General features: G+C 57.1%; 1 protein-coding gene across 2 annotated transcripts; it reads right to left on the bottom strand.

Annotated features, from left to right (window-relative positions):
* Positions 1 to 5,402: 5,402 nt before the first annotated feature.
* On the bottom strand, positions 5,403 to 48,439 carry NOTCH1 (notch receptor 1). 2 transcript variants are annotated; one of them, XM_074161398.1, is made up of 34 exons: positions 48,382 to 48,439; positions 46,551 to 46,632; positions 28,547 to 28,809; positions 27,846 to 28,184; positions 24,322 to 24,444; positions 23,914 to 24,147; positions 23,615 to 23,770; positions 23,327 to 23,512; positions 22,764 to 22,877; positions 22,051 to 22,164; positions 20,810 to 21,043; positions 20,367 to 20,477; positions 19,409 to 19,601; positions 19,005 to 19,150; positions 18,599 to 18,712; positions 17,485 to 17,604; positions 17,035 to 17,187; positions 16,204 to 16,432; positions 15,858 to 16,059; positions 15,559 to 15,712; positions 15,122 to 15,306; positions 14,804 to 14,936; positions 14,232 to 14,489; positions 14,039 to 14,151; positions 12,954 to 13,525; positions 11,791 to 12,219; positions 10,849 to 10,997; positions 9,999 to 10,215; positions 9,563 to 9,653; positions 9,129 to 9,294; positions 8,094 to 8,389; positions 7,630 to 7,777; positions 7,435 to 7,532; positions 5,403 to 6,987 (listed from the first exon to the last, which is right to left on the bottom strand). In XM_074161398.1, exons 1-34 carry the CDS (start codon positions 48,437 to 48,439, stop codon positions 5,521 to 5,523), a joined length of 7,647 nt encoding a protein of 2,548 aa, XP_074017499.1. In that variant the 3' UTR covers positions 5,403 to 5,520. The 2 variants fall into 2 exon arrangements, with proteins under 2 accessions (XP_074017499.1, XP_074017500.1); XM_074161399.1 differs by having other exon boundaries at positions 14,232 to 14,351.
* Positions 48,440 to 120,854: the final 72,415 nt, after the last annotated feature.

Genomic DNA, 120,854 nt, shown 5'->3' with positions numbered 1-120,854 from the left:
ATCTATAGCTATATATTTACACTACATATACATATACACTCCTCAACACAGGAAGGACGTGGACCTGTTGGAACGGGTCCAGCGGAGGGCCATGAAGATGATCAGAGGGATGGAGCACCTCCCCTATGAAGACAGGCTGAGAGAGCTGGGGTTGTTCAGCCTGGAGAAGAGAAGGCTCCGGGGAGACCTCAGAGCAGCCTTCCAATATCTGAAGGGAGCCTACAGGAGAGCCAGAGAGGGACTCTTTGTCAGGAGATGTAGTGACAGGACAAGGGGTAATGGTTTTAAATTGGAAGAGGGGAGATTTAGATTAGATATGAGGAGGAAATTCTTTCCTGTGAGGATGGTGAGGCACTGGAACAGGTTGCCCCAGGGAAGTTGTGGCTGCCCCATCCCTGGAAGTGTTTAAGGCCAGGCTGGATGGGGCTTTGAGCAACCTGCTCTAGTGGAGGTGTCCCTGCCCATGGCAGGGGGGTTGGAACTCGATAATCTTTAAGGTCCCTTCCAACTCTAACCATTCTGTGATTCTATGATTCTATATCTAACGCTCTTCATATACCCCTGTACACATACATACACAATGCAAATGGTAATGATGGGATCTCACCTTTGCTGTTCTTCTGATAAGTATGTGATTATAAAGAATTGTCACGTTAAGACATTCTGTCCCTTTTCACCCTGAAGCTTTCTAGCTGATTTGCTCTGCTCACCAAATGCAGCCAGTTCTGGATTTGAGAGCGACCCATTACAAATAAAAAGGCTTGCTGGCGGAACAAGGCCAGAGTGCGTCTTCTCCCCTGCTTCATCAGCTTACTTGGGGTACAACACAAGCGATAATCACCTTTTCCCATTAAGTTTTGGTAATCTTTTCAGCCTTCAGGTTGCAGGCAACTATAAACACAGCCCTGCCCCAGGAGCTCGCTATTAAAGAGATCATTCTCCGAGTTTGGAAACCGGGAAAACAGCTAAAAGAGAGTTTCGCTTATGAGTATCAGTGTTCTGTATCAGGTTAGCCAACTCGGACAAGCTGAGCTTTATTTATTTACTCATTTAGTCGTTGTGATTATTCAGCCTACCCCGGCCACATTAACCCTTGTGTAATTGGAGAGAAGCTATACCTTGGATGAATTTGGCTCCTTTTGTACATTCTTAAGGGGGTGATTGGAGCTGCAGTAACAATTCACAATCAAGGTTCAAGCAGCTGTTAGCAACTTTCTGAGCAAACACGGATAGCCTGGAGGTAAAAGCAATACAGAGTAGCAGTTTCTAAATGTCCCATCTAATTGAGCAGGAATAATGAAAACAAAGAATAAAAAAACCAAGCCCTCCAGCATGTAAACAAATAGTTGAGGTGCACCGATCCCTCATAGCATCAACATACTTGCTTCGGAACTGCTCCGTGCTAATCTTGTTTCACGCAAACATTTTGGAACCCTTCCCTTGGCATGGGATACAGTTTTTAGTGCTTCTCAGCCTTTTTCACCTGGAGTGCTGAAACAACTGTGCTTACCAGGACCCATTCATCCCTCTGCATCTTCTCATGATGTGAGAACTTGAAATTCAGCTCCCAGCAGCTTCACCAACATGAGGTAAAGATGAGCTTGTGGTTGGGCAACGTGGGTTGGTTGGAGCGGACTGGAGAAAGGCAAGTCCTTCTGCATAGATAGCTGGTGGGAAAGCCCTAAATGTGGAGGGAGGGCTTAAAATGGGCCATTTCTCTTGTTTCTCATTTAACTTTGCCTCGATCCCAGCTGGGGATCTGTGACCCCACGATCATTTCACGTACCCGCTCAGGAAATCGGGGACAAGGGACCGGCAGGAGTTTGTGGGTCACCAGATGCCTTCATAAATGCAAGAGTCATTGGGGGCTAAACACTTAAACTGTGCATCCTTACTCCTCTGTTGCTCAGAAAACCTTTTCTGACTTCTAGTTTGATTTACCTTGTGGCCAATTTATTGGTATCTATTCATACGCCGATGCAGACCTTTCTGGTTTGCCTCTTTCCCTGGAATTTAGCCCCCTCTTTCCTCCTTCTGTCCCTTTGACCCATCCTCATGGAAAATCACGTTTTGTAGCCCCTCACTTCTTAAATGTGTTTAGTTGCCTTTTGCAATGTCACGTTGTTTCGCGCACCCTCACAACTCTCTTTGTTTAACCAATTCCAGGCCAAATTCCCACCTTGGCGATGACCGGAGTGTTGCACAGATAGGAGAGCACCTTGGTAATGCCTCATGTTGGCATGAGCATCTCCCAGTCTCACCAGCAGCCCGGTGCTTGCAGCCAGCCACGGGCACGAGCGCCGTATGTGTGGGAGAAGCCTGGAAGGATGGGCTGCATGGGAACGTGCCTGGATGTTCCCAGATGTGATTCATGGGCAGCGCATGTGTGAATCGCGGGGAAGGCAGACACACTTCATCTCGCTGTACCCCAGATGGGATGCAGTGAGACACAGCTGGGGGGAAGAGCACGTCTCAGGAAGCCCATCTCCAGGGTGTCCCTTGGGGTAACCAGGTCCTCACCGGTGTGCCACATTTTGAAGGGGGAAAAGGGATTTGTCCTCAGTTGAAATACCCTTTTTCATGCAGGGAGTGCACACTGGCACATCACCTCCCTGACCTCTGACAGTGCCGAGTGTCACTGCTGCGGGGTGGCACATAGCATGCCACTGCTGCAGCCACCAGCTTCTGACTGGTTGTACAGCAAATGTCTGGTGGCCCTGAATCCGTCTGGGGCTGGATACCGGGTACGTGTACACACATGCCCACTCCCTCCCCAGCCACGGAGTGGAAAATACCAGCATTCCAGGAGTTACCAGGCTTATCTGATTTGGGAGGAGGTCCGTGGCTTGGCTATTTATATCTAGTTATTTGGGGACTTTGCAGCTGCACTTGGACTACAGAGTCCCTATGGGGAAGAGAAAGAATTAAATTAAATTGCCTTAAAAAGCTTGAGTGCAGCAAGGACAGCAAATGTTTCTGCACCGTGGTTTTGTGCCTGGAGTGGCATTTAGTGAAACTGCCCCTCGGGGGTGTCGTCGGGTGGCTTCCCAGTTCCTATCTCTGCAAGCCACCACATCTGAGCGCCCCAGCCATATGCTCAGTGCTGTGTGTGAAGTAGGAAACACTATACGTAACTCTTACCACCACTCGTAGAGGGCTCTGTTTCCATAGGCACCGTGTAATTAAAAGCACGTGGCTGTTTTTTACCCTTGGCCGTCCCATCAGCCAGAGAATGCTCCTAAAAAAAAAAAAACTGAACAGAAAACAAAGTTTTAAAGTGACAGAATACAGTACTTTGGACATGTGTGAATGCTGTTCTTTAAAACAACTTTTCAACATTTCCCCTTTTAGATCCTGACCTAATGGCAGAGGCCTGAGGGGACAGCAGAGCATCCACAGGGGCTACCGGGGCAGAGCCCCTCCTGGCCGAGAGCCTCGCAGAGCCCCTCCTGCCACACTCAAACCAGACGGTAAGAGTTTTGCACAAGTTAAGGAGAAGGTTTCACTGCCCAAAGCCCTGCTCTGAGCTTTAACCCAGAGAACAAGAACTTAGGAAAGTGCCGGTGCCCAGAGGCAGCCCGGCAGGACTCAAAGACAGCGGGTATCAAGCCCAGATTTCAACCAACCTGTAACAAAAACACTAAGTTCCAGTTTTAGTAAAATCTAGATGCCCAGAAGCATCATTTATTGCAAATCCGTTAACAAAAAAAAATACATCATTTTTGCAAACTACAACTTTGCATGTAGATAACTTTATTACAGAAGATATCTTTTCTTAAACTACACTCTAGTTTATAAAACATAGGAAGATTCAACACCACGTGATGTTTTTATCACTCATATTAGGCATGTCACAATAACAATGGTCTGAAATGTTAACTAAGATGAGTGCTCAGCAAGGCGCTGTGCCTTGAGAAATATCCATTTTATTTGGTGTTCTAATAAAAAGGAATGAGGAAAAGGAACCCTCTTCTTAGGTTTTCTTGATTAACTGCTCTCTATCTGCCTGTCCCATACACGTAGCTAGTCTGAGGGTGTCTGCTTGCCTTTGCACCCGAGCGAGTGATATTCCAACACCTCTATAAGGTGATATATTTATGATATATTTAAGACTTGCTCATTTAGATTTTTGAAACAAAATCCACCTTTTCTTAAAAAAACAACAACAAAAAAAAGATATTTACAAACATCTGCCACAGGCTTATACTATATTTTACATGATACACAGGAAGAGTGTACACCAATATAAAAAAAGATGCATCACTCCGGACTAACAAGAACAAAATGTTAACGTTTCCCAGCACGGACTGGGCTGTGCTGGCCTTCGCCCTCCCGTTGAGCCAGTCCAGCATCCCAGCGGACCCGGCAGCGCTTCCCGCTGAGCACCCAGCCGCCGCGCTGCCGGAGGAGCTGGAGAGGGGCGAGCCCGGGGCGGTGGCAGTGTTATAACGCTCCCTCACCTCACTCAGGTCCTCCGCGGTAATAGACAACGCCTTCTTTAAAACAGGCAGGCCATCCTTAAAATAAGGATGTGCTTTACAAGTTTATATTGGCATTTATTTCTTAAACAGTTACTCAAATGCAAACACGAAAACAAAACAAAACAAAAAACAAACCAGTAAAGATATTCAAAGTAAAATTAAGTCTCCTTTGCGTATAAACTCCAGAGTTATCGGTTTGGTATATACTCCAGAGTTATGGGCTTGCTCTCTTACAAAGTTTGGCAACTACACTTCTTTTTGGTGGGGGACGGTATTCATGTTTCGTAGGGGTTGGTTTTTTTTAGCTTAGAACCTGTTCTTACAGGTCTATAATCCTGATTTTTTTTTTTTTTTAGATCATAAAAATCATTTAAATATATATATTCTTATATATATAAAATGAAGAGAGAACAAAAAATTTCTATTATCAAGGCAAATGTACAACTATATAATACTGAAATTTAAACAAAGATTTATGACTGGTACCATAAAATGTCCTCTCAGATAGAACAGCAAAGGAAACATTTTAAAGTACATTTCAAAAATCCATCCATACTTAATTTCCCCTCCCCCCAAGGAGTAGTACTTTTAGTCAATTTTTCCTTCCCCTTTTCTTTCTCACCTCTCTTTCTGAACTGAAAGAGAAAAAAATAAATTAATGGCATTTCAGAATCACAAATTGCTGCTTATAGCTTTACATAAACATTTCCTCTCAAATCAAACACAATGAACCCCCCCAAACAAAAAAGAATGTCCTATAAAAACCTAATTTTTTGATTTCTTGAAACACAACCGGTGTCCCACATTGACTTCTTAACAATAGAACATATAAATAAAAAGGCAGTGTTTTCATGTAAAATAAAAAGTACATAAATAAATACTAAAAAAAAAAAAGGAATTAATTTGTCTTTTTTTTTTTTTATAAAAACATATTTAAAAAGGATCCTTTAATAAAAGCATCCAATGTCCTTTTTAAAAAAAAAATCTCCCTCGAGCTTCTAACTCCCACTGGGCACCAGCGTCTCTGAAACACCGTCTTTTACTTGAAGGCTTCGGGGATGTGTCCCATCTGTGACTGCATACTGGTGGGAGGGCTGGAGATGCCCTCGGACCAGTCGGACACGTTGGAGTGAGGAGACGAACTGGACCACTGGTCCGGCGACTCCGGAGACGGTGTTAGGAAAGGGTGGTCGGGCACCTGGAGCTGATGGCTGGGGGTGTTGTCCAAGGGGGAGGAATAACTGTGCTGGGAAGGTGGAGTTAGAAACTGCGTGGTGGTCATGGGCTGGGCGAGGGAGGATGGCAGAGAGGTGGGCAGCATCTGGGAATCTTGAGGCAGGATCGTGTGGACCGCCATGGTACTGCTGCTCACCGGCTGCATGTCGGGCTGGCTCAGCTCCGTACCGAGGAAATTTTGGCCGATGTGGCCGCTCGTGTTGGAGCTGGGGTTGTGATGCTGCTGCGGCTGCTGCTGCGGCTGCTGCTGGGGTTGCTGCGGTTGCTGCTGCGGCTGCATGTTTTGCTGCTGGAGCTGCTGCTGCTGCATCTGTTGGAGCTGCTGGCTCTGCATCAGGTGAGGCTGGGAAGCCAGCCGGGTGTTGGGCATGGCCTGGTAGCTCATCATCTGCGACAAGCTTGTGGTGGGCAAGCCGTTGTGCAGGGAGGTCATCATGCCGTGTTGAAGGTTTTGCGGCTGCTGATGCGCCCCGGCTTGCATGTTGCCTCTCATGGGGTTGTACTGGTTCTGGACCATGCCGTTCTGCAGCCTGGTGAGCCAGTCACACTGCCCGTTCAGACCGGCCGCTCCGCCGACGGAGAAATTCATCGGGGCGTTGCTCATCACCGTGCTGGGGCTGGAGACGGGAAGGTGAGAGAGACGCGGCGGCACCGAATCGAAGGCCATCCTGCTGGAGTTTCCCATGGCCATATCCTGCTTCCCCGCCATGTTGAGGTGGTTGATGCTCATGTGGGCATCAGGCATGCCCGGCAGATGATTCAGAGGCATGGAAGGGGACTGCTGAAACGGAGAGGTCATCAGCGGAGGAGAGGCAACATCTGACAGGTACCCATGGGGCGACTCCAGGGAATCCACTGGAGACAACACGCTGGAGTTGTCAAGCAGACATCCCTTCCCATCTTGTGATTTTTTCCTCCGGGCTTTGAGGTCTTTGGCATCTTTGCCGTTGCAGCTCAGGCCCTTGGTACTCGGCTTCCTGGCCTTCTTGCCCTGGACGGCAGGTTTCAGGTTGCCGATGTAGCTGTTGGGAGAGCAGAGCGGTGGGGACAGCGTGGGTGCCCCCAGCGGGCCGTTGTGCAGCGGTGGGCTCCGCACCAGGTTGTACTCATCCAGCAGCCTGACGATGTCATGGTGCATGCGCTCCTGGGCGATGTCCCGCGGGAGCCGGTCCATGTGGTCCGTGATGTCGCGGTTGGCAAAATGGTCCAGCAGGACCTTGGCAGTTTCGTAGCTCCCTTCTCTGGCTGCGAGGAACAGTGGGGTCTCCTCCTGGAAAGCCAGCAAAGATGGTTAGGTTTAAGTTCACAGATTCTCCTGGCTAACACTATCCCGAGCTCCATGCCCAACACCATGCAGTTGGGTGGCACAGATGATGATCGTCTCTCCTCTGGTGAGGTTTTGCTGCTGCTTTTTCCTACCCTGCTGAGCCATGTCTTGATACTAATATCAAACCAGGAACCCTACGAGTGACCCAGAACATGCGAGGAGATGGCCACGCGATCACTGCTCACCAAGCACTGCACGGCCCCTCAACATCACCCGTAGGACCAAGTCCCACAATGCTTCTTTGAGCTAAATCCATCAGCTTCATTCACAGCAGAACAATCAAATCTGAGTCTCGGTGCCAGACAGTGTTGTATTTTAGGCAAAAATTACCCTTTAACAGACTCCCCAAGTGGTTCTTTCCTTGGCTATGTCAGCCCAGGAGAACCCTACCTTATTGTTCTGCATGTCCTTATTGGCGCCATTCTTCAGGAGGACGACTGCGGCTTCAACATTATTCACAGCAGCTGCCCAGTGCAGCGCTGACTTGCCTACAGAGGAGGACCACGAGATACAACAGGCGTTAGTGAGGGGTGAGAATAACAGCAAACAGCCCTTTCCTTCCAACCCTGAGGGAGCCTGCAGTACCTAGATCATCCACGGCATTGACGTCTGCGTGGCAGTTGATGAGATCGTCCAGCATGCCCTCCACAGCCAAGCGAGCGGCCAAGATCAGAGGAGTGGTCCCGTCATGCATTCGGGCGTCGAGATCGGTTGCCCTGTTCCTAATCAGGATCTGTGAGGAGAACGTGCAGGAAAACACAAACGTTAGAGGAGGGACAGACAGCAGACACGGCGGGTACCCAGGTCTCGGGACCTGCAAACCCCTTTCCAGATGCTGGTCCCCCCAAGTCCCTGCTCCCAGTCCAGGGCAGCTATGGGGCTGCTGCTTTGCAGTGCCCTCCCCTGAGACAAGAGGGGCTCCAGTTTGTGATACTTTCACCCCGCACCTCTCCAGGACAAGCTGGAGACCCTGCGACAAGTCCAGTTGTGTGATCGGCTCGACATGTAGCCACCAGTGCTTTCCCTAGAAAACCGAAAGGATGGATTACCTGGAAGACTCCTTGGGCATCGGCAGAGACGGCGGCGTGGAGGGGCGTCCTGCCCATGTTATCCTGGATGTTTGCATCGGCGCTGGCTTCCAGCAGGCGCTTGGCAGCGTCGGAGCGGGAGTACCTGGCTGCCAGGTGAAGCGCCGTCTCGCCGGTGCGGTCAGTCTGGTTGTGTAAACTGGCGCCTTGGTAAATGAAATCGGAGATGACGGCGGGAGCATCGTCTTCCTCTTCGCTGTTGCCGGTCTCCAGCCCTCCTCCGCTGCACGAGGCGATCATGAGGGGGGTGAAGCCGTCTGAAAAGCACAGGGGGACTCGGTGAAAAAAGGCTTTTTTACCCTTCTGTAATGCAGGCGGCTCAGCGAGATGCTCTGTCTGCGATAGATGCTTATTCTCGTGGGTGCATCGAGACCGAGTTCCTGGCTGGTTCTAAACATCAAACACGAATATCCTTCCTCTGATATGGATCTGAAATTCCTTAGTGGTATCTCACCACTCACTGCTTTTCCTATTTCGTCTGCGAGCTCGCACGCTGACATGTAAGGTACAATTTACAAGGAAGGTTGCTCAAAGCAAACTTGAGTACAGTACAGCGCAGCCTTAAATATATTTATATTTCAGAGGACAATTTCACAGATGTGAGGACAACCAAGTGTTTGTAACAATTTAAAAGCCTATTAACTATTATTACAGTTAAAACCCTGAAAGGAGGATTGTGAAATGTAGTTTGGTGGGAGGAGAGGAATCTAGGAGTAGTAGCAGTGAGATAAACTGGATGATTTAATAGGTACTTCTTCTGTATTCTCTAATTTTCATCTCGGTGATTAAACAAAAGGGATCTCATGGAAAGCAAAATGTGAGAGGGTCTATCTCTAAATCACGCACAACAGCAACCACGCGATGCAGAATGGATGGCAGCCACTCTACTAGAAATGGAGACAGGTCAGGGTGTCTGGGGCTGCTCATCTGCCAGGGGTAAGGGAGGATTTTAGATTAGCTGATGAGCAGCACAGAAGTGAAAGGAGTCCACCTTACCGGGACCTCTGACGTTGACATCCATACAGTCGGCATCGATTTCCCCCTGGGGCGGGGTAGGCGCCATGGAGGATATGCGCAGGTCGGCGGCATCCAGGTGCTGCTGGGTCCACTGCCTGTGGTCCGTCTGGTCGTCCGTATCGGGCAGCATCGCCTGCTCCTCGAACTGAGCAACGACAGCAGGAAATCAGCACCGAGCAAAGCACAGGAGCCGGGGTGGGAGCTTCACCTTGCGTGGGAAGCTCTACCAGGCTCAGAGGTGCGTTTGTCACACCCAGGTTGGCCAAGGAGCCAGCGGCAGCGATGCACAGAGCAGCCCGGACCCCCGAGGGTCCCCCCGTTCTGCTGCTTCCCGCAGCGCTCTGCTCCTTCCACCACAAAACCCAGCCAGTGACTACTCGCAGCACAGAAAGGGGACGTGGCAGTGAGCTTACCCTGAACTTCTTGGTGTCCAAGGTCTCCTCATCACCCCACTCATTTTGGTTGTCATCCATCAGCGTGCCGTCTGAAGCATTTTTGAGGGGTCTTGAAAAATACAACCATACAAAAAATTAGCTCCTCTGCAGGAACCAGTCTGTGACGGACTGTGTTTATCTACATTCACAAACTGACAGATGAATCATAAAGGCAATTTCCCCTCAGGTTGCCCTTCATTTTTTACCAAGTACAAACAGACCATGAAGCATTTAAAAACCTTCTCCAGAAGAGAACACTGTTTTCCCCATGCAGAACTTTAAGAAACCTGATTTTTCTCCTCCCCGCTACGCCAACATGATGCACCAGAGAACAAAACTCCGACGGGTTCTTTCAGAAGAGCCCCGAGCAGCCCCGCTGCGCTGCGCTTAACGGGTTAGCAAGCAAATTACTCACTTCAGTCCAACAGAATCCTCCCCAAGTGGTTCTCGTCGCTTCTTCTTGCTTGACTCTGTCACTTTGAAGCCTTCTGGGAACCAAAGCTGCCCATGCTCCCTGCGCCGCTTCCGAGACACCAGTACTCCCACTCCAATGAAAGCAAGCAAGACCAGCGCAGCCACCACCACGTACATAGGATACAGCTGGGAGTTCTTCGTGGGCTCAGCTGTTTCACCTACAAAACAGTGGGGCACAAAGAGATGCTGAGACATTAAGCTGCATAGCAAACCAGTGACAGAGTGGAAATGAAGGAAAATTAGTTAATAGAGGTACCTAAGTCTGATCTAAATCAGCCCCCCCAAAATAAGGTCATTTTATACGCTATTAATCAGAATTGCAAACTATCGGCAAATTCTCGGCTGCACAAGCCAGCCTGCATCAGGAGACAGCTTCACTTTTTTCTCCTTTAAGGAAAAGGATTAGCAAACTTCAAATCATTGCGCTTGCATTGAGCTGTTAAGACAAAAGGATTTAGGGGGGATTTTCAAGATACAAACTTCAACTCCTTGCATGTCACTGATTGATTGGAGCTGGTTGGGTTTTCTTTTTCTTTTCTTTTCTTTTTTTTTTTTTTTGTAACTTTTATAGTGATAATGATTTTGAAATAAACCTGGAATAAGCAAAAATAATAAACTGCTTTTGCAAATTTTTTTAAGAACAGACTTAAAGGGGAAAAAAAAAAAAAAAAAGATGCAATGTTATTAAAACCAGACTGTGCTCAAATGCAGCCAGCTGACAGACAACTAAACATGGATAAGGCTGCAAAGTTTGGGCTGTCTCTCCTCCCCAGCCGACCAGCCGTACTTACTTTTAACGGCTTCTATTTTGTAGGGTATGTTCAGGTTGCCGAGGGAGGCCAAGGCACCCAGGAACGCCGCCACATCGGTTGCGCTCTGGAAGCACTGGGAAGACGACTGGATGCACTGGCGGTTATCAATTTCCAAGTAGACGATGGATCTGTGCGAGAGAAGAGTCAATGAGAGAGATGACCACGCTGAGGAGACAGAGCAGCCCTGTCTCCATTCCTTCCTTAATCCCCCCACCAGTGGGAATCGGAAGGTGGGACCCCCATCTCCTTGCTTCCCTGTGGCCCAAGCCCTGCAGCTGACGCTCATGGTCTATTGGATTTGCCTCAATGACTACTGTGAAATCTAACTCTTTATCTGCAGGAACGGAAGGGAGTCTCTGCTTCACAATATTTTAAAATGACCCAGACACTACAGTATCTTAAATCATGCTGTTTGGGAGCCTTCAGATCTTTTCACATCTGTTTCGCTGCTCTGACTCCTTTGCTTTCGGTGGCTTTTGATTGAGCCCACAGAGAGTGAGAAGGTTAGATCTATATGTTCATGCCAAAGATCTCCAAACACAGTTTGCAGTAATTGAGTTTTACAACAAAGCTCTAGAAAGCATTTCCCAGGGAGAAACTGAGGCTTAACTTAATGACTTCCTGAAGTCAGACAGTCGGTCAGGCCAACCTCTGCTTCCAGGTCCCACCCAGCCCAGCCCCGGCTCCCAACAATACACAGGACTCCTTCAATCGTGAGAGTCGGCGCAGCATTGTATCAGGGATTCCTGAGCGATCACTCGCTTTTCCCACATGAGAGCAAAATCCGGTTTCTATTCACACAGAAAGCAACGTCTAAATACAATTATCTGGCCTACATCCTTCCCTTTATAGTGTGTTACTATTATCAACACAGAAAACAACTGCTGCTCGGTGAGAAAGGAGCCCATTGGTCCCCCTTACCCTCTGATGTCCATCTGATCGAGCTCTCTCTTCTGCCTTCTGCCAGCCCTGGAGTAGAGGCTGCTCTTTACTTTGTTGATGACCGCACTGGACATATCTGACCAGTCCTCTGTTGACCTCTTGATGTAATGCTTTTTCAGCTCCTCCTCATTGCCGTAGTATGGGAAGATCATATACTCTCCCTTGGGGTTCTTCTTGAAGACCACGTTGGTGTGCAGCACGCGGCTCAGCTCCCGCAAGAAGTTGAAAGAGTTGTTCTTCAGGTTCTCGGGAGTGATGAGGACCACCACCACCAGCGTGCCATCCGCAAGCTTCTCCGGCATGTTGTTTGCGCAGTCCAGACCATCCCATTCGCACTCAAAATTATTGCAGCCCTGGTCACAGTGACCATCTGAGAAGTGATCTTTGCAGTACTGGTCGTACAGGGGGCTGGGCAGAAGAAAAAGAAAGGCAGAAAAACAAATTAGACCAAGTACTGCGCATATTACCCATCTGCTGAGAAAATAAGCGGTGGTCCACAAGGACCTCTCTTTTGTGTAATTTTTCTTCTCATCCAAACACTAGAGCCAGTTTACATAGAAGGCAGCTGTTCTGTGCAGTGCTGTGAAGCATTCACCTCTGCAGGTGAAAGACAGCAGCTGTTAAATTGTAAGTTGCAATTCAGGTGCCAGGAAAAGGGACAAATTACTGTGACTCAGAGAAGACACGGGGACACAGAACAGTTACTGAGACCAGAGTTCATCCAGGAATCTGGGGTTAAGTTCCTGCTGTTGCCAAAGACAATGTTTGGTGAATGCCTGGATGTTAACATCATCATGTTTTATGGCTGCTCTTCCATCTGGGGTCTCCCTACACTGAAACTCACTGTGTTACTACTGTGAGCTGGAGAATTCACTTCTGTGGCGTGATACAAGCTAAGCACGGGGAAGCCATCTGGAATGAGCCAAACCCAGAGAGCTTCCAAGTGTATATAAACTCAGTAAGACCACAGGGAAGCGTAGTCACTTGAGCTGCAGCCCCATAGGCAGCAGAACACAACGTAGAGAGTGAACAAACAGGTTTGCACTTAGGAGCTTTAGCAGATGTAACCAGAAAATACCCCCAGATGATCAGAATAGTGGTGATGGCTTTAAAACAAGAGGGTCAATGAGCAAGCCACTTACTTGCACTGCCCTTCGTATTTCTGGCAGTCAAATCCATCGTACAGGCAGCCAGCGTTATTGCACTGAGAGTCGCACTTGCCGTCGTTGAAGTACTTCCAGCACTGCAGGGACTGGGAGCAGTTCTTCCAGGGGTCGTTGAAGTTGAGGGAGCAGTCGCCCCCGTCCCAGCCGCAGGCATGGTTGTTGCATTTCGCGTCGCAGATCTTGTTGCCGGCGTACCCGGCGCAAACGGCGATCTCGCACTTCTCCTCGATTTTGGGTGGGACGATATCCTTCCCGATCCCACCCTGGAAATCAAAGTCGAGGATGTGGCAGTTGAGGCCGTTGAAGTTGGCGGGGCAGTTGCAGCGGTAGTAGGGGGAGGCATCGCTGAAGAACTCGCAGGTGCCCCCGTTGTAGCAGGTGTCGGATGTGCAGGGGCTGCTGGCCGGGTACTGGCACTCGGGACCGGTGAAGGCCGGCGCACACATGCACTTGGAGCTCTTGTGGATGGAGATGCAGGTGCCACCGTTCAGGCAGTGGAGGTTCCCACAGGTGCGGGAGTCGTTCTCGCAAGTGGCACCCACGAAGCCCTGGGGAGGTGACAGCCAGGAGAGAGTCAGAATCACTGACGCTGCCCTGCGAGCGGCCTGACGCATGTGTGCGTTCTGGGAAACTCGGCACAAACCCAGTGAATCAGATCGATGTACCTAGGGCATGGCTCTGGCATGTCCTCTGAAATTTATGATGGGAAAGAATGTAAACCCAATTGGAGCAACCCCCTCAAAATGAAGGGAGCTCTTCTCCATAGCTGCCTGCTCCACCTTCCCGTGGTGCAAATAATGGTCAACCAGGGAAGAGTGTGTCCTACAGAGCTGTGCGTCATACCTGCAGGGCTGAGCCACCTCCTTCTCCCTGGCCCTAACCCGGTCTCCTTGCAAGTGAGGAGGGTACGGATGTATGGATACAGCTCCCTCCAGTGAACACCCACAGCGGAGCATCTTCCCCTCCATGTCTACCCCTGGGGAAGCCTCAGGGGCTGAAATGGCCCCTTGACTTGCAGGGCAACATCCCACGCTCAGAGCTGGAGAGCAGCAGGTACCTACCGGGGGGCATTTGCAGATGAAGCCACGGCCGGTGTTGCTGGCAACCGCGCACGTTCCACCGTTCCTGCAGGGTTTGCCTTTACAGCCGTCCACCACGGTGTCACAGCGACGGCCTGCCGAGGGAGAGGAGGGTGTGAGGAGCAGAGGAAGGGGTGCGAGGCGCTTGGGGTGGCTGGGGGAACGCAGTGCTCACCTGTGTAGCCCGGTCGGCACTCGCATTTGTAGTCGTTGACCCGCTGCACGCAGTTCTGGGTGCCGCGGGCGTCGCAGGGGTTGGACAGGCACTCGTTGACGTCTCCCTCGCAGCGCTCCCCTACAAAGCCAGGGGGGCAGATGCAGCTGTAGCCACCTACCCGATCCGTGCACTTGCCATTGTTAAAGCACTTGGGCCCCAGGGTGACAGGATCAAAGAAAGGGCTGCAGTCATCCACATTGATCTCACAGTGCACCCCTAGAGAGATGGGGGAACAACCCACACAGCTCATCAAACAGTATCGGGGGGCCCGGTGGTCCCTTGTGTCAACCGTCCCTGCGAAGGGGCTGAGCCTGGCCAACTCAATGGCAGTCTGAGCCGCCGCTCTGGCAGGAGGCACGCAGCACCGCGCGGCTTGCGCCCAAGGTTGCGTGGCCTTGATGGCTAAGCTCGCAAGCAACCACAAACCTCTACCGCTGCATTTGCTTCTGCTAGCCCGAGCAGCTAATGAGCAGATACCGAGGATATCTGCACTCAGCCCACTAATGCCCCAGCCTGGGGAATTAATTTACCTTGAGTTCCTCTGGGGCAGGAGCATTTGTAGGTATTGATGAGATCGATGCAGGTTCCTCCGTTCTGGCATGGGTGGGACAAGCACTCATTGATCTCCTCCGAGCAGTTAACTCCATGATAACCAGCCACACACTACAAGGAGGGAAGAGGGGAACTATCAGAGAGGTTCACTCAATTCCCACACGGCTGCAGGAGCACAGCCTTCAACTCAGTAGAGGGGCACGGAGCCAGCCTGAAGCTGGGACAGCTCTTTGGGCAGCAGAAAGGCCGTAACTGGTGCTTTCTTCCCACACATCTCTGCCCCCCACGGCACCCACCTCACAGGAGTAGCCCCCCAGGTAGTCTGTGCAGGTGGCTCCATTCTGGCAGGGGTTGGGGGAACACTCGTCCACCTGCTCCTCGCAGTAGCTGCCAGTGTAACCAGCCTGGCAGCGGCAGAAGTGAGTGTTGCCAGTATCCACACACAGCCCCGAATTCCTGCAGAGATGTGCTACATCGATACCTGCCGGGGAGAGCAGAGTGAGATGCGGGGACCTCGGTGACACCCATACACCACACGGCCGTGCCCCGGCCACCAGGAACTGAAGCCAGGACTGCAGCCTCGGGGGAGTGCGTGTTACAGCTGTCCTTGAGATCGCTCCGGTTGTGCCAAAGATCCCCACCAAGAGAACTGACCGTGTCCCTGCTCACAGCCCAGCATGGGGGGCACCAGGAGACCCCACCCTGTGAGGCCGTACACATGGCAAGGACTTACCTTGCTGCTTAGCAGCCACCTCGCAGGAGACACTGGGGACGTCGCAGTAGAGCCCTGTCCATCCGCTGTTGCACTCGCAGCGGTACAGGTTGTTGGTCTGCCAGCACTTGCCTCCGTTTTTGCAGGGAGAGGAGTCACACCAACGCACCAGGTTCTGGGGGGAACAGAGCAAAAGATGGGGGTCAGGACCCAATAGGGCTCCTGCAGGAGCGGAGACTGCAGCAACACCCCAAATCCCCACAGCCAGCACGCATGGACGGACACCGGGGTCAGCGGCCGACAGCCCAAGGTTCCTCTACCTGGCAGTTAAGCCCGGTGTATCCCTGGGGACAAGTGCACTTGTACGTCCCGTAGCTGTCCTGACACGTGCCCCCGTTCAGGCATGGCTTGGAGTCACACTCGTTGATGTCATGCTCGCAGTAGCTGCCCGTGAAGCCGGGCGGACAGAGGCAGGTGAAGGTGTTGATGCCATCCACGCAGGTCCCACCGTTGAAGCAGGAGCTGGGAACACAGACATCACATCCCAGTGAGTCACCGCTGGTCGTGCTCTGTGCCGAAGCCCCCCACAAACTGGCCCAGGGCTACGGGGCAGCGCGGGAACCTCGCTCCAGCCCTGACAAAGGCTGTGCCCGTGCCGGGCTGTACCTCTCGGTGCAGTCAGGCGTGTTGTTCTCGCAGTGGATGCCGCTGAAGCCGGAGGGGCAGGTGCAGGTGTAGCTGTTGACGCAGTCGGTGCAGTTGGCGCCATTCTTGCAGGGGTTGCTGGCACACTCATTGATGTCCTCCTCGCACTTGGGCCCACGGAAACCAGCCAGGCACTCGCAGAAGAATGTGCCGACGCCATCGGAGCAGGAGCCACCGTTGTGGCATGGATCTGGGGAAGAGGGACGTGCATGTGAAGATGCAACAGGTCCAGCTCTGGGGCAGCAGCCCTGCCCGGGACCTGCCCCACAGCACTGTCCCCACACATTCTCAACAGGTTGGCCAGAGAAGCTGTGGATGTCCCTTCCCTGGAGATGTTCAAGGCCCAGGTTGGACGGGGCTTTGAGCAACCTGGTCTAGTGGGAGGTGTCCCTGCCCAGGGCAGGGGGTTGGAACTGGATGGTCCCTTCCAACCCAAACCATTCTACGGTGATTCCATGATGATTCTATGTCCTCTGGCCACATAGAGGGATAAGACAGAGCCCATGGACCAGCCCCACCAGGGGACTGGGCACAAGAAGGGCACATGGGACACACTTGCTCATTGCCCGCACATCACTCTGATCCCCTAGCCTCCCTCCTGCCAGCTCCCGTCTGGCCTTGGATTGATGCAGCTCAACCAGGACATGCTCGAGGTGGCCCAGAAGCCCAAGGAGGGCTTGCAGCATAGCCCAGGCCATGCGTGGGGAGGAGAACTCCAGTCCCAGGAGGGGCAATGGAGCTGATGGCTGGGGCCAGGCTGAGCGTGGTCTGCAGAGTGGCCCCGGCTCTTACTGGGCTTGCAGTCGTCGATGTCGGTGTCGCAGTTGCGGCCGGTGAAGCCGGTTCTGCAGGCGCAGCGGTAGCTCCCATTGGTGTTCTGGCACGTGGCCCCATTGCGGCAGGGGCTCTTCACGCACTCGTTGATGTCGATCTCACAGGTCTGACCTGTGGGACAGAGAGGGACAGGGACCACATGGGCTGGAGGTGCCGGTGAAAGCCCCAGGGTTGATGAAGACATCTTGGGCACCGCTCGCACCAGAGTGGGAGCCCTCGCAGCAAAGCACCCTCGCCAAGGGGTGAGGGTGACGGCCACATCCCATCCACCCGGCTGAACCGTGGGACAGGGCCACAAGGCCACCTGCCCGCTGCTCCCCAGCCACGCTCCCTCCCCTCCATCTTCCACTCCCCGAGCAGCTGAGGAGAGCGGGGTGTGCTGAACCCCCAGACGGGCCATGCCCCTACCTTGCCAGCCGGAGGGGCAACTGCAGGAGAAGCTCTCATAGTCTTCTGACTCCTGGCACTCGCCGCCGTTCTTGCAGGGGCTGCCAGCGCAGGGGGCCAGCACGTCCTCACAGGTGGCTCCTGCACAGGCACAAGCACCCACTGACACCCCCTCCAAAACGACGGGTGACCCAAGAGCCCACTACCCCTGTCCCCTGCCCTGGGCTGCTGCCAGCCCTGGGGAGGCTCTGGGCTTCCCCACCGCCCTGGGGCAGTGCAGTTGGGGCTCTCTGCTCCATCCCTGGTCCCCCCATGGCTCCAGGCCCTCCACGAAGCCTTTAAATCCAGGCAATCTGGGCTCCATTAAAGCGCTGCACACTTCCTTTGGCAGGGAACCGCCGCTCGGGGTGCCTTTTCCCCCTTGTGCTCCCCCCTTGTCCCTCTCAGCTGCTTTTCCTGTTTATGTCCAGCCGAGGGACACGTTCCCTCCGAACCCTTATCTTCCCTGTCAGCCAGTATCTCCCGAACTGGCCTTTGCTATTTTCCAGAGCCTTCCCCTCCCCGCCTGCCCCGTCCCCGTCCCCCCAGGGGTTTCTATGGCCACTGCCGAGGGCAGGAAACGGCTCACGGCTTCCTGCAATTGTGCACCGGCTGCCTCTCTGCGCGAGCGGAAGCGGGAGGCCGGCAAACAGGAATTGGCTCAGCAGAATCCCCCCAGCCCCTCGGCCTCAGCTTGCTTTTTCCAGCACGAGCATCATGGCAGGAGAAAAGGGCCACCAGCAGCGCCGACCCCCCAGGGTGGTGGGGTGGGAGTGGGGCGGCCGCCTGGTGCAGGCTGCGGCCGAGCCACCACCTCGGTGCCCTCCAGGAGGAGGAGGAGGAGGAGGAGGAGGAGGAGGAAGCTCTTGGCTGGCTGCTTCCCAAAGTTCCTCCAAATTTCCTCCAGCTGCGCTGTGGCAGGGGGAGGTGGAGCCATGGCCACGGGTAGCCCCATGGCAGGGCAGGGCAAGGGAAACCTCCGCGCTCGGTGCTGGCTCATTGCATGGGCAGAGGGACTGATTTGCTGTCACACCCCAAGCAGCAGCCCCACAGAGCCCCAGCGAGGGCCTGGGGGACACAGGGGACTCCCCCTCACCTGTGTAGGGCAGGAGACAGTTGCAGGTGTAGCCGGCGACATCATCGATGCACGTGCCCTGGTTCAGGCAGGGGTTGGAAGCGCATTCGTTGATATTGGTCTGGCAGTTGGGTCCTGGGTTAAGAAAAATAGATAAAAGCAGCTGTGATGGAGGTGTGCTGGTGGGAGGGGGCTGGGGGTACAGTGGGGACGTGGTGACAATGGCCCACCCATCACCCTGGAAGAGCCTCCTGCTCTCAGCCCCAGCCACGGGCACCTAAACTCTGCTGAAGGTCCCCAGGCTGGCTGCACTGCCATATCTCCCAACCAGACCCGAGGTCTCCACCAGCCCCACAGCGCATCTTCCAGCTCATCTAGCACCATGGGGCTCCCACCCAGGCCCCAGCCTCCCTAGATGTGCCCTTACCACTGAAGCCCTCCCTGCAGGTGCAGATGTAGCCGCTGGTCATGTCCTTGCAGGTGCCACCATTCATGCAGGGATTGGATTCACACTCGTTATTGTTAATGTCGCAGTTTGTCCCGCTCCAGCCTGGGTCGCAGTCACATCTGTAGCTTTAGGGAAAAATTGGGGCATAAAGCACAGGATCTGGGTGGACCTGGCCCTCCCGGCTACACCAGCCATCGTTTACCCACCAAACCCCAGCACATGATTGTGCCCTTGCACTGAAACATCTCTCACCACTAGCACAGGGCACGGACGAGATGTGGCACAGGGGGGATGGCTGCTCACCCTGCCTCTACCCTCGACTTTTTTGGGTGGCCCTTTGGTCCCAGCAGCCCCCCAGCAGCGCCCCATACCCTCCAGCCTACCCATTGAGCCCGTCATGGCATTTCCCGTGGATGCAGGGGTTGCTGTTGCACTCATTCACTTCAGAGAGGCACTTGGGGTCGTGGAAGCCCTCGGGGCAGAGGCAGGTGAAGCCGTTGATGCCATCCTTGCACGTGCCCCCGTTGTGGCAGGGGTTGCTGGAGCACTCGTCGATGTTGATGTTGCACATTCGCCCTGGGAAAGGGGGTGTGTGTGAGGAAATATTACCCCATGGGATGCTCGGTGGGTGTGCGCTGCCTCCCAGGGGGCACCCACTGGGCAGGTCCCCCTCCAGCCACCCGGGGAACGGCTGCCGGAGGCTCGAATCTCCAGTCACACGTGTGCCGGCCACATAGGAGCGGGCTGCCCTCCGGGTAGGGTGACTTCACACCCCCTGCATCGCCTGCCTGGCTTAATTAAACGTGACTGGGAAGAGGCCATGCCCTGGGCTCCTTTGGTCCAGGAGGGACTAACGAAGGGGGCCGGTTTCAGCTTGTAACCCTACCTGCCGCGGCTGACAAAGCCAGGCTTTATTGCGGCTCCCAGGCGGGCAGAAGGACAAGGGGCTGCGCGAGCGGGGAGAGGCGGGGGCTGCTCCCATCAAAGCCCTCCGCCATTTCCAGCAGCAATCAAACAAAACCAGTCGGACAAGGCGGGAACCCGATACCCATGGGAGTGGGCGCAGCGGGAGTCGAATTCGTGGCACCAGACACCCCTTTGATTTCGGCCTGAGCCGGGGTCGCCCTCCTGAACAAACAGGAGCGCTGGAGGGTGCAAAACCTGCGGCAAGTGGGATGGCAGCATCTCCCCTCCTTCCCGCACTCTTGCCCCCAGCACCACCAGCTGCAGGCATCCTTGCACCACCATGGGGACAGGGGACATCCCAGGGCTCCCCGACGCAAGGCTGGATCCAGACCAGGTCCCCAGGGTGCCACGGTGGCCGCCGTGCCCTGCTCTCACCTGTGTACCCCGGCTCGCAGGTGCACTCGTAGCCATTGATCTTGTCGATGCATTTGCCGTAGTCGCAGGGGCTGCTGGCGCAGTCGTCCAGGTTGATCTCGCAGTTGGGGCCTGGGGAGGAGAGCGGTGCCATTAGGGGGGTCCCCGGCCCCGCTGACAAGGCAAAACGAAGCCTGCCGGCACCGACCGCCGCCGCCGCCCCACAACAAAGTGCCTCCGCCACCAGCAGCTCCCCGGCCCCCGGCTGGGGCGCGGTTCCCACCATCGCCGGGCACCAAACCGGGAGAACTTGCCCACACCGAGGATGCCCCAGGCTGGTCCCGGCACCAGGGCGGCTGCTGGCGGTGGCCCAGGGCCAACCCGCCCGGGGACGGGGATGGGACCGGGGTGCCGCGCGGCACGGCCGACCCGTGTGTAGCCCCCGGGGGGTCCCTCCCGCTCACCTGTGGTCCCTTTGAGGCAGAGGCAGTTGTAGGCGTTGTTCCTGTCCTGGCAGGTTCCCCCGTTTTTGCAGGGCTGGCTCTGGCACTCGTTGATGTTGATGTCGCAGCGGTGGCCCGTGTAGCCGGGCTGGCAGAGGCAGGTGAAGGCGGCGATGCTGTCCTTACAGGTCCCGTAGTGGCACGGGTCGGGGTCGCACTCATCGATGTCGATCTCACAGTGAGCGCCCGAGAAACCTGCCGCCAGTGGGAGGGACACGGGGTGAGGATGGGGGACACAGGATGAGGATGGGGGATGCTGGGCCAGGATGGGGGACACTCCTTCCCGCCCTGGCCAGGTGTGCGGCAGTGCACTGGGGTGGCTCGACCTGCCCACCCTCCTTGCTGCGAGCCCCAGGACCCCCGGGAGCGGGGTGCAGGCAGGGGAGCACCCCGTCGGTGGGGCCGGTCAGACCCCAGCTCGTGGGCTTTGTCCCGGGGTGCACAATGACCCGCATTAAAGCCGCCTCGGCTCAGGAGCGGGGCCCCGCGCTCGCCTGCAGCTCGTCCCGGAGCGCACGGGGGGGTCGGCCACAGGCACCCCCGAATAATAACCCCCCCCGGCAGATCCTATTCTCCTGGCCGGCTCCCTCCCCGCCGGGCTGGGGGTGGAGAGCTGAGGACAAAGTACAGCTTTGACTAGACCCCGCCAAGCCCACATAGCAGCTTTTCATCGGGGCTTGGCATTAGCAAGACACTAATTAGAGGCCATTCAGCTGGAAGATTTCTGGCGGGAGCTGCTCCACAAAAGAGCCACTGTTTGCCACCAGGGCTCAAGTCATCATTTTGTGCAACCGCTCCTTGGGTTTCGGTCGGCGAGCCCCCGCAGCCCTGCACCTTGCGTCCCCATAGAGGCAGCTTTATTCCTTCCTTCCTGCCATCCCCCTCGCTGCCGCCCGCCGCGGCAGGGAACACGGCAGGACGGCTGCTGCGGGGCCACACCTAACGAGCATCGGGCTCATTATGCCCGCTGCGGGGCAGGTGGGCTGCAGGTCTCTGCTCGCTCCACCATCACATGGAAAACGGACAATCCTGTCCCATGGGAGTCATGGCAGGGGGACTGACCCCCCAGGAGGTTTGGGGACACCCCCGTGGCGGGTGTTTGGGGAGACGGGCATGTGTTATTAATTCAGCAAAGTGGTTTTGCAGCACAACACAGGGCAGAAAGGTGGCTCGTTCCCCCGAGCCCCCGCAGGAGCCCTCACCTTCGGTGCACTCGCAGCTGTAGGTGTTTGGACCATCCACGCACTTGGCGCCGTTCTTGCAGGGGGTGCTGGCACACTCATCGATGTCGAACTGGCACAGGTGCCCGTTGAAGCCTGGAACGGAGGGAGAAGTCACGTCCCTGCGCAGCGGCCGGACCCGCCGGCCTCCCCCCGCTGCCGGGCAGATCCCACCGGGCCCCCCGCGTCCCGGCCGGGGCGCCGGGTTTCCATGGGGATGGCTGCTGGGGGCCCTGAATGCGGGGCTGCGACCCGCCATTGAGAGCATCTTATTTACATCTCTAGAGGAGCAAAGTCTCTGAACTTCAAAACCTCCTTTCACAGATTAACCGTCTCCCCATTCTCCGCTCCACCCCGTGACTTTGACACCACATTCAAAGCCGCTGGCGCGGCCCCCCCGGCCCCCGGCCCTCCTTCCCAAAGAGGGGCCTTTTCAAGTGCAAAGCCATGGGGTTTAATCCTCCTTCCCCTCTCCCATGGGCCGGACCTGGAGCAGCATCGCCCACACGGGGCTCAGCCCCTCGCCATTATGGGGGAACCCCCCACTAAAAGCACCGAGAGGTGCTCAGCGCCCTCTCCCCATTTTGGGAGGCTCCGAAATTTAAGGAGCTCATTTTTGGCTCCTTCCCAGCTTGAGCCGGGATGCACCACGGCTTTGCTCCCACCGCAATGGCGCTGGGACGGACGCCGCGTACCGGTGGGACACTCGCAGTGGAACTCGTTGATCTTGTCGAGGCAGTTGCCGTTGTGCAGGCAGGGGCTGCTGGCACACTCGTCCGTGTTGATCTCGCAGTAAACCCCCTCGTAACCTGCGGAGAGACCCGGTGTCAGCGCCGTGGCACGGGGCCGGCACAACGCGCAGGGCAGGCAGCTAACACCAGGGTGTATTTGGTCCCTCCATCTTTACAAAGGCAGCTCAGGAGCTGTGCTACAGGTGGTGGGACCTGATGCACAGGCTGCTCCATGGTTGTCCACCCCTGATCTCCCTGCCTTTGGCTTGATCCAAGCCAGAAAGCTTGGCAAGAGCGGGAGCGCAGCGCAGGGCTGATGGTGCCCAACTCATCTCCCGTCCCCCCACTGCTGCAGGAGAACGTGCAATCTTTACCAAGCTCTTTCTTTCCATTGCTGTCCCCAGACAAAGGCACCTTCCATGGCTTCTCACCCAAACCAACACCCAGCTGAAGCTCAGGGACACCTGGAGCCCTCCCACCACCCGCACCCAACACCGGGGTAGGGGTCCACGGGGCTGCCCACCCACCGGGCATGCAGATGCACTGGAACTCCCCGATCTGGTCCAGGCAGGTGGCATCGTTCTGGCAGGGGTTGGAGAGGCACTCATTGACATCAATCTCACAGCGAGGGCCCGAGTAGCCCTGCAGGCACTGGCACTGGAAGGACCCCTGGGTGTTGATGCATTTCCCTGCGTGTTCGCAAGGGTTGGCTCCTGCAAAACACAAGCATGGCTTACAGGACACGCTCCCGGCGGCGCCGGCGCTTTCCCTGGCTGCTCCTTGGCCACCCGCATGAGCCCAGCCCCGGCGCTCACCCAGCGAGCACTCGTCCACGTCCTGGTTGCAGGCTGGCCCCATGTACCCCGAAGGACACGTGCAGATGGCTTTGCCGTTGACGGGGTTGGTGTCGCAGTTGGAGCCCTCGTTGCAGGGGTTGCTGATGCAGGCGTCATCAAGGTGGCAGAGCAAACCTGGGTAGCAGAAGGTGGGCGCACGTCAAGGGTGATGGGCACAGAAGTCATCGCACGCTGAGACCTCAGCTAGGAGCCAGGGGACATGTGGGGAGCTGCCACCCCTCTCCGCGAGCAGGGGGCAAGGTGGGACGGGGCCTCACCTGTGCGGCCGTGGGGGCACTCGCAGTAGAAGGAGGCCACCCGGTCATGGCAGGTGGCCCCGTGGAAGCAGGCGGCCATGGCGCAGTCATCAATGTTCTCGCTGCAGTCCTCGCCCGTCCAGCCGTTGACGCAGACACAGTTGTAGCCGCCATGGTTGTTGTGGCAGGTGCCCCCGTTCTGGCAAGCGTTGGGCATCAGCTGGCACTCGTCCACGTCCTCGGTGCAGTACTGACCTGCCAGGGGAGAGGGCACCTGCATGAGGCTGGTGCTTCCCAGCTCTCACAGGCTCTGCGTTGCTGCAAAGCAGGACGGACGGCTCTCCCCACCCGATCCCTGGCATCCCTCGGGGCAGGATCTGTCCTCCCAGCCCAGCCCCGCGCCACCCTCGCTGCTGGTGGTGGTGTTACCTGTCCACTCGGGCGGGCACTGGCAGTTGTAGGTGTTGACCCCGTCCACGCAGGTGCCCCCATTCTTGCAGTTGTTGCCTGGACAGTCGTTGATGTTCTCCTCACAGTTCTGGCCCGTGAACCCTGCGCAGAGGAGATGTCTGCTCTGATGCTGACCGACCAACCGGCCGTGCCACTGCCTCAGCCCCCCGCCACCCCCCCACCGATGGCAGGCTGCTGGTTAACGGGTGCTGAGCGTGTGCCAGGCGCTCCCAGCCCGGCTTTGAAGCCAGCCGCCCCGTTTCATCCCCGGCCCCATCCCGCCTCTGCCGGGGCTTGGTTCTGCAGGTTTCCCTGCCAGGCCGCCATCAACCGAGCCCGCAAGCGGCGGCGGCGGCTTCCTCCACGCAGGGCAGACGGGGCGTCCCCGGCGCGGGGCTCGCCTGCCAAAGCCCCCGGCTCCGGAGACGCTCGCCCCGAGCGGTAGAGGACGCGGCTCCACGGCAAACGGGGATGAACCGGGACTGCTCCCACCAAGGCTTGCGGCACCCGGTGCTGAATCACCAGCTTTTAATTTCACATGTAAAGAGCCTCAATCAGCAGCGCTTCCCCCGGAGGGGGATCCAAGTCTCTGGCAGGGTGAACCACCGCAGCGCGGGGCTAATCCCAGCCCAGCTGCTTGCATTTATGTTATCACCTCCACCTGAGAGTGCGGCAGGAATGGAAACCGTGCCGCCCCCGGCCTCTCCCTGCGCCGTCTGCAGCAGCAATGAAACAGCCAAGCCCTTCTCAGCACATCTGAGAGCCAAGCCACCCCGTCCCCCTCAAACTGCCACCTGGGTTAAGAGCCGCCTTTGCTGTAAGGGCAGCCCAGCCTCCCCCAGCCCCCGAACCAGCCCCCGTTGGGTGTCTGCCTTCCCAGCCCACCCAGGCTCTCGGGGTCGGGACGGCAATACCAGCGGTGCCGGGGTGCACCTGCAGCTCCCCCAAACTCCCCAAGGCGTTCTGCAGGTCCGGACGAGGCTGCTCCCCGGCACAGCCAGCTCACTGTGTCACCTCCATGGGGAAGGGACCAGGCTCATCCTGTGGGACCCCAGAGCCTGGCCCAGCTGGGGGTTTTCCCCCCGGCTCTCTCCAAGGGCGGTGTTTTCCTCTCCCCCGTAGCCTCAGCCCCATCACACGAGGAGCAGCAGCAGCTATTTACGATTGCTGGTAGGAGTCCAAAGCAGATAACGTTGATTTGTGCCTTATTTTTAAGCAGCTGGGCTGAAACTGAACAGCAATAACTGGCAATGTCCTAGATACCAGGATTAACTCATTTTGAACCATCCGAATGAGTAATTAGTACTGCAATTACTTTAAACTCAGGGTTACATTCTGCAGCGATGGCATGATAAAACAGCCAAGATTAGTTTAACTTGAAGAAACCCGGTACGGCCAGGCCTCTCCGGGAATGAAAAGGGGACATTGTTTCAGGTCTGCTGCGCTGCATACCAGCGTATCAATCACCCTCTTATCATGAGAAACAGCCCCCTGTCCCTCCTGCCTCCGCCCGAAGCCGATGCAACTCCTGCAGCGAGCCATGCCGGATGGCGGCAGTGCCGTGGGACACCCCCCTTGTCCCCCCTCCCGGAGCGGGGGCCGTGCCACCCCGCGGGAGACGAACCAGCTCGTGCAGCATGCAAAGCTCCTGGAAACGGCCCACGAAGCCGCAGCTGGGTGTGAAAGCGCCGATCCTCCCCCCCCCCACACCCCGCAGCAGGGATGCTCCCCCGGGGCCGTACCTCACCCCGACCTGCCCAACGCTTGGGCTGCTCCGGGGAAAGCGCCTCGTCAGCGGGAATGGCAGGGCAGGGCCAGCGCCGCTCCTCCTGCCCGTCCCTGCGGGCTGGGAGCTGCTCCCAACGAGCATCGCCCCTGGGAGCTCCCGGCTGCGCCGGCTCATTCCGGAAGGAAAAGCTTCCTTCTCCGGCACTGCTCACCCCATCAATGCCTCACTGGCCCTAAGGACAGGAGCTTTGCTCCAGCCTGGGTGGGGAAGCAGGAGATCCTGCAGGGCCCTGCGTATTTTGGATGGTTAATCATAAAATAGTTGGGGTTGGAAGGGACCTTTAGAGGCCATCTAGTCTGACCCCCCCTGCAAGGAGCAGGGATAACGAGATCAGGTTGCTCAGAGCCCCGTCCAACCTGACCTTCAATGTTTCCAGGGAAGGGGCATCTACCACCTCCCTGGGCAACCTGGGCCAGTGTCTCGCCACCGAGTCTCCTGAATTATTGCGGCCAAAAGCTTTGGGAAGGGGACTGAACCTCTGAGGCTGCGTCAGAGATCAAGATGAGACCCCCCATGCTGCCCCGTGGGGATCGTGCGTCTTCCCCCGGTGCCGGACTGGGCGGCCAGCAGGATGCGGGTTCATCTGTGCCACCCTGGGAGACCCCGATGCAACGTCCCCGGTGGTAGTGGGGCAGGAGCTATGGCAGAGGGATGCCCCCCCAGTAATGCCAAGCACTGCCTGGGGTGCAGAGCAGAGAAGCTGCCGGCCCCTCATCCTGCCCCAGCGCCTGTGGGGCTACGGGCAACCAGAGGAGATCAAAGCAATCCCACGAGGGACTTTTCGGGCAGCTTCGCACTGCCCACAGCTTCCTTCCGAGGGAGAGGGCGGATGCGTCCCCTCCGCGTCTGCTGCAGCCAGACAGCGTGGCCGGCTTGGGTGAGAAATGGCACTCGCCCCCGGGCAAACACAGCCTGGTCTGAGTGTGGGGCTGCACCAGGTAGTAGCCTGGCTCGGGGCTGTGCCGGCCGCCTGCCGGCAGGAAACTCCGCTATTTCATTTCTCCTGGCGGTGCGGGGCCGGGGGGAGCGTGGGGCCACACGCAGCCCCTTCCGCTCCCCGCAGACCGCTGCCGAGGGCAGAAGCGAAAGGGCTCGCTGGGGTCAGGGACCCTTTCGCAGCCGCTTCTCCTTCTTCCAGCACGCCAGGTGCCAAGCTTCCTTGAGGGTGCCGAGCTCCTGGATAGGGTGCTGAGCTCCCCGACAGCCCCCACCGGGCCCCCTCCCACAAGACCCCTTCATTCCAGAGGCTGTAATTCAGCTGGGCTGCTCCGGTGCTTGCCGGAGGGAGCAGCAGTGAGCACGGAGAGGGTCTCCCTTCCCCAACTCCACTCGCACTCGGAAACTATCCAAAATAGCTATTCCGGCCTAATTATTCCATTCTGGAAGTGGATTAAGCTAAAGCGGAAAAAGGCACTCTTATTCTGGAATATGAGCATCCGCACAGGGGCCTCGGCTGCAACAGTTGTTTTGGAAGAGCTATTTTGGTGAATCACCAAGTATAAAGAGCCCCCGGGTGACCTCTCCTCTTTGGGCATCGCTGCCCAACATCTTCCCAAATGCCGGCAGCACAGGGAGCCCCCAGCCCCTCGTTTTTGTCCTTCCCAGAGCCATAACTGGGGGGAAGAGAAGACTGGGCACTACTTGTTTGGAGGCGGCAAAGTGATTGCAAGGGGGTCCCTGGTCCCCGTCCCCTCCCCTGAGAGGCAGCCCCTACCTGGCAGGCAGGTACAGTCGTAGGTGGTGTCTCCGATCTGGCGGCACGTCCCCCCGTTCTGGCAGGGCGAGGGGTTGCAGGGCACGTAGAGGTGCTCGCAGTTCTGCCCGGTGTACGCCGGCTTGCAGGAGCACTGGTAGGTGCCCACCTCGTTGGTGCAGCTCCCGCCGTTCTTGCAGACGGAGGGTGAGATGTTGCACTCGTTGACGTCCTGCTTGCAGTTGGCCCCGTGGAAGCCGGCGGTGCACCGGCAGATGTAGTGGGCTTCGAAGGGGACGCACTGGCCCCCGTTGGCGCAGGGGTTGGAGGCACAGGGGTCGGCCTGCTGGCAGGTTTTGCCTGGGGAGGGCAGGGAAGGAGGATGAGGATGCAAACCGCAGCTCTCGGTGAGAGCCATCTTTGCGCTGAAGCACAGACCCAGCTCTGGGACTGTGCTCACAGGGGGTGCAACTAATTCCCCCCACCTCTGCCCCCCCGTAAAACCCTCTCCCGTGCCGGAGGCTTGCAGCTCACCCAGCCAGGGACCCTCCCAAGCCCCTGCTCAGGTGTACAGACTCCCTTCTATTCCCCCAGCGCTGGAGGAAGCCGAAATCAGAGGTGCCACATCTCCATCCATGGGGGTTTGCCAGGGGCAACCCCTCTCATCGGCTGTCCCCTCTCCCCGCTGGCCGGGCCACCGTGTCCCCACGGCATTGCCTCACCTGACCAGCCCGGCGGGCAGCGGCACTTGTACTCGCTGAGGGTCAGGAGATCGCAGGTACCCCCATTGCGGCAGGGGTTGCTGAGGCAGACGTTGTCGCGGGGCGTCAGGCAGAGCTCGTCGGTGAAGCCCAGGCGGCAGGCGCAGGTGTAGTCCACGGTGCTGCCGCGCACCACCGGGGTGCAGGTGCCGGCGTTCTTGCAGGGGGAGCTGAGGCAGGGGTTGGGCAGCTGGCACCGCTCGCCCACGTAGGCACCGCTACACCTGGAGGGACGAGAGACCCCGTCAGCCGGGATGGGACCACCCTCCCCCCCCCCCAACCAAGGGCTGTGGGGCACCCGGCCACCCCAGGGACCAGCTCTGGGAACACCTCCCCCCAGCCCGACCCCGCACCGCATCCCGGCACGTCGGGTTTGGCAATGGCAACGGCTCTGCCCTGGCCGCTCTGGGCTGAGAAGAGGAAGATGAAAGAGGCGCCGCGAACAAAGGCGTCCCCCATCCAGGGGCCTGCACCGACTTGCAAAACCGCAGCCTCCAGTGCTGACGTCCTGCTTCTCATCGCAATGGAGTTTTTTTGTGCCCCCCCCCCCACTGAGGAGGATACCAAGGCACAAAGGGAGACGTGGTGGAGCCAGGAGAGGCACCCCCATACCTGCACGCGACCCAGGGCACCTACAGACCCCCAGGGAGAGGAAACCCCGAGGTGGCCCATGGGGCCAAGCAGCATGGGGACAGCCCTGCGTCCCTGCCCGCAGCGGGGTCCCTGCTCCACCAGGGCCATTTTCATCCTCGATCCATCCTAAGAAATCATTCAAATACGACCAAACACGGGCTCAGCGTTGGCTGGTAACTGGTGGGACACGTTCCTGCTCCTTGCAGCCTGCTGAGATCTTCCCCGAAGACAAACCCTGTGCAAGAAGGGACAAGTGGCCCTGGATGCTGCGTCCCCTCTGCTTGGGGGCCCTGAGAAAAGGCCCCCCTGACGCAGCCACCGGCTCTACCATCTGTCACTGTTGGCTGACGGGGCTCAACCAACTGCCTGCTGCAGGACCGGGGCAGCCGATGGGGATGCGCCGCAAGGGCAAACCCTGGCAAGGCTGGGCAGGACACGGAGCCGGCAAAGGACCCTACAGAGCAGGGAGCTGCCCCCCAGGAAAGGGAGGACGGAACAAAGCTGTGCAGAGAGAGACGAAGGGAACCTGACATCAAAAGATCCCAGGGATGAGGCCCTTCAGCACAAACCCTCCCTGCACGGCATCTCTTGTATCCTGTCTGCAACGTGAGACGCCACGCGTTTTGTCCCCAGTCAGCTCTGCTCACATTACACCCATTCCAAAGGGGGATTTTCTGCCCTGGCTGGGCTCTGCCGAGCAGCCGTTGCGAGTTGGGCATGGGAGGAGCGAGATGCTGCCGGCACACTGCTGTCCCACACCGCGACGGCAACGCCACCGCTGCAGAGCAGGACACGCCACGCTCAGCTCACGCTGGGCTGCTATCACCGTCCTCGAGAGCAGAAATAAATCCGGGGGTGGTTTCATGCACCGCCGTGAGCTTGGGGTAACGCAACCACTGCTGGAGGTGATGGCCGAGGAAGATGACAGCACCCAAGCACTGGGGGACCGTGCTCCCTGCTGTGCTTTGGCAGGTTGGAGCTCGGGGCATCCCCCATGTGCTCGCACCGTTGCCACCCGAGCTGGTGGGACCGAGCCTTGTGCATGGCCTCCAAGGCTCCCGCAGCACACAGTCCCCGTGGGGCGAGCAGGGAGGGTCCTGGGGAACGCTGCACCCCACAACTGCGGAGCAGAGCACCCACCCGCAACCCCCACCAGCCTGCGAACCCCAAAACAAGAACGTGGGGCTCTTGCAGTGAAGCAGAGCCAGCAAACCCCCACCCTCAGCCGGCCCCAACACGGAGCCGCCACGCTTTGCCGCGCCGTGCCAGCGGCAGGACCACATTTCGGCCCCACTCCCCACTTCTCCTCTTCCCCTATTTTTTTTTTTTTTTTTTTTTTAACCCAATTCTGATTTCATTGTTGGGGATTGTGTGAGAATTTGTCAGGATTCGGAGACATTTTGAGTTAATGAGACGGCATTATCCAGGCCAAATGAAAAAGAAAATGTGTATAATAATAAATCAGGGCATCTGCTCGGCACACAAAGGGCGGCGGGGAGCAGGTGTGCATCCTAATGAGGCAGAGCAGCTGCCGGCGCCCGCGGTCCATGCCCGGCGAGCCGGCGGCTCCGAGCCCGGGGCGCCGCGGCCGTGGGGCGACGGCGCTTCTGGGTGGCTGCGCCGTGGCCCCGCGTGGGGGAATGCGAGGGCTGAGAAGGGGCCATTGTGCGGGGGCCCGGGCGGCCGGCGAAGGCACGCCGCTGGCAAACCGCTCAAGTGTGCAGTCATCTGTTAAAAGCACCGCTCTTCCCCCCGCCTCAACCCTCCGGCCTCCCCGCACCACACACGCTTTTTTTCTTAAAACAATCCTCCGGGCTCTGGCGGCGGCTGGCGGACAGGGAAGCGTCACGAGATGCTCCAATGGGAGGAAAAAGGCGGAGAAAAAAAGTTTGATGCTGGACAAAGAGCCCCGGGGGCTGCGCGGGAAACACCGAGTGCGCGGGAACGGCCACGGCGCGGGCTTTGGCCGTGGGCAGCCGGGACCAGGAGGGGATGCTCTGCATCCCTGGGGGATGGCTGAGATCGGGGCTCCCGCACCATCCCGGGACTTCAGTGAGGCCAGGGCGAGGGGCGCGGAGACGAAAGCCCTCCCACCCAATTAGTCGTCGGACCGTTTCCAATTTCAGCGCAGGCAAGCGGTGGTTTGAGCTCAGGGATGGGAAGCCGGAGCAGAGCCCAGCCCGAGCCTGGGCACGGTTATTAGCTAGGAGGTTAATTAGTGATTGGAGGAACTCCCCTGGGGAACAGGGGAGCCCCTGCCTGAAGGCACAGGGGCGTTTGGAGCCGCTGGCAGTGCCCAGGCTGGGCTGCCCAGGTGCTTTCCAGGCTTTTGTTTCAGGAAACCCCTCAAGTTTCACGGAGTTTGCCGATTTTTTTTTTTTTAAATGGCCTTCTATGTGTTTGTTTTAAGAGCTGGTTTATGGCCGCAATCAGCTGAAGGAGTGAGGAGGGTGCAGCAGGCGCCGGGGAAGGGCTGAGCACGGGTCTGCCCCGGCCAGAGGGGCTGAGCTGAGCGATGGGCACTCGAGGGCAGGCAGGACCGGGATACGCTCACGCGTGGCATTTCCCCTCCCTGCAAGAGGGGTATTTCCAGCCACGGAGAAGTGCTGGTGAAGCAACTCTTGAGAAAAAACAAAGCAATACGACACAGGCACCCGTAAAATCCGGCAAGTCACTCCTGTGACCCAGGGAGGAGTTTGCATCACGCAGAGTTGGCACCTGCGCAGCACAGACCCGCTGTGGATGCCTGGCGATTCCCGGGCCACGACCACAACCCTGGCAGGGACGGGGACAGCCCTCGCGTACCCATTGCCCACGCACCACGCCATCTCCCAGCTCAGGGAGCCCTCTCAACCTCCTTCCACGGTTTCCAAGTCATCTCAGTTTCTTTTCAAGGTTTGAGAGCAAAAGGCCTCTGACGGCAGGGACATCTCTGTCACGACAGTGATATCGCTGCTCAGCAAGAGCAGGAAATGAGGACTCCAGACGCTCCTCTGCTCCCACACGGCAGCGCCGGGGATGTGCCCACGAGCAGGCTCGCACCCGGCGGCTTCCACACCCCTCCTGCATCATCTGCAGACACTTCTGCACAGAAGCGATGCTGTTCCTGCCCACGTTTGCAAGTCTGAGACGAGGCAGGGAAGAGCATGGCTGCGGACCGAAGCCATGGGATGAATTTCCTCCCCACAGGGGTCCCAGAGCTCACTCACAGCTGAAGACTCTCGAGCTGCACTTAAAAGCCCGACGACCGCAACAGCTTTAGAGTCCTGGCTGCTGAGGAAAGCCTGGAGACAAGCCTCGCATGCAAAGCAAGAGATCAAAAACCAGGTGAAGAATAAGGCCAGCCCAAGACATAGTTATTTTTCAGCTCTCCTAGGTCTGGAAAGGCTGGATTCAGCAGAGCCAGGTTCAACTCCCAGCCATGCTGCCACCTCATCATACATCCACCTACTTCTCCAGAGGCTTAAAACCACTCCTGAAGTTCAGCCCAGGGAGCAAAGCTTTATTTTCTGTAAAAAAAAAAAAAATACCAGTGGGTGGTGGCATCAGGGCTCCCAGGTGAGCAGACATGGAGGATGCAACGTCCCCGCGGGCACAGCCAGGTGAAGATCACCCTGTGGTTTTTCCTTTGGCATTTCCCAAGCGAGGGCTACCCAAACCGAACCCCAAGCAGCTTATGGAAATCAGCATAAGAGACATTAAAGCTATGCTTTAATTATAGATATATGTGCCGGCAGAGGACAGGGCGGGTGCTCCAAGATCAAAACAGCTCAGAAGGGCCATTAGAAACCAGCTCCAAGGCGGTGAAAGGCGGCCAAGCTCCCCGGGGTCCTGAGGAGCCTCTGTGAAATCCCCGGAGCGGCCAGCGTGGCCGTGCTCCTGGTCCCACGCGTGACGCACGCCCCGTTCCCGACCCAGACAGGAACGGCTAAAAATACCGGTGTCTCTCCCTCCCCTGAGCACGCAGCTGAGAAACGTTTCCGTTGACTCACTAACCTGCTGAAGAGGCACCAAATGCTCCAGCCCCGACCCACCCCGCTGTTTTAGATGGTGACGGAAGGTGACGGCATCCCTACCCCGTGGCGATGGCCGAGCCCTGCTCCAATGCACGATGCTCCCTCTCCCAGCGCTGTGCTGGCACAAAGACCAAGTCAGGGTGGACAGTCTCACAGCTCTTCACTTCTAGGATGTTCTCTATGTGACCTAACCGAAGGATTGGGGTTGTCACCGAAGGCAGGACAGGGGGCAGGGATGCAGCAGCTGGTCCCCATCCCTGCAGATGGGGATGCTGCGTGTGCTCCTTGCAGGTGCAAACATGCTGATTTACACCCCCTGAGTGTCTGGGGGTCCCGTCCATCCTGGTGGCTTTTTGTTTTGGGGGGGTCAGGCAGAGTCTAGGGGCTGGATTCCCACGACACCGGGCTGCGATGCTTCTTCCCTTCAGCCCAGATGCAGTCCTGAGTAATGTGCTATAGGCAATCCTGCTTTGGCAGGGGAGTTGGACTAGATGATCTCTAGAAGGTCCCTTCCAACTCCAACAATTCCGTGATTCTGTGATTCCCCCTCCACGTTGGCCCCAAGCGAGCGCCCGCGCCTGGAGCACAAACTGCTGCGAGGGGGGAGGCACAATTAATAATGAGCCGTGCTCCCGACCCATAAATCTCCGGCACGATTCATGGGCAATGTGAAGGGTGATGGAGAAGGCCTTGTCCAAGGTCAGACAGCGAGTCCCGGGGGACGGCCTGGGAACGGCAACAGCAGCCCCAAATTCCCACCCCGCTCCCAGCGCCGAGCCCTGGCCAAATCTGGATCTGCTCAGCGTGGGCACGTGCATTTGTTGTGTCTGCTGCGCATCCTTAACGAGTTACAAACGAGGGCCCAACGCTGCAGTGATTTCAGCAAAGGCTCCAGAAAAAAAAAAAAAAAAAAAATAAAGCTCGGCAGATCGTATAATCAAAAGCATGAATGAGCCGCAGAAATATCCGAGCGCCAACAAGCCCTGCTGCCACGCCGCTGCCCCAGCTTTGCATGACACACGTGCTTGCCCGGGCACCGCGGCTTCCAGCGCCCCCTCACCCCACCAGCAGGGTCGGGGTGCCCGTCCCGGCCCCTCACTAGCCCGTGGCCACCACTCCGGGTGCTCCGTGCGTGCAGCTCGGCCGGCCCTTTGTTCGCTCCCTCCCCGCTTGCAGCGCACAAGGCTTTTTTCCTCCGACCCACCAGCAACAGGTTTTGTCCCTCCGCAGCAATGCGGGCACTGAAAGCATCCCGAGGCAGATGTTTCTGCGACCTCTGACCCAAGACTAATGTTTTCCTTTCTGCGCTGAGCTGCCATCTGCCACGGCCAGCACAGATGACACCTAGGCGCTCCCGCAGCCCACCCCACCCCGGCACGGCACGGCTCCCGCATGGCGGCACGGGGGCTTTGTTCAAATTGGGGATGTATCAGCCCTGCACAAGCCCAGCCCGGGGGCTGCGGGGGGTGTTTCAGCGGTGCTGGGTGCATGGGGGATGCCCTGGATGTGGGGGGGGGACTCAGCGTGCATCACCCCACAGCTGAGAACGGCCGCGCTCACACCACCCACTGCCCTCCTGCAGGGCCCCAGGGAGTTCTCCCAAGGGCTGAGACCGTGGCAGGGCTGGAGGTAAAACCCACCTCGGGCTTAAAACGCACAAAATAGACCAAAAAGCAAAATGAAAACCAGGTACAAGTTGCAGCGCAGCCACTGGACACGCAGGGGCTGTCCCCCGTCCCCATCCCATGGCGGGGGGCAGCCTCATGCTGCGGGAGGGGCCGGGGGGCTGGCGGGGAGCCCCATCCCAGCCCCTGGCCCCACATCCAAGCTGCCTCTTATCTGCACTGCTATCAGATAACCTCTTCCTCACCCTCATCTGCTCGAACCATAAACGGCCGCGGTTGTTTTCCCCAAGGTACGAGCACCGTGGGAAAGCCAAGGAGGGGGGGCTCAGGTCTTCACTCCAGCCCCATTTTGGGGGTACTTGAGACTAATGGGGCCAGGAGGATCCCCGCTGCCTCTGGGGCAGCAGCGAATGGTCTCCCCCACCAGGAGGAGCAGCCCCCACCCCAACACCGGTCGCAGGCTGGGCTGTAGGAGATGCCACTCTCTGCCCCGTGGTACCCGTGTCCCGGAGGAGCCATCCCAGACGAGCCACCCTCCCTGCGCCCCAGAGTCCCCAGCAGAGCCACCCCAATGCAGAGGTGGTCCAGAAACCACAGCTGTGACCTTGCATGGTGCCGAGGGTCCCCACCGAGGGACCATCACACCCACAGAGCACTCTCCATCAGAAAACAGTCTGCATGACAGAGCTATGCCAGCATGGTCTGGACCCCGTGGAGCAGAGCGAGTGGCCAGGCGTGAGCAGGACACTCAGATTTCACGTGTTTGCGGGCAACAGCTGAGGGAAGGAGAAATAACCACCAGGAGTGTCTCCCCCCAGCTGCACACAGACCACAGCCACTGCACGCTGCTCCCAGCCGCAGAGCGGTGGCACGACCCTACCCCATCGTCCCCACGACTCTCGGGGTAACTGTCACCCTCGGGCTCACCGACGGGAACCACAACCGCCTCCTTTCACACCTTCCCCCGCGCAGCCCCAGCAGCTGCAGACCCCGGGCGCTAGGCTTGTTTTCCAGCAGCCATTCACGCACAAGAGTCACTTTTCCAGTTGTGCCAGTGGCTCCCTGCCTGGCACAGCCGGGAAGCAACACCCCAGCTTTCTCCTGAAGTTACACCCTTCCCTCTAAGAACGCGCTTCCTCGGTGCCAGCCCGGGGAACCCAGATCTCCCCAAGCTTTGATCCGACCAGAGAAAGGGCCAGTGCTCGGGGATATGTCTCTGTCTCACTGAGAGAAGAGATCTGCTTCTTACTCCATCTTCCCATTCCGTCTTATTCCATTCAGTCCTATTCCATTGCCTCCCCACAAGCCCCTCCTGTGTTCCTGCATGGTGGGACACTGGCCTGTCCCACAGAAGCTGTAGCTGCCCCATCCCTGGAGATGTTCAAGGCCAGGTTGGATGATGCTTTGAGCAAGCTGGTCTAGTGGGAGGTGTCCCTGCCCAGGGCAGGGGGTTGGAACTACACGAACTTCAAGGTCCCTTCCAACCTAAATCTAACACTACGATCACTGGAGATCACAGGTGCATATGACTGTCTATGGGATGGCTTCCCAGCGGTGTAAGCCCACTTCAGAAACATCCCACAAAGTGTGTGAACACGCTCTGGAGCCAGGAGAAGGCAGACAGCCCTGGAAAATGGTCCCGCTGGGAAAGCAGAGCTCAGCACCCTGTGCTGTGCTCCCACCTCCTGCCCTGGCATTGCCATCCTGCTCAGGGTGGCATGGCAACCCTGGGGCCAGCAGAAGGAAGATGGGTGCAGGTAGATGAGGAACACTTTGGGACACTGCCCTGAGCTCCGTGGTGCTGTGGATGCTCCCTCCTGCCCTGGCAGCCTGGGGCTGGCGGGGGCTGCTTGATCATAGAATCATAGAATCATAGAATCATAGAATGGCTAGAGTTGGAAAGGACCTTAAAGATCATCTAGTTCCAACCCCCCTGCCATGGGCAGGGACTTGATCCCTCTTCCCAGCAGCGGACACGGCCGGGTTCCCTGCACCTCACCTAGAGCTTTGCTCTGTGGCTTCTGGCATCCGCCTCCATCAGGAAACCAAAGGCTCCACCACGGCTCCCAGGAGAGCCAAAGCAGAGCTGCCCAGCTCCCCCTTGCCCATATGGGGGACCCCGACCGGGCGATGCACCCCAAAGCTCTCACCAGCCCTGCCGCGCTCCCCCGGCGCCGGCACAGCCCCACAAACGCCTCCAGCAGCCGCAACGTGGCTTCCAGCACCAAAACCCAGCGCTAGACCAAACTGGTGGTTTTTTTTATGAAGTCCCATCAAGGCCCTGCTTTATTAAACACACCGGGACACCAGCCTGGGAAAAAAACAGAGTTTCACACAGGGAGGGTGGTTGGCAAAGCAGCAGGTTACTTCGAGTGACATCAGGTTAATAAAGCAAGAGCAGATCTCCAGTCTTGTTTAATTAAAAAAAAGCAAACTGCAATCCAAAGTCTTTGATGTGTTTTTTTTGTTCCACTTCATTTTTGACCTAGCCCAAGCCATCTAATTGAGATTTTAAGACCCAGACTTTCATCTGAAGAGAAACTAAAGGAATTCCCAAAGCTGGATATACTCATGGACAGGAGTGGGGAAAAACTCCTCCTGCCAGCTCGAAGGAGAGAGGAGGAAAAAAATGGCTTTGTTTCTTAAGCAGACATTAGTCAGGACAGTTTGGGAATCAAAGTTCCCATTGTAATGAAAAACAATATAATCCCATTACTAAGCAAAGTGGCCAGGCTATTCACCGGGCGGTAACCAGCTACCTGGGAAGGAGCTGCCTTTCAATGGAGCTTCATTCACAATAAACATGAAAGATGTCGAAGGAAGAGGCCAAGACAAAACTTGCCTCATTCCCACCCTCAACAATGGCTGCTATGAATTTATTTTTTTTTTTTTTTCCCCAGTTGATGTTTTTTTATATCCTCTGCCGGTGTGAATCCGCAGAGCCCCATTGTTTGTGGGAGCCCTGCGCTGAGCTCTGCTCTCCCCGCTCATCCCACTCCCTGCTCCTTCTCTTGGAGAAGCCCATTCATGGGGTGACCACGAAGGATGCGCTTCCAGAGGAGGATCCCCAGGGAACAACCTGGGCTGAGGCCAGTAAACGGTCCCACCGCCCACTCGTGGGGCAAGGGCGAGTGTCCTGGGGCAGGTCCTCAAGCAAGTGCCCACACGGGTGGCCGGTGTCCCTGTCAGACACCATTAAGTTACCTGCCTCCTCTTTTCCAGCAGCTGTGGCATTCGAGATCACCCGCTGCAACCGCTCCCTGCTTCAATTTTTCATTTGCAAACATTTTCCCTTTAAAACTGTTTTATTTTTTAAGCCAGCAGAAGGAAAAGTCGGAATTTGGGGGAGATGAGGAATTCCCACCTCCCCAGGCCACCTGCCAGCCCAGCACTGCTGGTGCCCGAGGCCACTCTCCCTTCCCCATCCCTTTTGGGGTAAATGCCCATTTTCACCCGCTCTGCCCACACTTGCTGCCCGTGCAGGGTGAATTCACGCTGCTTGGCTCCCGGGAGCTCTGGCACGCACACGGTGTCACCGTCTCACTAAGCGATGATGAACTCTCTTATTTTTTTTCCTTTTCCCCCTCAAACCAAGCTTTGGTTAAACACCGCGCTGCCCGAGAGCCAAATATGGAAAACTCCCACCCGGGACACGCGTGACCCCACCATCCCACTCTTCTAACGCTGAACATAAAACTTGAGATTAGGATCTGAACAGCCACCAAGAGTTTAAACAAGCTATATTTAGCTCCGATATTTATAAACAGGAGGAGAGGGGGGTTTTGCAGAGCACACGGGTGCTCCTGCAGCACAAACCCTCCCGAAAGCCAGAGCAATTCGTGCCGGGGCAAAGATGGCAACGGCCGGACAGCAATGGATCCAGCTCCTCACAGCCACGAAGCTGCTGGTTTCCCTTCGTAAGCAAAGCAGAGCTCCTGAAAATAGTTTTTAGCAAAAAAAAAAACAAAAAACAAGCCAACTCTCCCCCTTGGAAACTATGGCCCGATGGACGTAAAGCACCTCTGAGCAGACGGGTATTATCTGCTCCCGGGATCTGTATCCTGGGATTTCTGTCGCTGCCGAGTTTAACCAAGGAAACGGCGAGGGAGGGCGGGAAGACCCTGCCTCCGACACCTTTTGCCGGCAGAAATCCCTGTGTCAACATGACGCCCTCGCCAAGGGAGCGGGGACAATGGTGGCGGCTCTGCCCTCCGGCCGCAGCCCGCATTCCTGCCCCCCTCCCCTGGAAACCCCCCTTTTGTGGGGAGCAGCAGGCCCTGTGAAAGGGCCGTCTGTCGCCCTGCCTTTTGACTTGGAGGTCTGTGTCTAACATTTTAATAGGGGCTGGGGGCCGGGGAGAGGCCCCCCCCCCTCCTTCTCCCGGGTGCTCCCCCACCGGGTCACTCTCCCAGCCCGCCCCGAAGCCGGCGCACGGGGCTCGAGGGGCAGCGGGTGCGAGGGCGGGAGCCGGCGGTGCTGCACATCCCGCTCTCGACAGCCACATTCCTCCACCTGCCCCAGGAGGAGCTCTTCCATGGGTCAACTGGCCCTCAGTGCCTTTGGGAGGGTCTTTTCCTCATCCCCCTGTGCAAAGATGCACCGGTGGGGCGGGAGCACTGGGGACATGCTCTCCTCCCCGGGGCTGCTCATTCACAGCAGATAGTTTCCATCTTAAAATAAATCACTGCATGCTCACAAACAGCCCCCCCAGGCAGCGATGCCAGTGGGGAGCGTGTGGTCCTTGGGGTCCCCACCATCCCAGTGACGCAGGTGCTCTCGGCACAGGGACATGGGATGAGCTATTGACGAAGTGAAGACCCTCCTTTGGTTGCTCCTCTTGGGGACACTTGTGGTGGACACCCGTGGTGTCACATCACGACTGGAGGATGAGGAGGAATCAGGAGGCAAGGCTCAGCCCTGCAGCCCTTGTGACAGCCTGGGACTGATCCTGCCCAGCCCTGGAGCTCCAAGCAAAGCCTGGAACCCCTAGCTCTCACCTTCTCTGACTTTAGACCAAGCCCAAAGCAAGAAGGTCCCCAGCCCCTCGGTGCTCCCGGCACCCAGCCCTCCCACCACCACCACCGCTTGCCTGCAGGGTGCCCCTTCTATTAAATAAGGGCAACGTTATAGCATCATTAAAACTTAATAAATCCATTTCCCATATAAATACCATTAAATTCAGATTTTGGGGAAGGGAATTAGGGTGAAAACTTGTTAAAAGAAAATGACTTCTGCGCAAATAAATTTTTGCGACTTGACTGAGCGTGAAAGTTTCCCATTAAAATGCAACTCCGCTCCCTTTGCTGGAAATGTGCAAGGGCCTAATAACCAGGGCCTAAACATTAACTGTTTAACTGACTTTTCCAATATTAACTCCAGGCTGCCGTGGGGGAAGGGGGAGGACGTGGCGGGTGAAAGCTTGAAGCAGACATTAATTACTGCTGTGCGAGGGGGGCGCACCCAGCGCACGCCCCGCTCACCTGCTCCCAACGGCCCTTTGCAGACACAGAGGTGGGACATCACCAGCCACGAGCGGGGATGAACCCTGCTGTGCGTGGGCAGGACACTGCTCCATCCTGGGGCAGGCTCCCCGCAGGACCCAGCCAGATTCTTCCCCTTAAAGCCCATGCGTGGGGTTGAGTTGTGGTCCCGATCCTGCATCTTTCTCACCGAGCACTGTATTTACCAACAGGCACCTCCATCGCCTAATTCACCTCCCTGAGATGGGATGTGCCTGGCAGGTCGTGCTGCTCCACCTCGCACCATGGCAGGTTTTGATGCTCAGATACGTAACAGCACATGGAGAGAAACTGAGGCACTGAGCAGACCTCTCTTGACGCATGTGGAAACCCCAACACTGTCCCATACCACAGACCCCTGCTGTGGGCCACCCAGCAACATGGGGAGGTGAGACGAGATCCACCAGACACACGCTAGCGATGTAGACCAAAGAGGTGCAATGGGTCCAGGTACTGCTATGCACTGGGGAAGGCAGAGTCCACAAAAGGCCATGCAAGTCCGAACGGGCAACATCACACCTTGGCCAGATGGCCACCTGGAAGCAGTGCCGAGCTGCTCTACCAGAAAGCCTCAGATGTCAAAGTAAAGACTGGGGTGTCCCCAGGTGGGCATCTCTAATTGTCCTGGTGCTCTCCATGCAGGCAGATGGGAGCTGCCATGGTCTGGTGTCACTAAGACCTAGGGGAGTGCTCCAAAGACTTCCCACCATCACACGCAATAGATGTGCAAAGAGAGTTGTGCTATTAGGTCCAACAGGGGCTTCCTGAGCCCTTCAGAGCCCTGGCTCTGCAGCCCTGATCAGACCCCAGTGATGCCAGAGATGCCAAAGCCCTGACCCTCATGCCTCTGCTCCTGGATACCTCCGAGCTCAGATACCCAAGAAGAAAAACACAACGCTCCCTCCTCAACACCAGAGCAGCATTTCTACTGCTCGTTCCAGACCTTTGGCCAACACGAGTAGCTGCAGTTTTACCCCAGACCAAAGCACGAGTAGAGCCCTGGGCTGGTGAGCACCCAACACAACGCCCATGGCCGGCAGTCCTCAGGATGGCGGTAACACCGACCCATCGCTGCTAATACCCATCAAGGCCAACCCCAAGGAGCCTGGCACTGCAGGATGGAGCCCTTCCATGGGGAAGCTGGGATGCCTCTTCCCTCCAGCAAATCCAGGCTCATGAGGGCACCATGGAGGAGGGCAACGTCAGGGACCTGCAGAATTTTGGCACAGCCACTTCCAGGCGCTGGGGCTCGGTGCTGTGTGCCAACGGCACGCAATGAGATGAAAACACCATTCGGAAAGCATCTGGAATCACCCCAAACCTTCACCTCTCCAGCCTGATGGTCTTTCTAACCCTTGTCCCTGAAGTGAAGGGCTGCAGGAGGTAAGCCCCAGACCAGCCTGGGCAGTGATGAGCAAGTAGTACAAGCACCCCATGGTGCTGCCCTTCCCAAGTGGCAGCAGGAGCCAGCTGGACACAAAGCCACCCACCTACAATGAAGCAGATGGACCCCAACCACCTTTTTGGCCCCTGGGACGGAGGCAGGACTCAACCCAGACCCCATCGCATGTCTGCCTTCCCAAGCGGGGTTCAGTTGTATCCCAGAGGCTCTTCCATTCCGCAGCCCCAACACATGGTCTAAAACCTTCTCTTGGAGTCTGGCAACACGTCAACCATGGAGAAGTCTCCATCCAGATCCAGAGCTTACCAGGTCTCAGTAACTGCACCCCGAGGCTACTCCCTCGTTAAACACACTGATGCTCTATAAATTTCACATTCCACTCATGTACACAGGCCGTTACCATTTGGGACACCTACCAACACGAGCAAAACGAGGGTCAGCACACCTTCAGGCCTGGAAAGAGCAGGTTAATTTCCAAACAGTGTTATTTTAAAACTTGCTAACTGCTTGCTGATTATGTTATCCAAGCCCTTAATTGGGGAATAGCGTGGCCTTGCAATGACCAAGCATGTCTCCCTCATGCTACATACAATAAACCGTAACAGCCTTGGAGGTGAGACCAGGGCGTGTAGATACAAATGGATGTATCGTGGCTTCCAGCAGGTAGGAAGACAGCAAGTCAGAGGTTTCTGTGGAATAAAACGTGCCCTGTATGACGAAGCAAGCCACATCCAGCAGCTGTCCATGGAGCAGAGCCCTGTGCACTGCATCACACCATGGGATGCCACATTTAACAGCTACAAGTACCCGGCCACTCTGTTCTCAGGTGATGGCCACCGTGAATACCTGAGCAAATTCATCTCAGCAGGCATCACCCCACCTCTCCTGCTCATCTCTGCTGCAGGGACCTGCCAAGATATCTCCTCCTGAGCACGACCTGTGTCGGCCCCTGCCCAAACGCAGTACAACCCTCTGGCCATCACAACTACCAAGCCATGAGAAAAAACAAGCAAAAAAACCTCAGCCCAACCAATAAAATCCCAAGGCAAGTTAGCAGGTGTCAGTGGGACCACCTGAGACAATTGATAACCATCACGACGCCTTGGAGAGAGGAGAGATGTAAACAGAGATTCTTCTAGAAAAGAGCTGCAAAATCCCACTGGTGTCCTAGTGACCTCACCAGCTGGGCTTCTCAGCTAAGTTTCTCTTCCACTGGAATCCACAACAGGTGACGCTTTTGTATTTTTAATCTACCCTCTTACCCATTTCCACCTTGTTCTTTCCGAGAATGAGATCAGACTCGAAAGAGCCATCAAGAGTTCTCAACATGGCTGAATCACCGCTCCTCTACTTCTTTAAGAGCTTCCTCTGGTTGATTGTTCAACACTCCACCCTCTTCCTCTCCAGCACGGAGACTGCATTTTTTCTTTGTTATTATTTCATGGAAATAACGTTGGGTTAAAGCACATGAGAAAAACCAAACCAGAAGGAAACTTCCGCCCTTTACAATGAGATAACAATGACTGAGCAGTTGAATAACTTGAAGGGTGCAGAGAGCTGCAGGGCTCAGATCACTCCTCTGTCTTCCTGATTGTCTCCTGAAAGAGTTTTGAGCTAAAATAATCATCTCTTCCCGCTACGGTCCCCCTCTGAATGTTTCTTCTAAGGTTTCTGGCCCACTGCCCGTGGAAGCTGGTGGTGGCAATGGGCACCAGCTCAGAAGCCATCGCCCCGGCTGAACTACAACGCCGTGCTGATTCATAAACAGAGGAAGTACTTTAGCAAACCGACTTTTCCCCCTTTTCAGCGCAAGCCTAGTGATTAATTTAACTTATTCTTTCCCTTTGCCGTCTCTTTGGCTTCTCCGGGCGAGAGTATGACAACCCAGCCGCAGCTCCTCTGACTTTAATGGTGAAAGGCTGGTGGAGCGGGGTTTTGAAGCTCAGCCCTCTTTCATGCCATCTGCTTTTAACTAGCGGAGCAAGGGAGGTCCTGGGAACAACCGTCACATGGCACAGCAATCTAAAATCAGCCCCGCTCGTTTGCAGCGATGCCAGTCAAAACTACGGTTACCCAACAGTCTAATTAGGAGCTATCACTAGAAATCAAAACGTCCTTTTGGAAAACCTTCTCATTTCGTCTGGGAAAATGCCTTAGTCAAAGGCGAGCGCCTTTTCTGGGAAGCCACAGCTCCCCGGCGCTGCGAAACCACACGTCAAATGCCACAGCAGCTATCGTCTGCTGGTCCGAGCCCAACGCAGCCTGGACCTTCTAAAGTTCCAGATCTGCTGCAAGTGCCATGCGTGGGACAGAAACACCTTCAGTTGGAGTCTGGGCACGATGCACAGAACTCTGCCGCTGCTCTTCCAGCACCGAAAGACCCGGCCGCCCCTGCCAAGATGGAAAGCAGCTCCAAAGGCGGCTTAATTAGGCCGCTTCTGTCGCGAGCCCTCCAGCCGATCAAATGCTCAGTCCTCTCCATTCAATTAAAGCCCTGCGTGCCCCGGACTGCCTGGCAGAGGGACAAGCAAGATAAGGCACCTGGAGTTTTACAAACTATCGCTGTAAAATAATAAAGGCGGAGAAAGCTCCTTGTCTCGCACCGGCGATTCCCTTTCCGTAACAGGGCTGATAACTGGGGTTTTGGTGTTATCGGAGGCGTCTTCGCGTAACCCAACTAACCCTCTCCCGCCACAAACGCCGGGACACTTGTCCGCTGGAGTAGCGTCTCCCTCGTACGCTATTTATTTCACTCCACTTTCTAATTGGATTTGTGGGGGCAGCACAATGGGGCTTTATGGCCAAACTTTGTTAAGTGCCAGGCCGAGCGGAGATGTGGCCAGCAGCCAAAATGGTGCATTTCACGCAGGCGCCAAAGGGCAGTGCCAAGCTTTTCTGCGTCTGGTATCTGTGTTCTTGGCTCTGCTTTGTTTAAGAAGCTTGGAAGCAAAACTCCTCGTAAAAGAGAGATTCAAACAAGCGAAAAACCAGGATTTTGCGAGCTACTATCAAATACCTCGGAAAGCTGCACCTCCTCCGGTCTGGCAGTACCTCTAATATCTGCCCCCATCGCCCACGGAGCGCACCCCGCACGGGACAAGCGCTTTAACACACTGCGAGCACACCACACCTCGGTTTCCTGCAAAAATAACTCGCACACACTCGCGAAGCCATCCCGGCATCTGCAGCCAAGAGAGAGGCGGTTATTCACAGCTAGCAACGAAGAAGTTCCTTAAAGTTAACTTTTTCTCTTAAAAAAAAAAAAAAAACCACCACCCCAAGCCTACTTTGGAGGCTTCTCCTCCAAATAGAGCTCGCACACATTAGATCTAATTAGATTCCATCACCATCTGCACATGAAATGTAAATCAGGAGTTGCAGAGACTTAAGAAAAAAAGGGAAGAATGACCACAAGGAAAAGGAGGGGTGTAAGGTTGGGGAGGGGGTGGAGGGTTGGGCATTCTGGGAAGCCATACATGATTAGTCACACAGCATTAATCTGCCTCCCTTAACAATAGCTGCCGAATTTCGACCGAATCCCAGCTGTCGCTCTTTGAATGAAAGAAAACAAGATTTAGAGCGTCAAGCGTTGGTAAGGGCTTCTGTGCAAAAAAAAGTGGCGTGCATTCATTAGTGGCTCACAAAGGGACCCAGCCTTTGTCCATTAAATTGCTCATGTGCCTGATTGATTTGCTGATTTATTTGCACCAAAGGGTTGGGGGGCTCAGCTTGGAGAAGGGGGCGGGAGGTGCCCGGCTACTGGGCAGAGTAACGGCACCCAGGCGGATTTGCAAAAAGCAACACACATTGTCAAGGGAAACTGCCATTCAACAGGTTGGGATTGGAAATGCCTTCAGGTTCCTCCGCCGAGGACTCCCTATTTGGAAATTTGGGGTGGGTGGGAACGTCTCCCCGCCTGCTCTCAGCTTAGGCCACGTTCAACAGGCAGAGGGGAAATCTGGCCGGAAAACAGAGCCTTGCCCATTCACATTTCTTTTATGGAATAGTTTTAAAAAGGGAGCTGGAGTCTTATTCATTTCTCTCGGTTATTGTTCCCTGGGAGCCTGGAGTGAATCGGCCATCGCTGCGGTGGGTCGGTTGGTCCTTCAAAGAGTCCCAACGCTTTATACATCCGTTTCCCCCACAATCGGCTTGGAGAAAGCTCCTGCTCGGGTGCCAGGTCCCACCAGGAATACCGAGCTGGACCGCAGCTTGGCACCGGCATTGGCGGGGCCATGGGAGGATGTGGCCCTGCTCCACTGCCTGCCCCGGGTGATGCCTCACAGACCTACGGGCATCAATGGGGCATCTCCAGCAGCCAGAGCCACGCCATGAAACCTCTCTTGAACGTTTATTGGAGATGTACTGGACACCGCACCACGAAGTGCCACGGTGCAAGGGACTGAAAGGCAACGCTTCAGGGCCAGGAGGGAGTTGCTGGAAGACAGACAGACAGACAGCCTCCCTCCCCGCCCGACGGTCCAACGAGCGCCACGGGCTGGCTCTACCTCCTGCTCCATCAGCAGGGCAGTCTGCATAGGTTAACACCAGCAAAACATGGCCCTTTGCCCGTGTTTTTCCACCCAGCTAGGAACAAAGCCTGATCCTGCCAGACTCGCGGCGACTCCTACACAAGCAGGTTATTCTTGCCACTCAAGGAAAGAAAGCGCATCTTGCCCTATTAAATCCAGAGCCTTCAAAGCAAAGTCAACATGCATGTCAATACTTTGGTCGGGGGAGATGAAAATCCTCTGGCTTCTCCATACTTACTGGCACACCTCCGTCCCGTTGAGAAAAGTTTCACACTTGCCCCCGTTGAGGCAGGATTCGGCGAGCTGCGTGCACCTTAAACCTGCAAACAGAAGGAGAACGTTAGCCACAGTGCAGGTCCCGGGTGGCAGAGGGGAGGGCTGCATCCCCTAGTGTCACCCAGACAAGGGAAAGTTTGTCGAGACCCCTCCTGGAAGCCTGATGGGATGGGGGCTGCAACACCCGGCCCCCACCCGCAGGGTGATGGAGGTGGGCAGGGACCACATGGCCCCAGAGCTGAGAGGCTCACCTAAAAATAAACTCGGGGTGGGCTTGAGGGTAGGCTCTGCCTTTTCCTCCAGCAGAGGGACTGACAGAGAGAAACCCCAGATCAGGCCCCTGAGTGACAAATGCCATTTGGGAAAAACCATCCGCCCGAGGGCCCATTAGTTGCCATTAACTCAGTAACGAAATGAGTTGCCCATCACAACTTGCTATGAGTAAAGGTTTCATTGTCTGGCCCTCAGAGCCAAATTCTGCGCAGTTACCACAGCAACTTGCTGAAAGTACCCAGAATCGCTTCCGATTTCCACCCCGGCTCGCTCTTCCCCTTCTCTGCCCCGCTCGCTCTTCACGGTAACCGGTTTTGCCACACGCGTGTGCAGCCAGAGCAGTTTCACATTGAGCGACTACAGCTTCGCACCGCCACCCCCGGAACCAAACTTCTCCCCGGGATGGCCACCGAGCCCTGTGCACCCCGGGGGACACCCCCGCTGCCCTCGGGGCTCTGTCCCCTGCCCCGCTTGTCCCACGGGGGATGGAACGGGGTGCTGGGGACCACTCTGCCCGGGCACAACTTTCTGCAGACTTTGGCTCCGAGGGGCTGGGGGCCAGGCACGGCTCTCAGCCCCGTGTGGAGCTGGGTGAAGGCAGCCCCGCCGCCTTCCCTTCCCCAAATCCTCCCAGAACACTCCTGCTACGGAAAAGGCTGTTCGTCCGGCACCGGGGAGGGAGGGGAGGCCTTGCAGGGTCCCGGCCCCCCCGGGCCGGGCAGCTCCCCCGCTCCACCCCGCATCTCCGGCCACTTTTAGGGCTCTTTACCCCGGCTCCGACCGGCCGCCCCCGACGGTCGCCCAGCGCTTTGCGGCGAAGCACCGAGTCCCGCCCCGGGGGTAGAAGCCGGGGGGGGGGGGGGGGGGGGCGCAGGGGCCCCAGCTAACTTTCAAGAAACAGGAAACCGAGAAAAATTTGCAAAACGGTCAAAAGCTCTCGCGGAACAACAAGCAGGAACGCGGCCGCCCTGCGCGCCCCTCCGCCGGGCCGAGCCCGTCCCGAGCTCCGGCTCCCGCCGCTCCCCGCCCCGGCCGCCCCGCGGTACCGAGCTCCGCTCCCCTCCACCGACCGCCCTACCGAGCTCCGCTCCCCCCGACGGCAGCGAGCGCAGTTCCCCGCAGCACCCCCCGGTTCCGAGCTCCGCTTACCGGCGGCCCCGAGGGCCGTTCCCCGCCACCTCCTCCGGGCCACCGAGCCCCGGCCGCCCCGCCGTGCCGAGCCCAGGTCCCCCCCCCCGGTTCCGGTCCCGGTTCCCTCGGCGGCGCCGAGCTCCGGTTCTCCCCGCAGGAGCTGAGCCCGGTCCCCAGGCATCCCGCGGCACCGAGTCCCGGTTCCCACGGGGACCCCGCTTCCCGGACCCACCCCCCCCCCCCCGCGACGGTTCCGCGCCCCGGTGTCCGCGGTGCTCCGCGTTGCCCAGCCGGGACCGGAGCACACACCGCGCCCGGCCCCGCTCTCGGCAAACTTCCTGCGGGGCGCTGGGGCGGCCGGTGCCGGGTCCCGTCGCGGCGGCCCTCACCTCGCGTCAGGGCGGGGAGCAAGAGCACCAGGAGGCCGGGCGCCAGGAGCCGCTCCATCCCGCTCTGCTCCCGCCGCTCACAGCCGCATAGATCCGCGGGGGCTCGGCCGAGCCGGTGACCGGTCCGCGCTGCCCCGCCGGGAGCCCCCCCCCAGACACACCGCGACCCAGCGCCGAACGCAGCGACTCCCAGCGCCGGCGCCTCCCGCGGCTGCTCAGCCCCGGCGGGCCGGGCCGGGCCGGGCGGGAGGGCGGGGGGGGGGGCGGGACGGTGCGGGGCGGGACACCGCGGCACGGCACGGCACGGGATGGGACGGGACGGGACGCTCCTCCCTGCCCAGCCCGGGGGGCTGCCGCTGGGAACCCCCTTCCCGCCACGGAGGGTCCCGGCGTGGGGCAGGAGTGGGGATGCGGGGTCCGCGCGGACCCCATGGGTACCCCCGGTGCAGCCCCCCCCAACATGCAGCCGCCGGACACCCCCCAGTTCAACCCGCCGCCATGCAGCCATTGGACGCCCCCTGTGCAGTTCGCCCCCCTGCAGCCATTGGACGCCCCCTGTGCAGTTCGCCCCCCTGCAGCCGTCGGACACCCCCAGTGCAGCCCCCCCGTGCAGACACCGGACACCCCCAGTACAGCTTCCCCCCTGCAGCCACGGGTCTTCCCCCCGTACAGCCTGCACAGCCAGCCCCCACACACCCCCAGTGCAGCCCCCCCCTGCAGCCACCGGACACCCCCAGTGAAGCTTCCCCATGCAGCCCCCAAGCACTCCCAGTGCAACTTCCCCTACTCTGTCCCCACAACTCCCCAGTGCAGCCCCCCCATCCCCGGTGCAGCTCCAGCGCAGCCCTCCCATGCAGCCCCACTGCAGTCCCTGACACCTCCGTGCAGCCGCCCCCAAGCAGCCCCCACACAGTCCCAGTGCAGCCCCAGACACCTCCAGTTCAGCCCCCCACCCCAGCCTTGGTGTGCCCCCCCGTCCCCCCAAGCAACACCCTGCATAATCTTAGTGGAGTTCCCCCCATCGCCCCAGTGCAGCCCCAGTGCAGCTCCCTTAACCACCCTCAGCCCTGCACAGCCCCCCCAGTGGAGCCCCCCCAGCGGAGCCCCCCCAGCCCCTGCACAGCTCTGTAGACACAGCCCCTGCTCAGGGACCACAAGAGGACCCCGGCCCCTAGCCTGACCCACAGCGTGTCTGCCCCCCCTGGGCACACAAACCTGGGGGGACACACAGGGATGTCTGCGGCCGGTTGCATGGGGGGACCATGGCTTGGGCTGAGCATCCCCTGGGGGTCAGAGGGGAGTTGGGCGCAGGGTGTGTTTAGGAACACGGGGTTGGGATTCACCCTCTGCCCTGTGCCGTGACGCAGGTACGCGCAGGTACGTCAAGCCCTTTCCTACCCGCCTTCACCGTGGGTGCCCGCCGCTGCCCGCCGAGCCCGGCTCGGATGTTGTTTGTTTTGTGCTGTGAACTAATGAACTCGCAGGCAGAGCCCTGGCCAGCCCCGTGCGCAGCATCAACAAATAAACAAATAAATTAGGAGAAGCAGGGAAGCCAAACCCGGGAGGCAGCAGCTCGACAACCCCCAGATGCGCGCGGGCTTCCTGTGCATGCGGCGCTGCCTGTGGGTCTCTGCGCCATCATCCTCCGGTCCCCAGAGCCCCTCTCCAGCCCCCAGAGCCCCTCTCCAGCCCCCAGCCATCGCTGTGCCGTGGTCGAGCCCGGCACACTGAGCTGCCCCAGAGCCCGTGGGATGGGAGCGTGGGGATGTCCTGCACGAAACCCAGCCAGGCCCTGAGCTTGAGGATGGGCTTAAGCACTTAAACTGGTGTTTGCTGGTGTCACCCGAGGGCTGTGTCTGCGGGGGGGGGGGGGGGTGCTCAGCGGCTGTACCCACAGAGCACCACCGCCGGAAACAGCCCGTGCAAGGGGGCTGTTTCACATCAATGAGTGACACTTCCTTGTGGGGCTGTGGGGGCCAGCCCTGCTCAGCGAGGCTCACCGCCACACCGGTCCTCTGTGTCACAGCAGGGCAGCCTGGCATCTCGTCACCGCAGCGCTGTGCTGCTGCACCTCCAAAAGCTGGGGGACAAAAGCTTGGAGCACAGAGAATTTGGGGTACCAACTCCCCCAGGGATGTGGGCACCTAAATTCCATCGGGGTCCTGGGTCTCCCCCTGAGCCCCTCCGAGCTGTGGCTGTTGGAGGCCGTGGGATGGCTCTTTTACAGCTCTCGAATACGGGGACGTGCGGGCCCGGCTGCCGGCCTTTGGCTGAAAGCTTGGGAAAGAGGAAGGGGAGGGAGGGTCGGCAACAGATTAATGGGAAGGAGGTGACACCGTCATCTGTGTCTCTCATCACAGGGCACCTCTTCGGCAGCCCCCGGGCTCATCCCGTCCCATGCCAGGCCCGGTGTTATCCCACCGCTTCCTGTTGTAAATTATTTCCAGAGCAAGTGTGAAACAATTAAACAAACCGAAGGGCAGAGTCTGCTCCTCAGATCAAAGGAGCGAGCCCTGCAGCGGTACCTTGCTCCCGCGCTCTCCCCTCCTTCCCTGCTCCTCCCGCATTCGGCGCTTTGGGCTCTAAAATGGTGCCCTGATCCGGGTGGGGGGGTCGGGGCTCTGAGGGGAGCACAGTGCCACGTGGGGTTCGGGTGCCATTGGCAGCTTGACCCCGCTCTGAAACCTTAAAGCATCTTGTGGAGATGGCACTGGCTTCACTCCATCCCGGCAGAGCAGGGGCAAGGCCAGGCCGTCGGTGTGTTTCGAGAGCAAACGAGAGATGTCAAGGGATGTGAGGCTGTGATGGCTCTTCACCCTCATTTTCTGCCCCTGGCAGGGAAGTGGGTGCTCCCCCCGTGTTCTCCTCCCTGCAGACAGGAGTAGGATGGCAGCGGCTGGGCAGTGGGATGAGTCCCCTGCCACTGTCCTGGCTGAGTGGTGTCCCCGCACCACCACGACCTTCCCACCATCTTCAGCCTCAGCTGGAGGCAAGGCAGCTGCGAGGGCAGCCTGAGGTTTCCACCGCTCGGGCTTCCTTGGAGATGGAGCTTTCTGCTCTCTTCCTCTCCATCTTCTCCCTTTCTCCCTCTCTGCTGGAGCTCACCACGCAGGGAGCATCTCGGCTCTACCTGCCTGGAAATACCAGCTGTGGCTTTGCCCGGGCTTGTTCTCCACGTGCAGAAAGCACGGCGCGTTCAGCTTAGCTGCGCTCGGGGTCTTGCTCCCTGAAACTGGAGAGAGCCCCACTCCCCCCAGCCCCACCGGACCATCGTGGCCATGGTGGGGTACATGGGGCCGTTGTGGTCCCTGCAGTGTCCGTGCCATTTGGGGACAGAGGGGTGGTGATGCCGGCTGCCGCGCAGCGTGGCGGGATGTGATGGCAGGACTGGTTGGGTAACTGGGTGTCCCTGGCACCGGCTGCTCGTGGGGTGCTGGTCACCCATGAGCCTTGGGCCAAAAGAGCATGTGGGAAGCCACATGGGAGCCCCGGCTTTCCTTGGTGGTGGGGAGGGTCTGCCCGTGGTGCCGGGGGCCAGGCTGTGGATAAATGCAAACACATCCGTGTGTGCGGCCGTGCAGCCGTGCCACCTCGCCCCCCGAACACGAGAGGTCAAATACCTCTATTTATTGCCATCACCCCCCGGCAGTGGGGCGGCTCTGCACCGGGGAGGGCTTTGCCGTGGGGGAGGTAAGAGGCTCGGCCGTGGTTTCTCACGGGCAGGACAGGGCCACAGCACGGGTGCGAGGAAGACTCCTCCAGCCAGGCGTTACCGTGAGATGCCCGGCTTTAATCTGGTGCCATCCCTCCCCTGGTACGGGGGGGATCTGGTGTAAGATCCTCGCAGGGAACCTCCTCAAGTTTCCTTCTCCCAAACACCTCCCCCAGAGACTCGTACCAGGAAAAGGCAAAAAAGGGAGGAAGGGGAAAGTCAGCTTTCAGCATAAATCTTTTTGCAATTGGAGGTGAGTATGACATAAATCCAAAGAAAGTTTTTTATTTTGAGTGGTCTTCAGGGGTTAAAAATAATGGGATTTTAGGTACTCTTAAAAATAGCGTTCATAAAAGGCTTTAATAGAAACCTTGGCAACTGTCCATGTGATTAGTGATTTAAAAACATAAAACCTCCACACATGTTTAAAAGTTTTAATAAGTTAAAATTAAATGAGTGAAACTCTGGGAATATTTTTTTGTTACTGCAAGCTAAGAAAATTATGTCCGTTAAGCAAAACTTAATACAAATATAAACAGGTAACGCACATCTGTAAATTATTTTCATGTCTCCAGGGGCTGGAAAAAAACCTAAGTGAGACCAGCATTCTTATATATATTTTGCCTTGACAGCTCAGGAAAAAATTTGCCAAAAACCAGAGTTAGAGCACTGGGCTGGCGTGGGAAAGTTGGTTTAGTGAGAAATTTGCCCTAGGCTATTTAAATAAAAACAGGCGTTTTTTTTTTTAATGGCAAATGCCTGTTAAATACAACCAACGCGGCTTCCAATCGCTTGAGTAACTAGTGTGCCTATTCCTTCTTGACACTTTCATCTCTTTATCATCACAATCAATATTTTGCTCTTGTACATTCGGTGTAATAAAAATAGGACCGATAAGGCAGACATCAAACTGGATTTCTCCTGCTTTCCCCACCGTGCTTGGCTTGGCGTTGCTCCCCCGGCTGGTTTTTGGAGCAGGATGAGCCCTCCTTGTGCTGGTACACGCACCCGCACCTTCGCTCATGCTCTCAAAAAAAGCTGTTTCTGGTAAATAAGCATAAATCAAAGTGGGTAGAGCATCCTGGAAAGTCTGAGCAGATAAAAATACAGCCGGTCATGGAGTCTGCGATGTAAAACTATCCCAGCCAAAGCTGCCCCATAATGGGATTAAGCTGCAATTCCCTGGGGCACTGGAGAAATGAGGCTGGATTTGCAAGAATGGTCTAAATCCTGATTTTTTTTCTTTTTTTTTTTTTTTTTCTTAAATGGCTGAGTGGAGGATTGTGAATGGGTGGCCACAGGATAAATCGCACCGATCGTGCCTTCCCTCCAGCACAGCGGGGATGGCGGTGCCTCCGGCAGCACGTGCCCGTGGAGGATGATTTTCCTCCCAGCAGCGCTGTGGGGATCGGTCCCACCAGGGTGTCCAGGGTCGGGATGGGACAGAGGACAACCAGCCTGGGCAGAGGTTGGTGCCACACGTGTCCCTGCCCTGTCACAGCTGCTGCGCCCAGGCTTGGCACCCACAGGGTTTTCCTCCTCGCAGGCTGCTGAAACTGGTTTTAATTGCAAGGTTGCTTCTGGCCATCATTTCTCGGCGTGTAAAGTCAGTTTAGTAACTCTCACCCACGGGATTAGCGACAAGAGATGTCCCGGAGGAGCACATTTCCCCACACCGTTTGTACCTGGGTGAAAGGTGCTGCTGCGCTATTGCTCTATAAAATGTGTCACGTTTAAAATAAAACATCTTTATGGGCTGCGGAGGGAGGGCAGGTGTTGGACAGGCGTCTCTCAGCCCGGCCCCGGCCTCGCCGGTCCCCGCACTGCTCTTATCCGCCTCCATAAAACAACCGAAACATTCGTTGTTGTGTAAACAGAGGCCGATGGGGTTTATGGAGCTGCGGGTGACAATGTGCCTGTCCCCAAGCCCATCCCATCCCTGCACTGCTCCCCTGCGGGTGCTGGGACAATGGTGCACCCACCCGCTTGGGATGTGGGTCCCCCTGGTCCCTCAATGTGTTGTCCTTGTCCCTTCCAGGCTTGTTCTTGCTCTTTGCCTGCACACGGGGGCTGAAAACCCCGCATGTCCCCGTCCTCTCCCCTCCCTCATCAGGGCAATTACTTGGGGACCGCTGCAGGGACCCCGCTTGGGGTGAGGGTGGCTCTGCCCAGGGGAGGTGGGCAGTGACCCAGCTCTCTCAAAGCGCAGACCCCAGCCCGGCCTTGTCCCCAGCCCTGGGGACACGTGGGACGCATTTGCGCCCTGCATTTCATGTGCATCTTCTTTCAAAAATATTCATTTCTTTGCTCTTTCTTCCATTCCTCCTTTTCCTGCTGAGGCAAACGGAACTTTTCACCACCGCAGCAAAGAAATTGCTCACCGGAGCGCGCGGAGGGGCCAGGATCGGGCCTCCTCCGATATTTACATTAAATAATTGAAAACCATCGCTCGCAGCAGTGAAAAGCCAGGCGTGATTCTCTGCGCACAAGCCCGGGCATGAACCTGATACTGGATTTCTGGACCGTCGCGCAATGCCAAGCACATCTGAGCTGCGCTGGCATCCCCGCAGTTTCACCCGGCTCCGCGCCGCTGGGATTTGCCTCTCCCAGGGGAAGCACTCAAGGAAGACGTCATGCCGTGCGGACACTCGCTCCGTGCAGGTTTTTGGGCAGGTTTTTGGGGAGTCATCACTCCCGGAGACCCGGGCATGCCCCTTCTCGCTGCGCTGGCCCCCGGGGGGGCTGGCTTGCAGGGTCCTGGGATGCCGCCGATACCGGCAGGTAGTTTCAGGGACGGTTCAGTGCCAGCTCTGTTCTCACAGCAATGGGATTCGGGACTTGGGAGCCCCTGCGCCAGGCTGAAGCCAGCTGAAATTCTTAAGCGATTACAAAAAGAGGGCAAAAAAAGTGCTTTCTGCATCCCAGCCCTTGCTGCTGTCTCTGTTGGCGGGCGCTCCCACCCACCACCCCCTCTTTCCTTCCGCGTGGAAACAGGAAGATTTGGAGATGTTTCATTTCACAGAGCAGCTGCAAAGCAGCTCTTACCACCCCCCTACCCCCCCCCCCAAAAAAAAAAAAAAAAACGCATGCAGAGGGGACCACGCATCTTCTGCGCCGATACAGGGTGTTTTGGGCTGTGGGCAGCCGGGATGGCAGCCCCACTGCTGGGATGGTGTGGGGGTTCCTGCGTCCCCCCCCACCATGGCCGGGCACATGTGCGAGGGCTGCTGTCGGGGAACGCTTCCCACCCAGCTCTGACCTTGGTGCCTCCCAGCAAAAACACCTCCTGGAGAGGGGCCAAGCATAATAGCCAGTTCCTTCTACTCCCTTCCTTCCCAGGCAGCCACATTATCACAGGGCTCGGCCGCGAATCAAAGCCAGGCACACGAAGATGGGAACCAGGAGAAATCGGCTGCGAGGTGCCATTTCCTCTCGGAGGGGACAGGCTGCGGGGCACCGGTTGCCTCCTCGGAGCCGCCGGCTTTATTGTGGGGTGCCCTATCGTGGTGGGCTTAATTCCCAGGAGGGAGGGAGAGAGAGCCCCCTGCAACCTCCATTGGGTGCACCCAGGAGCCCCAGGAAAATCCCCGTCGTGCCCAGTGCACCCCTTGATCTGGGGCACCAGGGGTTCGCTGCCCATGGGTGGCTCCCATGGGGCTGGCTGCGCTCGGGGGCTTTCGGGGTGCTGCAACTGGTGGCAAAGGGCTCAGAAAAGCCCCAGAGCCCATTCCCCGACCTCTGCCCACTGGCAGCTATACCTGAGTGATTTATTTCCTGGAAAATCATTGAGGATTTTCTTTAGAATTAGGCTGAAAAATAAATTAACAACCCCCCCCCTCCATGATGCCATGACCCTTCATCCCTCTGTGGGGTCCTCTCCATGGGGAGGGATTGCTCCTGCTTGGTGAGGGTGGCTGCCAGGATGGGGACTCTCGCTCGGGCTGTCCCCTCTCGGGGTCCCGGCTGGGGTTACCCCCCATCCCCACATTTAGGGACAGTCCTGTGGCTCCCATGCCACAGTGCGGCCAGCGGGCTGGGGGCACGGGCTGTGCCGTGTGCCGTACCACCCACCGGCAGCACCTCTCCCCATGGCACGGGCCGGGGGGCGGGTGGTGGGCTGGGAACCAGCTGGCAAGGAGATGCCGGCAAGGTGTGAGCCCTCCCCTGCTGCCCCCAGTCACCGACTTCAAAGCCCGGTGACCTTTCAAATGCGGCGGCTCTTGCACGGGGTGGTGCGACTCACAGCCGGGGAGGAAGTGGAGGGGGGGATTCATGCACCCCTGGACCCACTGGAGGGATGGGGTTGCTGGGGTTGCCCCCCCTGCTCTGGCACACGAGGACAGGGTGATGCTGGCCAATGGGACCCCCATGCTCCCCACTCCCAGCAGGAGAGCTCAAACCTCCTCAGCCCCACTGGAGCAGCATTTGCCCCCAGGCATGGCTGGGCAGGGTTCTTGCTGCTGCTTGGACTTTGGAGCGTAGGAGCCCAGGAACCAGCGAGGGTGTTGACATGCTCGGTTCCTCCTGCTCCAGCACCTTGCTGAGCCATGCCCCGGTGTCACTGGGCTCTGCTGGGGCCCTGGCACGGTTGGAGCTGCTGCGTTGAGAGCCACGGTCCCCGCTGCAGGCGCCTGTGAGATGATGCTCCCATGAACGTCCAGCAGCAAAAACACATCAAAGCCCTTCCTGATGGCAGCGAGTAAACAGGAAGGGAGAGAAAGACAAACACGGTTCCTTGCAACTGTCGGGGGAGAAAAACAACTCACTCTCCAGGCGGGAGAAAGTTTGCTGCCCTCTCAGCTGCAACCCCCTGGAGAAATGTGGCAAATGAGTCAATTGAGCCAAATGAGCCAAATGAGCCAAAAGGGCTTGGGACCACCTGCCCCAAATGTGTTTGCCCGGGGGGGCTGAGCCCCGACAGTGGGGGGTGCAGGGGTCAGGGGTGCCTGTGCAACTCCTGCTGCCCCCGCATACCGGGGCATGGTGCCCAGAGCTCTGCAGAGCAAAGTGGTTTTAGGAAAACTGGTGAAGATGGGGCCGAGAGGGACGGTGTCTGTGCTTGGTTTTGCAGCACATCACGGGCCATTTCCTCGCCCATTTGCCCCGGTGCCTCGCAGCGCGGCCGGTTCCCAGGGCTGCCTGACGGGGCTGCGTGAGGGTCCGGTAATAGGATTAGGGGCCTCCTTGCCTGGTCATCCCATCCTAATCCCGCCGGGAGGGGAAAAGTCAGGCTTGGGACAAAAGGCATTAGCCATCCGCGTCTGGTCGTGGCCCGTTGACCTCTGCGCCGGCGGCGGGGACGGGGCACCAGCCGCAGACCCCTCGCTGCTGCCATGCGGGTGGTCGCAGCCGCCGGATGGGTCCCTGCACCGCAGGGGCTGCCCGTTGGGATGGTGGCACGTGCTGTCACTTTGGGGTCCTGAAGATGTGGGGCGTTGGGCATGGGAGCACTACACAGCGCTGGCACAACTCTGCTGGGCGTCAGCGGGATGAGCTGATTCACCGCCTCGGAGCAGCTGCTGTCCAGTAAAGTTCCTGTTTTTCAGTGAAAACCCCAACTCCCTGCCTGGAAAAAACAAATGGGAGCGGAGCAGGTGCCTGGCCCTGTGCAGGGCGGCCACGAGGGCTCAGCCCCGGCTCTCTGTTGAAAACACAAACTCCAGAGCTGGACCAGTCCATACTCACAAACTGGTGAAAGAAAACTCAAAAAATCCCCCTCCCTCCCCAACCCCCCTCCTGCTGTAGAGCACGAGCCAAACTCAAAAGGTGGGAAAATCAAAATGAAACTGTCCCTGGAAAGGGATTAGCGCCCATGTGCCTGCTGCTCTCCACCCTGCCACTTGCCACACCAGCCCTTGGTGGTTCCTGTGCCCACCCAGGGTCCCTGGGGCAGCCCAGCAGGTCCCTGTCCCTGCAGAGTCCTGGGCAGCACAGTCAAAACCACCTCTGGGTCGGACCTGGGCTGTCCCTGCTGCTGGGCTTTAAGCATTCAGGAGTTATTAACGTGTCCCTTTGAATGGGCACGGGGGTGCGGGAGCAAAGCAGGGTGCCTGGGGAAGAGGAGAGCATCCCCTCCCTGCAGCGCTCCCAGCGTCGGCCGGCAGCAGCCCTGGGGAGAGCCCGGGGTGCCTTGAGGGAACACGAAGGTGAAGGGCCCGGCTGGGCTGTTCCCACACCCCAAACCGCAGCCACCTCGGGGTGACACCCGGCACGGCACCACCGGGGACATCGGGGTGGGGGGGGACAGCACTCACGCGAGAACGGGCTGGATTTAGCTTGTGCGGCTTCGGTTTGCTGAGCGGGATGTTTTCAAACCTGTGCTTTAAGGGAGGAGGTTTGCCAACGGAAATATGTAACTGACTGTAAATAATAGCTTTTATCTGCGGCGGTACCCGTGAAATGAATAAGCTCCCCGGCAGCGGCGGGGCAGAGCCGGCAGATCTGCGCAGGTGACAGCGGAGGGTGTTGGGTTACGGGCTCCCCATCACCGCCGGAGCCCCCCGATGACTTGTGACAGGTTCATAAGCTGAGAAATGTGATGCTTTGCAAGGTTCAGTAAATATTAGGACTACTCCTCCCTCTTTCTGGTGCAGGTTTAATTGCTAGGATAATTCGTGAGAGCACAAGGAAAAAAAAAAACATCTGGGAAAATAGGACCTGTTAAATAGAATCCATTAATAACGAAATAATTGTTTCTCTGCATGTGATTCAGACAGCTGCCTAATTGTTAATTACCTCGATATGAGAATAACAGGTAATTATGAGGCTACATCACGAGGAGCTGACTTTTTTTTCTTCCTGCCTCTTTTCTTTTGCTGAATGCCGAAGCCGGAGCGTGCCCCGGCAGGTCACACCAGGACTCGGAGGAGAGACGTTCCCCAGGCAGGGTTCCTCCTGTGGGGGTGAGGCGGGAGCTCCGGATCCCAGCCACGTCCTGAAGCTATCGCTGCTCTTGGACATAGACCCCCGAACACTCAGCTGTCCTCGGCTGGGGACCTGGGGACCAGCCACCTTCCTCATCCGTGGGACCCTGCGGAGCCCAGACCCGGCTCTGCGCTGTGCAAACAAGAAGCTAAAGTTATTGGTGACCTTGGCTGTCGAATTCCCCAAGATTACTTTGTTCAAGAGACATTCTTGAAATATTTTATTCCCATTTGTCTGTTGCAAAATGTGCTTTCTCTACGAGTTCACACGCACATAACTACACACACACTCAAACCCATAGGCACGTCCGTGCAACGCACGCGCACACATAGGCACCAAGCAAATCTCTCGCAGAGACAGGACTCTGCCTTAGGATTTTTTGGACCAGGAAATGTTGCTGGGTTCCATTTTCTAGAGGTGTGAGGATGCAGAGACAGGCAGGCACTGCTGAAGGTGGTGATAACATCTGTGCAATTAGTGACGCTGCTGGTGATTTGCCATCACTGGTTTCGTGCAATTTTTGCCTTTGGCTTCTTCCAAAGAAGAGGTGCCAGCCAAGAGGTAGCCGAGCTACGAGGAAATGGGGACGGATGAGTGTGGATGGAGAGAGACCTGATCAGGGGAGGAGGCAGCCCCAAGCGTGGTCCTGCTCCCGCTCTCCCCTCTTGGGGCCAAGTGCCTTTAATCCCCTCCATGCGGTTTGCATTTCACCTCGCTGTTGTGCTCCACACGAGACACGGGGGTGATGGTGACCCTGCAGCAACGCAGCCCAGAGAGCTGAAAGTGGGATCAGGAAACAGACTGAAGCTGCTCAGGAGTTGTCTTCAGTGCCACCCGTGAGGAAGAGGAGGGAGGAGCGTGGCAGAGCCCTCGCTGCCTGCAGTACTGGCTGTGCACGCTTCGCGGGCCTGACTCGGTGCCTGTAAGCCGATGTGGTTTCCCCGTGTGCAAGGGGAACAGGTCAGCAGAGATCTCTGCAGGATGCGGAGCTGGTATCAGCCCCGGAGAAGGCAACACGTCTTTTCCTTTAGCCGCCCGCCCCACTGGCACTGGGGAGCACCAGCTCCAGCGGTTCTGGGGTTACCCCGACGCCAGATCCCATCCCGGCCATCTCCATCGCCCTGAGACAAGACTCTTGGAGCAGTCTGGCAGAGGGACCACAACCCTCCTTCAGATGCCCAGCCGGGGGATGGCAGCTCTCTGGAAACCAGTCTTTGCCCTAAGAGCGTGGAGGCGATGGGGCAGCCCCAGCCCCGTGCCCGTTCTTGCCTTTGCTGGCAGCGGGGGCGTGCGAGCGAAGCGCTCGGAGCCGGCATGGGGCAGGACGTGCCCAGCCCGTCACTGCTGGCCCTGGGCACGTCCCGCCCAGCCCGTCACTGCTGGCCCTGGGCACGTCCCGCTGCCAGCAACGTGCTGGGGAGGGAGGGATGCTCTCCTCCTCATCCCGGCTTCCTGCAGGCAAAAATAGCTATGGGCCCCGGGTTCCTGTGTATCTCGTGTATTTATAGCGTGAGCGGCTCCGTAACGCTCTGCCCTTCTGGTTCTCACCTGCGTTTCAGGGAGGAAATACTGTCTCCCTCCCGTGCGCTCCTGGGCGTCTTTCACACCAGAGAGGCCTCGGCGCTTCCCACAGGCGTTGCACAAAGGAGGTCCCCGTGGTAGGACCTACGTGACTGCATCCCTCTGCGCTGGCCACCGGGCAGGGGGATGACGTTGCCGGTGCCGGGTGGGATGCCCTGTGGGCACCAGCGGGTGTGGGCCACTCGGCGCTACCCTCCAACACCTACGTTTGCACAGCAAGGGCAAAGTCTACGGGACAGCACGATCCTTTTGAGAAATGGAAAAAGAAGCCAGCCTGCAAGCCAGCTCCCAGCTCAGCACTGCCCAAGCGATCCGGAGCCGCAGCCACCGGTGGTGCAGCAGGGCGATGCCTCCCGGCTTCGCTTGGCTGCCCGGAGGCCCGGCGGCGCTGGCGAGGGCAGGGCTGGCCCAAATCACCACCCACAGCGGTGACAGCTGCTTATTTTTCTAAGCAAATCACCAAAGAGGCTAAATATACATTTTTCCATTCAGTTCCCCAAAGCAGCGATAGCCCGGAGCCTAAAAATAAATCCCTTTTGATTGTGCCTGGGCCAGAATTAGACTGCCTCTGGACCAAACTCTGTTCAACTTCATCCCAAACTGAGCCCTTTCTCTCCCTCTGGGCTCCTGGTGGCGTGGGACAGCGTGGCCCCGTGGCCCCCCCACCTTCCCCAGCTCCAGCCTGGGGAGGCAGGGGGCCGGCCTGAACCGTGGGTGCCCAGGGATGGTGAGCCCTTGACCACCCCAGCCAGACCCAGCCCGTCCTTCCCTCTGCTATGCAAGTTGTAACCGCTGTTACATCTCAGTGAAATAACACATTTGAAAGAAAGGGGGGGAAAAAAAATACCCTAAACCCTGTAAAACTGAAATTGTAGTTCTCCCGGGATGCAGCGTCTGAAATATTCCCACAACCTTTGCATAATGCATTGCTCATGTCAGACCTCGGGAGACAGAAATTAATAGCTAACAGCAAGCAGGCATGGCACACACGTGGGCTTTCCTTCGCTCCACGCTCCCAGGGGCTCCGTGCTCTGGGGATACTTTTCCTTTACATTCAGCTCAAATAATTCTCCTTTAAAGACACGAGAAGAAAAAGACCATAGAGGAGTCAAAGACTGTTTGTGCCAAACAGGAAATATTCAATAAATGTTTATCCTCTAACACAATGGTGGGGTTTCGAAAGTTTTCTATGGATGTGATTTGAGGTTGAGGGGGCGGAGGGGCTTTTCCTCCCCCTCCAGCCTCTGGATGAGCCAGAGCAGAGTTTGGGCTCTGCCTGCAGCACCAAATTACCCGTCCAGGCAGCTTCTCCCCACTGATGGAGGTGTGACCCAGATCATGCTGTCCCCCCCAGTTGCACCCATGCAGGGATGGGGCAGGAGTTAAAGACTTCACCATCATCCAGGACACTGCCCTGGGTGAGGTGCTCTGTGCCTCAGTTTCCCCACCAAGTCCCCCTGTTCCCAGGAGCACCCCATAGAAACGGGGCCGTGCTAACCAGCCCCCTTGCAAATCTGCTCCTTCCCTCTGTTTTCCTGGTCCCGGCGGCTTTTTCCCAAACCTTCCTCCCCTCCCCCCCAAAAATGTGAAAAAATAGCTCCATCTGGATGCTGTTTCCACCCAGGCGCAGGCCCCGGGGCCGTGAGCCAAGAGAGCAGCGCCTGTGAACAGCAGACGTGGGAGCCGGAGAGGATGTGACGGGGAAGCTGTGAGAAAAGCCTGAGGTCGGCAAACCTTCGGCCTCGCCGTGGGAGCCACTCTCCCTCGCAGGATAGGGCTCGGAAGCTGGAGACACAGGACGATGCCAGCCCCGAGCCCGGGGTACGGTGGCAATCCAGGCTGGGGGATGGCAGGGAGAAGTGCAGAGGGATGGGGAGAAGAGGGACAAATCCTCCCCCAGCAGTTCTGTGCTGAGCCATTGGGGTCCCATTTCAATCCCATTTTGGAGCGGGGCATCCCACGGGGCCGTGGCGGTGGCTGCTTTGGGCTGTCGGTGTGGAGCAGCCCCAGGGATGCTCCTCCAGCAGCAGCTCCAGCCCTAAAGCCCCGGCCGCGGGAGGGGACCGGCCGGCTTCCCGCTTCCCAGACTTCCCACGCCAGCACGTGTTATTTATGACTCCCAGGTTTTGAAATTAAACATAAATTAGCGGAGGTGGGGAGGGGAACGGGGATCCTGCCGCATGGCAACCACCACGCGAGGAGCAAATCTCGCTGCAGGAAGGGGGACAGTCACAGCCGGCGCGGGAGGAGTTAAGTTGCCCGGCGTGGGGAAGCCACCTCCATCCTCCAAAATACAATCGACCAGGAAATAAACAAGAGCTTGTGTTTGTTTCAGTTCACAAGTGAAAAATAAAAGGATTTCCTGCGGGCCAGGGCGCCCGGGGTCCCTGCAGCCCGGCCACCGAGCTGCCCGCCGCCCCGCGCCCATTGTTCGCCCCAGCTCTGCCATGGGGGACATTGTTCCCTCAAAATGTCCCATCAGATAAAGGAGCTGAAAATGGCTCCCTGGGCTGTGCCAGCCATGAGTATTGCATGGCCACTAGCACCAGCGAGAGCAAGCCCATGGGTTTTATCCAGACTTTGGGGGTCCTGGGTGCAGCCCCCAGCCCGGGTCCTGCAGGGATGATGGCAACGAGGGGGTGGCATCCTGCCTTCTGCCCCAGGACTGAGATGACACCAGGCAGCATGTTTGGGGGTGACCCCCAGCATGTCCCCCCACCCCAAGTGGGGCTGCAGCTGCGGGTTGGACCCAGACGGGGGGGTACGAGCGTGGGGAGGTCTGGGGGTGGCACGACGGGACTTCGCACCCTCTCAAAGAGGGTTTCTGTCTTCCTCTTTTTATCACACGAATCTCACTGAAGCAGCAAAACCTCACGTTTCCTACTGTTTAATGATATTTGCTGACTGTAGTGTCACAACAACCGTACCGGATGAGTGGAAAGAAAGTAAATGTTAGAAAAATAACCCTGCGTGGAGGCACGTGGGAGTGCCGAGCCCTGACGGCTGCGGGGCTCCCAGCCGGCAGAAACCCCTCGCTGACACCGACGCTCCTGGAAAGCGGCGGAGAGTCAAAAGGAAACTTTTCTGCAACCACCGGCCAGCCCCACTGCCTGGCCCCGGGCTGGGGGGAGCCATGGGGTTTGGCAGGGCTGCCGGCGGTGCTGGTGGTGGCGGTGGCAGCGGGCTGCACACCTCGGTGTGAAGTGCTCGGCAGGGCTGCAGCACACTTTCGCTGCTTGACTGATGTGTTAAGAGCATCTGAAAGCAAGGGAGAGTTTGCATTTCAAGTCATTCCCCACCTGCAGCCCCCCCCAAGCGGGGTGAGAGCGCTGCCAGGGGTCTGTAAGAAGCCCCCGAGCCTGGGTAGGAGGCATTTCAGCAAAAAATAAGATGAGATAAGAAAAAGAAAAATAACACTGGGATAGCCATCAGCCTTCACTTCTCATCCTGCTTTCCAGTGGTTGAGCAGAGGTCTGGGGCTGGAGCGGTGGGTCAGATGTCCTCTCTGCTTGCCTTGAAAATCTCGAGCAAGCTGGATTCGGGGCTCAGCCTGCCCAGGAGCCCACTCTGGGGTGCAGGGTGTGATTCAGGGCTGGTGGGAAGGCAGAGGGACATCCTGGAGGACTCTTGTCCTTGCCACAGCTGGTGCTGGTAACCAGCAATCACCTTTCCTTCAAGCTGGGAACATAAACCTGCTTGAAGATCTTCCTCCACTTTTATTCCATTTTGAGCTTGGACAGTCCATGTGCTGGGGGCCTCATGGTTGCTCCAAGGGCTGCAGTTTATGGACATCTCTAGTGCATCCATTGGTAAATCGCAGCATGGACAAGCAACCAGCTCCTGATGTTGGGTGACATTGACCCTGCGACTCCCTCAGGGGCTCAGGGACCTGACCGAATGCCTTGCCCCAGCCGTTGAGGACAACACACCTTACTCAGCTCTGGCAGGAGCTGGAATTAGTTTGTGGGTGCCCAGCCAGCCCCTCCCCAAAATTTGGGCCCAGGGTACCGCGGGAGAGCAGCTCCCACTTGACTAAAACCCAACCTGCTCTGCAGAGACACTGGTGATGGTGGCAGCTTGTGATGCTCATGCTGGTTTTGTGCTGGAAAAAGCTGGGAACCATCACCCGGAGGTAACACAGCGCCTGTCCCTGCTGGGGGATCCATTGTGGGGATCCACTCGTGCGGGGAGAGGGTCCCTGGGGTGGTCGGGGGGTGTGTGGGACAGGAGTGCCGCGGTAGCTGCGGCGGTGCCCGTGACTTGCCAGAGCTGCCGGCTGCGAGCGCTTCCTGTGATTTGGCCCTTGGTGAATAAATAACCACACACAGAAGCGAAGGCAGTGAAGGATCTCGGGCAGAGTAAATATAGTTCATAACTTCTTCTCTTTTTTTCCCCTTCAGTCTGATCCCAAGCCCTGTCTGTTTGTACTCTTGCCTTTGTTTTGTAGGTTTTTTTTTTTTTTTTTTTTTCTGCTGTGTTTTTTTAACCAGCGTTTGATGGCAACCTCCCAACGACACGTTCAGGCTGCTGAAAGCGCCTCATTTTGCTGTGGCCGGGGCAGCAGCTTTCATTGATGGTTCGAATCACTAGGCAGCCTCTGGGTTGGAAAAAGACAACAATACTACGACACTCAGAGGCTTTTCAGAGCAAAACTTGCCAAAAAGGGGATAAAAATAATGGTTTGGTTTTTGTTGTTGGGTTTTTTTTGCCTTTAGCAACTCTAAACTAAAAACTCTCTGGGTCAGAATCACTTCTCGGCTGATGGGAACGTGGCTCCGTGGCCGAGCTCGCAGCCGGCCGTGCCGGAGACCTCTCCTCGGGCACCCTGCTGCCGCGGCTGCCACGGGCCCCTCTGGTTTCCAACTCGCTAAATCAAGTGCCAGACCCGGTGTCCCGTAAACCAGCGCTCAGCTGGTATCTTGGGATGCTTCACTTCGCAGATGCAGCTAATTGCCACGTCGGAGCTGCCGGTGCGATGCACGCCGGGGTCTTACCAGCACCACCGGCTGCGAACTGCAGTGTCGGCCTCGGGCTGATTCATTTTCAGGCATTCCCCCCTCCCCACAGCTCCTTTGTGGGTGTTTGTTGCTTTTTCTCATCAGCAAAGTTAAAAATGGAAAGGCAAAAATGTCTCCTAGGTGGTGGCCAGGTGATGGGACACCCCGACCCTTCCCAGTGCTCCTGCCCTGCCACCACTTGCTGCTGCTTTTCCTTGGTGGCTCGTCCTGGGGACGCTGCAGGCTTCTGGGGGATGATGGGGTGCACAGCCCCGAGCATGGTCTCGGAGCGAAGCCTCGGTCTCCTCTTGCACACGTTTCAGTAGAAACGAGGTGTCCCAGGGGTGGTGGGGCTGGAGCTGCTGAGCACATGGGCTGTGCCGGCACTGGGGCACCGGGGGGATGGGGACGGGGGGCTATTCCGGCTGCTCTTCACAGGCAGATGAGAGATTTCACACCCATCAGCAAAGCGAGACCTCCGGGGGGAGAGAATAAAAATACCCGGAGGGGTGTTGCCTCTGGGAAAGCTCATCCTGGGAGTTGGAGCAGCTCCACTGCCCTCTTCTGCCACCCCTTGCTCCCCTGCCTGGCCCCTCTGCCCCGTGGGACCCCGACGTGCCATTCCCTTGGGGTCACCAGTGCAGACAGGCAGGGAACAGCCCTGCTTGGCTTGGAGGAGCCATCCCTGGGGAGGAACCGAAACCTGCCCCGTAATGGCAGGGAAACTCTCCCCATCGGGGCAGCAGAGCCACCACCAGCCCCCCTGTCCCTCGCCCTTCCCACAGCTGGTTGGGTTCCCAGAAAACCAGCTCCCAGAGGTCCCAGAAATTGGATTTTGCCCAGCGCAGCTTTGCAAACAAACCCAGGAATGATGATAATGGAGTGCACAGCCCTGCTTTGGTGTCCTTTCGCTTTATTTTTCTTGCACGTTGCAGCTTTGCGCCACAGCCCGGTGGTGGCTGGGGGGGCTGCATCACCCACAGCCCCTCTGACCCCCCAGCAGGAGAGAGAAGGGTCTCCACATCGGGGCAGGAGCCCTCGGCACGGAGGAGCCCCAAAGAGATGCATCATGTGCCGGCGAGGCTGAGTCTCTGCTCGTGTCCTCCTGGAGTTGTTAGGGCAGATCTGCCAGCCTAGATGTCCAGCAGCCCATCACTCAGGCCTTGAGCCTGCAGGTCCTCTCCTGCTAGTGCCAGCCCATCACCTGGGCCTCAAGCCTGCAGTTCCTGTCCCACCACATCTTGCTAGGTGAGGAAATACTTAAAGAGAGGCAACATGGCAGGGAAAGGGAGAAGTGGCTCCAGCCGTACTCCAGCACATCGCACAGATAAGGCAAGAAATGTCCCAGGACAAACCTGGGGGAGTGGGGGGAGAGGAAGCGAGGGGCATCCCCATGGGAAAACACATACATGTTCGGGCAGCAAGAACAGAAGTGCTCATTACTCATGAAAAAAAAACCCAACCCACAGAAGTTCTTTTCAGGCATCGTCTTCCAGTAACAAAGCCAGATTGATGGAAAAAAGTGCTTTTATTTTTCATTCGCCAATGGAGAAGCTAAAAAAAGGACGCAAAGAATAACTGGGGGAATGTAAAGAGTCAGCTGAGGGAGCTGGGTCCCAGGGGCGCTCAGACAATGCCTCCTGCCCCCGGGCTTTTAATTATTGTGCTCAGGAAATCAAACAAGCGTGCTATTATTTATTCAGAGGAGGCATCGGTTTCCGTGTGTTTTACAGGGGTTTGCCTGGGCAGCCCACGGGCACGGAGGGATGATTCCTTAGTGCATGGGGAAAGCCTGGCCAAACTGCTCTTGGGTTGGCATCTGGCAAGGGGTGCCCAGGAGAGGATTTGCAGCCCCATCGGGCTCCCCAGGCAGGCGGCACTGCCCGTTTTGGGGTGCCGAGGGGGTGAGACGAGCTGTGGCTCAGCCCCGCTGCAGACCCATTTCCTGGTGGCTCGGTCACTGCCGGAGGTTGGCCATGGACTGCTGGCTCTGAGCTGGGGCTGGGAGGATGCTCCCTAGCCCATCGCCGCATCCCAGCGAATTGTCCTCCCCTCGTCGTCCCCTCTGCTCCCCATCCTCCCTTCCTCCCCGCTCCCCCTCCTCCCGCCCCGCCGAGCCCCGAAAGGAGCCCTTGGTATGTTGTGTGAGTTGCAGCTCAAGTGAGTTTTATTCAGCTCCACTAACCTTGGCAGACAGACCCCAGGGAAAGGGACAAAAGGACAATTGTTTGCAGCAATTTTGCCCTCAATTGGTTTCCCCATCAGCTTGCAGAGCGGCACAGCCAGCCAGGCACTGCCTGACTAACAGCATTAAATTCAACTCGCGCTGCAACGAGCGGGAAAGGGGGTGGGTGGAGGAAATTAAACTTTTGGGGGCCACTTCTTTCCTTTCCAGGCACAAAATCCTGAATTACGGTAGGGAAAAGAAGGAGGGAGACGAGCTATCCCTGTGACCCTGCTCCTTGGGATGGCAGCCGGGGTGCTGGTGCCTCCATCCCCGTCCCCACCGTTGCACCCCCTGGCCGGAGCCCGCTGCCCTCAGGGGGGACTGGCTGCCCGCACGCCTGTGCTCACACTCCAGCTGGAGCCAGCCCAGGGCTGGGGCAGCGATCTGGCCAGTGATCCTGCCGGCGTGGCCACCACCGGTTCTGCTGCTCCCCATCACTGTGTCCTCGTCCCTGTGGCTGCCGCGGTGTTTCTGGGAGAACCCCGAACGGAGAGCGTCTGTGCTCCAAAGCGTCACTGACGTGAGGTCGAGCCTGGCAGAGACCCTTCCCGGGCTCCGGAGAGTCTTTGCAAAGTTTTGGCTACGGAGAGGCCGTTGGGGTAATTTAAGCTGCTGTCCCACACGCCCACAACTCGCTGCCGGCCCCCCTGAGCCTCCTCATGGCCAAGGAGTCACTTGAGCAACCGGCACGTCTCTGCCAAAGACATTCAGTTTTAACCATATGGATCCCAGCAGAAGGGGGGGGATTCAAGACGTCTTTCCCTACTGCTCATTCCCCCAATTCCAGCCTGGAACTTTCCTGATCTCTCCCCACCACTACCATGCCTGGCTGGGGTTTGGCCCCACAGTGTCCCCAGGGGAGCAGGGACACCCACCGTGCCTCCACCGGGAAGCTTTCCTGGGAGCAGCCCGGCCCTTCGGAGCAGGGAATTGTCTCACAGGGACCAGCTAAACCATTCACCATTGTGCCCAAGAACGTGCCAGGAAAGTCATCCCTGGGACAGAACCACAGCCTCCCGGCAGCCCCGCTGACATGCTCCCCTAGGGAGAGCGGGTCCCGAGGGGCAAGGGGAGGAGCTGCCTGGGAGGGGGGTCTCGCTACCCCCAAAACCCCTGATGTTGGTGCTTTGCTGAGCAGGATTCGTCCAGCCATGCCTGCTGGGCTCTCCCACCAGCGCTCTGGCACCACGGCATCGGAGGTGGCTGGCGCCGGAGGGACACGGGCGATGGGTGGCTGGGGAGGGCAGGATACGTGGGGGTGACCAGGCTTGGGCACGTCTCCCCCCCACCCCGGAACCGCAGTGGCTGTAAAGCCCAGTCTGAGATCCGGACTGGAACGAATGGGTTGGTTTTGGCTGGGCCCCAGCTGGAAACCTGCCTGCACCGTGAAACCAGCCTGTCTGCGGCAACGCCATGCTCAGCTCAGCTCGGGGACCTCCGGCACCAAACCACCCCCTGCCCACGCACCTCCGGGGGTGGCATGGGGTGGTTTTGGCCAGATGGGGAGGCCTGGCTGTGCTGGGGAGGGGAGGTTGGCTGGGATTAGCCCAGCTGGGATCCTTCCTTTCCAACCCAAGAGGGTTTCCAGTGCTCCCACGGGAGGTGCGAGGACCCCACGTGTAGGCGACGTGTCCGCACAGGTGGCACCGTCCCCTCTCCCTGCGCCCTGGGGACATCTCTGCACATTTGAACTCCAGGCGAGCGAGTTTCGGGGTGGCTGCATTTTAGCGATGGGGAATATGCCCGGGCACATCCCCGTGGCGGGGAAGAAGTGCCATTCCCCAGCCACCCTCTGCCGTGCCGCGTCTCGAGGCTGCGGGACGAGGTGGCAGGTGGATGCGGGAGCACCTGCGGCACTGGGACGGCGTATCCCGACTCCCATGGCCCCACGCTGGGAAGGTGGGTGTTTGCACGGCAAGGGGAACCTCATCCCCTGGCTGCAGCGGGAGGCGGCGAGGAGCAATCTTAATTAACATGGCCCTGGAGGCCAAATTCCTTTCCCGGCTCTGGTGGATGAGCACTGGGTGGGAGTCGAGCCCAGGGTGGGGGGAGCTGCCCAGCTCAGCGGCAGTGTCTGGAGCAGGAGGGAGCCCTTGCATGAGGCACCCCAAAAATTGATCTGCTGTGGCAGGCAGATCTGCCCGTGGCTGGGCTGGAGGTGTCCGACATGCAACAGACTGAGAGGGCCCGGGAGATGCTCTCTGTTGTTTATCTCCAGTGTAATTAGGTAATTAACAAAGCAAATGAATTTTGGTTTCTGTCTTCAGGGTTGGATTTGGCATTGTGTTTGCCCTCATTTTGGGGCTCTGTGAGGAGCACGGGGTGAACCAAGGTGTGCAAAGTGTCCCAGCCGTCCCCACTGTCCCTCTGCCACCTCCCTGCCCCGCAGCAGGCACTGCCCGTGGCTGGAGGGGAGCCCTGGGTGGGCTGTGCAGGGCTGCTGAGGGGCTCAGCATCCACTGAAAGCCTCCGATCTTCCATGAGATCTTTGCTCCCAGCACCTCGGCTGCAGGAGGGACAGGTCCTTGGGACAGGGCAGTGTCTCCTGCAGGCACACACGCCCTGACCTGGGACTCAGGGGTTTCTCAGATCATCAAGGCTTCCAGCACAGAGCCTTTGAACCTTTTCCTCCCGTGCCTTGGGAGGCAGTTCTTCTGGCTCCGCCACAGTGGAGTCTGCTAAAATGCATGCCTGAAATCTTTTGCAAACTTGTCTCTGAATTCCTACAGAACAGACTTCTCGCCTCGCTGCTCAGTCCCTCTTCCCTTGGCCCGTGCGGAGGGGAGAGGTGGGAAGCGGAGCCTTGTGCCATCCCAAACCCGTCACTGATGGAGATTTTGGGGAGAGACAGGATCTTTCTCGCCAAACCACTCTGCCTCAACAGTCAGCCCAGACTGCTTTTGCTGCAGGGACTGGCAAAGGGAGAGGCTGCGGAACAAAGAAGGAACTTCTCCACACATACCACACACAAATATTTGCCATAGCAGCAGGAACAAAATAGCAAATTAGCAGCAAATGAGGTGATCCTGCGCTTGGTCCAAGTTACCTGGGTAGGAAAGTCCCGTTTTTAACGTTGTGCTGGGCAGGTGAAACGCATCCTTGGAGCGGCTCCAGCCGTGCCAGCGCAGCTGACACCGGGTCAATGTATTCCTCCCTGCCGCTTCCTTCCCCAACGGCTGCTCGTCCACCCGCCCAGGAGAAAGGCAGGAGGGGAGGGAGGCAGCCCCCCCCCGGCGCGGGCAGGAGCTTGGCTGTGCTCGGGCGGCAGCAGGCACGGAGGGGGCCAGGCAGTGGGGCAGCCGCTGGCCGGTGTTGGCAGGGAAATGCCATGGTAACCCGGCGGCTTGATGCTGAGCACCGCGCGTCCTCCCCGCGCTGGGGCTGGGGGAAGAAAATGGGACAATGGGGCCGGAGAGGCAGAGCTGCCTCCCCAAGCTGTCCTACTTTGCTGCTCTGCCCCATCTGTGAGCCGTCAGGCACTCGCCTGGCTTCGTCCTCCGGCTGCTTTTCCAGAGGGGCTGGAAACCCTGCCATGGGCAGCGTGTTGCCATGGGGGGTGGGGAGGCTGCCCTGGGGGAGCCCCACGCAGTGAAAGGCAGCGGGTCTGCAGGGATGCCCAGGGAAGGCATCTCGGATAAGCGTGGATGGCCTTTTGGCTGTCTAAGGGTGTGCAAACAGCCTGCGACGAGCCAAGGCAGCGTCTTGGGACTGATGTTTCTCTTTTATTTTCCTTTTAAGCAGCGGCACGGACGTGCAGGTGGATGCCAACCCAGGTGGAAAACCCCAGAAGGAAGAGGAACCTCCAACCTGCCTCCCAGTCACCAGCCCTCAAGAGCCGAGAAGACAAAAGATTTTCCCACCATGGGTCCCTGCTTTGCCACGCGTGAGCAGACACTCACGCCTGCTCCGTGTGCTGTGCCACGGCTTGCGTGGGCACGGGGACCCGCTCTCCCGGTGGGGTTTCTCCTACGGCCACCCCCAAAGCGTGGGGGTGCTCTCCCGAGCAGGAGGAGGGAGCTGGGTGCTGGGGGAGGCTTGCACGCCCCGGCAGGAGCCGCGAGGGGTGCAGGAGCATGCCCCAATCAAAGGCAGAATTTAATTAAGATTTCCGACGGAGGGAGATAGTGAAATGAGCAGATCTGGGCCCTCACCGGCAGAGACGGGGAGACTCCCTCTGTCTGCATCGGCATGCCGGGGATCATTTGCATTTTTAAACAGAGCGGTTTTTAATTGATATTGTGCTTGGATAACAGGAGGAAGGAAAACCGTAGAGGCCTTTTCATGTCTGGGCTCCAGCTCTTCTGCAGAGCCCTGGGTCCCCGGGGGGGCCTGGCTCTGGGGGGCTGCCGGGGTCGGGGTGCCGGGGCAGGCAGGCTGCGATCTCTCTGCCTGCAGGGAATGGAGCGGGGCTTTGCTGTGCTCTTCCCTCTGCACGCCCAGAGCCCACCATTGCACGAGGGAGGATGTGGGGAGGTTTGCACAAGCCATTTTTTGAAGTATTTAGGGGTAAAGGTGAGCATCGGGAGCAGGTCCCAGCAGCAGTTCCCTCCTTGCACGCGCATCATCACGCCCAGCATCTTTCCCAGGGCCTGGAAAACTTGGCCTCTCTGCAGAAACGTTGAGGTGTCCCCTTCCCCAGATGTCCCCGGGCAGGGGGGACACCCCACAGAGGTGGGCGCACCATCCGCTTTGCAGGGACCCTCACCCTTCGTCCACGCTCCTCGCCACGAACGCCCGGGCTGTGCCGGCGGCGGGAGGGGGAGAAGCGGCGCGGACACGCTCATCGGGAAAGCCGTTTGAGGAAATGACGCCAAATAAATCAGGCGGATTCATTCAGATGCCGATTCTCCCCCGGAGAAAAGGGGCGCCTTTGTGGGGAGCGAGGCGGCCGAGCCAGCCGTCCACCTGCCCCGCGGCCCGCGCCGCCGGCTCCGGCGCCAGCAGCAGCAGCTGGCCCTGCCGCCCGCCCCGGCACCCGCCGAGGCTGCCAGCGCGGCCCTAAATGCTCCCTTTGACGGCGTCTGCCGAGGGCCAGGACGAGGGACGGGGCTCAGGGCTGCCACCACGCAGCGCTCCCAAGCAGGGCACGGTGGGGTTTTTGCGGGGTGCCGGTGGGGGTGTGGGGTGTTGCACCCCCATCCAGCTCCGCTGCCGACCGACTTTGAGCCAGGCGCTGCCGGTCGTGGGGCAGATGCTCCTGTCCCCCCCAGAGCTCTTTCTCCCCGTTACTATCTTTAACCACCCCGCCAGGGGCAGGGGGATGCAGCCCCCCACCATTTGCTCTGATTCTTGGGATGCTCCACGTGCCACAGAGCCAGGACCCTGGCGGGTGCTCCCTGGGGGGGCTGGGAGGGGGGTTTACGGGCCTTTGATCCCACTCTGCATCCCCCCCGCCGCCCAGTTGCCAGCCTGGATTATGTCCCCAACTCGCCTGCACCCCACGCACAGCTGAGCCCGCGGGCCCGGCACGGCCCCGGCACAACTGCGGCCGCATCCTTCCCCGGGCGGCAATCGGCTGGGGTGGAGGAGAGAGGAGCCACTGCTCCTTTTCCTTCATCCTCTGGCTGCTCCTGTTGTTCTCCTGGAGAACTGGGGACCTGGAGAGGTCGGGGAGCCGGGACGTGCCAGGGAAGGAGCCTCCCCCTCCACCCCGCCAGCTGTGACACCCGGGAGCATGCGCCGTTTCCGGAGAGGAAAATGACATAATTCATACCCAGAATAATTCCCTCCTCGGAGCAAACCCAGCCCTATCTCCCGACGGATGGCGAGGCCCCAAAACCCTCTCTTGTTCCCTAATCTCCAGCTCAAGCCTTGAGAGACAGTGGGAGAGGGAGGAGACGTCCAGGACGGTGGTATTTAAGACGTGGATATTGCAAATCAGCGCCGGGTAGGGGGGCGGTAATGGCTCCAAAGATGACAGAGTCCCTAATTACACATGCTCAGCCAAGATTTTTGGCAACAGCATCACAAAGGAGCTAAAGCTGCCTAATTCCTTCTTACCCCCAAAATAGCCCCAAGCAGCCATGGCTGAGGTGGGGATGTGGCCCAGGGACGCCCCAGGGACATCAGCCGTGGGGGTGGCAATGCTGGGGGACCCCGAAGCTCTCAGATCCCCCCCTCCCCAAGTCCCACTGGCTCCAAGGGTGGTGGGTTTTGGTGTCAGAGCCCCCTGCCCCCCCCCGGCAGCTGCCTGGCTGCAGCGGGACGTTTCCCACCGGGGCCGGGCTGGGGTTCGCCGCCGCAGAGGGGCTGCGCCTGGTTATCTCCCCAACGAGGGGCCTGGAGCCATCAAGATCTGCTCCAAACAATCGCTTCCTTTCCCAGGCACCTTCCGAAAAAAAAAAAAAAAAAAAAGAACAAAAACCCCCAACAATAATAAAAGAAAAAAAAAAAAAAGCAGACTTTTCCCAGTGCTGCCGCATTTCCCTGCCTTGTGTTTTCCTGCCCCCACACATCTTCCTCGCCCAGGGATTGTCCCCAGCTGGCTCTAGCCGGGCTCTGCACTGCTCCAGGCAGAGGATTTATCCTCTGGGCTTTATCCTCGGGCTCGGCGAGGATTTATCCTGCTGGAAGCTGGCATGGCAGCATCCGTGCTCAGACCGGTGGGACCGGGTGAGCAAAACCCCTTATGGGCCACCCTGGCCGGGATGAATCCGGCACGATGGGGCTGAATCCACCCTGCAGGGATGGGGTTGCACCTCTCCACTGTTGGTGTTTTGGGACCCCTCCTGCCGCTCCATTTTCGTCTCCCCTCACGTCTCCCCTCCAGCTGAGCCCAGCACTTGGGTGACTTTAATAACAACATCCCCTTCCCAGACGTTTTCCCTGTGAAAAGGGAAAGGCTGATGGATTTATGGAGTGGATTGCCCTTTCCCAGCTGCAGGACTCCCGTGGGCTCCGGTGGGAGCACAAGCAGCTCCAGGATGGCTCTGCAGCACGGCACAGCCACCTCACTTCACCACGGGGCTGCCAGGGCAGGACAGAGGATGCAGGTCCCATCCTGGCACGGCTGCCTTCTCCCCTGCAAAGTGCTGGTTCCCAGGGCTGTCCGTCCCCGGGGAGCCCCGGGAAGGCAGGTGCAGGGGCTGAACCCAAGCAATGCCTTCTGCCGCGGGGACGGGCCGCGTCGGCCGTGGGGAGGTGTCCATAATTCACGGCAGCTCAATCCGAGCTGCTGGCGATTGTTCCCAGGGCCGGGTCTGTCACTGGGGACGACGCCAGCATCCGTCCCCTGCTCCTTCCTGGCCCCTCGACTTCACGACCTGCACAAGGCAGGGCTCGACCCGGGTGACGACCTGCTGCGAGCCGTGTCCCGAGGTGTGCACACACGCCTGGCCTTGCACGCACACCCGTGCCCGCACACCCGCACCCTCGTGCACCCGCGACACTGCTTTTATCTCTTCTCAGCTTGGGCAGCAGCGGGAGGGATTCAGGCATCGCTCTGCCCAGCACTGCGAGATTTTTTGTGACTTTGGGGCCAAACTCTCCTGATCTATCACTACGCAAAGTCCTGGTGCTAATCAGGCTGAGCGGTGCCAGGCGAGGAGATGACCCGTGGGCCAGGAGGGGCTCTGGGGCCAGCGAACCACAGCTTGCCCTGGCCAGCGTGGGGCGGAGGGCTGTGTGCTGCCCGCAGGAAGCCGGGGTGATATCTCCTCGCGGTCGCTATCTTTCTCTCTCGCACACATAGTTTCCCATGCGCAGAGCAGCTGGCTCTGTGCGATAGGGCCAGGGCAACCCAGGGGGAAAATACCCCATTTTCCAGCCTGGGGGCTTTGTGGAGACTCCCCCCTGCACCAGGGTGCTGGGCTGGAGCCTGCACCTCTCCCCATACCCGGAGGCGTCTGGGGGCTGCATGGGCTCCGTGCTCTTTTTGGGGCATCCCTCTGGCTCTGCTCTGCTCCACATTTTGTCCTTGTTGATGAGGGATATGTCCCTTGGGCTGTAAAACCCCTTCTGCCCCCCATGTTGTCTTGTGCCCCCCGATAAGCACCCTGGGGTGCGGGAGGTCTGTGCCCAGCCCTGGGTTCTCCCACTGGTGAAGATTCATCTCCCGATGATTCATCGTCCCTCCTGTGGGAACTGGGACCCGTTTTGGTAGCGTGTGTTCCTGTTTGGTTGTGGCTTTGGGTCGCTTCATGTGTTTTTTCTGCCGTGGCAGAAGCTCCTTCCCCCTCATGGTCACTGGGAAGATGTTTATTTCGGAAGCTGGGCTGAGTGAGTGTCTGAGGGACCCAGCGCTGGGGCCAAACCTCCCATTATTTTACTTTCCCCGCAGTAACAGAAGAGCCTGAGTCCATTTCTGGCACCCGGTCAGGGCAGCTCGGGCAGTCACAAGGGGAGGTGACCGAGCGGGGACAGATGTGTGCTCCCATCGCGGTTTCAGCGCACCCCATCCCGGCTGAGCTGTGGCAACTCAACTGCGTGGGACGGCCACCGCTGAGCCGTGTCCGCCAGGAAGCGTGAGGCAAGGCTTTGCGTAGGAGCTTTTTTTCCCCTGTCTGCTGTGCACGGGATTGCACCAATGACTGTTGCACCGATGTTTCCCCTTCAGGCTTTCACCTCCAGCTAATTATAAGCAGGGTTCTCCCGGCTCCCCGAGGCTGCAGCACGGGGCTGGGTCTCTGACGGCTCTCTCCAGGCTGGGCAGCCCCTCGCCTTCCCAGCCACGGTGAGTTGTGCTCCCAGAAAAGTTTTTCCTATGTGTTTTGGGATCCTCAGGGAGCAGGACTGTGGCTGTGGCAGGGAAAGGGGTGTTTGTCCAGCTGCAGCGGGCTGGGATGGGGTGATGTGCATCCCGAGGGAGCCAGGGATGCTCCCAGCTGCAGCAGTCGGTGCTTCCCAAGGATGCAGGGTCAGGATCGGCCCCATCTGACCGGCCGCCTCATTTGTCAGCCATAAAAATCAGCATTTTGAATCTGCAGTGCACGGTGGGGAGAGAGGGTTTTTCCAAGCCCCCGGGCCAGGGCCGGGTGCCAGCACGGGAGAGGGAGCACGGCCAGGAGCCTGCCGGGGGGAGCCCCATGGTGCCGGCAGCTCCCCCAGCATCTACCCCGCTCCTCGGCAGGGGAAACTGAGGCATGGGCTGCCCTCACTGCTGGCACGGTGGTGAAATCAGAGCCAGGTGCTCACTCCCATTGCAAGCTTGATACCTTAAGTTGTGTTTTCCTTTTTCTTTACAAATTGTTTTGCGTGTTCCAAAACGCCCGCTGTTTTGCAAGCTGAGGGGCTTTCGTAAGAGGAGGGAGGGGGAAGTTTTGCAAGCACAGAAAACCTGCATGTGCCTTCTGAAACTGAGCTTGACCTAGTGGCCCGGTGACTGCGCCTCTCGCTGCTGCCTTCCCCTTTCTGCCTGGAAAGCGGGGGCTGAAATGTCACTCGGGCTGGCCTTATGGTAAGAAGGGTCACCCCTGCCATGAGTTTGCTTGGGCTCAGCTGAGCTCCGCAGGATGGGGACACGCACCCGGGGAGCTGGGTCGTCATGGGGGTGAATGAGGTGGTGAATGTAAAACTCAGTGCTTTGTACCTGTAGAGCAATTTTCCTTTGCTCTGCAGGAGCCTCTTTGTGCTCCCGGGCTGGGCAGGGAGAGTGTGAAGGATGCGACGGTGTTGCTGATCCATCTGAGCCTCCCTGCCTTGGGGCCGGAGCTGGGAATCTCCCCATTCCCCATGGTCATGGCTCTTGCAGAACCACTGAATGCCCTGAAGACCTCTCTGGAGCAGCGTTTGGATCTGATTTGAATTTCAGAGCGGCAGGATTCAGCCATGTCCGCTGACCTGCGGCGGTGGGGAGGCAGCAAACACGCGCCCTCGTGGGCGCTGATGTGCACCTCGATGGTGTGAGGCTGGTTCCCGCGCCGAGCTCCCCATCCCACATCCCATCCTCCTCCTGCTGTCGGAGCAGTCTGGAAGGACTCAGTTACCGAATAGGAAGGGGTGGGTGTGGGTGTGGGTGTGATAAATACGCACAGATAATTTTACTTCAGGGTAAGTCAATAAATTACTAGAGCCTTTGATTGTGCTCTCGGAGGTGCATGTTGATTCAAAAACCTAAGACATTTAGCCTCAATTATGTCTATTTGTGTGTCTTTCCTGCCTCGCTTCTCCGCGGCACAGGGGAAATAACCCTGGCCTTGTCTGCGTTCCCACACCTCTCCCACCTCGGCCCCGCTCCAGATTTCGCTCCTGTCCTGATAACCCTTCCAGCGGCGAGTGGGAGAGGATCGGCTCTTGGCACGGCTCCTCCCCAGCTTTCTGTGCTCGCTCTGGCCAAAAGCACGAGGAGCGAAAGCTCCCTGCGCGTGAGGCTGGATGTTGCTGGCCCAAGGGGCCAGTGGGATGTTTTGGGGCCAGTCAGGGTTGTGGTTTCCCCAGTTCTGGGGCAGGAAAGCCGGCCTTGCTCTGCAAAACCTGCTCCCTCCTGCAGGAGTGCAAACCACGTTTCCCCATGTCTGTCTGGGGGAGACCCTGGCCAGGCAAAGGGCCCTAAAGCTGGATCCCCTCTGCATCTCCAGTTTGGCCACCAACGCTCCCCATGGGCTCTGGCACGGCACCGCTCGCCCCGTGCAAGCTCTCAGCCATGTGTGCGAGCCCCCGCGGGGGCGGATTGAAGTGATACTCAGACCACACAGGTCCCTTAAGCCGCTGAGGATTCGGCTTTAAATACAAGTTGGCACCAGCGCTGCTGCTGCTCGGTGGCTCGGCTGGGGACGTGTCGCCACGCGAGGGAACAGCTCGCTGTGCGGGAGGGCTGGTGTTATCAAAGGAGGGAAAGACTGTGCCGGGGATCAGCTCTGCTCTGCTCCAGGGCGATGTGCACTCAGCTGCTCCATGTCCAGATTGGCCCCAGGACCTCTCTCCTCTGGCTGCTGGCCCTGCTCGCAAGGGCATCGCTGCCTTTCCTAAATCAGGAACGAAAAGTCAGCCTCCAGAGTGGAAGTTCATGATCAGAGCCCCTTTTGCAACAGAGGGCAGGAGCTGTTAGGGCCGTGTCGTTAGAAACGAGCTCCTTCCCTTGGAAAGATGCTTGCTTCTCTCTGGGAAATCTCAGCGAAGGGTCGTTAATCAGCAGGCCCTGAGCAGGCAGGGCAGAGCTGGCTGCTCCGTGATGGAGTATGGGTTTAGCCCGTGCTGACAGTGGTTTTGCCATCCTGCTTTCACCGGGAGCTCTGGGGGACCAGCCCAACACCTGGGTGTGTGAGCCAGGTATGCAATAGGAAGCAGGGATTGCTCTGGAAACCAGAGGGCATCATTTCTGCTTCTGGACAGACCACGTACATGTTTGCGCATGCAAATTTGACAGTGGCTTTTCAAGTGCAAATCTCCTGCAAAAACAAAGAGGAGTCCCAAAACTGGAGCACATGTTGCATTGAATTAAGCTGTTCTTGCAACATCCACCCAGAAGCTGTGTCGAGATCCTCCTTTCCCTCTGCCCTGCGCCTGCAGAGGTGCACCCAGCACCTTGTCTCTTTGTGCTCTGCCATCTATTTTTAGGTTGCACAGAGGAAGCACACATTACCCTGCGGCAACCACCCACCCTCAACAGACACTTCTGCTCAGCAGAATTGACACACAACTTAGTCGAGTGTGCCCGACCGCTCGGGGCTTCGCATCAGCGGAGGTTGTTACCTGATGGGTTTAGACAGAGAAAGGGAACGGCACGGGGACGTGGCAGGGACGTGCTGCGGTGCTGCGCCAGCACGAAGGGTCTGCCCCCCCTCCAGTCCCAGCCTGCGGGCAGGGAGGGACAGGGCTGCTGGGCTGCAGGCTTTTACACGGGCAGGTAAAATATAATCCCTAAATGTTCCCAAAGTCCCACCCGGCTTCTCCCAGGCACTTGGTGCTGTAGTTTCTTCTCCCGGCAGGGTGCGAGGCTCCATGGAAAGCAGCCCCCATCCCATGGGTGTCCCTGGACCAGCTCTGCTGGCTGCCAGGAGGTGTCAAAAGGCAAACACAGCAATGTGGCCATGATCAGGGGTGAACACCATGGTGTTCCCTCAGGGCAAGTGGAAACCTGCAATGGGGCATCAGCTCCAGAGAGCTGGGTCATGGCTGGCACACCCCATCATACAAAATCAGCATGGCTTGATGCCCCTGGTACCTTCCCAGTGGGACAGAGTGGATTCCTAACACGTCTGCAGGACAGGACAACACAGGGTGGGTGACATGGGGCTGTGGCAGCATCGCCAGCCTGGAGCGTGTCCACAGCCTCGGGGCTCCATACACCACAAGCTGTTGAGTCACTACCCGGGGCTATTTTTACCCCTCGGGGCAGGCTCGCTGGGTCATTCCCGGTTCCTAATTGCCATGATCAGACCTTCATAAATCTCAATCGAAAGAGGAAGTCTGGGAAATAGAGATCAGCCGCGAGTGAGGCAGGCTGAGCTGCGGCCAGGCGTCGGCGGCACAGGGGACCGCTTTTGCTGGAGGATGGTGAGAGGGACAGAAAGTGCCCAACCCTGACTTGCTGCCGTTCAGACCTGGCATTTCAGAGCTCCCCACAGGGATGTTTTGGCTGACATTTCACTAAGGCCACTGCTGGGACAGCCTTCTTCCACCTCCTCCTCCGTTCCTGGTCTCTGCTTGCCTTAGTGCTCCCAAGCCCCCTGGCACGGCCGATCCGATCCAAGCCAGTGCAGGGAAGTAACGCCAGATGGAAAAAGCCAACCCCTGATCTCTTGCCCAAACGTCACACCACACCCAAGCGTCTGAAAAGGCTTCACTGAACAGTTGGCTATTTTTGTCATTGCCTCTGCCCTTCCTGGCCAGGGCTGAGGGCAGAAACAGTAACGCCACAATGGAGAGGATGAGACGGCTGTGTCCTGGGCATGGACGGAGGAGAAACGCTGGGAGACCTTGCTAGCAGGTGCTGGAGATGTTTGGGCATGTTACCATCATTGGACTTTGGTGCTCTGGACTTTCTGGGTTGGGTTCTCGTTGGACCCCACAGTGGGGGGGTCCTGCTGATGGTGCTGGGCTTTGGTAGCGGGCTGAAAAGGAGAGATCTGAGGAGATATGCAGAGCACAGAAACATTGCCATCTGCTGACACGTCCGGGCACGCAGCCTTGGACCTTGCCATGCCGCCGGTCACCATTTGCAAACAGCCCGGGTGCAGGACACTGGCTGATGTCCCCTCGGTGGTGGCAGGGCAGGAGCGCAGTGGTGGCAGGGCCAGGCGGTCGGCACCGATGTGCAGTGCGTCAAATCATGGCCACGGCGGCGGAGGTCCCGCTCCGACCATGGTCCTGCAGGTGCTCCCACTGCTCACCAGCTGGGAGACGATGGAGGTCACCCTGCTCATCCCGAAAGAGTTAATGAACATTTACCCTGCTGCAAAGAGCGACTTCAAAGTGTCGGGGCAGCATCCAGCAGCCTGGTGCAGAGAGAGAGGGCAAGTCCTGGTAATTAACAGCCTCTGATGCAAGAGCTGCAAAGGATTTGGGAAAACGCGCACTTGGCTGCAAAAAAAAGTTTTGATTCCCCTCATTTTTTCTCCCCCCTGAGCTCCCCCCGGTGCCCTCCAGCTACAGAGCTTGGAGATGCGTGTCTTGGACTGGATTTGCTTTGTTTCAAGTTCCCTGGGAATCTGGCACTGGCATTCCCCAGAGGAAGGGTGCTTCCAGCTTCCCAAGCACCGGGGCTTTGCCGCAGAGAGCCGGGCGCTCCCTGATGCTCTGGCCTGGGTCTGCTGCGCCTGCTGCGAGCAACCATCAGTCCCCGGGAATCGAGACGCAAGCCCACAGCCTCACTGGGGACCAGCCAGCAGCCCTGCATGCCCAAGACTGCCAATTTATCCCTTCCTTAAATTTATTCTTATTTATCCTTAATTTATCCTTATTTATTCAGTCAGGCACCTCCATGTAAATTGCTGGCAGGGATGCAGGAGCAAACCCCTGCCCATGGGGTTGTGAGCTTCACCCATCCCTGGGGGATGTGAGCACCCAGCGCCGGCAGGAGCAGCAGGAGACGGGGAGGCTGGTGCAGTTCCCAGTTTCTTGCAGCAAACCTTCTTGTAGAAGGAGACACCGACGTGGATGGGCGTGCAGGGACACGCCGGGGTGGCCCGTGGCCTCCCGCCGGCACCTGTCTTGGTGCAGGATTCAGTTTCGGTGTGGGGACGGCGTCAGGTGGGCACCCAGTGGTAAGTCCTCCCCATACCCTGGCCCAAGGACCAAGAAATGAGTTCACCCAGTCTTTTTCTGCAGCTTGTCCTTGCTCCAGCCTCCTCCCTCCCAGCTGGAGGATGATGCTCCCCACCGTGCAGCCCCCCACCTCCCTGGGGCCATGGGCAGGTGCACACACCTCTGCTTTCCCACCACCTGCTGCCAGCGAGGGACGGGCTCGTGCTCTCGGGGGGGGTAGGATGCGCTGGGGATGGTGTGTCAGGGCCATGACAGCCCCAAAGGCTCCCTGTAAAGAGGCTGCTGCAGAGCTAGAGGGGTGAACAGAGGCTGGGGGAGAAACTGGGGTTCCCTGCCTAAAGTTGGGTGCATTAAAACCTGGAGCTGAGCCTTTCACACGTGGGTCTTGCTGGGGTTGTCTGTGGATTGGCACCTTGCCCTAAGGCAGAGATGGGTCTGGGTACAGCTCAGTGCTTGGGCTCCTCAAAGCTCAGGGGTCCTGGGCCATGCCCTTCTCATCCCCTGCCCCATGGGGGAACTCCCTTTGCAGAGGGACCTGTGCCCTGTGTCAGGCTGGGCACTGGTGGTACTTCTGGACATGGGGACCGAGATGGCTACAGGGATCTCTGCAAAGCCATGACCTCCTTGAGGGTCCCTCCAAATCCGTGACCACCACAGGGATCCCTGCAAAGCCATGACCGGACATGGCTCCCTGCTTCTTGCTCAACACAGCAGCGAGAGAGGGCATCACAGCGCTGCTCCTGCTGGGTTTGCCCTTCCCCGTGACGGTGCCCAGGCTGCAGCAGCCCCCTGGGACCATGCAGGAGGTGGTGATGGTGCAGAGGGGCAGGAGAAGCCTCTCTGGGCTCACAGCAATCCCAGCCGGGCCAGGCAGGTGGAACATCCTGGGGGCACAGACAAACCCGGGCACGTCCCGGCTTCTCCTCCGGCAAAGCAGCACATTTCCCTTTCTCAGCTTGGCCGGCGACCTGGCAGCAAAGGCAGTGTTTCACTCCTGTGTCAACATTTGGAAGAAAACGGGGGGAAATAGTCATTTCTGTCAAACCCTGGGAATGTGGATGCCCCGAAAACAAACAGAAGCTCTGTTTCCTCAGTGAAAGGCCGTTGTAAATCTGGTTGGCTGCCAAAAAGTGATAAAAATGATTGCTGTTCCGGCACTAGAGAAGAGTTTTGTTGGAAAAATCACCCCCCCACGCACCCTCCCCCCAAATCTCAGTTTTATGAAAACACCATTTTTTATCAGTAGGTTGGCAGGCAGATGTTTGGCCCGGGCCCCCATCGGAGGCCAGATGCACCCAAACCACCCTTCCCAGCCCCCTTTGTGTCAGCCTTTGATTGACAGCTGTCAGTCACCACTCACAGGGGCCGAGCGTGTTCTGGGGACTGGAATTTTCCCCTCCCTGAACTTCCCCGGTGGATATTCCCAAGGGAAGGGTCGTCCCACACTGTATTCGGATACCACTCCCCACCTCGCAGCAGCGTGTTTAGTGTCCAGCACGGGGCGTTGCGGGATGGGGCAAAGTGGCCATGCTGGGGGCTTTGCTGGGATGAGCCATGGCCAGTCCCCAGGAAAAAGCCACCATTCCTGGCCAGTGCAGCAGCAGCAGGCTGCTGGGCACGATCCTCTGCCCCAGAGAGAGCAGGAGGGAGGATGCTCTCCATCCGCACTTACAGGGCTTTTTAAAGGGCAGGGGGAAGAGAGAGTGGTTGTGTCACCGGAGCTATGAGCCAGACTTGTCAGGGCTCGTCCCCTATTTATTTACGAATGGTGGCAGGTTTCCAGGGAGTTGTTTTCCTGGTGTAATATTAAACTCCCAACCTTTTGTTCCAAGGCATCACCCCGTCTTGGGTACGTCAGTCCCACACTGCTCCCTGTTCCAGCCAGCGTGGCATTGAGCCCTTTTCAGTGGGGCAGGGGCAGGCGATGGCTCGGTGGGATGCAAGCGTGCAAAGGCAGCTCTCAGTGTCCCCTCTGCTGGTCCTGGCACAGCTGTCTGGGGCTTCCCAGGTGAAATCATGCGTCAGGTGCTGCCTGATGGGTACCCTTGCTCTGGGCCAGCGCAGCCGTGGCAGGGACCGGGGGGGACCTGCCAAGCCCTCCAGCCATGGGGCTGGGCACTGAGCATCACTCACTCGCAAGGAGGATGTGGATAGGCTGTTGCACTCATGTACCTGCAGATCAGTTCTCTGAAAATCAGGTGGTTTAAAGGTTGCGTATAAGTATTTCCTCTGCTCCAGCCCTATTGTGGGTCTTTGCAGGGTCATATCCCTCCATGGGTAGCTTTTGGAATTCCAAGGGAACTGCCCAAGAGTTGGAGAGGGACCAGAGGAGGGTTGAACCATGGCCATGAAGATGTTTGAGGGCAGTGTAAGGGTCTGTCCTACCCTGTCCGGGCTCTGAGTCTCATCCCCAGGCAGAACCCACCTATTTGGGCTCCCCTCCACCACCTCACAGACAACCCCTGTCCCTCACGGTCCCGGCTGAAGAAGAATAAGAATACAGGACTGAGTTGGGGTGAGCGTCTGGGGTGAGCTCAGGGCCATGGAGGTGCGCACCTCCAGTGCCTGGGGGAGCCGAGCGCTGCCTGCTGCGGGGACATGCCCGGGCACAGCCGCTTCCCCGCGTCGCTTCTCCGGAGGATGAGAAATCCCACGGTGCGGAGCCTCCTCCTCCGCAGGGAGCGGCGGAGGGGAGCTGGCAGGTGGAGCGCCCAGGGGCACAATTCCCCATCAAAAAACCACACGTGTCCCGGCTCCGATAAGGAGGCGAGAGCAAACCTCCGGGACCCGAGCGGAAACATGCATTTGCTGGGAGTGCTGGAGGCAAAAAGCGCGTGCCCTGCTTCCAAGATGCGTGGTTGTTGCTTTTGCACACTCAGATGTAAATAACGATAGGAACCACGTGCAGGTTCCCCATTAATTGATAGAGCACCCAATTACCCGGGTAGATTTACCTCCCCCTTTTCTGGAACATCCACGTGGTGTGGAAGGACTGTCAGAGGCTGGGGCTGCCTGTCTGAAGGCTCTCTTTGCCCCAAGTGGCTGCTCTGCAAGGACATTGATTTTTGAAGCAAGTTGTGCCTTTTTAGTTCAGTTCCTGCTGTCTGTGGCTCAGCCTCATCTTCCTTTAGGAAAAAGTCCCTTTTTGCAATTGCAGCCTCACTTGGGGAAGGCACAGAGGTCTGGGAAGGAACATTTACCCCTCCAGTCAACTCACACATGACTCCATGTCCCAGTGGAAGGACCAACAAGATACTCCATGGAAGCCCATGCAAGCCTGTGCCTTTTAATGTCACTCCCTTTAGGAATTTTGGGTGGTGATGACCAGGGGCAGTCTGGTAACAGAGAGCAGGAGAGCAGCTGGTTTGGGAGGGCCGGGGACCCGGTAAAACATGTGCTCGTTGGGGAGCGCCAACGTGCGATTGCTGGAAGTGTGGCCCTTCTCCTGCAGGATAGGCTGTTTCACATGGGCTCAGGACCCGCAGCTGCAGCCCTGCAGCATGCTCCTGTGCCTGGCAGAGCCCCCAGCTGCAGCCCAGAGCCGAGCACAGCGGTGGGGGATGAGCCGGACTGGGTGGGGGGACACCAGGGGAAGCTGAGAGCAGGCGAGAGCCCAGGGAGAGAGCTGGGCTCCTTTGGCCTTTATTCTAATGATAATCAGGCTGAATTCCTCTAGACAACCTCAAGGGATGCAGCACTGAATAGCAGGCAGGGAGCTTTCCCAGAGAGCTGAGCTTGCTCTTTGTGTTTTTCCCTCTCCAGGGGGAGCATGGAGGGGCACAGGGTCCTGCTGGGGACCTGTCCCAGAGCTCTTGCCCACACCAAAGTCCCTGCAGCATCTCTGGAGCACGTGGTGGCTCATCATCTGCAGCACAGAGATGGCTTATGCCCGGACATGTCCCATAACCCGCTAGGAGATGAGGGCTGGTTTCTGTCTTCTTAGCGGGATGAAGGGAGCCCTGGTGAAAGGAGTCAAATCCGATGTCCTGGAGCAGCTCGAGAAGGGTCTGGTCCTCCCCAGCTGGCCGTGAGACACCGTCCCCCAGAATTCAGTCTCCCAGCTGGTGCTAGAGGTGCTGTAGATGCAGACAGCCCAAGTGAGGGGGGAGTGGGGGCGCCCTGGGACCCTCTGACCCCACGGCATGGGGAACCCAGAGCTGAGTGGAAAGGTTATTTCCCTGCCCGTTTAAGAAGCAACAACTTGTCTCTGCTGCTTCTTTAACCGGAGTGCTCTCCCATGGCGGATCCCCAGAGCCTGCTGCACTGCGGCAGGGAGGGGGCAGCTCCCTGCAGGCACCCACCCCCAGGTGTACCCAGCTCGGGGGTCCCTGGCCGTGGAGACGGACAGAGACCCGTGGGTGACTTGTGCTTTTGGCGCTTTGCTTGATTTACTTTTAGACTCGCCAGTTTTTAGTCCACGCTAACCAGCCTGCGGGCTCAACTGGCGATGCTGGTGCTGAGTGGGGAAGGGGCTGGGGTCAGCCACGCGTCGAGCTGTGCACGGCCTCAGCGGGTGCCTGCACCCAGCTATGGGTGCACGGGGGAGAAGTCGGGGTGCAGCCCGGCCCCTGGCAGGTCGCTGGGCGCCCGTGGGCAGCACTGTGCCGAACACGTGCGTGCAAGCCCGAGCCTAGAAACCTGCCACGTGGAGGGATGGAGGAACCCAAAAATCCCAACTTCACCATAAAAATATCAATCATCTCTAAACACCCATGCGATGCTGATCCTTCCCTCTCTGCCTGGTATTTTCTCACGCTCCGAAGCTGGCAGCAGGCACTGGGAAGCAGTGTTGGAACTTGTCCTGCCGTCCCATCAAGGCCGTTTATCTCCCCCATCGAGCCCTAGAGCTGGAAGAGCTGCAAGTAGAGGCAAGGCACGCTCCTGCTTGCCGCTTTCCATTGCGTCACTTCGACACGGGCTGAACGAACGCCCGAGGGCCAGATCCCACACACACCACCTTGCCTGGTCCTGCACAGCACAGCGTCCTCCCGGCAGCCCGGTGTTATCCTGCTGATTGACAGGACACAGGGACGCTGGTGATACCCCTGAGCATCACTGGGAAACCCCCCCCCCTTGCCCTCCCAGGAGGAAGCACATGACCGCTCTGGCCTTCTCCCAAAAGTCATCATCTCCAAGGGCTGAACACCCAGGGTGACCCCAGGTGTGACCCTTGCTGTCTGATGGGGATGTGGAAGCGTCTTGGGAGCCACCTTCGGAGCAGAGCTTGCCCCCGGCCTGGCTGGATGCTCCCACAGGGATGGAGGGGACAGGAGGGGATGGTGACCGTGCTGGGTCACAGCTTCCCCAGTAGGGGATGATGAGGCACCTGCCTTTTGGCGTGGACAGCAAAGCACCAAACGCAGCGTGCTCAGTGTGGGATCGTGCTCGGAGCGAGCCTAGTTAATTAACAGAATTATGAGGCAGGCTGCTCCCTTGCCCCTCCCTTGCTGGCTCCTCCATGAACCAATGGGTTTGAAAACTCGGCCAGGCTGCTCCGTACCCTCCTGCCGCCACCGTTCTCCCGGCCCCGGCCACCGATGGCTTTGAACACAAACAGCTGAGATTCCTCCTGCGAGCCCTGGCCTTTCACCTCTGTGGGGCTCCTCGTCTGCACCGGGGCTTGGCCACCATGGCATGGTGTGGCTTGGCCAGCTGCGTTGCACAGTATGGCATGGCATGGCTTGATGTGGCATGGCTTAGCATGGCATAGGGTAGCATGGCATGGAACCAGCCAGCCTCTGGGGTGGGAAGGGACACTGCAGCCCTGGGGAGGGGGATGCTTGGGCTCCCCTTTCCCATCGCAGGCCAGACCAGGCATTTCGTGCCCAGAGCTGGTTCCCTGCCCTGGCCATGTTGTCACCAGAGGTTTGTGGAGAAGACAGCATGATGGTTGATGCCACCAGGACCACAAGTCCCATAAATCTGATCCTTCCCACCTCTCACTGTAGCCAAGCCAAGGAGATGTCCCATCCCTCAGTTCCCTGGGAAGCTTGTGCCTCCAACCTGGGACCTGGAGCCTGGCTGCTTCATGCCAGGGGGTGTCTGCCAGATGGATCCCCCTTTTCACAGAGAACCTGGCCTTGGTCACTGACCACGATCTCTTATCAATAGGGGAAGAGTTCAGCAAAGCATTACGTGATGCTGTGGTGATTCCTGATAGAGCTGCACAGCCACAGGCACCGTGGCGGGGGCAGCTGCTGGTGTTCCCCCCAGCAGGACAGAGCTGCCGTGAGCCCTGTGGGACTGCTGTGCCACACTGCACAGGAGCCAGCCCTGACAGAGCTGTGGCTGGGCTGGGGCTCACAGCACAAAGCAGCGCCCGGAGCAGCAGAGCCGAGACAGGAAACCAGCCTGGTTTCCTACGCACTTGTACTCAGAGGGTTTCTCGTGTGTGGGTGCTCTGCTGTCTAATAAGAAGGCTGAGCTCCCCATGTAGTCTCCTTCTCCAAGGTGACACCAGCAGCGACACCAATAGGGCCTCTTTGACCTTTTATTCCACCGCCTACGTGCACAAAACTTGCTGGCAGCAAACAGCTTTGAGATTGTCACTCCTGGGGCCAAGGAGGCTGGATTTGGCCCCACACACTCCTGCACAGACAGAGCTGGGCACAAGGTGGGGGAAGCTCGAGGGCTGGTGGCGTGGCCGAGGAGGGCAGGAGGAGGCTTGTTTGGCTTGTGCAAAACCCACACGGGCACAGAAAGCTTCTCTTCAAAGAGCCAAACATTAAAATGTGTTCTTTTGGGCCAGATGAAACCATTTTTGGTCTGATTTCAAGTTAATTAAAAAAACTAGCAACCCCACATTTAAGGAACGTTGCAAGGTGAGAAGCTCTTGGTTAAACAAAGAGGCACAGATGGCTGGTGCCGAAAGCGTTAAAAGCAAACACTCAAAATATTTGTCTTTGGCCAGCCAAGTACTTGTTTTTCTAACAGAAAAAATAGTTTTATTTCAAAATCACCAGAATCCTCTTGCTCCCCCGGGTCTGGATGTCCCAGCGGGTTAGCTCTGGGGCAGGCTTTCCCACCCGTAGAAACATCTGAGCCCTTTCAAAAAAAAAAAACAGCCAACCCTCTAAGCAGTAAAAAAATAGGCAAAGCTGCAAAAGCTTGTTGGCTGCATTAATTTCCCGTTTTGGTCATTTCCCGGCTCACCCGGGTGGGAGTCTGTGTGAGCGGCGTCCCATCTGCGCAGGGCAGATCGCAGGGCTCTGCCATGAAGCGGCAGCCGGCGGGGCTAGCTCAGGGCTACCCAGACACCATGTTGGCCACCTCGCCTTGGGGCTGCTGGAAACAGGGAGCTGGAATTTGATGGGCAGGAAGAAGGAAAAAATAAAAGCCAACACCAAAACCGTGCTGTTTTGATGGCAAGAACCCAAATGTCCCTCTGCACCCTGACCTTCATTGTGTGGGGAAGGAGGGAGATACTGAGAAAACGTGATAAGGATTGCCAGCAGCGCCCGAGGTCGCCACCGACACCGGGTATGAGCCGCGCGTGCCAGCGTGTGCAACGAGCTCACCAGTGCTCAGCAGCAGGGGAGCGGCGAGTGTGGGGTGCTGTGACAGCGGGTGACTGGGGACGGCAGCGCTGGAGCCAGCAGGATTGTGGCAGGGAGAGGGGCTGGAGGAGAAGGTCTCCCACCTGCACAGTGCCCCAGAAGAACGTGGTGCCCGAAGAAAACAGACCTTGCTGGAGGAGTCTGGAGTGGAGGGAGCTGAGGGGGGAAGATGCTGCTCTGGGGGGCTGCTCTGGGGGAATGTCTGCAGCCGCTCTTTCCCATCCCCAAATTGGGGGTGCCTGAGCAGGACAGGGTGGGAATTCCCCCCCTGGGGGCTTCTCCCACATGGGACCCTGCCTCATCCCCTGCCCATGGGGTGCAGTGCCAGCTCGGGGTGGGGACAGAGCCCCTCATAGCACTGGGAGCAGGGGGCCGGGACCCCTTGCCCCCAGCCGTGCCTGGGGGGAACGGCATGCTGTGCTGCCGCCTGCTCCAGCATGACAAACGGCGCAATTAGGGCCGAGGCTTAACTGAGTGTGCTAATTTGACATCTGGCGATTTGATCGGGCTGAAGAAACTGTTTACATTCACCTTCCACTGTGTTTGGTTTGCGATAGGAGCTGAACAGAAGGCGATGCTGCGGGTGTCCTGTTCTCAGCGGTTTTATGGGGGTTTCCTATGAGAAAAGCAGTGATAGGGCTGAGCCCTGGCAGCCGCCCATCCAGACCTTCTTTCCCTGATTTTTTTTCTTTCCTATGTTTAGCCCTTTACCTCATCTCAAATAAAAAGAGTGATTTAAAACTCTTTGCAATAAAACAATTCAAACAGAAGTCAGTCTACAGCACTGTGTAATGGGGGAGAGGGTTTGTGTTATTTGCTTAATTACAGGCTTTTGTTTGTTGAGTACTTGTGGGTGAATTGTTTGCAAATAACAGGTGAGTTTATTCACGCTCAGAGCCCTAAGCCCTGAGATTAGAGCTGGGCTGGGAGATAGGAGGCTGGAGGGTGCTCAGGACTGAGGGTGGCCTCTGGAAACTCTGTGCTGTCTGGTCCAGGAGGGCTCAAGGGACCTGGGATCAGGGGGCTGGTTCCTCGGGGGAGCTGACTGCAGGGATGCGATGCTGTTGGAGCTGGGTGCCTTGCGGAGTATGGTCTTAATCATGCACAGTTTATCCTTTTATAAATTGCAGATAAGGATTAACTACTTTATGGAGTCACTGTGTAAAATGTAGTCCATCAATGGGAGTGGATGGAGGCTGCCTTGGCGTTGGGATGCCTGGACTCCATGCGTCAGTCCAGGCCACTCACTCCAACGTGGTTCCTGACCTCCTGTATGGCCACAGGAGATTACACCTCACCTTAGAACTTCTTACCCACTTTCTGACACAGATAAGGGCATTTTGGGGTGTTGGAAGGAGAGATGGCTGCCAGGTGCTCTGCTGAGGCAATGGTGAGAGTGGGTGAATTTTCAAGCTCAGAGGTGTCAGATGGTCAGAGTTGGGACAGACACAAGATTTGTGTGACCACAGCTCGTCTCAGCCCTTTTTGGGCCACCCTGCTGCTAGCGATGTTCCAGCACTGGGGCACGAGTATCTCCCTAGTCTGTCCAAACTGGTGGAAATGACAACTGCCCTGCATGCATGGAGCAGGGAAGTGACACCAGGCAGGGGGATGTGGCCCCAGCCAGGAAAAAACCACACGCAGGAGGCAAACATACCCCTGCAGCCACCCACTTCCTTCTCCAAGGGCTGCAGAGAGCAAATGTCCAGGTGTTCAGTTGGAAAAGCATTCCCAAAGCTTCACCGGCAAGTGAAGAAATCGCAGTGTTTGCAACCTCCATACCAGGGAAGAGGTGCACCTAAATTTGTGACTGTGCTTCCAGGGCTGTGTCAGGACTCTGAAAGGGAGATGGAGGCCAAAGGGATGAGGAGTATGCGAAAGGGCAGCAGTCACATCTCCACCTACGTCCTGCTCATCCAGACCCCACTCGCTCAAGCCCATGTGAGCCCCGCAGCGGTGTCCGACGTGGGGGTGAAGGGGTGAGAGGCAGCCGCCCGCCCGCCCTGTGCTCGGCGCAGGTGTTGAACCAGGATCAGAGGGGAGGCTGGGCCGGCGCGGCGTGAGTCAGGGCCAAGTCACGCAGCACCCACTTCACCCCGCCGGCTCTCTCCGATTGCCGCTTCGCCTAAGCCTGCGCTTGCACATTGTGCTGGGGGTGATACGGAGCCGGCACGGAGCCACGGGTGATTCCGAGCCATGATCTGGAGTGTGGGAAAAGCGCAATCGCTGCAAACAATCAGAGGCAAAGCCGGCAGCAGCACGCAGCGAGCCAGCGAGGAATTCGAAGGCACATTCCAGCGGGGATGACAGAGGAGGGGCCGGGAGCTGGGCCGGCAGCACAGAAAAAAAAAACATGCTCCGATTTGTTTTGGTTTTTCTCCCTCTCTGCCGAGCTGTCACACCCCGCTTGGCTTTCGAGTAAAGCTGCTGGGTGCTGCAAGCGGGTGGCACGGAAGGGAGCTGGGACGCGGCAAGCCCCGGCTGGGCACAGCGCTGCCCCGATGCCCGTGGGGACCTGCTGGTACCAGGGTCACGGGCAGCTCTGCCTTTCCCTCCCACGCCTCAACCATGCTCCCCATGACCGGGATCAGTGCCACGGGGACCCAGCTCCACCGACTGCATGTGACCATAGTCTTCTGGCACCTGGATGGTGTTAAGGGCCATGGTCAATAACCCATGTGCCAGGAGCCACCCGTATGGCTCAGCAGCCATCCACCAGCAGGTATGGCAGGGCTGGCATGTTCTCCTCCTGCCATGACTCCTGACTTTGGGCAAGCTGCTTCCCGGCTCTGTGCCTCAGTTTCTCCTTCAGTGCAGTGAAAAACCACATCTTGCTGCACTTCAGAGACCGACAAGGCTTTGTCTTAGAAGGGGTCAGCTCTGGGCTTGGGGACATGTCCATGTGCATCCCGTGTCCACTGCAGGCAGTGCAGGCAGGACTGCTGGCACACAGGAGCCGTGGTGGCCACCAGCCCAGCGTCACCGCTGGCTGGAGGGGAGCACGTCCCCTGCATACGCTGCCGAGGGGCTGCAGCACAGCCTGGGACCTTGCAGCTCGCTCCCTCCCTCCCTCCCGGCAGCTCCTCCTGGCTCTTCCTGACCCACTTTTCACATCGCACAATTAAAGCAAAGCAAAATGGAACAGGGGGAGGGGACACTGGCACAGTCACCGGCACATTGCATGGTGACCGGCAGCACAGCCCACCGGCGGCTGCCTCACGGCATGGGGCAGGGCATGGTGGTGGGGCAGGCGAGTGGCTGGTGCTGGGTGCTGCAGAGAGAGGACCTCGGGTTGCATGGTTTTCTCTGACCCACTGCCCTGCGTGGGACACGTTCAAGGCTGTGGCTGCCCCAGAGAGCCCTCCAACGCCGGTGGTCACCAACAGCCCCACACATGGTGCTGGTGCCCACTCACCCTCCCGGGGAGGGAAGGTAAGGAGCAGAGCTGGAGGGCCAAGAGGGGACAGGAGTTTGGAAGGAGCTCTCAGCCCCTCCAACTCACAAATTCACAGCCACCTCCACATCATTGGTGCCCATCTTCATCCCACCCCACCAGCATCCTCCTCCCTGACGTGTGCGCCTGGTGGGCAGAGGCTCCTTCAGAGGCACAAGCGAGGGATAATTGCTAGAGTGTGCGGGGTGCCCTGTGCCATATTTCACTCATTGCTTCAGGCAGAGCAGCCATCCGGGAGCTAAAAGCATTCAATTGTTCACTGATGCTTTTCTTTGAAGCCCTCATTCATCCTCCAAGGTCTGTATTGATTGGGGACTCCAGGAAAGCATCTGCCCTTCTCTGCCTTCATCAATGACTTTCCCACATTAATCCACCTCTTCCCTTGATAACCACACTAATTACTCTCAGCTAAGTTGACTCTGGCAGGTCACTGGAGGCTGGGAAGAGCAACCTGCTCCGCAGCCTGGCTGTGCCTTAAAGCTGCAGATCTGTCCAGTAATGGGCCCCAGTGCTGGAGTGAACTGGTCATACTGGGAATGTGAACACCATGGCATGGGTCTGACTGTGGGGCAGCACAGGAGTTTGGCGGGGGCCATGCTGGGGATGTCTCCTGCTGAGAGAGGTGTTTGCTTCCCATTTTTGAGGCTTGTGAACCTCCCAGGGAATCACTGATGATTTTCCATGGATGGGGAGCCTGGACCCTGCCCTGGTGGGGTGCCACATCCACACTGCCCACCTGCATCTGCCCTGGCTTGGGGGTTCAGCGCTGTGAAGGGCCTTCCTCTGTTGTGCTGCAGGGTGTTTTAGACCACCGTGGGAGGTTCACACCCTTCCACCCAGGGTGGTCTAGGCATGAAATTAGATCTTTTCCACTTCTCCACCTGGCTTTCCTTGATGGGGGGGAATGGGAGGGATACAGTTCTTTGACCTCCTCTCTGCTCTCAGCCATGGTCATGCTGTGCTGTGGCTCAGGAGCAGCCCCACAAGGAAGGAGCTGGGCAGGGTGAAGCCTGGATGGGCTTTGAGGGGTTGATGGCCACAAGGCATGTGCCAAATATCCTGCTGGAGGGCTTCCACACTCACACCGCTCCCAGAAGGGTGAGAATTGTCTCACTGCTGCTGCTGCATTGCAGTAGGCAGCTCCCAAAGTCTTCCAGAAGACATGGGAGGTGCAGAGGGAAGTGCATGGAAGAGATGATCCTGGTTAAGCGATGCCCACCCTGCTCTCATTGGGAATTGGTGCAGGAGGGAATGTCTTGACCTATGAACCCAGAGCAGCAGAGGTCAGAAATGTGCCAAAGTGACCTGTTTAAGGGGGTGTGAAAGCCTGAGGGCAGGAATTGTCTCAACAGCTGGCAAAATGGGAAGGGCTGGGACAAACAAAACTTAAGCACCTCACAGGAGAGATAAGTTTAACCCTGACTCATCTGGGATCAGCTTGGCAGCTGTAGGACCACCCCATACCACTCTTCAGGGTTATGTCACATACCCACCGGCTTTCTGAGGCAGGTTGACTTCCAATTTCAACAACAGTTTCCTTGTTTAAAAAGTAGTGAATTAAAAAAATATGTCAGTCTGGCAAGGAGAGGGAGGTGTTTTATCCTGCCACATGAGTCTGCTCGTGACCCAGAAGATACCCGCTTTCTGCTTTAGGGCTCCCTCAGGAAAATCCTTCTTGCATCTTCTAACTCAAAGCCTGTCTTTCTCTCCAACTGAGCATGTTTTGCTTGCAACTTTAATGTACGCCATGGGCAACTCAGCCACTGGCAGATGAGCATGGCCTGTGCTGGTAAGTGGGGTTAGACCAATTCCCTGGGATTTGTCTAATGAATTCATGCTGCTTCTTACCTGGGAGTAAAAGTAGCCCTTCAGGCTGCAATAGACTCGGATTTGAGGTTAGAAAAGAGAGGCAGAAAGTAAAGCTTGCAGGAGGGAAGATGTCTGTGTGCACACCTAAGGAGTGTGCCAGAACCGTCCTGAAGCAACATGGCCAGCAGGAATGGTTCCGTCAGGTGAGGCTGGAGCAAGGAGAAAAAGAATAGCTGCCAACTTCAGTAGGTGAGGTATAGCACGTCTTTATTTACTCATGTGTGATTGCAACATGGGCTCCCCTTCCTGGTTCCTCTGTGCCATCTGCTCTCCTGGGTGATGGTGGTAGCACCCCATACTTGGGTAGAATCATAGAATCATTCAGGTTGGAAAAGACCCTTGGGATCATTGAGTCTAACCATCAACCCTACTTTACAAAGTTCTCTCCTGCACCATGTCCCCCAACATCACATCTAAATAACTCTTAAACACATCCAGGGATGGTGACTCAACCACCTCCCTGGGCAGCCTATTCCAGTGTCTGACCACTCTTTCTGTGAAGAATTTTTTCCTAATGTCCGGTCTAAACCTACCCTGTTGCAGGTTGAAACCACTCCCTCTTGTTCTATCACTAATTACCTGTGAGAAGAGACCAGCACCAACCTCTCTACAATGTCCTTTCAAGTAGTTGTAGAGAGTGATGAGATCTCCCCTCAGCCTCCTCTGCCTCAAACTAAACAGTCCCAGCTCCTTCAATCGCTCTACATAAGATTTATTCTCCAGGCCCTTCACCAGCTTCATTGCCCTCCTCTGCACCCGCTCCAGCACCTTGATATCTCTCTTGTATTGAGGCGCACAAAACTGGACACAATGATCAAGGTGTGGCCTCACCAGTGCTGAGTACAGGGGGACAACCACCTCCCTACTTCTGCTGGTCACACTATTTCTAAATACCCTCAGGGGGGGGTCTCACATGGGCAGATGAGCAGTGCTGGACCACCAGGTCCCTTGGACACCCCACTGACCCACCTCATAGCCCACAGGAGCCAAGGGAGCCAAGACAGCTTGGTCTGCCCCAGCCCTTCCAGTGACGACAAAGGCTGCCAACAGCCCCCCAGCCCAGCCACCTTTGTCTTCCCAGCAAGATGGCATTGGTGGGACCCCCTCACTCCCGGCTCTGTCTGAAGCTGAGAGGCGGCAGCAGGGCCTGGGTCTCTCCTCCATGCTGCCACCTGCCATGGCGCCGCCAGCCCCTGTGCCTCCCACCACGGCCTGGCACAAAGCCCTTCTCTGGCACCGCTTGTGCACCCACGCCGGCCTGGGAGCCAGGGTGCTGGGCGGGCAGGATGGCCCCTCATGTCCTCCTCCTCCTTGGGGTGGTTGGATGCACCTCCCGGCCTCATCTTGGCTTGTTTTACCACAGGCTTCTTCTTCTTCCCCCATGGCGGGAGAGTGGCCTGGCCCCACACAGCCTCCATGGCGGCCTCCGCCGGTACCTGTGGGACACGGGGTGCCAGGGGGGCACGGAGGCTGCAATGGGGACCCTCCAGCAGCCCTGTGGGGTCGGGGGTCCCCCAGGACACCCTGTGATTTCAGGGGTCCCCCAGGCAAAGCCCTGCCAGGCCCTGGCAGCCATTTCTGAGCCAGCGCCGCCATCTAGTGACACACAGCCAGGCTGTCCCCAGGGCGCGTGGTGGCCCCATCCCTGTCCCTGTCCCCAACTCAGGGGGTACATGAGGGGTTGGGGAGGCAAAGCCAAAGCCAAATGTAGGCGAGTGGGAGCCAGCTTCCCTCCATGCCGAGTGCCTTTTGGGGTGAGGCGGTGCAGAAACACCAAAGTGCAAAACACTGTTGGTTTTTATTAGAAGCTCAGTTCCTCACAGGACTTTTGAGGGGAACCCGCCCCAATCCGAGGGCCTGGCTGCAGAAACCAGCTGCCATCGCCATTGCTCTCCCTGAGGTAAAGCAGGGTGTCTCCAGACCCTGCCCAGCTCCTCTTTCCTGGGGTGTCTGGCAGCCCCACGCCTGGGGACCCAGATGGACGCCCTGTTCCCCGTCCCCGCCCCAGGTATACCATCTCCAAGCATGACAGGACAAGCCTGGAGGAAGACCCCTACCCTACAGATGCCCAAAGTGAGGGGCTCGGTGCCATCCCTGTGCCCAGTCTGCCCAGAGCCACCGGCAGTGACCACCAAACCTCGCCTGTCCTCAGCCTTGGCAGCCTTCCCACCCCACTGCTCCTTCACCGCATTCAGGGCCATCATTATATCTTTAACCCCTCTAATGTCCTCTTTCTGCCTCCATCTCTGAAAATTGAACAAAGGGGCTGGCTGTCCCACTGGCTGCAGGAGGGGGCATGGGCTGGCCCGTCTCTTGTCCCCTCTCCATTTTCCTCCCGCTGGCTGCCGAGAAAAGGGATTCAGCCGTGCCCACTGCACGTGAAAAGCTCCTGCCTGCCTTGTGTTTTATGAAGGAAAATCTCCTTGGGAGAGCAGCCAAACGTTCCCAGCCTCCTGCTGGGTGTTTCAGACGGGCGTGCTGGAGGATGCGAGGGCACAACAGTCCTGCGGGTCTGGGGGGAGAGCGGGGGGACGGGGATCGGAGCTGCCGGGCTCTGCGAAAGCTGCCATCAGACTGCAATGGAGGACGAGACAAGGAGGTCACTGCCTTGCTCGGGTGGCCAGAGGCTGCTCTGTCACTGCTGCCCAAAGGGAGGGAGATTCGCTGTCGGGCTGGGATTGCTGAGCTCCATGTACATCCTTTGGTAAAGGATGAGGAAAGATGGAGTCTGGCTGTGTCTGCTGTGACCGCGGCACTTGCTGTGCCACCACCAGCTTGGTCACGGTCCTGTGTCCCACCATGAGACTGGCTCTGCAGTGCACTGTACTGGAGGCAGCCTTGAGGAGACTGGCTCTGCCAATCCCTCTCCTGGCTGGATTATTCCCACGCTTTCCCTCTCCTTTTCCTTTCTCTTTCCTCCCCGTCTCTTCCCCCCCAACCCCCCCAGCACCTCTCTGGGACCACACAGCCCCATGCATTAGAGACCTTTCAGCCCCAGCGACTATTTCAAAGGCAGCCAAGAGGCCCCCAGGGCTCCAACCCACCAAATCAAACTCAAATTTGCAGCTTATATGCAAACATAATGTATCTGGACGTGGGGGCTCTGCTGGCACACGGAGCAAATAAACAGAAACACATGGCTGTGCCTGGAAGAGCAATAACCTCGGCTGCAGCTGAGAGCTGGGGTTCGTGGAAGGCTCTTAACCAGCAGCACCCAAAGTCAATTAATTACACCCGACTGCAGCTCCATTGGGCACCGCTGGGCCATGAGGTCCTGGGCTTGTGTGGGCAGCAGGGCTGCCCTTGAGGGCTCAGGGGGAGAAATGGGGGGGAAACAGATGTTTATACTCTGTATCTGAGCTGAAAACCGCAAGGACAAAGTCAGACAGGCTCAGGCCCAAAGAGAGTCTCTGCCATGTTTCCTTTTCTGGTTCATTCCGCAAATGTGCTCCACGTGAATTAAAACCTTCCTGTCTTTCTTGGGGGCCATTTAATATCCTTTAAAGCTCTTTTCTCTTTTTTTTTTTTAGGCTGGGACCAATTTGTCAGGGAAAATGCCGCTTCCCGAAAGCACATTTCATATCTGCAAATGATGAAACAAAACATTTAGCAGCTCCAGAATTCAACATTTTATTGGCAAGCCCTGGCGCAAAGCGTTTCAACGTTTTTATTGCACCCATCCTCCTTCCCCTTTCTCTGTGAAGCTGCTGCCTCAGTTTGACCCCTGTAAGCAGACAGCTTCACACATTTTCAAACTTTCGAGCTCTTATTTGTAAAACCACGGAAACCTCTGCTCTTAAACCCTTCAGCTCCCGCTAGCGTGGCTCTCCCACTCCACCTTCCTGTCGCCTGGAGATGCTGCTGCTCCTCCTCGCTTTATACATTTTCTCATCTGAAATGTGTTTCTGAGGTTTAAAACAATGTCGAAAGAAGCCTCTGGATCCCCAGCACTCTCCCTGCTGCCTTTTGCTGCCCAGACGCTGTGTGTGATCCCGAGGTGGGGACCCAGGGGTGGCAGGGGCTGAGCAGCTCAGGACATCCCCCCAGAGAGCCCTGTCCTGCCTGCACTGTCGGGAGGGGCAATGGGCTACACTGATTTTTCTGCACAAAAGCATCCCTGTTTCCAGACTTTTTTGCCATTCCAAAGCAGACAGGGAGAAGGAGGGAAAACCTCTTCCCAGCAGCTTTCTTCTTTTCTCCCTGACGCCTCTCCCTCTCCCTCTGGAGAGCGATGGGTTGTGAAGGGCAGCTCCCAGCCCCTGTGCTCCCTCACTCTGGGGTTTTCCTGCTGGAAAGCGCCGCTGTCCCCTTGGTGGATGACATTGAGAGCTGAGACGGGTGTTTTTCCATCAGGGAGATCTTTGATGCAAGCAGCCCTAATAATTGTGCAAGCAGCCACGGCGGGGTGTGCTTTTCCTTCCCAAGCATGCCGGGAGAGAGCAGCACAGGCAGACGCAGGCAGCTCCCCTCCGCCCGAGGAACTGCACGTGTGTCTCCCCTCTCTTCACGACTCTTGGTCTTGCTTCCTCCTCCTCCTCCTCCTCGCATCATGGTCTATATTTAGTCCCAGACGCTGCAAACCCTTTTTGCACGACCCCCACAGAGCGCCTGGCAAGGATCGGGGCTGGGATTACTTATGGTAATTCTTTGGTCTGGGAACACCCCGTCCGATATTAATAACAAATAATGAGGGCAGTTCCTGGAGCACAAGATAATTATCCCTGCCACGCTGGGGGCTTCGTTAAAGGTCTGACGCCACAGGAACAAGCAGGCTTTAGCCGATGAGAACGATCCAAGCAAAACCTCCCACGGCCACCGGAGGAGGGCAGAAGGAGGCAGGGGGATCGGGGCCCCACCGGGTCGCTTGGCGTCTCCTCTGATCAGCCTGTGTGTCCCAGCTTTGTGCCTGAGCTCTGGGGACGTGGCTGGCCTGGCGTGACAGGCGGGCAGCTCTCAGATGTCACGTAGCACGTCCCCACGCACGACTTGCAGGGGCGCTTGGGCTGCAACCACTGCCCCCTCGTCCCCTGGCTCTTGGGGTACCCGTCCCTCTGCCCAGCCCTTCCTTTCCAGGGATGCCTTCTGGAAAGTGCATTTTCCCACACCACTCACTCACACCAGGGATAGAAGAAAAGGGAGATAAGGACAGGATGGCTCCCTTTCTCCTCCACATCAAAGCCCTGTGTTTATCTTCAAGTCCTGTCTGGGTGTGGGGCTGCTCTTGGCTCCTTTTAGACAGGCTGGGAGGGGAAGGGGTCAGGGTCTGTCTTGCTCGGTGACTTGGCCAAGGTCTGTGGTTTATCCACTGAGCAGCACTGCCATAACCGCTCTGCCCCCCACGTCCCCCCTTGAGTGACCCAGCCTCACTAGGAGGACAGCCAGGGACCTGCTACTGGTGTCCTGTTGCCCTGCACTGACGGGCAAGGGTGAGGAGGGAACTGTGGGTCCAGGCAAGGTTGTGGTTGTAAGGAAAGCTCTTTCCCCCTCATTGTAACATGGGCTCGTGACAGGACCTGGGGGCCTCCAGCTCCAGCGGCCCCTCCAGCAACAGGGAGATGGATGGGTTCGGTGTAGAGAGGAGGCACCAGAGGGGAGTTCAGCACGTTTAGGAGGAGGATAAAGCATGGCAGAGGGTTAAAAGTCAACCTCTTTCCCCCCACCTAGCTCCTCTGGGTCAGAGGGAGCTTTCTGAGGTTATCAGCTGGGGTCAGCGTCTGGGAGGAAGGTGATGAGAGGCTGGGGGTACCTGGAGTGCCAGGGCAGCCTTGCTGCTGGGTGTGGGGGGGCTCAGTGAGAGCCACCCCTCTGACCTGGCTGCTGTCTGTGGCAATATAAAGGTGGGACCGTGGGGTACCGTTACTGTAATAGACATCCTTATGCTGCTCCGCAACAGCCATCTGGGAAAGGACACGCAAGTTAATGGGTATAGAAATACTGGGGGGGACCAAACCTCCCAGGTGGAGGAAGCAGGACAGCAAAGAAAACAGGGCTCTGGGCAGTCCGTGCTGCCAGTGGGCTCCCAGCACTGTCAGTGGGGACCTGGCCCCATTGTCCATGATGCCATCGAGGTACAACTCACGCCTTGAGTCCTTTGCATCCTGCCCAAGTTGTCGCACCGCAGCCGCTCAGCCCAGCGTTGGGGGAAGCTCTGCGGAGCCCTCGGTGGGTGTGAGATGAGGCCCAGACTCTGCTGCAGTTGCCCTGTTTTGATGTTGTTAATGGGACAAGTTGAATTAATTAAGTGCCTTTGGAGAAGGCTCTGGCGTTCCTCCCCTTTCAAGGGTTTTTAACTTCAAAGGAGGCAAATGAGAGCATCTCCCTCCCTGAAGTGCCTCCATGTATCATGGCAAGGCAGTCCATCTCAGCTGACCCCAAGCCTGGGACACATCCCACCCTCCCACGGCCACAGCGGAGCCATGAGCTCTCCCGTTGATGTGCCGGGGGGCTGGCTCAGGCCCCATGTATCTCACAGCTCAGGGAAGGTGCTCCAGAATATTCAGGAGCATCAAAACTATTTCCATGCAGGTGGCTACCAAATCTGAGGTCTAGCCCACAACATGCCTGGGGTTGTCTGTTTGCTGTGTGGGTGCTCCCCATCATCCACTGGACCTGCTGACCCCTCAGCTCTGCCCCAACACAGCCAGTGAAACGTAGCCCTGTGACAGTGAGCAGCTTCTGACTCACTTTCTCCAAAGAGTTCGATCCGCTGGCTGGGACACGCGAGTCTGGAAACTTCAGGAGAACAAACTGGGTTTTTTTTAAAGCCCCCGAGGGGCTGAGGCAATGTTTCACACTCCTGCTGGGCTTGTCCTCGCAGTGTTTTGGAGTGTTTGGTAGCAAAATAAGGCTGTTAAAGGGCTCGCTTTGCATCTGTTTCCTTTGCCCATATATCTTTCAGAGTCTCTTGCCCCAGTTTGCCGATTTTGTGACAATAGCCTTCAAAGCCCCTCTGGAGAGCAGAGAGCACACCAGCTGCGAGAGGAGCACTCACCTACAATGGCAAAGAGCAAAAGGGTTTCAGAGCTGGGGGAAGCACTACTCTTTATATCAAAATAGCACCTGGGAGCATTGCCCCATGGTCATGGAGAGACCCCCACCCCAAGGAGCCTCCGCTCTCCCTGGGCAAAGGCAGATCGTGGCCCACCCAGAGAGGCAGAGGTGTACAACAGGGATGAGTGCCCTCAGTGCCCCCTCATGCATCCTCCTGCACATTGGGGACAATGTGTTACCAACTCACTGCCTTCCTCGGTGCCCCAGGATGGACAAGAAGTGGCTTATCTGTGACACTCAACAGCGGCCAGTTGACGTGTGTTGGCAGGTCACCTAAAGCTGCCCACGGGCAGAGATAGTTGTCGGTGGAGGCAGCATCCTTTCCCTGGGGTCTGCACGCTGGCAGCATTGAGTAGGAGATTTGATATTAAAGGTACAGAAAAGTAAAAAGCAAAAGTAGGAAGAGGGAGTGAAAGCTCTCCCCTCCCTTCCCCAGGGAGCTCGCTCCTTATCTAGCCCCACTCCCGTTTCCTTCTGGGATAAACCAGGAACGGGTGGATTTGGTTTCCTTCACGTTTGCAATTGATGTGGCCAAGCCAGACCTCCCCACAGTGCTGCTGCCGTGGGCAGAGGGGGAAGAGCCTCCAAATCTTCTGTCTGGACTGGTTTGAGAATCAGCTGCACTTGGGGGCCACGGCTGCCACGCCGGCACGGGAACGCTCTGGAAAATTCACTTACCAGGGCCTCTTCATCTACAGAAAAGTGGAGGCACGGGGGGTCCAATTACAATGTATTTAACATTTCTGAGCTCAGTGGGGCCTCGCTGTCTCACAACTGGGTCACGCAATCAGCCCGGAGCGGCAATGTCAAACTGGCTCAAGGATTAAGTGTGTTGTAACTGGAGCCCTGAGCCCGGCACGCTGGGAGGGGGAAGACTTTTATCCGGCCGTGATTGTATAGTGGGAGTCGGGATGATCTCCGCCGACCCGGGCTTTGCAAAACCCTCAGCCCTGTGCACTCAGGAGGCATCTCGGAGAGTTGGCCGGAGGATTTGCATGGCGGCGTGTCCTCAGCGTCTACTTTGTGGGCCCTGAGCCCCTTTTGCGGAGGTTTCGGTGATGTCTCTGAAGGATGGTGTGGTGCTGCCGGGTGGTCTGCCCCAGCACCCTTGGGTCAAGAGGAGATGGGTGCTTGCAAAGCCACCTTTCAGCCCCAAAGTAAATGGTCATCATGGTCTCCCTTTGCAAGAAGGGTCACAAGCGCTGGGTCAGCTCAGTACTGCCTGAAGATGGGTACCCACTGCCCTTGTACGGCCCCCTCCCCAGAGTCCTGCTCATGTTTCTTGCTCTCTGGATTCTCCTCACTGCAGTAATGTGTGTGTGTGGAGTTTCCTGTTCTGAAGATGGTTGGGGGGAATTGTCTGAATTGTCTGTGCAGGGATTTCTGACTCTTGACACTCCTGTAGTAGATGGAAAATGAAACAAAACCGGCACTGAAATGTCATGTCAGCCCAAGAAAAAGAGAGTGAAAAAAACATCCCTTTGAGCAGATCAACATCTACTTTACACTTTGAAATCTTGAAAAGCTACAATAGCATCATTTCCTAGCAGGGACGGGAGGAGGTGCCTCCCGGAAGGAGGTGAAAGGCAGCGACCTGCCCTGCTTGGGACGTTTCCTTAAACACGTGTGTCCATGAAGGTCTGCACAGCCCAGGGCAGGAGCTGGGGAGAGCTGCTTTCCTCCTCTCTCACAGAAATCCCACCTCCCTCTGCTCGATGTTTGGGGAACCAAGTCTCCTTCCTGGTGCAATGGGGGATTATGTGCTTGAAAGGGAGTTTGGAGAAAACCCTTCCACGTGTGCAGGGAAAGCAACACGCCCTGACCTTTGGTGGAGCTGGCTCCGTCTGCTAAAGCCAAGCAAGATATCTAGGTGCAATCATAGGGAAGTTGCAAGTGAGAAGAAAACACTGTTGTCCTGCTCGGAGAGGGGAAAAAAAAAGGGTTTGAATCAAAGGCTCAGCTTTGCTTTTCCGTGTTGGCCTTTGCTTTGTTCCGTGGCTCTGCTTTTCCCCCCTCGGCTATTGGATCCTCTCCCCAGAGGAAGCTGGCAGCCGTGCCTGCTCTGGAGGCATCGGGCGGCTATTGTGTCTGCACAGATGGACAAACAAACAGGCTGGGGGCTCGGGGCGCGCGGGGCAGCCCCCAGCCCAGCCCTGCACGCCTTGGCCTGGGGGGGGCCATTTGTCGCATCCTTTCTAGCACTGGTCTCTGGGGTCAAGGACTGCAGGGAAGTGTGATCCATTGTAGCAGGAAAACAGGAAACGGTGCTGGTGGCAGGAATTTGTTTCATTTAGTGTTTCACGTCCCGGGGAGGTGTGGGGCTGAGGCTCGTTGCATCACGCTGCTGGAGGCCGGGTCTCCAGCAGCCACGCGCTGGGCTGCCCTTGTCCTCCTCCATTAGCTAAAGTGTTTTTGCGGGGCGTCCTCCCACCCCACATGGGTGCCAGGGGGTCTGCCATCACCCCCGACACGCCTGTGTCCAGCTCTGATGGGGTTGGGGCGCTGTGGATGCCACCGGGTTGGGATGTGTCCAAGTGGGGAGCAATGCCTGTTGCACATGCTGCTCCTTCAGCTCCAAAATAAGCATGTCCTGCTGATGCTGGTACCCCAGGGTGGGTGCAATGTGGGCCATGCTGTGCCCCCCGTCTGCCTCCGGGACCCTGGTCACCCCAGCTCACCACAGGGAAGGGGAGCTGGAAACCAGACCTTTGCTAGCCTGGACACCCCATGCAGCGCAGAGTGGCTCCCTGCAGCGTGTGCTGAAGGAGAAAGGGCCAGGGGAATCATTCATGTGGCCAGTGGCCATGATGCCATGATGGGGAGCAGCACGTGGCCAGGTCCAGCAGGATACCCCGTGTTATCTGTGCTCAAACATCTGCGCCGTGCCGTTACACCAGTGTTTACTCTGTGAAGACACGTCGTGGCAGCCACAGGGTTTGCTCCGGGATGCCTTCCTGCACGGCGGGCACTTGAAATCCCTGCTGCTGCTGGGCTGCTGATGTGCCAGGACTGGATTTCAGGTTCCCAGCTCTGAATTGCTACCGTTAGACGCATCAGCCTGTCCCATGGCTGCTCGGGTCCCAGCAAGCTGCATCTGGGGGACTGGTGCTTGCTCAGAGAACTGCCTGGGCCCGTGTGGCCCCTTGGACCCGAGCACTGGCCCCACTGCTCACACAGAGCGGCCACAGCCTCACCGGGGCTACTGGGCAACCACCGCCCCGAGGCCCGGAAAGCCCTGCCTTTGCTGGTTGATAATCTGCCAAACTGCCAAGTGGCTCTTGTATAAACTGTATTTGCGTTTCCGGGGAAACAATGATGCTCGCATTGTTTGGGGCTGGAATAGTGTCCTGGAGAGCCTGGGAGCCCTTGGAAAACTCTGGTTTTCTATAAATACAGAGAGGCAGCTGGGAAGGGGGAACGGAGCTCACAACAGGAAGATTTCTGCCCATCCCCAGGTTGTGTTACATGTGCTTGAGGTCCTGGGTCATCTGGACCACAGACAGCCGTGCTCAAGCTGTCGGTTTAGCATCCTTTGCACACAGCCAGACCCGGGCGAGCCGAGAAAGGGCTGTGCCTGCCCAGGAGGACCTTTGTGGGGCTCCTGGTTGTGACCTGCACACCTCCCCGTGTGCACACCACCACGGGCACACACACACGCGCCCCGCTCCCGGCCCCGCTCACACCGGCTCCCGTTTCCTCCCTGAGGCGGCCGCAGCAGGCGGGATTAGTGATTTATTAATGAAGCGGAGTGACTGTGCCGCTGGGGCGTGCCAGGCGGAAATGTCTGCTCGGGGAGATTGGATAACCCTCTGGCCTGTTTCCCTTCGCAGCCTTCAAACGGCCGCAGCTCCCAGAAGCACCATATCCTTTTCCTCTTACTGCCTCCTCCCTCCCTGGGGCAGGCCAGCTGCCACTGGAGGCAGAGGGGGGATGCAGGGATATCCTCGCTCAACACAGAGGGGCAAAACCCTGTGGTGGGAGCCGCTCAGGGAAAGGACGGGTCCCTGAGCTGGTTCTGGAAGTGATGTGGGCCCCCCAATCCTATACCCATGGGCTGTGGGGGTCCCACCACCTCCACCAGACTTTTCTGGGTCCCATGTCTGCACCCGAGTCATCTGGACTGGGGTTACTTTAAGGAATGTGGGGAACAGCTTGGCTCTTGGCCTGGGCTGGATGGCAGCTAATTCAGACTCACAGGTAGAGTTTCAAAAGGAAAGATGCAAACCCCAGCACTTCTGATAACGTTTCTCGGGGGAATAATTTAATTCAGCGTGTCCTGTGCAGCGTGCATCTGCTTTGGGCTCATAAGCCTTCCCACAAACATCCCAAAGCCAGTCAAAACCCAACTGTACAGACAGTTTTTGCAGCCTTCCAGCCTGGGAGACCTGAGCTTTGCTTTGCACCCACAAACCTCAAACCCCAGTCTCTGCAGAAGGTATTCAGAAGGCAGCTAAATGCTCCCTGAAGCCCTTGTCTGAGCGTACGGCCTCGGCCCGTGCAGGGGAGGGCAGGACCTCTGCTCTCTTGAGTTCAGTGTCTGATCAGTGGCACCAGTTACCAGATGATTTTTTGTTAATTGGTTGCCACAAGATCCATAATTGGTTTATTATAATAATTGGTGATAATAGATATTGCCATTGCAGTTGCTCTAGGAATAAAGCTGTGTTTAACTCTGGGGAACTCTAAAAGTAAACAACCAGGGAACATCAGCTCAGGGAGCAATCGCTCTTGGGCTGAAATCCTGCCTGGGAAAACTGCAGCCTGGAGCAAATATTTACGGCTGAACTGTAAACGCCTGCCAGGAGGGGTTTTACAGCCTCTATCCGTGCACGCTCTGCTCTGACGCTGCGTGGGTTCTGGGCTACGTACCCCAGGACCTGTCTGCAAGGTGCTTGGGCCTCCACTTTTTGATAAACCCTAAAAAACGTCCTGTTCCAACAAAGATCCATCCCCTGGGGTTTCCAGGTATGGAAAGCTGGTGGCCAGCAGCAGTGCAGCGTGTCCCCAGTGTGGCATCCCCTGGGCCATCGGGTGTGGAAGGAGTGTGTGTGCATCCACACGCACGCCCCGGCCCCTGCATCCCGCAGCAGCTACTCTGCAGCCCACAGCCGGCTCCTGCCCATCTCTATCAGCACAAACTGCTTCCAGGAAATGAGCTGGGAGAGGAAACAAGCTCTAATGAAGAATCCCTTGGTGAAAAATGTGTTTCTACAACCATTAGATTATTTTGTCCTTGAGAGGTGGGGGAGGGAGATAATAAAACAGCCTCGTCACATTCCAGCCTTGGCTCTGGGGATGCTGATGCTGTGCCGCCCAAGGGCTCTGTCTGGGGGTGTCCCATCACCCCCTTTTTCCTTTCGTGCCCCCCCCTTGCCCCATGCTGCTGTGGGAGTGAAAGCATGGGCTGTGGGGCTGCTTCTCCACAAATGTGTGCTGCTCCTGCGTCTGCTCTCTCCTGGCTTTGGGGACCAGGGGTCCCATCTCATCCCCATCACGCAGCATCCCCAGCAGGGTCATCCTGCCCTGGTCCTCAGCAGCACCGGCTCCACCACCGGCAGCATCTGTCCCCAGGACAGAGCTGAGTGACCAGCTGGTTGTTTTTCTCCTGCAGCAGAGGGGAAGGGGCATTGACTTGGGTTTTCACTGAACAGAAAGAGAGGTGGTCACAGGGTGAGCTGCACCTGAAGACCCAAACCCAGAGTTCTCTTTTGAGAACGAGCCTGGGGTAAAATATAACCTAATTTAAGGGGTGAAAGCGCTCCCTCCTTTCAGATCAGAAGGGTCCCTCTGGAGTTTATGCAGGGGATGTGTGTCAGTGTCCCTGTGGGGTACCCCAGGCTGGCTCAGCAGACACCAGGCCAGGGACAGGCAAGTAGCAGGGACTGTCACAGCCATGAAACGCCCTGTGAGCACCCTCTGGCCATGGGCTGGGGCGTTTGCTGAGGCTGGCAGGGACCAGTGCTGTCCCGGCAGCTGAAGGCACACGTAGGACAGTCAGCACTGAGGCTGCTTGCGGGGACTCTGGGGCTGCCTGGGGTTCCTGAGTCCCCGACTGCCTTTCATCTCAGGAGAGACTCAGGCCAGGAAACCAGGGGATGTGGTGGCCTATTTCCACCATGTCGGGATGCCGTGCATGTCCTCCTCAGGCTCCGTGGCAGGTCCCAGCCCAGGGCTGCCGGCTGATCCGCATACCAGGGTGCCCGGGGGATACCCGTGTCCTGGCTGTGCCGGCAGCACACCCCGGGCAGTGCGGCCACTCAGTGTTTTGTGGGCGGACGGCAGCAACGACATTCCTTCGGAGATGGGACGTTTCTGCTCAGGAAGGCCTGAAAAAAGCCAGGGACAAAGGGGGGAAGTGATGGCGGCTGTGTCTGGAGTTATCTTGCCGCTGCACTTGCGGGGGCCGCTGAGTGACAGCGCTTTTCTGTTTCACTCCTGAGAGTCAGGAAACACTCATCTCCGCCGGCTCCCTTCCTGCCCTGCCTTGCCCCGCGCTGCGGTTCGGTGGGCCCCGGGCAGGGGGATGGAGCCTGGCCGCCTCTCCCGGTGATGCCCGGCATCAGTGGGCACCGCTGAGGAAGCCTTGGGGGTCCCTGTGCCAGCACATCCTCAATCTCCTAAATTACAGCATCCAGAAGGCAGGTGCGCTTCTCGTACACTGAGCAGCTCATCAGCCAGGGTGGCAACGGAGCATAAACACCTTTTACCCAAACCTTGCTTGCTCCAGTAGGTGGGAAATCAGTCAAAAAACACCATTGGGCTTGAAGAGCCCCAAACTAGCTGTTTTTCACCGTTTCCTCACTGTTATTTCATTTAAATCAGATCATTTCTCTGACTTGGCTTCTCAGCAGAGCCCTGAGTGAGGAAAACTGGTAGCAGCACCACTGGCATCTCGCTGGCTCCTGGCCCCAATCTGTCCCCCCCGTGCCACGGGGCAGCAGCGGGGGGTAGGAAAGGGCAGGGCATTTTGTGTGGTCCCCCCGGCTGGCGAGCACGTGAGCCTGGGACAAAGGACAAGCCAGCCCAGCCGTGCCACCGAGCTGCAGGAAGCCAGCACATCGGGAGAGAAATGCGGCCCCGCTCCCATAGCCAAACTGGTTCTGGGGGGACGCAGGGACAACTGGGCAGGGAGGGGATCCCCCCAGCACAGCTTTAGCGCAGGGTGCAGGACCATTGTATGATCCTCCCCGAAATGGGAAGTGAAAGAGTCACAGTAAAAGGATGTTTAGCTTAACCCTGTCTGCTTTGGAGTATCCTGTGCTGAAATGCTGCTTTACAGCTTCTTCCAGAGCTCGCTCCGCGCTGGATGCCAGCGATGCACCTGGGACTTAGACAGAAACAAAGGAATCTGTTTTCTCTCCCTTTACGAGTGGAAGAATCGCAATAATATTTTCAGCTGGAAAGACTGTTTTTTTCCAGCATGAAAAAATAAATGTTTTATTTTTGCTAGTAATACTAGGCATTTCTCGAGCCAAAACCAGCCCCAAAGGTGTTGGTCTGAGCCATGGCTTCTCCTGCTGCCCATTTCAGCGAGGTGTGATCTGCCTGGCCTGGTGTCCTGGGGCCCTCAGTGCCAGCGGTGGGATGGGAACGAAGATTTCCCCCGTCCCTGTGGTCAGAGCCAGCACACAAACCCTGGCTCCTGCTGAGGAGACCTCAAGGAAGGGGTTTATACAGCATAACGAAACACGATGGGAATCAGGTTTACCACTAGAGCGGGTTTCAACGCTCTCCCAGGCTGTCCTGGTGTTTAAAGTGTATTTCAGTATTTTTCAAACATGTTTTTTTTTATAGATCACTTGTCAGCCAGGTTCTTTGCCAGCGCTGACCCGGCCCGGAGCTCCCACACAGCCCCGCAGTGGTTTCAGCCCCCACTTCGACTACTTTTACAACCCCTTTTTGGTCTTATTGGCTTTGTTGCAAACAGCAGGTTTGACGAGGCACCGTTTGCAGCAGCTTCTCCAGCACATGGGACTGATACGGAGCAGCGGTGACAGCTTCAGCCCTGCGAGAGCTGAGCCACCAGCCCTGAGCGAAGGGGAAGGGCGGCAATTAAGAAGCCAGCGGGAAAGCAAGTGATTTCTGTCACTGCCGCTCCGTGCCTCGGCTCAGCGTGAAATTGCAGCGGCTGCAGAGGTCAGGGGGCCCTGGGAAGCTGCGGCAGCACGTCCCCAGGCTGGGGAGGGCAGGGCAGGCTGCACCCCGAGGATCTCCTCTGCCTGCAGTGATTTTTAAGGGTCTCCATTTCTGGGACAAGTTCAACCAGGGGGGCTGTAGCCAGGCCTTACTTTCAGGCAGTGAAAATACCGTTGCTGGAGAATCCGGTTTTCTTTTCAGGCTTTTTTAAATTATTTGAACCCAGAGGTTTCCACAATGACTTATAGATTTGGAAACACGGGCGTTGTGTTTTCAGACACTATGGCCTTCAAAGAGTTGCCATGTTTTAGATCCGAAGCAGAGACTGGGGTGCACAAAGCACCCACGTTTGGAGATGGGGTTTGGGCTCCTCCCGGCTCCCAGTGTCCCGGATGGGGCCACCTCGCTCTGAGCTGCCCTCGGCTCCCTGGGATGGAAGTGTCACAGCGACAGGCTGCAAACCCACCACAGTCTCCGAGCTGAGCCCTTCTACGCTAATAACAGATTTTTCTAGGGCCAAGTTCCTAAAGTCCCGCAAAAACCAGGGCTTTGTCATGGAAATGCTGAGATGACATTAATGGCAGTGTCCTGAACGCAACTCTAATTAAAGAGAGGAAGGAGAACTGAAGCAGGATGTCCTGTTTGGCTGCCCAGGATGGAAAGCTTGTCACAAATAAAGTGCATTCTCGTACTTTGTCTCCGTCCCTCTGCACAAGGCTTTCCCAGATTCTGCAAACATTCATTTTCTTATCTCTCCTGGATTCTTGTTTCTTTTCTTTTGACATAGCTCCTCACAAGAATGTTTTTTTTTCTCCGCTGTATTCCCCACCGAGCTCTCAAACGCACGGATCAAACAAATGTCATCTCCTCGAACGCAAAGCGAATGTGCTTTTTATTCCTTGAACAAAATCACTTGGGCACAATAGCGGGTTGGCTGCGTGCAAAGAAACTTTCCTATTAACGGCTCAGAATAAGCTCTGGCAAGCGAGCAGGGACGGGCAAATCAAAGCTGGGAGCAAGATGGCAAATGTTTCCTTTTGAAAAAAACAGGCTTTCCACTGAATTAGCCCGGGGTATGTCACAACCAATCTCTGAGCTGCTTCCTATGATAGCAGAAAAATAAATCAAAATCAAAACAAAGCAAAAAAAAAAAAAAAGGCAGAAAAGGAAAAAGGAATTCAGAAGCAACAGACAAGTAATTTAGTTCACTGTGTACCACAGGAATCCTGATCCAACCAATTTTTGTGCTCAGATAAAAGCTACTGAGTGTTGGTGGCTTTGTACCTGGGACTAGTCCCAGTGAAGCTCGGATTTAAGGCTGAAAGCACGGCGCCAGCAGCGCTCTCCTGCAAATCCGGGATGCAAAATCTGGTATGTTTATGGAAAATAAGATGCACGATCCAAACCGAACTGTTCATTTGTGCAGCAGGAGGAACGGGGCACGTGACGATGTCCTGCTCCAATGACTTGATTTCTCTGCTACCAACTGCCCGATCTAGATGTTATCGCTCCTGCTGTGACATTGGCTGCAGTGCTTCTGGTGACCTGCTCGTGTGCTTAGAGTCCAGACCCTCTCTGGGCTGGTGCCAGGGAGGCAGCAGCTCCAGGGCTGGTGTTCAGGGTGGATTTCTGTGGCTCCCAGCAGCGTGCTGGCCTGGCACAGCCTCCAGCAGCCTCTCCGAGCCCCGTGTCCTCCAGGAGGAGAGGGGAAGTGCCCTGGTGCTGCTCAGTGAAAGTTGGGTCATTCCCAGCATTTCTGCTGGGCAAGTTGTCTTGCCTCTGTTGGGGTGCTTGTGTGACACTCGTGTGCCCAGAGAGGGGTAGAAATCCTGAGATGTGCACACAGTTTTGGTTGGGACTGACTTCTGCTGCCTTCTGATGGGTAAACCAAGGAGTGGGGAGGGAATGAGCTTACTCCAACCCCACGGGGGACCTCAGGGCTCCTCTCATTGTACCACCAGCTCTACCACTATCCCTGGCCTTCCACAAGAATTCACAACTGCCGTGATCTGCCCTGCCTTGGCATCCCCACAGGGTATAGCCTGGCTGGTCCCGTCTTCCAGCCTGGTCTGGAGTCCCAAATCCAGTGCCGTGACTCCACTAAACTCATCCTTTCTATGAGAGGAACAAATTACCTCCTGGTACCCAACCTTACACATCCAATTGCCCTGACACCGGCTCCCTGCTCTTCAAATAACCGGCCGCTGGCTTTTACACCGCAAACAGCAGTTCCTCTGGGTCATCACCCTGTCTGTTACACAGCACTTTCTCTTGGCCGATGGGGATTGCCCCACCAGGGAAATCCAGCAGGTACGAGCGGGGTGAACTGGGATTTGTGTTGTCCTTTCCCTGACCGTGTCCTGGGGGTGCCCTCTGGGTTCTCCTGGACTTTGCACCTTTGCCTTGTCTCTCCGCAGCCCTCCCTCTCTCTGAGCCCCTGCTCTCAGGGTGCATTCCTGTGGAACCGTGTACACATTCCCTGCGTTGCTGGCACCATGCCGGGAGCCTGTCCCCGACGCACCAGCACGACTGGGAGCTGTCTCAGTGAGTAGGGGAAAGTTTAGGCCTCCTTGTATTGCAGGTTAATGAATTACCTTTATGCACCAAGGAGGGGTGGTGGCTGGGAGTTCAAGGGGAACAGAAATAAGAATAGGAAACCGTGGGGCTGGCAAACTCCTATCCAGGTGTTGCTCCTTAATCTTCGCCTGCTCCATACACCTTGATACCAACAGACCCATCCGCAGAACCCGAGTTACACTCCGGCTTCAGCTGGGGCGGGGGGTGGGCTGCAACTTTCGGTAGTAAAAGGTAGAAATGCCTGTTGAAGCTGGCAGCCGCAGCGGAGGCGAGGGAGCAGACCTGCTGCAGAGAGCTGGAGGGTGACACCATTTCCTCACACAGTGAGTCATCGCAGCCACGGCATTTCCAGATGCACCTTTGCCTCGCGCCAGGCTCTGCAGACGTATGACCTTAGCGGAGAAGATGTCCCTCCGGCTCTCTGTCGGCTCCGGTTTTGTCCCTCCGAGTGCTGGCGGGGGCATCCCTCCAGCTGCACGCATTGAGGCCGGACAGCTTCGGAGAAGAAAAGTGGAAGCCTGCCAAGATATATTTGGAGAACCGCAGCTTTAGTATGGAGAGGTGATTTCATCCCAGTTCAGCTGTGAGGTGTCCCTGATGTGCTGCCAGGGGGCTCCGTGCCTGGGTGGCTTTGTCCCCCAGTAAGTCACCAGTGAGGCACTGGGCAGCCAGGCTGGCTCTGGCAGGATCAGTGAGGCTGTCTGCCTGGGTAAAACCAGGATGGAAGCAACAAGAGACCACAAAGTAATCTATTTAACCATTAGGCCACATTCATCCTTCCTGCAGTGATCGCAGAGGAGCTCCCGCCGGGAGAAATTTGGCCCATTTTGTCTAATTAGTTTCTCTTCTGCTGACACTCGCTGACATTTGCTGCTGACATTGCCCAGCCGCAGCTTCACGTTCTGAGCAAATATTTTGCTTGGATGGGGGAAAAATCAGCTCTGAGGAGCTTGTGTGCGTATGTGGGAACCCAAACCGGAGCTGGATCCCCCGTTTATTACCTGCATCCCTGGAGGAAGGCAGGCCTGGGAAAGCAATGCTCTCGCTGCAGCACGCACCATGCGAGCTGTTAGCTTGAGCTCCGGTTTTGGGGCAGAAACCCCTCGAATGGCTCATGCAGGGCTGTGCAGGGGGTTCAGCAAAGGTCTGACTGATGCTGTGAGAAGGAGGGAAGGGCGATGAGTCCCTTTGGCTGCAGCAGAGGTGGTGTTCGTTAGCCAGGATTGCTCTGGCAAAGCCCTGGGTACCACAGGGAGGTCCCAGACTGTGGCACTCGCCTTGACCGGCTCTGGGGCTGATTGCTTCCAACATCCTGAAGTGCTTAGTGCCCTTGGAGATGGGATGTTTAAGCATCTTTTAAGTTCTCAACTCCTGTATTCTCCAGCTCTGGAGCTTCCTTGGGAATCTGGCTTGCATGGCTGGGAGAAGGAAAACCAGAGAAAAATGCGGATATTTAAGGCCCACTAAAATGGAGACTAATGGTGAGGACTAAAATAGTCAGGACTCATAGAGGAGACCACACAGATAATGTTTTGACACTTAGTCAAGTCCCGGAGGCCTCGGTTCACATCCTCTTCCCAGGGAAGCTGGGAGAAAGTTCTGCGGTTGACTGAAAAGGGACCACAAATGGTGGGGCCAGTGTGAGGCTTTGACCACGTAACAGGTTGAGCTGATGCTGCTACAGACAGCTCTAAATAGGACTTCTGGGGAGAAATGCAAGGGATCCACTAAATCCCATCCACCAAATCTCATCCGACCCACTAGACTGGGGAGGGACAAAGAGAGAAATGGTAAATATTTTGCAAAAAAAAAACCCAGGGACTGTCCCTTCTGGGAGGAACTGTTGGCAGGTTTCGGTGACGCCCTTCACCCAGGATAACTAAGGGGGGAGCACACGGTGCAGCGTCCACAGTCGGGCCCCACCGCCGAAGGACGGCGTGAGCGGCTGCGGGAGCCCTTTGTCAGGAAAAAGCCTTTATGACTATATTTGTGCAGGCAGCTCTATCTGCTCAGACCTTTATTCTTTCAGGCTTTTAAACTAAAGGTCATTTTCTCTTCCCTTCCAGAAAAAAAAAAAAAAAAAAAGTAAAAAAAAAAAAAGTGAATTCCTCTTGACGCAGATCCCCTTCCCCTCTGGATGGGAGTTCAATTGTTCTTGCAAGCAAACTCCAAATCTGCCCCTCGCATTCACTTCCTTTTTCCTGCCTGAAAGGAAACAGAGATTTCTGACTGTGTGAACTGGGCCTTTATTTAAGGATACAAGAAAATAGCTAAAGGCTAATTCAGAGTAGGGCTCTGGGCTTTAGCATGCTGCCCGGCAAAACAAAAGAAAGAGAAACATATCCCCGCCCTTCCCAGCTGAATTGTAAACTGCACACTGATTTGAGTATAATGGGTATTTATGAAAGTTATACTAAAACATTTACTGAAGCCCAATGCAAAGCAAAACCCTTCAGCCAGGAAGTTTTTAGCTACCAAAAATAATCACCAGGACCTGGCTAGTATTTTTAACGATCATGCGTTCTTGGGAATTTCCTCTTCCCTCCGTGGAGATAAGTGATTAAACAAAATGAAGGCTGTGGCCATTTTGATACTCTGCGACATGTCAGAGAAGAGAGGTATCAACAGTTCTTTTTTTGTATATTTTTCCTAAGTCTTGACTTCTGCATTCACTGTCTGACTTTTAGGCTGAATTCCACTTCTCTATTATGTTGCTGAAATCCAGTGAAGTCAGCAGAAAAGCCATGAGAGTTTCCTGGGTAGGACTTTTAAACCAAGGTACTAGATCCACTAGTGGGGAGACTGTTATCTATTACACGCCTTATTAATTTTATAAAAAAGACATTGAGCTCTATTCAGCTGCATGCTATTTGGCTTAATCATTTCTGTAGAGCGCCGTTATCGTAACGTCCTGTCCATTCTTCAGGTCTTCTCCATGGAGACCTCCCCTGGACTTAGACCCATGCAATGAGCTCAGAACCGGCCCTTTGAGTGCATTGTTCAATACACCAAGTATTTTTGACACAGACAGCTTTTAATCAGTTGCAAGTGTTTTGTTCTGCAACTGGGCAGCTTTAAAATTTCATTTCTTGGTGTCTGTTACGACCAGTGAGAGTTGCTGGGAAAGGGAGTGTCAGCTGCAGGCAGGGAGGAGGAGGGCTCTCAGCCCTCAGGACTTTGGTGGAGGATGGAGCAGCCCAGAAGAAGTCACCTCCCCAGGATCTAACACCATTTTGTGCCGTGCAAAGAGCTTTGTTGTGGTGAAAGGGAAATGTTTCCCCTTTCGGTGCCTTTCCCCAGAAGCCAGCGTTGTGTGAGCCATCGTGAGGGTGATGCTCCAGCCTCCAGCTCTGGGCACCAGGAGGTTGGTGCCTCTGCACCACCTGAATCTGCTCCGGTGCACTGCCCGGCTCTTCCGTCAGACCCCGCAAAGGGAGGGCTTTTATTCCTTATCCTCTATTTTCATGATACGCTTTTTCCTCCTGGTCGGTCCTCATGGTGCTGTGTAAGGATTTCATAGAAATAAATGGTCACCGAAGGTCTTCCAACCCAGGTCCCTTGTACGGGAGTGCAGAGCACGGAGAGAAGAGCTGAACTCCCAGGTGGTGAAAAATCATCCTGGAGAAATCCAGCTCATCCTTTTCAAATACACACGTATGTCAGGAACATTAAAGGAGGTGGATTGTTGCAATAAGATACAGTTCTCACTAAGTCATTAAAACAAATGTTAATTTTGATTAGCCCTCAAGATGTTTGTGTGTCACCAAAGCAACCCATCAGGCTTTAAAGTAGGGAGAGGATGTTTTCTTTTTGCATCCTCAGAGTGAAGGCAGGCCTGGGGTGGTCCTTACTCGCTTCAGCATTTGTGGGGAGAATCCAAAATGCGTATTTTTGGATCTTTGCTGAACGAAAAGTGCTGCATTTAGGATTTGAACTCTGTTGTCAAAGGATAGTAAAAATAACAGAATAATTTTAAATGCATCCATCTGTATGGATGCTCCGGGTGCAAGAAAGGGGCAGCTGGATTAACTGACGACAATTTTGGCAGTGGAAAATATTTTCCCATCTTTCTCTGCTGGTGGGAGCTGGCTCCAAGGCAGGCACCAGGGACTCGCAGGGACCACATCTCCTCGAACCTCGGGGAATCAGGGGAAAACATGCAGGTTTCCCAGCCTGGTGAGGAGCCCAGGACTCAGGTCCCTGTTTGATCTGTGATAATCCTTCTCTGTAGCAACGAGTGAGGCCCTCACAGCCTGGTCCTACGAGCTGAGGAAATGTGCTCTGTCCTTGCATGGACAAGGAGACACCGAAACCCCCACAGTGTAGTTCTAATCCACCCTGTGTGTCTTTCCATTGCACATGGGTTTCAGAAAGATACGGTCTTGCTCAAATATTTTCTGAATGCCTGATACCTTCCTGCAGCCAGGGGAGGTATCTGTGAAGGATACAAAGCTGCTCCGGCAGGACAACACTGAAACCTTATCTCACACCAAAGGGCAGATAAAGGAGCCTTTTACCAAGCTGGCTAAGCAAAAGAGAGGCTCTGGGCTTTTTCCCATCTCTGTCCTCGATGCTATCACAACAGCAGCAGTAAGGCATGGCCGTGTCCCCGACCTTGGGTACACCGGGATCCCAGTGGTCCCCAGAGCACACTGCTGTGGAGCTTGTCCCCCAGCCCAGGGTCTGCTGCCCGTGTGCAGGACACCAACGTGCACCGTATTTAGTCTCTGCTCTCCGTCTCCCTCACTTTCTCCCCCTCTCTTATCAGGCTTTCTTTGAACTCTTTGTCAAGAGCAAGAGAAGGGAGGCTGAGCCGGCAGGGTGGCTCAGATGGAGCACAGGGAGGGCTGGCGTGTGGCTCAGCCTGCCCGCACGGGAGCTGCCCACCATCGCTCCTACAGGAATGTGTTTTTTATGGGAAATCGGACACGAGCTCTCTCGGTAACTAGTACACAGTCCTCGGCAGCTCTGTGCTGAGCTTCAGTGGTGTCTCGGAGCAGCTCTGATTCGGGAAAGCACAGATGTACACAGTGCTTTACGGTAAGGTCTGGCTGATCTTTTGATGCCAGTCTAAATTTTGCTGGCGTTGATTTATGTGGACAAGCTGACCTTGATGACACACGCTTGCTGGCGCTGAGATTCCCCCACGCCTCTGACACAGCACGGGAGCACGTGCAGGGCTTTAAGCATGGACTCAGGCGTTGCCTGCAATAGAAACACTCCTCTGGCCAGGGGCTGTGTCCCGAGCCCCGCACGTAGCCTGTGCTTTGGCTTATTTCCATGTTAGAGACGTCCTGGAAGAACCTGCCAATCTTCTGTAGGAAGCACTACTGAAAGTCAGCTTTATAGAGGTCAGCCTCCAGTGTCCTGTCACCACAACCTCAACTCCTTGTGCAATGTCACGTTGAATATCTAACAAATGTGTAGCAATTAGCCTTTGGTGTTAATGAGCAGCTAAGGAGAGGAGGCATTATGAGTGTCAGGACACCTTGAAAAATGTCTTCATTGGACAAGTGGAGACTTTGATGAGACATGAGGGAGAACTGCAGAAAGACGAGGTTTTTGCCCAAAGCGGGGCCAGGCTGACTTCTCCAGGGGGAAGAGACCCAGCTGTGCTCCAAGCAGCGTCGGCAGCAGATCCAGCCGTCCCTGGACGATGTTGCACGGTGCTTCCCAGGTGTTGAAAGTCAGGAGTCTTTCTGACTTGAGATAAAAGATCTAGAGACACAAAAAGCCTTGGGCAAACTGAAAAACAGGGAAAGACCTCAGAAGGGGCAGCTGTCCCAAAGCATCCTTTCTTTAGCTCTCTTTATGATGCTTTTTTAAAGTGAAAAAAAAACTGAGTGCAGAGTTTGTGCCATCTAATTTTGATTGCTACTTGGTAATTGACTTTATTATTTAAAGTATCAAATGCTGCTGCGGGACAGCATTTTCCCTGATACTCACTCGTACGCTGATTAAACCCTGACTGACTGCAGCACCGCAGCCAACAGCAGCAGGCTGGCAGAGAGCAGCCCAAAAGGGCCAGTAAAATAAACCAGGCAGGACTCAGTTTCTCAGGATCAGCTGAGACTCGGAGGGAAAAGACACACTTAAGAGAAAAGTTCCTGCAGCAAAACCATGGAGGAAAACGGATCATAAAGCAAACACGGCCCTAAGCTTAAAGGGATCAGTGTGGGCAGGGGGTATTCAACAGCAGCCACATCAGCTGACAGGAGAGCAGCATGCCACACTAATTGGCTAGTGCTAATGAGGAGCTAAAGCCCCCTCCATCCCCCTACTCAATTCATACATGACAGGCCCTGAATGCATCTGAGCCAGGGCAGAACGGGCTGCATGGCTTTTGGACAAGCACGTGTCCTGGCTCGGGGCTGCCCACCCATCTGCGTGCTCTGCTTTTGGTGGGTCCCACTGCCACCTGCCACCCTAGGCTACCGAAAAGGTCACCTTGTGACGGGCTGGGGAGGCTGCCAGGGATTTAGTTAGTTAGGGATGCCAGCAGGAGGTTTGGGGACGCCGGGGAGGGCTGTGGGCAAGGCCAGGCACAGCTGGGTGTGCGGCACCCACACCCTGTGGCTCACTCCCTCTCACACACCGTAACCGAGCCTTGGCTGATGCCCAGGATTTCCCCAACACCGACTTCCATGGCAGCCCTGCAAGACGAAGCGTCACGATTTCAAATTTAAAAATACCCGTTGGTATAGCCCCTGCTGACCGCTTCCCGCTCTGGCAGCTACTACTAAAGATACTAGAGACTGAGTAAACAGGAAGCGTTTTCCACACATCCCGTTTCACTCCTGCGGCTCCGCTGCCGAGGCCAGGGCGGTCCCGCTCCATGCTGGGCTCTGTGTGCCTGTGGAGGTGTGGGTGGCCAACGTCCCAGCCGTGCACCGTGACCTGCCTCCATCCTGGGGGCAGAGGACACGGGACAGATGGCGTTAGGGCCAAGCGGTGGTTGCTGCAACTGATAAAATTTGGGTCTGGGGTTTTCCCCAAAGTTCACGGGCTTAAGGTTTGGAGGAGGTGGGGAGGAGCGTGAGGATGTTGGGATTGAAGGCTCTGCACATTGCAGAATTGAGCCCATGTGTCTGCTGAGGGTGGGGAAAGCTCTGGTCAGCTCTGGACCTGAGCTTCCAGTCTCCAGCATCTCGGATCTGAAAGGAGCATCCAGTGCTGCTTCTTCTTGTGAAGTCCATGCAAGTCCTATAACTTTCCATAAGGAGCTGCTGCCTAAAGCTCAGCTGAGCACTGAGCACAAAAATGGATGGAGATGGACCCTCCCTACAGGTTAATGTCACATGCACACACAAAACCACACAGCATTTCACGCCCAACCGAGCACAAACACATGCTTGTCCCTGGAAGAGACTCCCCCGGACAGATGCACTCCCAGGGAGTCCATCAGCCGGAGATGCTCGCAGAAAGCAGCGCGCCGTATAAAGTCACCTATTGCTGGAGAGGATGATGGGCAGCAGAAAACAGCTTTTAAAAACCTGTCTGCCAAGGAAAACAAGTGGGGTCTTTCTTTAGCCATGCATTTGTATAAATAAACACAGGAATATTTTGCAACTCCCAGGGGACTTGCCCAGAGTAATGTTTTGCTGAATAAGGGTGGGAGTAATCCTCTGCTCGCCGTAAGCCCGCACACAGTCACACTGCACTGCCCAGACCAGGAGGACCCAGGCGTGTGTGGCACAAGCTGGGGACATGGATGATATCTGTGTCCCCAGGGACATGGCTCCAGAGGAGATGACGTGTCCCCAGACCCGCGCCATGCTGTCTGCCGGGACAGGAGGAAAGCATACAGGCTGCCACAGGGGTCTCGCTGCCCACAGCAGACAGCCTGGCAGCCATGGGGCCACTCACTTAGTGGCCTGATCCTGTCTTCTGAGAGAATCAACAAAGAATTACCACCTCCACAGCCCTTGTGTTTCAAAATGTCTCCGTTCCTAGCATAAAGTCTGGATCAATTTTCAAATTCCAGTTAAAAATTGTAGTGTTCCCCCTTTGGCTACCCAGAACCCAGGTCACACATAGACGTATATTAAATTTGAAATCACAATCAGCTTTGCACTGGAATGGCCTTGAAAATTACGGAGCTGGGACCGTTGTTTCCATGCCCCTCTCTGCTGCCTGGCGCTGAAGACGCCACCTTTGCTGGGTGATGTCCTGCATGTTTAGTGGCCCAAACTGCCCATACCTCGCTCTTTGCCAACACAGGGACAGTGTGACGCGGATGACAAGGCAT

This window comes from Numenius arquata, chromosome 19, assembly GCF_964106895.1.
Source record: "Numenius arquata chromosome 19, bNumArq3.hap1.1, whole genome shotgun sequence".
Classification (NCBI taxonomy): domain Eukaryota; kingdom Metazoa; phylum Chordata; class Aves; order Charadriiformes; family Scolopacidae; genus Numenius; species Numenius arquata.
This window is presented reverse-complemented; position numbering and strand designations above follow the sequence as displayed.

What these genes read in the sequence shown, in the direction of transcription:
- NOTCH1 (XM_074161398.1), bottom strand. Translation starts at nt 48,439, where the DNA reads ATGGAGCGGCTCCTGGCGCCCGGCCTCCTGGTGCTCTTGCTCCCCGCC. An exon ending in GTGCCCGCCCGAGTGGACAG is followed by an intron (nt 24,148 to 24,321) that starts GTAACACCACCA and finishes CTCCCCTGGCAG; the next exon opens with GTCAGTACTGCACCGAGGAC. An exon ending in CTGCCTCAAAGGGACCACAG is followed by an intron (nt 20,478 to 20,809) that starts GTGAGCGGGAGG and finishes TCTCCTCCCCAG; the next exon opens with GCCCCAACTGCGAGATCAAC.